Source organism: Trachurus japonicus, chromosome 24 (assembly GCF_045865225.1).
Source record: "Trachurus japonicus isolate A0001 chromosome 24, Traja_1.0".
NCBI lineage: Eukaryota > Metazoa > Chordata > Actinopteri > Carangiformes > Carangidae > Trachurus > Trachurus japonicus.
Window position 1 is genome coordinate 24459689 of NC_140930.1, and position 144179 is coordinate 24603867.

General features: G+C 43.2%; 6 protein-coding genes across 7 annotated transcripts in view; 3 read left to right on the forward strand and 3 right to left on the reverse strand.

The window, feature by feature from the left end:
• Positions 1–2763, forward strand: part of pigh (phosphatidylinositol glycan anchor biosynthesis, class H) — a 2772-nt gene extending 9 nt beyond the window's left edge. The window contains exons 1-4 of the mRNA XM_085771384.1: positions 1–472; positions 1116–1325; positions 1467–1550; positions 1706–2763. The exon at positions 1–472 is cut by the window's left edge and continues 9 nt beyond it. Of these exons, the coding sequence (XP_085627510.1) occupies positions 296–472; positions 1116–1325; positions 1467–1550; positions 1706–1777 (543 nt within the window). The 5' untranslated portion in view covers positions 1–295 and the 3' untranslated portion in view covers positions 1778–2763. The remainder of the gene's footprint in view (positions 473–1115; positions 1326–1466; positions 1551–1705) is intronic.
• Positions 2764–17336: 14573 nt separating this feature from the next.
• Positions 17337–21036, reverse strand: rhov (ras homolog family member V). Its single transcript, XM_085771786.1, has 3 exons — positions 20217–21036; positions 19698–19756; positions 17337–19273 (listed from the first exon to the last, which is right to left on the reverse strand). The coding sequence occupies exons 1-3, from the start codon at positions 20419–20421 to the stop codon at positions 18827–18829; spliced, it is 711 nt and encodes a 236-aa protein (XP_085627912.1). The 5' UTR covers positions 20422–21036; the 3' UTR covers positions 17337–18826.
• On the forward strand, positions 21036–27802 carry vps18 (VPS18 core subunit of CORVET and HOPS complexes). Its single transcript, XM_085771785.1, has 9 exons — positions 21036–21466; positions 21621–21762; positions 22342–22433; positions 22760–23010; positions 23489–23842; positions 24363–25625; positions 26304–26513; positions 26613–26849; positions 26952–27802. Exons 1-9 carry the CDS (start codon positions 21364–21366, stop codon positions 27246–27248), a joined length of 2949 nt encoding a protein of 982 aa, XP_085627911.1. The 5' UTR covers positions 21036–21363; the 3' UTR covers positions 27249–27802.
• Positions 27803–28743: 941 nt separating this feature from the next.
• On the forward strand, positions 28744–82290 carry ino80 (INO80 complex ATPase subunit). 2 transcript variants are annotated; one of them, XM_085771535.1, is made up of 37 exons: positions 28744–28891; positions 30448–30509; positions 30833–31024; positions 31798–31955; positions 32097–32164; positions 32362–32508; positions 32622–32742; positions 32876–33081; positions 33208–33261; positions 33385–33588; positions 33772–33976; positions 34457–34524; positions 34619–34840; positions 35187–35267; positions 35687–35782; positions 37304–37363; positions 37502–37644; positions 39362–39446; positions 39554–39671; positions 39905–39990; positions 45865–46032; positions 46350–46483; positions 46836–46903; positions 47146–47239; positions 48593–48809; positions 53006–53146; positions 53791–54016; positions 65435–65562; positions 71560–71654; positions 72116–72188; positions 73177–73335; positions 73461–73563; positions 74053–74141; positions 75344–75499; positions 75921–76092; positions 79648–79863; positions 80700–82290. In XM_085771535.1, exons 3-37 carry the CDS (start codon positions 30873–30875, stop codon positions 80906–80908), a joined length of 4722 nt encoding a protein of 1573 aa, XP_085627661.1. In that variant the 5' UTR covers positions 28744–28891; positions 30448–30509; positions 30833–30872; the 3' UTR covers positions 80909–82290. The 2 variants fall into 2 exon arrangements, with proteins under 2 accessions (XP_085627661.1, XP_085627662.1); XM_085771536.1 differs by having other exon boundaries at positions 80703–82290.
• A 3596-nt stretch (positions 82291–85886) lies between these two features.
• chac1 (ChaC, cation transport regulator homolog 1 (E. coli)) lies at positions 85887–87451 on the reverse strand. The gene is given in 4 exon segments (XM_085770903.1): positions 85887–86140; positions 86142–86519; positions 86628–86663; positions 86809–87451. Coding segments are annotated over 4 exon segments (615 nt in total). The 5' UTR covers positions 86980–87451; the 3' UTR covers positions 85887–86110.
• Positions 87452–92105: 4654 nt separating this feature from the next.
• On the reverse strand, positions 92106–102156 carry dll4 (delta-like 4 (Drosophila)). Its single transcript, XM_085770160.1, has 11 exons — positions 101656–102156; positions 101226–101486; positions 100808–100865; positions 99898–100161; positions 97480–97540; positions 96180–96310; positions 95803–95972; positions 95491–95710; positions 94246–94984; positions 93737–93845; positions 92106–93243 (listed from the first exon to the last, which is right to left on the reverse strand). The coding sequence occupies exons 1-11, from the start codon at positions 101707–101709 to the stop codon at positions 93238–93240; spliced, it is 2073 nt and encodes a 690-aa protein (XP_085626286.1). The 5' UTR covers positions 101710–102156; the 3' UTR covers positions 92106–93237.
• Positions 102157–144179: the final 42023 nt, after the last annotated feature.

Sequence of the window (144179 nt, forward strand, 5' to 3'; positions counted from 1 at the left end):
TTGATTTGTTTCTGGCAACAAATCTCTTCCAGTCGTACTTGTGTTGGGGACACTCTGTACGGTGTCTTTGCCGTGTCGTCTCTTGTTTTATATTTAACGGGGACACGTTAGCACACATATGCCCCTTGCCCCTGTCGCCTCCTGTCTCCACCTGCCGCCCACCTGCTCTGTTTACAGCGGCTAGCTGCCGTTAGCTCAGCGTTGACCTACTGTCACCGTTAGCTCAGGTTGGCTAACCCACTGCCGCCACAGGCTAAGTTAACCGTGTCAGTGAACAGTTTCTGTCGCGTTCATCATGGAGGAGGAGGTCTTCACTGACATTCACGGCAAAGCCATATCCCTGGACTGTCAGAGCCACTCCAGCTTCTGCAGGGAGTTCATCGTCAGCTCCTCCAAAGTGTCCATCGGTAAGGTGATGGTGTACACCTGCTCGGTCTGGCTCATCTCATACACCGTGTTCTTTTTCACGCAGGTAAGACCAGTTATTATAATTTATTACTGACGTTACAACACACCTGTCCTGTGTGAGTCACCGCATAGATAATGAAACGTTTCTATATCTATGAGTCACCGCACCACACTGTAATCATTTGTTGTACTAGTATGTCATGGAACTTCGTGAAGTAAATTATATGGTTGTCAGAATTTTCCAGTCTGGATTTCATTACCATTAAGTCTGTAATCTAATCTCTAATAATAATAATAATAATTATAAACTTTATTTATATAGCACCTTTCAAAACAAATGCTACAAAGTGCTGTACAACAAAGTTGCAACCAATAAAATGACAACTAATTTGACGATATGATAGTAAAATTTAAATTTAAAAAAAAAAGTAGAATAGCATACATGTTAAATTAGTGATTGTATGAGATCAGCAGGCTTTAATGTGTGGTGTATTCTGTTCTTCAGTTCGGATAGCTTTATTTAGTTAAATCGGACCAAGGTGTTACTGTATGTGGACAAAATTCATTTTTGGAGGTCTACAGGTGGTAAGAAGATAAGATTCTCTAATCTCTACCATTGAAGATTGTGGTAGTTTGGATTGATCGTGTCAACAAGTTACACTGGCCAAGATATGTATGTGACATGAGTGTGTTTCCGTCTCTTGCAGAACACTGCTGTCCTGTCCAGTGCCATCGTCATCACCCTGGTCGGCATGATGCTGCACATCCACCTAGTGAAGGTGGACCACGAGTCCCTGCTCGTCATTGGCTCCTTGGGCATCCAGCTGTCGTCCAGCTACGCGTCAGGCCGCGAGACCACCACTTTCATTGAGATGAGCAAGATTAAGGACATTGTCATCAATGAAGCCATTCACATGGTGATTATATTTCTGTTGTGTGCAAATTTACATTATTCACATCATACTTGCATAGTACTTATTCTACAATTACAGTTATTTCATTATATACTTTTGTGAGATAAGTGGATTCATGGTTTTTTTGTTTGTTTGTAATTTCAGCATCAAATCATCTACTACCTTTGTGTACTACTGAGGGATCCCTCAGAGCCTGATGCAGTATCAAGTGTTGTGCCGTTGTTTCAGGTTAGGATGAATGCACAGTTCACTCACGACGTATTAGACAGAAACCTGCTTTTGAACAGTTCCTCTCAGTGTTTTGTCTCTGGTTTTACCTCCTGTACAAAGGCCTTTATTTCACAGTAACCTGTTTCTAATGAACATTGTTCTTCATCTTTCAGAGCTCAAAGCCGAGACTGAACTGCCTAGTGAAGGTTTACAAAAGCTGCCAGGAGATTCTTTCAAAATGCTGATCACACTGAGGATACTTTTTATATTTCTTTTTAAAAGCCGTTTCCTTTTCTTTGAATGGAAGCAGAAAGCAGTATCCCTCCCTCCTTCGCCTTTCCGTTGAGGGTTGATTGACCTCATTTTGTAGCTGTGTAGTTACTTGAATTTCTTTTGAAAAATAGCACTGGTAATAGACTACCTGTTTAAACCTAATGAGCCAAAGTTTTTACCTATCATTGTATTAAAATAAATGATATTTAACAATGTTGTATTTTTACTTATTCATATATTTATACTTGAATGTACTAGTTGTGCCAATTTCTGTATTTTAGCTGTTCCCATTGTGTATGTTTTTGATAAAAACCCATTTGATTAAACATTAAACAAAGTAACATGTGATCAATGTTTTTGAGAAGTCGTACTTTTCTTCCCCAGTAGGGGGCAGCACCACACTTACCCAAACTCATATTCAACTACTCGGACTGAAGAAAACTCCTCAGGCTGATATTTATTTATCAATAATACATGGATGAGTTGGAACAAAAGCTGTTCACATGTACAGTCACTTTGTCTCTGTCCACTGTGTTAATTACATGAACAAACTGTTTCTGAGCAGAGCCTGTGTGTTTGCATAAAGTAGTTATTAAAAGAAATGTATGAAAGTGCAGGCCAGTGTGTAGAGTATATTTTTGAAAATAACATCCACACCCTCTTCCTTTTAAGTATGTTTTCACTTCCTCATAACTATATCTTCATCTGGTAAAGACAGTCAGTCACGTTTCACTGGGTCGTCTCTTACCTCTTGTGTGATATTACCAGACCTGTTTTCAGAAATGTGACTTGAGGTTGACCCAGATGACAATGGCAGTGTCAACTGCTGCTGCAGAGGAATGACTCCATCACACTTTGCTTGTGTTGACCTCAGCTCCTGATAGGAAATCACGAGGAATGTAAATGATGCCTTGACTCTACTTTTTGTCTTGTTAGGTTCATTGATTTGTAATTAGAAGAAGTACGATTCAGCATCTACATCTTTTTAGATCAGTATCCAAGTTAATTTTATTAACTCACCACATCAAATACTTTGGAATAAGAAGACTTTAACAGAATAGAACTGCGTCACATCCATATTTATACAGGATTTACTGTAAACCACTTTGTACTCTTGTGTAAATAAAATGCTGTATAAATGCAGTCAAGGAGAAAAATGTAAATAGACAGGCCGTGTTCAGTATTTTCCACCAGGATGAGAAAATATTTGCAAAAAAACATGTGGTTGTAACTAAATCAAAACAGTATGATTGAAGGCAGGTTTCCGCTGCCTTCAGTTTAAAGTTCAGAGCCTTGTCTTCACCAATCGGCCATGGTTCTCACCAGGCCTTGTTTTTTTCCATCCCACGCCAATTGTCTGTGACCATCTGCAGCGCAGTCAGACCTGTGTGTGAACTCCACAGGCCGACAAAACAAGCACAAAGGTGTGATTTTCATGGGGCGAAGCCTTACGCTGCTGTGAAGAGCGGCCCTCTGACGGGGTAATTGTCCCTCCTGGAGGTGTTAAACGTCCAGTGGCCGGGCAGAGAGAACCTGGGAGTGACCAGCGGTAACACCTCAGGGCCGCTGAACAGCCCTCATAAACCAGTAGCAACCCCCTGAGTGTAAATCATAGGCAGGGTGAAGGTTTGGCAACAACACAGTGAGGCTTTCTTCAGCCAGAGGTGTAGCCTGTTAATTACCTTTGTTTACAATACAGTTGTAATTAGACATTAACTTTCCCACAGTCTTTCTGTGTTCACTTTTAAACCGTTGCTGATAAAAACTGAATCATGAGTCATCTTTCTTCTTATCACATGGGTTTTGTGGGGGGTTTTTTAACCTAACTGATGTTCTTCGTTATCTTAATGGTGACTGTAAAAAATCAGTTTATGGAGTTGGTGTTGGTGTTGTTGGTGGAATCTCCTGGTTCAGTAGGAGGGGAGGGGTTGGAGTCCCACAGAGATGGGGAGTTTCCCCTTTACCACCTGCAGTGCACACACACACACACACACACACACACACACACATGCACATACACATTCACATAGATATGCACACCATAATCATGACACACTCCTACATTGCTCTAATGTCATTTCTTACAGACAGTTATATAGCCTACATTGTCACTCTTATATTTTCCTATTCAGTACCAAACTCCTACTGCTGTTTATCTTAGCTTAGCATAAAGACTGGAAACGGGGAAACAGCTAGCATAGCTCTTCCCATACAGTAGGTGCCAAAAAAACAGCACCTTTAAAGTCCACAACTTAACATGTTGGTAGGATGGATGGATGGCACAGAAACATCTGGAAAATTGCAAATTGTGTAGTATGAAAATGTAGTAGCCACATTAACTGTGTGTAACTCTGATATCAGAGGCCCACACGGAGAAGTGTTTTGATCTTCTATCTACATGTATGAATGTGTTCTTCATATAGCCTAATATATAATACTTTTATGTGTGTAAATTATTTTATAAAATGTAACATAGAATAATAATAGTTAAAATAAAGAAGTTTAAAGTACAATTTTCCAGTGCCCCCCCTATAGGTTTACAGCTTTTGGAGGGGGGTGGCAGCAGAGGAGGAAAAGGAGGAACACACACTCAAGGGAATCATGGTGTTCATGTGTTTCCTTTCAGTCAATTTTTACAGTATAATCAATAGATCAATACAATATAACATAATTTGAACACATTTGGATAAAGTGTTTAAAACCTAAACACATTTTCCTGAATAAACATGTAAAAGTGTTTAAAAAGTGTTACAGCGAATAAACATGTTCTCGTGTTTATTATCTAAACACCGTGACGCATTTGAAAAGTGTTACGGATAAGTGTTTATTAATGTGTTCAGATCCTAAACATTTGGTTTTACAGTGTATAAGGGTCCACATATGTTACAGAAATGTGCACTGACTTGCCATCTGGTGCAACAGAAACTGTTTGCTTATAATGCTTCAATTCAATGTAGTCTTGTGCCTTTGTGTTGTATTTCCCAGCTGACAGGCGCTGCAGAAACAAGTATTGTTTGAAACTTGTCCGTTTATCCGCTCCACCTACCGGTCCTTACAGGTACAGGTGTCACCTGATGTCAGTTTGAATTTGAATCCCTCCCTGTTCCCTGGCACAGGCAGAGAGACTTTTACCGGTCACTTCATTCTCTCTCTCACTCAACACAAATGAACTTGAATACAATGTTATGGTTCGTGTGGTTAAGTATCTCCCTGCAGGAGATACATTTGCATATTCCTCAGAGAGATTTTCTTCACTGAGGGGTTCACTCCACGTGCTACGAAACAATTGTTTCCTACAGTTAGTTGAGATAATCTTTATATTTTGGACAAGTACTAATGTGAGTTTCTGTATCAGTTTACCTATTTGTCACTAGAGCTGGCCGTGGGGACTCTAACTGCAGAACCTCATTGTTCCTCTTCCTAACGTTCAGGATGTACCATTACCTCTCTGTTCAAACAACCGTGTCTCTTTGTTTATGTACATCATGGACGAGCCAACAGGGCCTGATCACTGCAAGAAAAAGCAAACTACACTGAACTATCTAATAAGAGCTTTGAATACTGAGAAATATTTGAATAAGAAAAAAATTGGTGTAGTAAAAATCAGACTTGTTTATAGATTCTCACTAACTGATGCATTACTATGCTGAAGATTAACAAAGGTGCAACATTTACAGAAAACAGAGGCTATTCAACAGTTTCAACGGTGCTCAGCCTCCTCCACACTGGGCCAGGCTGTGGTCACATCAGCAACAACAGGAGAAGAGATAAGACTAAGCCGCAGGTTGGAGGATAAGCCTTTTTCTACTGGGTGGCACTGCACAACCGGTCCTGGTACAAAGAAAGGAGTATTTATCAAACTGTGGAAGCTTTAACATGGTAACATGATCCACTGACTAAAGGCTCTGTATGTTGTAACTGCTACTAAATCTCATTGTGAAAAACATCCAAGATGTGAAGTCATGTTATTCTATACTGACACTTGGAGATGTTACAGTCTTTGGTTGAGAAATATCAATTCAGTTATTTCCTGTTCTTCATCAGCCCCTTAGGTTTGATGGAAAAGGTTGTGACGTTATGCTGCTTCTCTGGAACAACTATGATAAATGATCTTTTTTGTCCATGGAAAGACATGCTCGTATTTGCTCAGAAACCAGTTTACTTCCTGGGGAGGGGAAGCCGGCGCTGCCTTCTCTCTTTTCTCTGACATAAGACAATAATGGACCAGTGAGGTCAGTGTTGTATTTACCCAGGCTTATATCATCTAATCCAGCCACGACAGCTACTGTTGCTGCTCCGGCGAAACTTTTAGAGATATTGTGGTTTTGAGTTGATCCTATTGAACCTTTAACATAAAGAAAGCCAAGCCCCCTCCTTTGAACTTTTTCTAATCCACCAATCAGTTTGAATTCAAATCGGGGTTTTGAAAAGTACAATGACACAAATGAGACCGATTGTGCTCAGGCCACGCCCTCGTGGCGTCACCTGGTAGATGTGAGGTAAGTGAGACGAACTTCTAGTCGGACCAGCTGGCAGCAGATAAGAGAGGTGAAGCCTGCTCTACAGGTCTGACAGCACGGAGCCACCTGCAAACACACCTCTGCTTTCTCTGTGTGTCTCCAGAGAAGAGAGCCAAGCCATTGTCAGGAGTGTGTGTGTGTGTGTGTTTATGTGTATGACAGCAGGCCTAAACTGCCATATTCAAATCTAGTCATGTTTAAAAGTTATTGCAAATCTGATTGGCCCTGATCGTGCCTCTGTATAGTCTGTGTTTGTGTGTGTGTGTGTGTGTGTTCTCATCACATTGCAATATTCCGATATCAGTCATAAACTATTGCTGTTCACTCTCTTCTCGACAGTGATGCCACAGAGTTTGTGACAAGCGATCGAGTCAGAATCAATTTGGAGGTAATAAATTAATATGACTTAAGAGACTTTCATTAATTCATTGAGCTTTTGTTTAGCTTTTAATATTAATCATGAAAACAAAGCAAATAATGAGACCATCATCTGTTTTGACTCTGATGACTCAATTTCATGTTTAAGTGGTGATTCTCATCACCTATGGTTGTGAACCAACTCCTCCTACAGACGGCTATGGATGGATGTCGTGACAGGTCTGCTTCCTTCATGTCTGATAATAGATAGGCATGTGCAGATATGAGCACCAGGGATAAGTGTGTCTGCTCTGTAATCTGCTATTGCGGAGATGCAACTTTTGAAGATGCTATGTCATTTGTTCAGGAGTTACCCTCATGGCTGCCACATACCAGCAGCATGAACTCCACTCGTTAAATGACATCAGAAGTATCACTAGACAAGATTAGAGAGGATTAGAAAAGAGTCAATATGAGGATGAAGGATGGAAAACTGTATGACGGTCTTCTTTGGAAAACATGGTTCTTCCCTGGTAAACGCTGTGAATGAGTCACCAAGAGGAAAACAACCCGTCTCTAAATTACCACATGAGCTCAGGTCAGACTTTTGAAACCCCACTTACAGTTTATTGAATGTATAATAACATGAAAATGACCTAACATCACATGATTATTAATCTGTAGCTACCCTTGGACTGACTGAGTGTCAGCAGTGAAGGAGTGAGGACCATGTATCACTCTGGCTCTCAGAGGCCCCACAGCAAGTTTCAGTGTTGTGTCATGAAACATGACGCACCAATGTGACAGCTGTGGAGAGTTGTTTCCAATCATGCTAAGCTAAAGATAAGCTAAGCTAAGCTAGCTAAACCTGCTGTAGTTTACCAAACACACACAAGAGTAGCCTAAATCTGGTCAAGGAAGTGAGTAAATAGGCTACCACCAATTAACTTTAGTTCAGTTTAGTTCAATGTTGAATTTTCAACTTGACAAATTTGTCCCGAGGGAGCTATTATATATATATACCTTAAAAAGCACACATTAAAGGGATAGTTCAGCTTTTTTTGAAGTGGGGTTGTATGAGCTACAAATGCCCATTTACTAGCCCAGCCTTTCTCAAAGTGGGTGCCGCGGCACACTGGGGTGCCGTCTGACTGCGTCAAGGGTGCCGTGAAAAAAATACCTCTTCTGACATTTCATAGAATACATTCTCTTTATATATGCAAAGGGGCCATGTCCACCGTCTACTTTCCATTCAGATCCTATGGAGCTCGGAAAAAAGCTGTTGGAGTTTACTTTTTTTGTCGCAGCGCTCAGAGCGCTCAGAGTTGATCTCATTTCAATTTAATATGAGCTAGCTAGCAACAGAGAGAAAAGTTTTATCTAAAAACTGTGTTTTTGTCAACACTGTCAGACGTCAACACTGTCAGATTCTCTGTCTGACTGTGGTGACACATATATGACAGTGTTGACAAATTAATGTTTACAATAAACAGTATTAATAGTAATTTGATGTGTAATAATTCTTTATCCTCTTTATTAACAATATACATAATTTTCTTCTACACTTAGATATTCACATTGGTCACATTTCATAATATAATTAAAATGTTTATTTTATTTAATTTAATTGAATGTACTTACAATTAAATATAGAATTGAATACACTTGGTGATTTACTGATGAAAATGTTGCATGCATTTAAATAGTATGTTTTCAACCTGTTATTCCAAAGCAGGTGATGTACTAAAGGAACCTTTTTCTTTAAATCCAAAAATGTGTTCATTTGTGTTCAAAACAGTCATTTCCTATATTTAATTCAAATAATAAGACTCACATGATGTCAGAGTTTTCAAAGTGCACACGTAAAACAGCATAAAAAGTGATTAAAAGAGAATATAAAACATTTAGCAACAATATTGTGTACTTAAGGTAAAGGCATATTCTATAAACTGTTCTAAATCTATATCAGACCAAATAAATAGCAATAATTCCCTTTTTCTTGTGTCTGACTGTGTTGACAAAAATTAAGTAATGGCCTGAAAAACACACATTTTATGAAAAAATTACAAAGTCAGGAGGTTGCACCGAATCATTAGTTGATTGCTGAGAATTTGTTCTATAAACATATAAGTATAGATTTCTTAATGTTTGATCTTTTTTATTTTCAAAAATAAAACCTGTTTTATCCAAATTCTCAAGAATCAGTGATATATATATATCAGTTGAGGAGTGGCTATCAGGACGACCAGGAGATCTCCCGGTCGGCCGCCCAGCCGATATGCTCCAGCATCGAGCAGGTTGACCTGCGCGGTTCTGCGGCCTTTATGACCAGCCTCAGTGAGTTAAGGCTAATGTAAGTCAATCATGTTCTCATGATAATCTTCAAGGTTTCCTTGAATTAATTGGTATCAACAGTCCAACCATTATTTATAGGCTACCACTTCTTGTCTTTTTACATCTCACTCATGGTTGCGATAGTGACGCAGACTCTCATCAATCCAGACTACTAGGCCTAAATGATTTTTGTTTAGCCTCCTGTCTTTATCTAATTCTTTTTGTTCAGATATAACTGAATTTTCATGACCAAACATAAAATAACCAACAATGTTTGTTCGTTCTTAAATTGTAGAATGGCGCAAAGCCTCATGGGAAATGGGAAACGCGCTAGAGAAAAGTCACTGAGAAAGTTATCATTAAACTAGCGGCTACGGCTAAAAATAGAACGACTCACGGAAGCTAAACAGCAAAGCTTATCAGTCCTGCCTGTGTGTCACGTTATTTATAAGTTATATTAATTTAACAAGACAACACAGTCCGTGCTAAGTGGGCCGGTACGTCGGTACCTGGTCGGTACGCGGTACCGTTACTTCTGGATTTTAACCACTTGAGAGTCGGAACCTATGGGCACCGAAGCATGTTGGTGAGTAGGACAAGACCCCAAACCGTGGCGTGTGCAGCGCGCTGTCAGTAAAATCCATTCACAGAGCAGAGTAGGGAGGGAGAAATATACCTGACTGGATGTAATGTTCTGGTCAGCAGCGTTAATGCTTGAGTGGCACTAATTGCAGCTCTTTCATCCCATTCAGCATTTCTGTTTCCGCTATGAAAAAATGCGTCGTACCAGGCTCACGTCTCACATTGATGGTGAGTCACAGCCTCCTCTCTCCTCTTCCACCGGTGGAAATTCTCTGATTGTTCGCAACGGAGTCAGAACGGAGCGGAGACGCCGGTGGATATTCATGTGAACGTGTGCCTGCGCGCTGCGCGCATGTAGACCTTTCTCTCTTCCTCTCACATTGCGGATTATTGTGTATGTGTGTGTGTGTGTGTGTGTGTGCATATGTAGTCTACAGAGGCACCTATGCATAAATACTGTAATACTGTCCCGTCTAAATAAACAGGACATTTACATTTATGCTATGCAGTGTCATTTTGAATATTTTACACAGGGGTGCCGTGAGATTTTATGCACTTTTGAAAGGTGCCCTGACTGAAAAAAGTTTGAGAAACGCTGTACTAGCCTACACTAAATGCAGTAGAAATGCCCCCCCCCCCCCCCCACAATGCATCATCTGGCCGGGAAAAAAAGTTTGTTTATCTGGAACTAACCAACTCACTCAGTATTCCTCGGTAGGCTACTCCTCCAAACAGACAGGCTCCACGACGCGCTGTAGATTAGATTAGATTAGAAAAATGATATTGTTAGTTTATCACAAAAAACATCTTTAGCATGGCTCAAAACATTAAAAGAAGACAGACACTCCTCAGCCATGATAAAAGAAATAAAACAAAATCAAGTGTTCATACAGTATGGGGGGGGGGTGACCTTTCTACTGTAGATTTAATACTTAATGGGCATTTGTAGCTCATACAATCCCACTTCAAAAAAACTGAACTATCCCTTTAAACATTTGTCCAAATGTCACATTACTGTGTGAAAATGATGTGGATCCTTCTTCCATCCACAGACAATTCGTTGTCAGTGGAGCAGCTCCTGGCTGTCTAAACTCACTGTGTCCATAGTCTTTTAACATTGAGGGATCCGGTGATTCATATGAAAGTGAAGTTATCTCACTCTTTCTGGGTAAATGTGCCCCAACCACACACACACACACACGCACACATGCACACTGCTTTGATGGTGGTGACACAAACAGACTGACTAAGCCGATTTACTGTGACTAACCGGACAACAACCAGTCATTCTCTGTTGAACAAGTCCTGACAGAACTTATCTCAGAAAGCTGAGTGAAACACACATTATCTATTGTCATTAACCCATTAAACGACATCATGTGTCGGCCAACAGTCATCCCCTGTCTGCCTGTCTGTGTGTACCCGTCACAATCCCACTCAGGCTGTACACCTTCGCCTTTTTGCTGGTGTTTGTTGAACGTACAGTATGTGTGCGTATCCATACGAGTGTAAAGCAGAGGTTTTGGAGCTGCGCTGACTTGCACAGTGTCCTCTCTTGCTTCACCGCTGCCATGTGTGATGCGTAGATGTCACAACATCCCCCACTTGCCTCTCTCCTCTCTTCACCCCCCTCCTCCACCTCCAACACCGCTGTGAGAACACCTCACCCCCTTGATTCCCAGACGTGGACACACCCAATATACAGAGTCACCGCCAATCAAACACAGCACTTCCCGTATGCAAATGGTGCAGAGTGTTCCCTCAATAACTGTCACTTGTCATATTAAACTCTCCCCTCTCTGGTCCAGTTAAGATCCAGCTTGATAAACAGCATGAAACCAAACTAAATATCTATACATGTCAATAAGTGTCATATAAGTGCAATATCAAAGCTTTATTCACTTTAATGTTAACTTTCACTTAACCTGGCACAGTAGGGAAGGATTTATTCCTTAATGGTGTCATATTGCACTGCAAAAACTCAAAATCTTACCGAGAATATTTGTCCTATTTCCAGTTAAAAATGTCATTTCTAGTCAAAACAAATCTAATTTTACCTAAAATGAGACTCATCACATTAAAAAGTAGCTTGTTTTTAGACACATTTGACTTATTTCAAGCATATTTTCACTTGAAATAAGTAGAAAAATCTGATAGTGGAGCAAGTTTTTCTTCCTTATTACAAGCACAAAAAACTTGCTTTCACTGGCAGATTTTTCAACTTATTTCAATTGAAAATTTGTTTGAAACAAGTGAAATGATCTAAAAACAAGTACATTTTTAAGTGATGAGTCTTATTTTAAGTGGAAAGAGATTAGTTTTGACAAGAAATTAGACAATTTTGATTTTTGCAGTGTGGATCTTTTCTTTTTGTCTTTATCCATCACAGTAATTCTGCAAATATATAGCCTATTTTTAATGAGCTTATTCTTGGTAGAAATCCCCCATTCTGTCCAGCCAGATCATTACACAAACGATCTGAACCAGCCAAAACCTCCCCTATTGTCTCACTACTCTTGTAAAAAGGTCAAACACTTCCAGCTTTCTTCAACCATGTGCTGCAAATGTATTCTGTCACAGTCACATAGAAATTGATGAGGAAAAGGACCTCATTACAAAGGCAGAGACACTTTTGTTTTTAATCCACAACCAATGTGTATCTCACACTTGGTAATGATGACCATGCAGTCGTGTCACTCGCACAACCCCCACTAAGCTTTTCAGGACAGATAGCGTTGACTCTTTTCATTCAAATCAGAGGGAAGGTGTTAAGATCTGATGCTGTTGAGCACCACTCTCTATTCTGGTCAGATAATACAGTTGTTTATGGGTGATCTTCAAGACAATACACAGGCAGATGTGTCCTGTAGAGAGGACAGTGTGTTGATAAGACTGTGACACGCTCAGTGAGTAAACCATCACTCACACTTCTTAGCTTTCACAAGATGATAGTTTCACAATATACAACATCAAAGATTTGACAACATCACATGATAGGTGTATCTACAATAACATTCAAGATAATACTATTTAAATCTTGTATTTAAGTAGCCTGTATATTTTTATAATCTCAGGACTTTTTACAATAACATTTCTATTTCCATACAATGGGCGGGTGTGAGTCTCAACAGACTGTGTATAATGATTATTGACGCTGTGTAGGCCTAACACGAGTTACAGCATGGTGCAGACGTACAGAGTACGATATCCAGAATTTCTAGTTCTGTGAGCTGCTTATTGCTGCATTAATTGTCCTGTGTGTATACATAAGCCGGTTCTCACATCTTGTATAAGTTGTGCATTGTGGTGCTGCTTATTAGTGCAGCTCTGTGTGTGCAGTCATATAATGATTTTGTCACAGGGCGGTCGTGAATTTAGGAAAAGCAAATATAAACAGACCTGCTTTCCACACTTTACACCATAAACACAACTGTTGATTACACAGCTTTCTCACAGTCCTGTGTGTCCCGAACTGAATCGTTTTCAGTGTGTCTGCAGGTCGTCAGTGAGATAATGAAGCCTGAGATGAGGCCTGATTGAAGTGCTAATGTCCTCGTCACTGGCTGAGTGCTGAATGCGCTCTTCAGCCGTCTCATCTCACCAAGCTGCATGTGCTTCACTATAGTACACGGCTTTGATCATGTGTGGTTACTGATGGTCACTATGAAGTCATTATGTCCCCTGATGACTGAAGATTAAAAACTGACAACGCACTGTGGAACGGTGTCTGCTAACGCAATGAACGGCCTACATGTATTTCACACCCTTGGATGTGACATTTTGTGGTCTTACAATGCAAAACCAGAACCACACATTGTAATGATCCACAGCTGCGGACTGTGCTGTTTGCACGTCAGCCTCCTCGTGTGTTACCCAACTACACGAATGACAAAGTCAGCAGATTAAAGCTGTAAACTGTGGGACAGGAATAATAGTTGTTGCCTCCAGGCATAGTCACAATCAGGAACTGGGACAATTCTCACTGGCTTTGCTTTAGACCGAAACTGACAGTTTATGTTTTGAAGAGGATAATGACAGGGTTTTTAATAAACAGTCACATGCACAGTTAATGTGAGTTATAGGTCAGCTTTTCTGATGCATTAACTCCACATGTGAATGATATGGGAAATAGTAAGCAATACACAAAAAGCACTTTAAAAACATACTTTTTTTTTAGATTGATAATGTACGCTATTCCTTGGACTATCTTTGGTGAAAGTGCCTTTAAAGCATTTGCACCCTCATCCTGGTATAAATTATGGAGTCATTTTAAATTGGATTACCTCCCAAGTATGGAAGATTTTAAAGCTAGGATCAAGGACTATTTGACTACTGAATGCACATGTCCTCTTACCGAACGCAGCTGGTGATTATAATGTAATGATGTGATTTGTCAAACTGTTTGTTTTGTTGTTGTTTTTCAAGTGTTTACTTTATGTGGACCTACTGTGTTGCTGCTCTATTGGCCAGGATCCCCTTACAAAAGAGATTCTGAATCTCACTGGGATTATTCCTGGTTAAATAAAGGTTAAATTAAAAAAATAAAATAAAATGTGTTGTCTGATTTGTCTGTTGTCTGTAAACACTATTTTTCATGGTTATGTTTTATCCTCATTTGCCTTTGATCATTATTCAAATAATGTCACACACACCTGTCACCTTTTCTCAGAAATACAGCCAGTCAGTTAAGGTGAAAATACAACAATAACAACAACATCAAATCACAACACAACGTTTTTTTCTCTCTCTCTCTCTGTGTGAAAGGGACTTTCGGAGCCGTGCCAAGTCCTCCCCAAAGCGTAACTGTTCAAACTGCCAATTGATCTGAGTGAGCGGCAGCAGCGCTCAGCCAATGGGCTTCGCCCTCATCTAGGCAGACCTGTCTGTGCACCTGCTGATTCCCAGGCCTCCTTGCCAAACTTCGACTACAGTGAAACCCAGCCTGAGTGAAACTGGCCCAGAGCCAGAGGAAGAGTTGGTTGACTACTCCTGACACAATCACTAGAAGCAGGGGATCCAGGGAGGAGGACCAGCCCTGTGTGGATGTGAGAACCATATGACTAACCATGAGAAGAGAAAGAGAGGAGGAGAAACACTTTACTGAACTCCTGGGAACCTAAAACCTGTCTGACATGGGCTTCACGATTGCTCAATGAGTTTACTATGACTGCACAGTGTCTGTGTTTGCATCTTGTGTGTGTGTGTGTGCACAGCCACATGCATGCAGTGCTGTTGAACATTTCCCCTATTTGATATTTCTAAGTAAAATAATCTTACAAGGCATCTGTGTTTTTCCTTCAACAAGGAACTGGAAAAGAGTCATAAATAAGATGTGACACTCAAGTGTGTTTATCAGAGAGTCTCACGACCTGTCATGACCCTGAACTGCAACCTTTCAACCATGACCACAGAGCTCCTGACTTTCATCTGCCATCGCACAAACTCCAACATCCCTCACCTTCACTGTCAGCAAAACACAGAGACGCATGGAGTGATCACATTTCAAAGTGTTACTCAGTGTTACTCCACATTTATACATTGCTGAATTGTCAGGGCAACAATCAGACAGGTTGTAAACAAGACATTGGTTTAGCCACAGGTTTAACTTAAACACTTATACATGGAAATAAAATGGAAAGTGATCAGCACAGATGTCATCTAAGCTGAACCAAAAAGTCTGTCTACTGGGAAGTGGATTTTTAGATAATAACTCAGCTGTTGATCTATTTTCCAGAATTTCTATTTTGTTTTTGTTTTTCTGGCTATACTTGTCACACACTTGCAAATCTAGTAGTCAGGGGGCAACATTAGAATTAATTCATGTAAATATGAACAGTCCTTTTAATTCTGTTTTGAACTCCTGGTGGAAAAGTCTGGACCTTCAGCTGCTAACCGTTCTGTTATGTTCACAAGATAGCTGCTAACTTTGTCTGCTATTTGCCACTGAGCCACTGTGTTTCCAGAGAAAACACACACACACACACACACACACACACACACACACACACACACACACACACACACACACACACACACACACAAAAACACATTTTGAGAATCAAAATACTGTACCAATGGTGCGGACCTTAAAACCAAAACATACAGCACTAAAGCAGTCAAGGCAACAAGGACAACTGCAGAGCCCTGTGACAACGCTGTGTGTGCATCATTATAAATGATCCCTTACATGTTTATTTCATTCATTTGATCAACGGAATATCCTTTGTCTTGTTGTGTTAGCTTTCTATACCATCTCTTGTGTTAGGGTCGGTTTGGACCCGAGTCTTAAATCAGCTATTACGTAAGGGTTAGGGTTACATTGTTAGACTTCCTTAAACATGACAATGTTGCTTTTAATATTTTTGGTGTGGGCTCCTGGACCTTTTGTGTCAGTATACCCTTTATCTTTAATTGCAACCTTCCTCTTGTCAGCTTTCTGCTACCATCTCTTGTGTTAGTTCTGACCCGAGTCTTAAATCAGCTGTATAACACAGTAAAAACAATTATTTATCATCCCATTTGTGGTCATTAAAAGAATCAATCAATAAAAGAATCAATTTGTTTCTCATCTCTTGGTTACGTTGTCAGGCTTCCTTGAAAAGGTTGGTTTTGTGCTTATGATTTCAATTTTAACTCTCATTATTGTTCTTATTGTTAAAAACAAATGTCATAATTTTAACCAGAGCATTTTAGAATTTTGTCAAAACTGAATTTTGTTTTATTTTGTTGAAATATAAGTTCCTAACAAAGTCAAAAAGCCTTTATGTGGTCCTTTTATGCATTAAAACCCTAAAAACAGGTCAGTGACCCTAACACAAGAACAAGGATATAAGAATATTGATTTGAGCGGCTCTTATTCCTTTTAATATGTCAGTGGAGCAGCACATGTGATAACTGCTCCCTGAAAGTCCAGAGAAAGTTCACGAGTCCACTTGTGTCAGATGACAAAACACCACAACACTTCCCCTGTGGCCTCTCCATGTGAGGTCAAAAGGCCGAGGAGGAGGACGTTGTGTCTTTGACCCACTGATAACAGCCGTTCAAACAGAACCCTGACACATGACTGTGTGACGGACAGCACACTGACTAATGGCAAACAGATTGCTGATGTATTGGGGTGAGTCCGTGTTTTTCATTTAGTCCTCATGCATATCTGTGACTCATCCACCCTGCTCAGAACAAATGCACTGTTGGGCCTACAAGTGTTTTGCAGCTCTCTGTGCTCCATCCCCATGTGTCCTGCTGTCACGTTCACCCAAGCCTAAAAACAAGCCGTGCTGTCTTTTGCAAAAGTCATACAGGCTGTTAAAATTCATAAACAATGCGCCAGCTCTATTGTAAAAACAAAACAACTGCTATTTAATTGTAACCAGTGAGTCACTCTCCTCTGAATGTCACTCTCCCATGTCTCTTTTGGAGCAAGACACAACCACACAAAGCAATCAGTCACAGCGTGGCACTGCCAGACTCCATCAGCAGTCATGTGGATTGCATTAGAATTGGTGGCACAGCGTGAGGCCAGAGGTTACTTATCATATCCTTGGGACAGGGAGACGGTTCAGGAAAGCTACCTGGCGTGGTGATGAGGATTATTCAGACTCCTGTGGAGAGCTGCGCCGCTGCTTTTCAATGCTTTTGGTGCCTCTTTGTAAAAACTCTTCCCTGAATGTAAAGTAGCTGCTTCTATCAGATGCGATCGCAAAACATCGCCATTCTAAAAATACACATAACACAGGAGGTATAATTTCCACTTCATTTATTTGCATCACATCCCTGTGACATGTGCTAAACAGTCACATGTTAGAGAGGATATGGATATGGATACAAAATAGAACAACAAAGAGTTTATGGAGTACATAGATGCATTTAAAATCCACATCTTATCTGATATTTCATAAACATATACACAACAAATGAACTGTTTTTAACAAACAGACTAGAATATACATTAAACTGACTTCTACAAGAAGCATATGAATCTTTGCTCTGTCACATATATCCACCAGATCATTACACTGCGTTTGAAAATATGATCTACTGCTGTGCAGATGTCACAGGCACAAAGCTCCTTTACCTACACTTCCATTCACACAGAGGCTGTTTAGCATCTATTCAAGAGAAAGGGAGTGTATTGAGCATGTAAACAAAGAGGGGTGTATAAAAAAAAGCCAGGCTGATGGTGGAGGTAGTGGGAGGATCAGCAGGATGGAAGTGAAGCCTCCTGCAGTGCTTAGTTTTACAGATGCAGATTGATGAGAGACAGGAACAAAAAGCCAAAGGTTAGAGTTCCCGTGCAAACCTTTCACATTAGACAAGAGGATTTTCAAATGAGTTCCTGCGCTGATCTGAAGATTCAAAAGAATGATCTGTTTCTGATTTGCCACAAACAAATGCTCCGCCTGTGCTTCTTCTTTTTTTAAATGTTAAAAGAGCCGACAGGACTCAATGACTGACAGGTCAAAATGAATGTTGGTGTTGATAAGTTTGTCAGCTGAATAATTTAAGGTCCGGTAAAATATCCACCCAAACCAGCCCGGGGAGCTTCCATACACACGCAGGTAAGAATGTGGCACATTCACACTGCAACCTGAACTTGCAGCTGCTGCATATCAATCAGCTGCAGTGGCAAAACATAAAACAAAGAAGTGGCTGACACCCATCTGCTCAGATACAGCCAGACACTTTCTGTTTCACTCTCCCCAACGTTAAAAGGCTGCAGTTGGTAACAAAGCACACCATGCAAATTCATTGAATTTACATGATGCCCATGGTTTGTCTCTGTGGCTGCACATTCAGCAGGTTAACTCGATATGTTCACATCTCTATGTGATCACATCCTCTCTAATGGTTCACCGGCGATTCATATTCATGAAAACAGTATTCATATCTCTTTTTTCATATGTAAACTTTGTATTTTCTGTTTGGAACAATGATTAATTTGAATATTATGTAAACAACATTGCCTCTAATGGGGTGTGTGATCAGACCCTGGCTGAGAATAACCCACAATCCTCTCCGATGTCTCCACCGATGTTCGTTTCCCAGTGTCCACTGCACCAATCTCTCGGTTCCCTTGCGCAGTTTGGCATCCCAGTGTGAAATAAAACCAAATACTTAACAGGGACAGATGCTTAACTACCACCAATGGGCCTGTGACATTAAGTGAAAGTAAAGAATTTAAATAAATTAAGATGTTTGTTCTCAACCCACAGGGTTAACAGTCTGAGTTCAGATGAAGCAAAAGAACTTCTTCCAGCTGCACCTGGAGAAAGCTTTGGTGCGTCTGTCAGAAAACCTCCTCTTCTTGGTTTTCCGTGTTTTGTTCTTAATGGCAGCAAAGATGGCTGCGTCGAACGCCTCCTTCAAGTTCTTCTGCGTGAGTGAGGAGCACTCGATATAGTCTGCAGCTCTGATCTTGTCCGCCATGCTCCGTGCCCGGGAGCTCAGAACCGGTTTGACATTTGACTTGTCCAGGTTGATGAGGACGTTCACGTCCAGTAAGAGGTCCGACTGGGTCCCCACGAGGATGATGGGAGAGGACGGGTTCTGAGCCCGGATCTCTGGAACCCACTTCTTGGTGATGTTGTGAAACGACGTGGGGTTGACCATGCTGAAGCACAGGAGGAAGACGTCGGTGTGGGCGTAGGACAGAGCCCTGAACTCATCAAACTCTTCCTGGAGGGAACATGACAACAAGAAACATGAGTTAGTGTCAGTCAAATGATGAACACTCACATGAGTGAGTCACTACAGCATTAGAAAAAGATCATCCATTTAAATGCATTGTGAAGCCTTGTTACTGAGTCACACATCGGATTAGGCAACAACTGCTTGTACCGTCATCTGTCATAACATAAAATTAATTAGTTTACTCAATTAATGTTTGGTGGTTTGATGCTATAGCCTATATTATGTGTAACAGATTTAATTATCAATAATTAGCCTACTTGTTACAATGAACTCAACATCTGAAAGCTGAAGACATTGGGACTACACAGTGAGAAATCACATAGCCAGTAAAATGGTCTTCTGGTGATCGTCTACATTATGTTATGTTATAAACAAACAGACAAACAAACAAACAAACAAACAGTCTTACCTGTCCAGCAGTGTCCACAAGCTGAACTTTAACAGGAGCTCCTTCTACTTGGACCTGACCTGTTGGAAACAGGAGACATTGATCAGTCAGTTTATTTCAGAAAACACACCAACATTACACACATAGATAGATAGGTTTAATGTCATTTCACAAGGTACAACAAAATTGAGGATTATTATTATTATTTTAGATAGACAGATAACCTGTAAAGTGTGACACACTGAAGAACAAACATATGTTTAAATTGTACAAGTCCTGCTTCAAATGACAGTCTTGAATTTAGAGTCTGTCAATGACAGGAAGTCCAACACTCCCAGAGAAAAAACCTTCACAGCAGCATTTGTTTAGTTTAAAATAGGCTATAGGTCTATTGAATATACATGTATGCAGTAACATTTCACTTTTATAATAGTTTAATGCACACTATTGAACCTAACATAGTAAACCCCTATAATATTATACTTTCTCATAATGACCTTGGAGGGTGTGTAAATGCAAGAGTGGGATGAAAACACTGACCAGAGAAGACATCGAAGCCGGTCTGTCTGTACTCCGCCGGGTATCCGTTGGAGGTGTAGCTGACGACCATGCTCGTCTTCCCGACGGCTCCGTCTCCGACCAGCATACAGCTGATCACCCCGGGCTCCAGCTCATCCTCCCGGGTCAACCCGCAAGCGGAGGGGACTCGGGACTCTTGGTAGAAGTAATCCATCTGAGGTGGCATGTCGAGCCGCGCATTCAACTTCTGACTGCAAACTCTGTCCTGTCTGATGTGTGAGGGGACTGGATACCTGGATACTGAGAGGCAGCTGAGTGATGAATCTCACATACCTGCAGGCTGACGGTCTCTGACTGATGGCGACATTTGGGGAGGTGGGGTAGTTTCTAGTGCGCTCAGACAGGTTGTGATTTGCATAGACACGCCCACCGAGAAAAGAAAAAGAAAGTCACAGATCTCTCAGATAGGTCTTCAAATTTCTGACTTTAATTTATTTCAAAATTTATTAATTTAAACTGAGGTCTAATAATTTTGTTTTTCATGTTTTTAAATCTATGCTAGTTCTGCAATAGTCATTGTTGAATATAAATTAATCTCATAGGCCTACAGGATAACTTTGGATAATAAGTAGAATGACTTGCAAGGACAATACACAAAGTATGGAGTAAAATAAGGTAAGAATCGCTTTATTAAAAAGGAAAACTCATTTGTCTGGCAGCTAATTATCAATAATTAATTCTTGTAATAAAAACATAACAACAAATCCTGTGGTGTAAATCTGGACAATCAGCGCCCCCTGGTGTCGCAGACTGACACTACACTGAATAACTGAATGAATCACATGACTCCGTGTCACCTGACTGTCCGAGTCCACCCTGTGTTGTCGTGCGGTTGGTAGCTAAGCTAACAGCTGTTGTGATAGTATGAATGGGATTGTATGTATACTTGATTTTTCCTGAGATAAAAATCTACACTTTTGCTCTCGGTTCAGACGCTCGTGCGGGGCGGAAGTGCGCCGCTGAGCAGGGGGAAGCTGGGAGAGCTAGCAGCTAGCCATTTAGCCTTTTAGCCATGTCGTCTTAGAATTGACTGTTCGCCTTCAGCCTTTTATCTGAAGAGGACTTGTTTACATGCGTTGTAATCAGCTGAAATAAGCTTTGTGTCACCATGGCTTCAATTCTTGACGAGTACGAGGACTCGCAAAACACGAGGCAGAGTGCGCAGCAGCACAGCCGCCTGTCAAGCACCAACATCGGGATAGCACATTCAGGTGGGTCGGTCTCCTCTCAAGTCATGGTCTGTCTGATATAATACATACATAGATACACTTTAGGGCCGTTAATGTGTTATAATCGCTATTGACCAGACTGTGATTATTATTGTTAGACTGTCTTTGTTAACACAAACATGTTCTTTCACGTCAGGTTTTGTAAATGTGAGACTTGAAGAAGAGAAACCGATATTCAACAAGCAAAGGATCGATTTCACTCCGCCGGAGAGGATCAACCACCTCGCAGTCTGCAACAATCAGCTGTGCATGAGTCTGGGGAAGGACACCCTGCTGAGGCAAATAACACCGTCATACACGCCGTGCTAACGGTCACTGTGGTTGTGTGGTTCAGATGGGCGTTGGAGCTGATGTCCGCTCTTCACTGTCATTAGGACTCATTTCCTGTTGTTTTCTTACCTTATTTCTTCTAATCGTTGTGATTCATTCCTGGCAGATCTTTAGCCAATTTACTGCACCAGACACCCACCACATGTTTGTCTGACAGATTGTGATAACTGAATGGATTGTTTTGCAGAGGATGCTCAATCTATGAAACACTGTTTATAAGCTGAAGAGTTTGACAGTTTCACTGAGAATCAACTGATAATTTTTCATCAGTGAGCCATGTACAATTGATTTTTGTGCAGATTTATGGAGAAATGTGCTTTACTGTCTTCCACACACGTCAGACCAATAGAATTTGCTATTAGGAATTCCGAGCTGTTGTTATTGATGAACTTATTGTGTATTACTAGTTAATGTTTGGAAAAATGTTCTTCTCTTTTGAGAACTGAGCCATAAGTGAATGAGTAAAAACTGATAGAAGAGTTGTTATTGCTGATGACATTAATGTTTTCATGTCCTGGTGTATGCAGGATTGACTTGGCCAAACCGGATCAGCCCAACCAGATTGAATTAGGAAGGAAAGATGACAGTAAAGTGCACAAGCTGTTTCTGGATCCCACAGGTGAGGAAAGCCACAACTCAAAGTATTCAGATTGTCTTCTACATACACTGCCTATAGGCCACATTTATATGACTTAGTCATATAGTCATTGTTGGTTATTGTGTTGTAACTCGCGTCGTAAAATATATGGGAATGTTGAAAGTCATGAAAGTTCTGCATGTTTGGATTCATGCATAAATATGTCTGTAAATCATGAGTACAAATGTATGCATCAGTGACCCAAGGTTGATGCTACTGCATAATTTATAACATGAATCTTGCAGTGTCGTGGTTATGACTTCTTACCAACAGCAGCTGTATCCTCCTCCATATTTGTTCCACCACAGGCTCCCATGTGCTGATCAGCCTGAGCACCAGTGAGTGTCTGTACCTCAACAGGAACACCCAGAAGGTGCGCAGTCTGTCCCGCTGGAGAGGCCACCTCATCGAGAGCGTGGGCTGGAACAAGCTGCTGGGCAATGAGACCAGCACCGGGCCCATCCTGGTTGGCACCAGTCAAGGCATCATCTTCGAGGCTGAGATCTCTGCCAATGAGGGCAGCCTGTTCAACACCAACCCAGACCAATACTTCAGACAGGTCAGGGGAAGCTCAGTTACCTGAGAACACAGTGTATTGCAATAAGCCAGTGGTTCTCAAAGTGGGGTCCTTGAGAGGGTTCAAGGGGTCCACAACTTTTTGTTGAAATTTCACCAAATTTTTCTAGAAATTCTATGACTTTTTTTTCCCAGAAATCTTACATTTTCTTCCAGAAATCATCCAAAGAATCACGGCATTGGCTGTAATTTGAACGTACATTGACTAAAAAAGTAACATTATTCAGTCTTAGAACAAATATTTACGTAATTTTGTCCAATGGGAAGTCCGTGGTCTAATTTGTGTCGGTTTAGGGGACCTTGCTGTGAAAAAGTTTCAGAACCACTGCAATAAGCAATAATATGCTATAACTGGTGATGATGCTAGGTTTGTTCCTGTTACAACAATCAAAACAGCAGAAAACGCGGACCTACATACTTTATTTCTTCCTAAACATTCCCATGTTTTTCTGCTGAGGCAGGTCCACTCCCTGGAGGAGGATGGGAGGCCAGCTCCTATCTGCTGTCTGGAGGTGGAGCGAGGTCTGGAGAACAAGTACTTCATCATCGCCACAACGCGCAAACGCCTGTTCCAGTTTGTCGGCAAGGTGGCCGAGGGCTCGGAGCAGCAAGGCTTCAGCTCCATCTTCAACCAGAACCAGGACCTGTTGCCGAGCTTCCAGGAGTTCCCGGCCAACATGGGCTACAGCGAGATCACCTTCTACACTTCAAAGCTGCGGACCTCTCCTAAGGCGTTTGCCTGGATGATGGGTAATGGAGTCCTGTATGGTCAGCTGGACTACGTCAGGCCTGATTCCCTGCTAAGTGATGTGCAGGTAAATGTCTGTGTAGGAGAATCTCCAGATATCTTATCAATGTTTAGTTCTATAGACCCGTTTACAGCCTACGTCATCGAAAAGCTGCGCGTGCAGTTTGGTAACAGAAGTGCTATTTTTCCCCAGCCATTCTGTCTACAGCATCAAAATGTCGGGTGATCGAGCACCGGAGCAACCACATGATTGGCGGTATCTGAAGTTCTGTAGCCTCCGTGACCGTAGATAATAGTGATTTGAATGCTCATACACGCTAGGTTTCTCCACCAAATACGTGTCACAAATAGTATACAGATCTGAAAGCCGGCTGCCATTTGATAAATTAGGTTTATTGTGGTAGCATTCTCGATCTTTGCTAGATAAAACCCTATAACGTAGCCTGACAAGCTGGTGTTCTCTGCCATACTTCCGTTATCCGAATGCGTGCGCAGCTCATGTTCGTCATCATTGTTTACAAACAGTAAATGGGTCTATAACCTCATTTCTCCTACTTCTCCATATTTCTTTCCTCCCAACTAAACAGGTATGGGAGTACACCGCAGATATCGACATTAATCTCAAGAAGCCCATCTCCATTGTGCTGACCCAGTTCCACTTCCTTTTGCTGCTCCACGATCGAGTGAAGGCCATCTGTACTCTGAATGGACAGGTGGTATTCGAGGATGTGTTCCCAGATAAATTTGGCCCTCTCAAGAGGATGATCAAGGACCCGGTGGGCGGGTTGGTGTGGATCTACACCGAGCGGGCAGTCTTCCGGTACCACATCCAGCGCGAGGCCAGGGACGTGTGGCAGATGTACATGAGTATGAATAAATTTGACCTGGCCAAGGAGTACTGCCGCGACCGGCCCGAGTGCATGGACATGGTGCTGGCCAAGGAGGCTGAGCACTGCTTCCAGAACAAGCGCTACCTGGAGAGCGCCAAGTGCTACGCGCTGACACAGAACTACTTTGAAGAGATAGCGCTCAAGTTCATCGAAGCCAAACAAGAGGAAGCCCTGAAGGAGTTCTTGTTGAAGAAACTAAATAATTTGAAGCAGAGCGAGAGAACGCAGATCACCCTGCTGGTCACGTGGCTGGCCGAGCTCTACCTGAACAGCCTGGGACAGCTGGAGAGCGACGGCAACAGCATCATCTTCCAGGAGACCCGCGATGAGTTCCGCCAATTCCTCAGCAGCCCGAAACACAAGGAGTGCCTCTACAACAACCGCAGCACCATCTACGACCTTCTGGCAAGCCACGGCAACGTGGACGACATGGTTTACTTCTCGGTCGTCATGCAGGACTACGAGAGGGTGATATCCCACTACTGCCAGCACGACGACTTCAGCGCAGCTCTGGATGTGCTCTCCAAGCACTGCGACGAAAAGCTTTTTTACAAGTTCTCCCCCGTCCTCATGCAGCACATTCCCAAAAAAGTGGTGGATGCGTGGATTCTGGTGGGCAAGAAGCTGGATCCGAAGAAGCTGATCCCGGCTCTGATGAACTACAGCCAGATGGGCAGCACCCAGCAGATCAACGAGACCATCCGCTACATGGAGTTCTGTGTGTATGAGCTCAATGTGACAGAGGAGGCAATCCACAACTACCTCCTGTCACTCTACGCTAAATATAAGCCGGACTCTCTGCTGTTGTATCTGGAGCAGGCGGGGACACACGCCTCAGAGATACACTACGACCTCAAGTATGCTCTCAGGCTGTGTGCTGAACACGGTTACCTCCGAGCCTGTGTCCTGGTGTACAGGATCATGGAACTGTATGAGGAGGCAGTGGATCTTGCATTAAAAGTAATTATTTAATTATTAAGGGGATATTTCAACATTTTGGCAAACTTGCCTATTGTCACAATCCCTATATTTTTAGGAGTAGGTTCATTGCCTTTAATTGTGGGTGCAAGCTGTTTTTAGATCGGCGGGACAGAGACGCGAGCTGCACAGTATTTCCACGTTTCCCTCATCAAACTAAATACACAATCCAACAACTCCAAAACGCTCTGGTGGACAAGTTGTTATCTGCACATTCACCACGCTATGAAATAATAACGTATAACAGTACGACACATGAAGCAAATACTCAGAACTACTTCTTTTTGAAATCACTCCGCCCAGCAGCTGTGTCTGGAATGTAGTTCTCGTTACGCATTTGCCTCGAAAACAACTCCATCACGTAATGTTACATTATTATTTCATAGCGTGGTAAATGTGCAGGTCCCAACTTGTCCACCAGACATGGAAATACGTGGAAATACTGTGCAGCTCGCGTCTCTGCCCCGCCAATCTAAAAACAGCTTGCACCCACAATTAAAGGTAATGAACCTATTCCTAAGACTATAGGGATTGTGGCAAGAGGAGAATTTGTCAAAATGTTGAAATATCCCTTTAAAATTCTTTACAGATTATTATCAAAATTTCCTGTTAGCAAAGTTTGACAATGCCGCTAAGTTATTATGTATTTATTACTTACAGGTAGATGTAGACTTGGCTAAATCATGCGCTGACCTGCCAGAGGATGACGAGGAACTGAGGAAAAAGCTTTGGCTGAAGATCGCCCGGCATGTGGTGCAAGAGGAGAAAGATGTGAAGAAAGCCATGAACTGTCTGTCCAGCTGCAACCTGCTCAAGATAGAAGACATCCTGCCCTTCTTCCCAGACTTCGTCACCATTGACCACTTTAAGGTTAGTCACCTAGTCTTTCCTTGCATGTTTATTTATTTTTTTTTAAGGAAATCTGTCATTGTCACTACATATTATTATCTATTTACCCTGGTTCCTCAGGAGGCCATCTGCAGCTCCCTGGAGGAGTACAACCAGCACATCGAGGAGCTGAAGCAGGAAATGGAGGAGGCCACAGAAAGCGCTAAACGCATCAGAGAAGATATCCAAGAAATGAGGAACAAATACGGCGTAGTTGATTCCCAAGAGAAGTGTGCTGCCTGTGACTTCCCATTACTCAACAGGCCCTTCTACCTATTTCTGTGTGGACACATGTTCCACTATGACTGCCTGTTGCAGGTAAGCATTTCATTGAAAATCAGTCAACTCAATAAAAAAACCCCCAGAATTTATTATAATAATGTTCTTTCTTTATCATATGTTCTTTTCTTTACCTTATAGGAGGTGAGCCCTCACCTGACGGCCTACAAGCAGGGCCGCTTGGAGGAGCTGCAGAAAAAGCTGGCTGCAACCACACAATCCTCCAAGTCACGCCACCGCTCAGTGCCCAAGGACGAAGGAGACACTGCCAGCCTGGGAAAGGGCACTGCAGGAACAAGCCGGGAGCAAATAAAATCAGATATTGATGACATCATTGCATCTGAGTGCGTGTACTGCGGTGAACTGATGATCAAATCCATCGACAAACCTTTCATTGATCCAGTGAAATTTGAGGAGGAGAAATCCAGCTGGCTGTGAATGAAACCTCCTCTTCTCCCAGGCTGGAAAACTGACACATTAACAGCCCACTATGTGTATGTTAGTGAAACTGCATCACCCACATGACAGTCAGTCAGTGCTACTACTGATTTCCTCTTGGCAGTGCCTATTGTGTCGGCTTCAGTTGCTCTCTACAGAATGCACCTTTTTTGTTGGCAGTATTTGAAGCTGATGTAAAGACCTTTGCACTTTGTATGGGAGCATTTTGTTAAAGGTGGATGATATGAATTGAAAAGTAATATAACACCAGGGCTGTTCAGCGTATACATGTGCCTGCACCTCTAATTATTACCGTACAATGGTAGAAAGGTATTCAGATATAACTGCACTATATCTCTGTTAATTGCATTAGCTAATGCTCTTGTTTTGGCCAATAAACATAACATGCACTTAGATGATTATCTGTGTCTCCTTTACCGAGATCAACCGCTCTAATCTACAGCCCTGTGTTAATGTGAGGCAGATTAACAAACTGTTATTTGTTATGTTTGCTGTAGATAAATTGATGCACATTAAAGCTTGACCCTACTGATGGACTGATTATTTTTATTTGTTAAAGCACAATTAATTTTTAAGAAATAAATTCAGCTGTGGCTGAGGAGGTAAAGCAGGTGGTCCGCCCATCAGAGGGTGGTCCGCCCATCAGAGGGTCCTGTGGGTTAGCTTCTCCAGCCCATATGTCAGAAGTGTCCACAATCAAGATACTGAACCTCAAATTGCCTCTGATATATCATTGGTGTGTAAAAAGTGGGAAAGCACTATGTGAATATGTGAACATGACTAATATAGTGCTTTGAGTGATTGTCAAGACTTGAAGCTTTATAGGAAAGATCAATATCCTTCATCACAGTTCCTCAGAAAGCCATCTACAGCTTAGTATAAATTAAAAGGGGCAGAGGCAGGATATAAACCATAGTAACACACAGGATAAGATAAAACGAGGTTTGACAGGAAGGTCTGAGCCTGAGTCACAGTAACAGTATCATCATGTCTCTACCATCTTTATGATTTTCCTGAAAATCTGGTCTATATCACAACAAAGTGCGTTTTTAAATGTCTTCATATGAATAACTTTGTCATGTATAACCATTCTTGGACTTAACTGTCGCTTAATTAGGTCAGAAAATAACTTTAGGATTGTCATTTTTTGTGGGGATCCAACTGCCTCACTTCACTTAAAACGGTGTTTCCTTCTGATGACGTAAGACGTAGCTCGGTAATCTTCGCAGTGGGCAGACACTATTAATCAACATCGGAAATTCATCGATGCGTTTGTAATAGTTGTGCATATATGATCCCAAACGGCTTATATGGCAAAGATGTATCTCACTCTTTTACCGAGAGATAACGGTGGGGTTTATTATCGCATTTTCGTCCTGGGAGAACTCGACTAGCGTACATCCCTCTCTCTGCGATTGATTAAAACGCCTGCTCCTTGCTGTACCCTCGCCATGGCGTCGTGTCTCTGCTCTCTCAGTAACAGAAAGTGGCCGCCTCTCTGCTGTTGCTGCCGACTCAAAGCTCACAGACTCGCTCGGCGCCTCAAACCGCCATTTTGGAGTCAGAGAACTGAGAGTCGGCAGCAGCGACGAGAGAGACGAAAAGGGGGACACGGGGCCGAGGTGAGATACTCCGTGGTGGTTGTTATGGCGAAGGAGCAATGGGGGAAGATGGCCGGGAGGGAGAAAGAATTAAAACATGGGGATCATTCGTTCACCAGGCAACCAAGTCCCCGCTCGCGTCCGCAGTCAGGGTACGGGAGGCGCGGGCGGCGGGCCTGGCTGCTGCAACTAGCCAGCTAAAGAATCGACATTAAACCAATATCATATCTTAATACATTGTTTAGGAAGGAGGTGGTGGCCTTAAAGAGACAGAGTCGATTTGAATACTTCATATTAATGGTGTGAGAGGACGTCTGAGTCAAAACGCCTTAGAATGTCATAAGCTAACCTTAATGCTGGAAAGCTACATTAGACAGGAGGTAGCAGGGACAGGAGGCAGTGTCCCTGTATCAAAGCGCGGAGGCTAGGCTAAACAAACACCAAGGCTAAACGGTGAATTAACCGTGGTTTACATATGCTAGTAAGCTGTCTGCAAGTGCATACCAGCACCTTGACCCTTTACAATCATTGATCGGAGGCTGCTTGTGCTTACATAGCGAGACAGCTAACGGTCGTTAGCTGGCCAGCTACAATCCAGTGCACCATCCAAGGTTAGCTAGCAAAGACTAGCGAATGCTGGATATGCTAGTTAGCTAATGATAACATATCGACATGATAGCAGTGGGAGATACATATTATTCAGCATAACACGGCAATCAGGATTTCTTCATCTTCAATATCAGACCAAACTCTTGTTTGTCCATAGACTCAAGATTCATTCAATCATTGCACTGGTGAAACAACACAACGAAATTTAGTTTGGGCAGCAGCAATTGTTCCTACACATTTATTATTCTATACATAATGTGATGTCTTTGTTGCAAAGTGTGTTAAAATAACCTTAAAATTAAGTCTATTAAAATAACCCTAAAATAGTCAGAATAACCCTTCCCCCATAATCATAAAAATAAAAGAATAGAATAGAGAGAATATTGCACTGCATATTCCTGGGTCCACTGTCAGAGGGAAAAAGTTCTCCATTTGGCTCCATGGGGGGCAATGAACTTGTTTCAGAAAGTCTGAGTGGTAATTACAAAGGGCAAGTTGTATAACTTAACCATAGCAGTGTTACTGTCGTAATAATCTCTGTCCACAATAGAATAATAAGTTGTACAATAGTAATTTAAAGTATTTACTCATACATTTCCCCCGTCCGATCTTTAATAATCTAAAACCAAAGTAAAATAGTGTGCTGTATAATTGCCTGACATATCTTCACTGGATGTATAAAGATATCTTATGAAGTAGATAAAGGAATATCTCAGTATTCCTCAGTATTAATGTGTATATTACTAAAGTGATCACTATAAATCCATAGTTGTGAATGATGAGCTGTATTTATTTGTTCATCTTTTACATTTTTTATATGAGTGGTCCCTTATTTGAAAGCCACACTCACATTTTCTGTAAGTCATAATAATAACTCCTTACAACTTGTGTAAGCACACCAGCTTGACGTACACTTCACACTTGTCATTTCAGTATCAGTGTATGATGGCATGTTTTGTGTTTTACAGGGTTATTTCACCTTTGATCATTAGTCTTGGAATCGAGAACAATGACATCCTTTACTGAGAAGGTAGGTCCTCTACATGTACTACTGTTTTGATTAACTAGATGGTGCAAAATTGTTGTTTCTTTACCTCGGCAACATCCAACATGAAGATGTGATGATTGCTTTAAACAAAGGCGAATATCTCCCTTATACAGTATTTGAGTAGTTTTGAAAATGTGGATTGGGAAAACTCAGGAACTGCCTCTGAACTTCACCTGAGCAATTTATAAATCTTTGAATGTGATATGATCCTCAAGTTAGGTAAATTACTATAAAACAGGAAAGTCTTACTCACTCAATAGCTAGCAGTGAACCATTTGCTCATCCCTCTCCCTTTGTCTCCTCAGTAAAAGTTCCTGCCCTGCTGGGCAGAGGTGTCTGTGCTGCATGGCGTCAGGGCAGGGTGGCCGTCTGGAGGTTGGGGCATCAGGGAGCTCCGGCCTGGCCAAACCTCTCTACCTGCAGCGTTTAGAAAGATCCCTGAGGTTGGACACTTTCCTGCGCCAGACCGACACCGTCTTCAACAGAGACATAACCAGGTACAGACAGGAGGGAGAGCTGGGAGTGGGCACAACATTTAGCTCTACTCAAGCTGCTGGTTCCTGCCAAGGCTCGGTCTAGGATCAGTTTCAGTGGGTGTGAGACTTTGAGACAGCTCCTGCTTGGATGTAGGGATTAGTGCTGTAAATGCAATTTTGTTGTTACTGGGTTGTAAGCTGAACCGATTGCAGCTAAATGGATTAAAAGCGCATTCTAGCAATATTTCATCCTGTTTGTAGACTAACCGTGAAATTCCAGCATTATTTACGCTCTTATCTATTTTAGATTACATCCAGTAGATCAGGTTAAAGCAGGAGTAAGCGGAATATTTGTGTTGATATAAGTCTTAAATAGTTATATCTTCCGACAGCAATCACTTACATAGAGTGTTTGGTCTGAAACACGGGCCTGTCAGTCACTCTGCTCTGCTGTAAGCCGAGGAGAAAACTTTCCTTGTATCCTACAACCTTTATCCAATGAGGAGAGAGAACGGCATAAAGGGGCGGTCCTCTCTGTGTGTGCAGCCAAGGGATGCGCGTGAATGTGGTGACGTAGGGACGAGGGCGGGGACTGCTAACTCCATCTGCTGACAAGAAGTTAGCCAAAACCACCGGATCGCTTACTTCTGCTTTAATCGTGGTTAATGTTCTATCAAAATATGTCCCTCTGTCTGGATTACAGTATTTATACTGTCAGATGCACATCCAAAGAACAGATACCAGATACAGGATGCAAATCGTAGGCTCATGGATGCATATTTCTGATGTTCTAGCGATGACAGTGATGACAGCGATGATGCACTGGGGACGGGACTATCCCTGGACGGCTCCACTCAACACGCAACTTTGACAGTGAAGAGTGAGCCATGTGAGCAGGTGGATGGGTTGGCAGAGGGCAAACCCCTCAACGGGGTTCTGCTGCAAGGGAAAGGTAAGATACATACAGAGACATTTATTAATGTTGTTAATTTATTACTACACAATCATTTCTTACTACTGCCTGTTGCCTTGCCATCATGGATGTGGTCAGGTCATATGTGTGATGCCTCTCTCTCTCTTTTAAACCCCACAGACCAAAAGGCAGATAAAACAAGTCTCTATAATTTCTCCAAGCTGAAGAAAAACAGGAAGTGGCTTAAGGTATTTAATAAACATGCTCCACATCGCAGTGAAGAGTTAAGCAATGAATGAGTACCGGTAGATGATGATTACTAGTTGCATCCCTTTGCTGACATTTTCCCCTGCAGTACCTCTTTGTTTATTCCTGTGTTTTCCTTCCCTTTCTTACCAACTACCCTCAGCTTCCTGTAACCACATTCCTCTCCTGTCTCCTGCAGAGCATCCTGTTGACTGATGACACCACAGACTCGGACACAGACTCGGATGACTCTGATTTCTGTTTATCCCGGGAGGAGCTGCATGACATGCTGAGGCTCCATCGCTACACCCGGCAGCATCAGAGCAAGTTCCACTCGGACCGGGAGGTAGACGCGCTCACAAACACACTGCCTAGAAACATTAAGGCTACATTTGATTTATGTTCTTGAAATGTCATTACTATATATTTTTTTCCTGTTTGTGTATATTTGCCGTGCAGCTTCACCAATATCAGTACTACAGCACTGGACTCCTTTCTACTCATGATCCCTTCTATGAGCAACAGCGCCACCTACTGGGCCCCAAGAAGAAAAAGATCAAAGATGAGAAGAAATTCAAGGGTAAAAAACAAGACAAATCTATAGTCATTATTATATCAACACAGCAGGGGAAAAAGAACTGGGCACTTACTGTGGAACCAATAACAAGATCTTTTATTTTTTCTTACATTTTTGTCCTTTTTTCCCCCTCTAGCAAAATTAAAAAAGGTAAAGAAGAAGAAGAAACGTGGAGAGGGAGAGTTTTTAGACGAGGGACGTTCTTATGTCACCAAGATCTTTGCCAAGTTTTCCCATGATGCACCGTTGCCCGTGGTAAAGAAGAAACATCTGACTATTGAGCAGCTGAACGCGCGGCGGCGGAAGGTGTGGCTCACCATTGCCAAGAAGGAGATCCCCAAGGTTAGAATGCATGACAACAAACAGTCAAAAATGAACGTGCATACATTTCACTATTTCTGTGAAATGTTCAATAACATTTTCTGAAGTTCATTTCTGCTAATCGTCCCATTTATTTTATTTTTGCAGACTTTCAAGCAGAAAACGTCTGCCAAGAATCTAGTGCTGACCAATGCTAAAAAGGTAAACCGTCCACTCTGATGTGTTGTATATTTTATTTGGAGAAATTGTATCACACTTTCCAGCTGAGAGTTGACACTGACTGTGAAGAGTAAATCGTGGCTTCCTCTGTTTTGCTTTTACCAGCTGGCTCATCAGTGCATGCGAGAAGTGCGGCGTGCAGCTATCCAGGCTCAGAAGAACTGCAAAGAAACGTTACCCCGAGCGCGGCGCCTCACCAAGGAGATGATGCTGTACTGGAAGAAATATGAGAAAGTGGAGAAGGAGCACAGAAAGAGGGCAGAGAAGGAAGCCCTGGAGCAACGTAAACTGGACGAGGAAATGAGAGAGGTAGATGGATTAGTGAAGTTGGTCATTTGTCTTTTGCTCTCTACAGCTGATTATTATTTTTTGCAGTACTTCCATAATTATAAGCTGTCAAATAAAGCTAACAAATGATTTAGTTCAGATTTTGACTACACTTATGTTAGAAAATCCTAGATGGTGACGAATGCCTTTCTCCGTCTCTCGCAGGCCAAGCGTCAGCAGCGCAAACTGAACTTCCTCATCACCCAGACGGAGCTTTACGCTCACTTTATGAGCGGTAAAGCCACAGCGGGGGGTCCAGGGGGGGAAACGGCTCAGGAGGAAATTCTCAGAAAGCTCGAAGACACTGGAGCTCAGAGACAGATAGACATCGGAGGAGGCGTGATGGTCAACATGGGACAGGAGGACTATGGTATGAACATCTCAGTCAGGTTTGCAGTGAATCAGTTGGTAATTGAAAGTCAGTTGACATTTATGCATCCTGAGTCTCTCTGTGGAAATGTTGACCAAGTTCTCTGGAGCTATATCGAGTGTCAAATTAAATGTCACTGGGCCCAGTTATCATTGTATTTATTGCCTCTTTCGGCAGTTTCCTTTCTGTAGATTATATTTCATGAGTTTTCCTTCCTGTAGTTTGAGCCAGGAGCTACTGAAAATATCAAGAAAGTCACTTAAGCGTTTGCCAGTGCACAGATTACATACCACTGCCAATAACAATCTGTTATTACTAATGATATTTTAAATTTGTTCTGTGATGAATTAGAAAATACACAGTAATATTTTCCCCTAGAATCCCAGTGATGTTTCTGTGTGTTTGGCAGGATGCTCTTATAGTGGGGAAGAAAAAAAAATATCTGATGGTTTTATGAACAAGTTAATGATGTGATTTCAGATAGTGAATACTACAAGTCTCAGGCCCTGAGGAACGCCAAAGAAGCCTACCAGATTCATCAAGAAAGAGTAAGATGATGCAAGCGCAGCCTCATGGGAGCATTTACCCACCCCACACACACACACACACAGTGCTAATAATCTGCTAACCTCTCCGCTGCAGACACGAATGTTTGATGAGGAGGCAAAAGACAGCCGCTGTGCGTCTCTGCACGCAGCTGTTGGCCCGTCCTCAGGTCTCGGCTCTGGGTTTGGAGAGAGCTACAGTCTATCCAACCCATCCATCCACGCCGGTGACGACATTCCTCAGCCCACCATCTTCAACGGCAAACTCAAGGGATACCAACTTAAGGGCATGAACTGGCTGGCAAACCTCTATGAACAGGTACATAGTATGTCTGATTCTGACCTGTGTCTTTTCTGTAACCTTTATTATCTTTCTGAAATATTTATGTGGACCTTATTTTAGAAATTTGGAAAAGTTTGAGGTTATGAATTGCTATTCAAGCGTTAGAAAGACTTGGAGTTGTTCACTCTTATGACGTGAAACCATTAGCTACAGTGTCATTTTTGCCAAGCAGCAGTCGCATCGATACTTAGTTTAGATTTATGAATAGAAATGTGTTTTTTTTTACAGTCAGTGCAGGATATTTTTTGGAAGTCAAAGGACTGTGCTTATTTTTACCCACTGAGTGATTTATTTTCTCCTTTGTTTTCTTATCTCTCTTCAGGGAATCAATGGAATCCTGGCAGATGAGATGGGACTGGGGAAGACAGTGCAGAGTATTGCACTTTTGGCTCACCTAGCAGAGGTGAGAGAGCGCTCCGGGCCAAAGGGCTTCGTTTGCCACACAGCTTCACAAAAACTGAGCGGAATATTTGATTGTCTCTGCTGTTAGTACGTCCTTGTGCACCTGCATCCTTTAAAGAATCCTGAGTTTCTGGCCCAGCTTTTTGCAGGTGTTGGAATATTTCACCCAGTGAGACAGATGAATTATATATCATTGTTGCGAGAAGCCCATTTGGTCCCCGAACTCCACAGGGAGAAAACGTGGAATTTTAAGGGGAAATGTGAGCATTTCAGCATTGAACTATCGCTGACAGGAAGATGTATGAGCGTGTTCCTCCGGGGCTTCCTGTTATTGGGTGCCCGGCGCTCAACACAGGCACACACAAAGACCACCTGTTTCGGCGGCTGACGGCGTTTTCTCTTTTTTCTGTTCCTGCGCAGAGAGACAACATCTGGGGTCCGTTCCTGATCATCTCTCCCGCGTCCACGCTCAACAACTGGCACCAGGAGTTCACCCGCTTTGTGCCCAAATTCAAGGTGAGAACCAGGCAAGAGCCCACCCAGCGGAAACACCTGCTAAAACCTGTCTGAAGGAATCCTGCCGTCCTCTGGTCTGCTGCTCTTTTGTACTCCTCTAATAAACCCAGTGCTGGTTTGCTCAAGCGAGAAATGCTGTTTAAAGGGATAGTTCAATATTTTGGAAAAATTCTCCTGTTGCCATAATCCCTATAGTCATAAGAGTAGGTTCAATACCTTTAATTATCGGTGCATGTTGTTTTGAGATCAGCGGGGCAGAGACGTGAGCTGCTCAGTCAACACAAAGGAGGTGAACGGTACTGGTCCCCTCTCCCTCATCAAACTCATCAAATACACAATCCAACAACTCCAAGATGCTCTGGTGGACAAGTTGTGAGCTGCACATTCACCACGCTATGACATAATTATGTATTATGTCACACAAGACACATGAAGCAAATATTCAGAACTACTTGCACTTTTGAAATCAATCTGCCCAGCAGCCGTGTCTGGAATGTAGTTCCGACTGCATTTGCCTCTAAAACAACTCTGTCTCTAATGTTACATGATTATCTCATAGTGTGGTGAATGTGCAGGTCACAACTTGAGCGTTGTTGGATTGTGTATTTGATGAGTTTGATGAGTGACAGGGGACCTACCATTCACCCCCATTGTGTTGACTGAGCAGCTCACGTCTCTGCCCCGCTGATCTCAAAACAACATGCACGGATAATTAAAGGTAATGAACCTACTGCTATGATGACAGGGATTATGGCAATAGGCGAATTTGCCAAAATGTTGAACTATCCCTTTAACAATCGAAATCAGGTACAAAGTTTGTATCTGATTTATGTTTGAAACATAATGTGGAACTATCCATTAGGGGGCAGTATTGTAGCACAGTTTACATTAACACACACTTCAAAGATGTTAGTAGCTCGATTGTTGGGTGGCTGTTGTGGAAAAAATCCTCTTGCATGCTTTTACAGGCTGTGTGCATTCTTTGAGAACATTTATCAAACACATCAATGTGTCAGCTGTGCTTGAGTGCACACACACACACACACACACACACACACACACACACACAATAACTCCTTGTGTTCAGCACTCAACTATGCCCATTTTCTTTGCTCGTTTGGAAATAAATCAATCTCAGTATGTTTTGCTAATGAGGTGTGAAAAGACCCTATTACACAATTTGAAGATAAGCTTCCTGAAAACTCAAAGCTGGACCGTCTGAAAACAATGGAATGCCAGCTTGCGTTGAGCGATGCAATGATGTGTAAATCTTTTCACATCGCTATTCTACACCAGCAACTCAACAACTGAGGCGGTGATTCATACGTGATGCTATGCCTAAATGTTTCCTCTGGGTACATCGGCGGAGCTCTGGTTTCGCTGCATTGCTCGCTGCCGTACTGTGGAACAGGCGTGGAATGTAGATTAGATGAAACAGATTCACACGCACCATCAGTGCAGTGCCTCTGAAATGTATCGACAGAGCTGAGCTGACCCACTTCTCATTGATGCGTCCTCCAGGTGTTGCCGTACTGGGGAAACCCTCATGATCGCAAGGTGATTCGGAAGTTCTGGAGCCAGGTGAGGACGAGATGAAAGCCGTTTCTCAAGATTGCCATCGCGCCGCCATGTGTGGCTCGGTCAGTAGAAGTTGCACTGTCTTCGTTTTTCTTCATCATTTTAACCTGTGTTTCCCTCTCTTTGTGTACGCTTATGCAGAAAACCCTTTACACACAAAATGCACCATTCCACGTGGTTATCACAAGCTACCAGCTGGTGGTCCAGGACGTCAAATACTTCCAGAGGGTCAAGTGGCAGTACATGGTTCTGGATGAGGCCCAGGCCTTGAAAAGCAGCACCAGGTAACGTGTTAAAATACAACAGATAATAGATGGATGGATGGATGGATGGATTTACCACCTGCAGTCTACACACACAAAAACACACTCAAACTATAGTCATAACACCCTCAGTCATTGCTCTAGTGTCCTTTTGTACAGAGAGTTATATACATCAGGGGTTCTCAACTAGTCTCACCCTGGGACCCACATTTTCCCATGGTCATTAAGTCACGACCCACTGAATAGAATTCAAACCAAGACTTTTTTTAAAAGCCCTTAAAAACTCATTTTGCTCTTTATTGAGCAAAGTGCATTTCAGAGCACATGAATGAAACTGAGGACCATGACAACTGCATGTACGGAAGAGAATAAAATAATATCAAACTGCACAAAATGGAGACCAACAAAACGATATATTTGACTTGTAATGCATCTCGAGCATATTCACAAACTGAAAAAATATCTAATTGCACAAAATAAAGACCCACAAAACAAAACAAGATTCACTGCATTCAGGCCACATTAATAAGAAACTGATATCTTTGCATTCAGAGCAAATAATAAGAAACTGAGGAGGACCATTACAACTGCATGTGTTCACGTGACGCTTGCCTTTCAATATAAGTTATTTTTCAAAATAAAATACATGTCCAACATCAGATGTGCATTAAATATTATTTACTTTTTTGACCAGCTGTCCGCGACCCACTTTTGGGTCCCAACCCACCAGTTGAGAACCACTGATATACATTATATCTTTTATATTTTACTATTTACCACCAAGCTACTGCTAGTATCTTAGCTTAGCATAAAGAGTGGAAACAGGGGGAAGCAGCTAGCATAGCTCCTCTCATAGGTGACAAAATCCACCTACCAGTACCTTTAAAGTCCACAAGCTAACGTGTTACATTTACGATGGATGGATGGATGGATGGATGGATGGATGGATGGATGGATGGATGGATGGATGGATGGATGGATGGATGGATGGATGGATGGATGGATGGATGGATGGATGGATGGATGGATGGATGGATGGATGGATGGATGGATGGATGGATGGATGGATGGATAGATAGATAGATAGATAGATAGATAGATAGATAGATAGATAGATAGATAGATAGATAGATAGATAGATAGATAGATAGATAGATAGATAGATAGATAGATAGATAGATAGATAGTCATTTAGACGACATAGAAACTTTTCTCAAAAGTTTCTCCAAACAGTTTGAAGAGTGTTTAGTTATACGAGTTATGAAGATGAGTTTCAGGTCTGTATGTTGCGAACATGAAGAGAGGTTCAGCAGCTGCTGGAAGAGAGGAGCCATGCATTCCTCTACACATACTTCCATGTGCTGTGGGAGTTGATGTCAGTAATGTAAAGGAGCTCACTTTGTTATAAATTGGCCACAAAAAGCACAACAACCATTTTTCTTTTTTTTATAGTTTGGAAATCAACAAAAAAATTTGGACAGATTGTGTAAAAAAAGTTCTTGTTAATGTGTTACAACTGCAAAGTATGCATGGCTTCATGGCGCCCACTGGACGCCAACCAAAACCTATAAATCTCTTCAGAAAATGTTTTGAAAAAGTGTGTGTGTGTGAGGAAATCGTCGTCCCACGCATACAAAGCAGTTTGAGTAATTGTTGGGATTACAGTTCAGTTAAGCGTTCAATAATGATGATAAACTTGTGCAGCAGATCACCACTCAATGCTTCTGTCTGGTTTCAGCGTTCGGTGGAAAATCCTCCTGCAGTTCCAGTGTCGGAACAGGCTGCTGCTCACCGGGACGCCCATCCAGAACACCATGGCTGAGGTGGGCGCTGTGTGTGTGTGTGTGTGTGTGTGTGTATGTGTGTGAGAGAGTGAGTTGGTATGTAGTGACACAGATGTTGACAAGTGTATGTTATTACTGTCTCTCAGCTGTGGGCCCTGCTGCACTTCATCATGCCTACGCTGTTTGATTCCCATGAAGAGTTTAATGAGTGGTTCTCCAAGGACATTGAGAGTCACGCTGAAAACAAGTCGGCCATCGATGAGAGTGAGTACAACTCTGAGCTGAGAAAAAGAAAACAACGCTGCTCTTGGCTGCGTGTTCGACTTCTCTCCCACTTCTCCAGCTGACAACACAAAAATGTGTTGTTGTATTTTTTTCATTCTATTTGTACAGACAATTCTATTATTTGTGTGCCAGCACTGATCTCTGTTTCCCGCTCACTGTTGCATGCAATATATTTTGGACCTAAACAAAGCTGTTTGATATTTATATTTCAGACCAACTCTCCAGATTGCACATGATCCTGAAGCCTTTCATGCTGCGCAGGATCAAGAAGGACGTGGAGAACGAGCTCTCAGACAAGGTAGAGGAGTGAACGCTCTTCTCTCTGCTCCACAATGACATGAACACAGTTGAGTCGGTGCAAAATTAGAAATCATTTCTCAATTTTCAAATGCAGTTCTACAAACAACCAGACAAAAGTTCAGTTTCTGTAGATAATTTGACGGACGAAGGTGTAAAATCTCACTTGTCAATCCGATCAAATTAAACAAACAAAAAAGAAAATACAATGCACTGGATGTTCACGCCTGTACACAGTCAATACGTTTACATGACAGTTGAAAAAACAGATTTATCCGACTATAACTGGACAACTGAAGTGTATGTAGTTAATCCGACTAATACCGGACTTCTCCGATTCTGACTAAAACACCCGGATAATGCGACAAACAAAGAAAAAGTTACAGAGTGCTCACAGGTGAGAAGTCCAAAGTAGAAAAAGCAAAAGTGAAACGCTTACTTCAGGCACTCCGACTGAGCCAAGGAATTCTTGATAGTGATATCACTTCTAATATCACTTCTAATGCCCTGACGAAGACCGTCTGGTCGAAACCGGTCGGCGTCTCATATGTTTCAATAGAGATATGCACTAATAAAAATAACAGCTTTTTAAATAATTCCTTGGCTCAGTCGGAGTGCCTGAAGTAAGCGTTTCGCTTTTGCTTTTTCTACCCGGATAATGCGAATGGAAACCAGTTTTCTTCTGCATGTATACGCCCAAATCTGACTGAAACTGGACAATGCATGTTCGCATGCTTCACAACAGCAGAGACGGCACAAAGTGAAGCATAGAAGCCGACCTGAAGGAAAGGAGGCCAGAAGTCCGACCTGACCGGAGTCATTTGTAGCCTACAGACCGGCACCTCCGGTCAGGAACTTTACTGGTTCGGCACGTTACTTTTAAAAAGTAATTGATTATAGTTACTTAAACTTAGTTAGTAACTGAATTACTACATTATAAAAGTAACTAATTGCCAGAAAAAGTAACTATTGTGTTACTTTTTATAAAATACTCAAGTATTGTATGTCAAATTACTTGGACTCGTCCCCCTGACCCTCTAACCCTAACCCTAACCTCCTGTTATCTGGAACTAACCAACTCACTCAGTATCACTCCGCACAGGAGCCTGCCTGTGCGGAGGGATACTGACTGAGTTGGTTAGTTCCAGATGAACAACTTTTTTCCGAAAGGTTGATGGACTGAAAAACAAGTGTATATAACGTACACTTTAACGGGTGTGTTATTTTGTGACGGGACTTCTTGAGTCAAGTGACGACGAGTAACGGCGCATTTTATTGTCAGTAACAGTAACGGCGTTACAACGGGGGAAATAGTAACTTACTTGATTACTCTTTACTGAGAAAAGTAGCGCCGTTAGTATCACGTTATTTTATAACACCGTTATTCCCATCATTGCAGAAAAGTCAACTGGACAGTGTCCCGTATCCTCTAGGGCTGGGCCGATATGCTTTTGTGCCAATTCGATTCTCTAAAAATTTTTGGGTCCCGATTCGATTTAAATTGCGATTCTGATTTAACAAGTATTGCGATTTTATATTTCAATTATTGTGATTTTCTTTCCTTAAACAAGAGCAGGTTGAACCAAACACTTAATACATCATAAGTCATACATCAGTTTGTCTGTTGTGTTCGTTTGTTCACATAGATCTCTGTGAATAAACGAACACAACAGGCCGGTTTGACTTTGTCGAGTGTAATGGCACAGAATACATGATTGTACAATAAAGATTGGTCGTCCCAAAAAAAAAATAAAAAAAATAATAATAATTTAAAAAAAGAAAAAGAAATCGATTCTCATATGAGAATCGATTTTTAAAAATCGCCAGAAAAAAATCACGATTAATATAAAAATTGATTTTTTGACCCAGCCCTAGTATCCTCCCTGTTGCATGTAAACTGGGACAAGGAAGAATTCCGATGAGACGCTCAAATCGAGCTATGAGCATAGCTCGACTTAGCTGTGCATGTGAACGTACTGAGTGTTTGACGTACTACATAATGAATGCAGCATTATATTTAGTCAATACCATAGGAAGCCTGACTTGTTCGCTCCACCAGTCGTCCATTTGTCTTCTCATACACCAGTGTGACACAGAAAGTGTTGTAATACGCCTGTGAGCGATGCCGCTGCTGGCAGATCCTCCCGACAGATGTTGGACTCTGGGTCTCTCGCTGTCACACATACTCACTCATGCGCTGTGGGAGTCTCCGTGCACAGAGTCAGAGGGATGGCAGAGTTCACCACACCCCCACATCTGTCTTCTTCACTTCCCCCTCGCACCCACACACAGTCCTGCCAGCCCACTTTTAGTTCCCTTCCCCTGTTCTGGTTGGTTCCTCTTGTTTGGTCGGCCTCCTGTAGTCAGTAGTGACTGGTCAAGTTCGCTCACGGTTCATGGCTGAATGTTTTTTTATGGTATGTTGCTGCTCAGCTTTCACTGCTTTCAGCAAAGCAGGACGCCTGATAAAACCAGAGATTTTGATGTGTGTGTAAAGAATGTGGGTTGAGCCGGGCATGAAGTCAGCAGCCGTAATTCGTTTTTGGTTGAACCCATGTGAAAATACTGTATGTGTCTCAAAGGAGGAGCAACATAATGGTAAATCATAAAGTGGATAATTTTCTCTTGCTTTAGACTTATTTTATGATTTTTTTATATGCATGAGTCTTCTGTCCTAACCAGAACCAAGTGAGAATGAGACTGTTCTCATATTACAGATTCTCTTTTTTAGTCTTTAGTCTCCTTAAACTTCTCCTGACTAATTCAAGAGAACCACAGAGACAATTTACAGACTCGCTCGTTAATCGGAAATAACTTTTGCATAAAACATTCAGGTTTGAAAAAGAGAGCTAATCTCCAGCCATAAATTCTCCAATAAAAGCTGAGTCTCAAACAAACACCGGTCTCTTATACTGGCCGGATCTGGCTACGGGTTTGAGCAAATAAAAGCCGGTGTCAATTGGAAGCCGGGTCTGTTTCTATTGTCAGCAAGTTCTTATGAATGTACAAAACCTCTCAAAGCCCTCAGTTGCCCAGTTTGAGCAGTTTCTAACTTCTTAATTCATGCTAGAGTTCTAAACGGGCATTAAAATTAAAGGTCCCATATGTTGAAAAACAGGTTTTTTTCTGGTCTCTACATACATAAACGAATCCTCCCTGAGCCTACCAACTCCTAGAATGAGGAAAGCAAACGGGTCCTGCATCGACTCTGCAGCCCACCGACTGGTTAAACGGTGCTCATACAGGCTGTTCAGACTCAGCTCCTGTGGTGATGTCACGACGGGAGTGAGACCGGCCCCTCAGTGCCATAAAACGCCTACCACGTCTATTTCTATGGCTGCAGTGCACAGCAAGAAACTCCTGAGCTAAACTGATGAAATACCGACCAATTTTAAGTCATAAAGTGGTAATAATCTTTGCCGTGCACAGTAACCATGTTACTTAAAGGTGCAGGCACAGAAACTGCTTGTTCTCAGTAGAGCTCATTTGAGCGACTTTTAGACAGCCGACATTCAGGACCACGGATCAGTTTGGGGCAATACATTTCGAATACAGTTTAGTTGGACGTCTGACAGCTGAGGGAAACTGAGTAAAAAGAGTATAATATGGGATCTTTAAGACCTGACCCGATCCGAGCCGCGGGTGTTGAAGCTTGGACCCGTTGCGGCTGAACTCATGAGCAGTAATTCTTGGCCCGGACGCAGCCAAAAACAAAGGAAGCCCGTGGTCCGACTCCGACCCGGCCCGAGTTATTAAATGTTTTCGACCCAAACCCATCTGGTCATGTTGTTGGGGCTGGTCCAGCCCAATGAAATCTCCGACTGGAGCCTATGCAGTCAGTGGTCTGTATTTACAGGGTTATTTTGTTATTTACAGGGCTCCATCCTGCCCCTAACATTTGGGACAGTGCAAGTAAATTTTTCATCTACTTGCAAACAGCAAAATTTGCTGGGGGCGACTCAAAGAATCTGGAATCTGTCATTACAGGCCAATGTGTGTGAGGATCTGCAAGTCGATTTACAGTGTGCGCCGCTAAGCCTTCTGCTTGCACTCCTACAATTTTAAATTAGGGGGCCACTGTGGTCCTAGTAAAAGAAAAAGTAAGTCTGGATCCCTGGAAGAAGTGTAATTGGTGCAGTTTAAAGGGACTACGAGGAGCTTTGGAAGCGAAGTGTTTTCACACTACATTTCCCATGAGCCTCCACGCACACGGTGAAATTCTTGGACCGGCACAAGACGGACGAAAGAAACATTTTCCAAGAATGTTTTCATTAATCAAGAATGAAAGTTGGAGGTTGGAAGACAATCAGATACCATTGTAGTTCCGACTGTAAACAGCAATCCGGCGGCGTTATTCCCATGACCCACCAGGCAGCGTCTGCGAAACCAAAAGTAGGAAATGCTGGGCGAGTCGACCACTAAATAATAATAACAAAATAACAATAAAGACAAAACGATATATTTTAACAAGTATGTAATGTAGATTCATCCACATTAATATGAGACTTTTTTATAACCAAATACAAACTCCTGCTAAACTTGTAAATGAATGCGTGCTCTTTACTTCTCACTTCTCACTCTTGTTTTTGAAAATAAAGAGAAGAGGGTTGCTGTCAGTAAACACCTTGAGTCACTGTCTCTAGAAACTAAAGACCAAGTCCGAAACCTTGGCGTGCTGATAGACTCAGATCTGACCTTCAACAGCCACATCAAATCAGTCACCAAATCAGCCTTTTATCAACTTTTATGTCCCAAACTGACCAGGAGAGGCTGATTCATGCTTTTATCTCCAGTAGACTAGACTACTGTAACGGTCTGACTGGACTCCCCCAAAAAAGTATCAAACAGCTGCAGCTCATTCAGAACGCTGCAGCTCCAGTTTTAACCAGAACAAAGAGATCAGATCACATCAGCCCAGTTCTTAAGACCTTACACTGGCTCCCAGTCAGCTACAGAAAAGATTTCAAAGTTCTACTACTGGTTTACAAATCACTGAATGGTTTAGGTCCAGAATACATTAGTGACATGTTAGTAGAGTATAAACCCAGTAGAGCTCTGAGATCTACTGACTCAGGTCAGATAGTGGAGCTCAGAGTTCAGACCAGACATGGTGAAGCAGCATTTAGCTGCTATGCTGCTCACAACTGGAACAAACTACCAGCAGAACTGAAATCAGCCCCAACTGTTAGCACTTTTAAATCCAGGTTAAAAACATTTCTCTTTTCACGTGCTTATAGCTGAGCTCTTTTAAGAACTTAAAACTTTATCTATTTTCTTTTATTTTACTTTTATTTGCTCTTGCTTTTAACTCTGTTTTTAGTGTTTTGTTTGTTTTCTATTCTGTTTTATGCTTCTTTTTTAATGTTTTGTCTTTATGTAAAGCACATTGAGTTGCCTTGGTATGAAATGCACTATATAAGTTTAAGTTTCTTTCGGACTTGTTAAAAGAAATAAAACATAATACAGAAATGGACAGACATAACATATAAAAACTTTGCAAAGACAACATATGAACAAAAAATATATATATAAAAAAATAATAATATATAATAATTATAAATAAAATAATATAAATAAAGATGCCTTGCCTTGCCTGGCCTTTAAAACAGTAGGAATGATTTGACAGTATTTTCCATCCTCGCTGAGCATGAGATTTGTTCAAAATGAAATAAAAGCCCGTTTCATATAGACGCCTGTCTCTAACATACGCAGGGTCAGTTCGGTGAAGTGAAGCAAATAGCAGCCCGGGCTTTATTTGAGAATTTACGGTCTATTATTACGTCAGTGTCAGTCTGCTGCTTTAGACACACACACACACACACACACACACATACACACACATACACACATCTCATCCCCTGTTCTTCTTCCACAGATTGAGATCCTGACCTACTGCCAGCTGACGTCGCGGCAGAGGCTGCTGTACCAGGCCCTCAGGAACAAGATCTCCATCGAGGACCTGCTGCAGTCGTCCATGGGCACGTCCCAGCAGTCCCACACCACCACCTCCTCCCTCATGAACCTGGTCATGCAGTTCAGGAAGGTACCCATTCTCCTCTATTAGACCGTCTCCTCGGTTACCGCTCCCAAAAACAGCATGATCTGATTATTTGTCTAACGCAGCAGTCACGATGATTGATGACAGCTGTTGATTTAACGATCTAATAAACATTTTCAGTGTCATGTTACTATTGTTCTGATGACTAAGCTTTTCAGGAATTTGAATGTTCCAATAGTCATAAAGTCACTACACCTCATCCCTTCAACAATGAGTTGTCAGCTGTAAAATAAACACCAGTGATGCCTGGTCCTTTGCGTGTTTCACCCACTGCCCTGTCTGTGTGTGTGTGTTCTGTGTAGGTGTGTAATCACCCCGACCTCTTCGAGCGCCAAGAGACTCGCTCTCCTTTCCACATGTCCATCAAGCCCTACAACATGTCGAAGTTCCTCTACCGTCATGGCCTGATCCACGCGCACAACCAGGCCAAGAACAAGTAAGTGGTACCACGCAGATACCAGCCCACAGGCACGCTCGAGTCGCGCCGTGGGTCTCGACAAAAACACCATCAACTCCAACGTAAACCATTAAAGAAAAATTTCCTCTCCTGCGTTGTTTTTGAAATTGCTGCAAATTTGCCGTCAGCACTGTTTGTTTTCTCAGTAAATCTTGACTCTTTTGAATATTTGCTGATCTGGGAGTCTCACAGGGCTATTATCCCAGTTTGAGCTTTCACACAGACATTTTGTGGGTTGGATTGAAATCACTTTGTCATCCCACATTGAGTCGCTTGCTCTTTTCTCACATTCAGCGGTGTAACCCTGTCTTCCTCTCTACATCCTCCTCAGATTACTTCAGCTGCTGTTGTCTCCCTTCTCTCCAAATCACATCCAGCAGTCTCTTTTTCACAGAGAAGGTGAGCACAGATCACGCTTTGATCCCAGACTACACAAGACTCGTGAAGTGTGTGTTTTCCTGTGAGACGTTCTCCTTCGTTTGTCCTTCAAAGCTCAGTCTCACCCCAGTTTCCCTCTTTGTCCTTTGATGTTTTTTTGTTATTCCTTCCTCCAACAAGTTATTTCCATCTTTTGGCTTTTCCTCTGTATGTGTTGCTCATTGTCAAACTCTTTATTCTGCATTTTATTTTTACTCCCCCAGGTAATGACAAAGGAAGTTGCTTCTCCTTCCTGCGCTTCATCGATGTATCACCAGCTGAAATGTCCAACCTTATGCTGCAAGGCACCTTAGTGAGGTGGGCGTCCAGTTTCCATCTTTCCATCTGTTACTTACTCTTACTCAAGGTCTCTTAGAAAGAATCTGCCAGTAAACCTGGAACTCTGTTAGCGTTCTTCTGTACTTCCGTTTCTTCCGCACTAAAAGGCAATACGTTTTTTGAATGGGATTTTAGTAAAATACCTCAAATTAGGGCTGTGGTTAACAAAAGCTTAAAGGGATAGTTCAACATTTGGCAAATTGGGCCATTGCCATACTCCCTATAGTTTTAGGAGTAGGTTCGCTACCTTTAAGTGTCGGTGCAAGCTATTTTTAGAACTGCGGAGCAGAGCTGTGAGCTGCTCAGAGCTATGCTACAGAGGCGCATGGGATTTCTTGGTTTCCCTTAGGGCTGACCCAAAATTCGAAGCTTCGAAGTTTTGTTCGTTGCCATGGTAATCGATCATGAAAGTCCGTGATCGATTCTTTTTCTCTCCTTTTTTCCTTTTTGACACCGGTTCTCATCTGCAATTGTTACATTAAAATGAGTAGGCTACTTGGCATCCTGGAAACCTGCCTGATTTTGGAGATATGCAGTGTTTGTTTGCCATTACTTTCATTATTTACGCTACGATCGCCCCCCTCCCCCCCCCCCCCCCCCCCCCCCCGGCCTCCCCAACCCATCACACGTTACGGTCGCGCACCCCCCCGGCCGCCGAAGCTTCGATTTTGATCGATTTTACGTCCGCGAAGCTTCGATTATCAAAATATGATAATCAGGTCAGCCCTAGTTTCCCTCATCAACCTCATCAAATACACAATCCAACGACTCCAAAACGCTCTGGTGGACAAGTTGTGACCTGCACATTCACCACTGAAACTCGCTGAAGCTTTTGTTAACCACAGACCTAATTTGAGGTATTTTACCAAAATCCCATTCAAAATATATTGACTTTTAGACAAGAGAACTGGGAGTGCTAAAAGCGCTAACAGAGTTCTGGGTTTACTGGCAGACTCTATGTCTATCAGAGAAATAAGTGAGGGAAATGGGATGGGGCGGGGGCAGAAGGAGAAAAGGACACGTCAAAGCTGTTGAGTTGTTTAGATGTGTTATGATTGCTTATTATAAAAATGGTTGGGATTGTTGGAGTCAACCATAATCAACAAAAAGCAACACTTTCATATCATTTTCTAAAATGAAGGTCATCACAGCCCCCTCATGTAGTTATTACTTATTACAGCCGTTTTGCCCTTGAACTACTAAAGAACATACTTACACCTTATAGAGATGGTATCATTATCCATGTTTCATATTATATTATATCTAATGATGGCAAATCTCACTCAGGTCTTTTCTTTGACAGTTCTCTTTGTAATTGCATTTTCTTCACAGATGGTTAGCCCTTTTTCTGTCCCTGAAAGCTGCGTACCGGCTCCACTATCAACGCCTGTTCGGCCTTGAAGAAGAGAAGCGGGAGGAAGCCGGAGACGGGGAGGGGGGCAGCGGGAGGTCGGAGCCCAGGACTAAGTGTCTGTCTCGCAGGGACCTGATTCTGTGGCTGAACAGACCCACCTCCTTCCCCAGCGCCAGCACCAGCCCTGTCTTCCAGGTGAGAGACACAGAAGACACACTAAAGCTACACACAAGCTGCCCCGTCGAGAAGCCATCTGCAGGACACGCTGCTGTGTGACAGATAGGTGAAACTCCAGTAGGGTTTTTTGCGCGTGTCGCTGACGCTGCTGAAATTTCCCCCCAGAGCATGGGGCCGTGTTGGGCCACACAGCGCGCCCTCTGCCCCAGGCTCCCTCTCCCTCCTCAGGGATCCGATGTGGAACCTAATCCCCACGTAGCCCTGTGACCCAGTAACACTGTCCTCCTTCTCTCTGTACTGTATGTTTCCAGGCTGAGTGCACACCAGAGCAAGGTTAACTTATTACCGTTAATGAAAAGGAACAAAATGATGAAAACTAGAATTGAAAAAACATTTTCGTTAACTGAAATAAATAAAAACTAGAAAAAAAACGATAACCAACTGAAACTTTATTGTGTGTTTACAAAACTAAGTAAAACATACTGAAATTATAGATAAAATTCCCTTTGTTTTCATCTTTGTCCATTTTGGATTGATATGAAATCCATTCATTTCGCTCAAGCAATTTTTCGTGAGCTGCCGGCACCATACGGCCCCTCACGATCCATCACTTCGACTCAGCTTCTCGTCACCACTCCACTTGGCAAAACGGCGACAAAAATTGTGAGAAAGCGTCAGAGTCTTATATGGGATTTACTTGAATACGACGGCGAGAAAGAAAAAAAAAGGAAGTGCAGTGTAGGTTAAGGTCATATTTTTTTCTCATGGCACAATTCAATCGGATCACGAAAACATTTTTTGACTACCGTTCACTTACATGGAGATTTTTTCCGAATTGAGGTTCCATGGCGACGTTACTTCCTGCTGCCGCTTAGGCACTCTATACCATATGCCATCCAGTTTTTTCTTCACTGTGATTGGTCAACTGATAAGCTGTTGACATTAGAGTGGATCCCATCAGGTTATATGTCAAACATGTTGTGACAGTTGTGGAAAAATGTTAACAAGTTGTCAACTGAACATGTGAAATAAGGGTTTCTTTGTTTGTTGTGTAGTGATAAAAACTAAACTAAAACTAAGCATTTAGAAAAAATGAAAACTAACAAAAACTAGCTAACCCGCTTTAAAAACGAATTAAAACTAACTGAATAAAAAAATAAAACTATTATAGAATAGAATAGAATAGAAAAAAACTTAATTGTCTGTTAATCACAGAAAATCATCTTTGGCGTGGTTCAAAAACACATTAAAAGAAGACAGACGCTCTTCAGACATAATAAAAGACATAAAACCAACTTATTTTTATATTTTAAATATTTTTATAACCTTTTTATAACCTTGCGCCAGAGTCGGTCTATGCTCTTACTGACAGACATGCAAGGAGAAGGCTCCAGGAATCATCAAACACATGTCAAGATTAAAAATTCTGATTTAAAGGAGATTAAAGGTCACGTCTACGGTGATGGCATCCTCTGAAACACTTGCACCTTGTTTGCCAGAATAGGTAATGGGTGTGTGCACTCACAGTAACTGTCCATCAACATGGCACCCCATCTGTTTCTGATTTACTCTTTTAAAATCAAGCTATTCTCCTGTGTTGTGATGTGATATGAAAACAATTTGGTTTACTGCTGCTCCCTCGGTACCTCAGAGACTGAAATGCTCAGGGAAACAATGGAGGAGAAAAATTGAAGCTGAAGTAGCAGTTGGTGTGGATTAGATAGATGTTTGTTTGTTCACAGCATCATTATCCAGCAGTAGCATCTGTATCTTTGGGATGTAGTACACTGCAGTTCTCTTTAGCTGCACTCACATGTTTTTATGTGTTGGATGCTGCGGCTGAGGATCACAGGCTTATGTTGAGATTTCCTCTATTTTTTTAATTTATTTTTTTTACGGGAATACGGGAATCTAATTGTTAGTGGGAACGAGACACTAAAGAGACAGAGGTGCCAGTTCAAATATACAGACAAGCTGGAAAAATGTGAACAGCTGCATGGACGCTGTGCAGATCCTCTGCTCTAAGACTGTTTTAGTCACTCAGCTTAGCTAAAAGAAATCAGTGAAAATACATCTCATCAGACCGTTCATCCAGCAAACAGCTTCCCATTTCCAGATATGTATCACATTACCGGCCTCCGCTAATTCTAACTTAACTTACTGGGTGGAAAATACTCCGGAGAAAATGCTGTTGGGCCGGGGTAATTCCATCCCACTCTTCCTCTCCTGGCCTCATCACGGGCAGCTGCCTCACATCTTAGGTCCAACCCCCCCACCACCCCCCCACAGCAGTTTAAGGACTAAAAGAAGAGAAAAATATAAGAAAGTTTTCAAATATAAGAGAGAAACAAAGAAACTTCCAGACACCTGGAGAGCTCCTACTCTCCTGTATGATCATGCTGACCCTGGATTCCCTCTTCAGCTTCTAGAAATGACTCCTTCCCACAGTTTCCACTAACTTCTCTCAGCCCCTGGTTCTTCTTTTTGAAGCTGCACGTAGCTGGCACACAGTGTCTCTCCTCTTCGTCTTGGCTCATCTCTGTCTGGCTGGGTACTTGACAGTGTGGTCAGCGCTGCTCTCGGCTCTCCCGCTGCTCCTGTCGAGGGTTTTGAGAGAACCGGGCGACTTGAAAAGCTCCTCGCTGTGCCCCGAGGTTTCAGCTCTTCACATGGTCTCTCTGTCTCTTTGTATCAAATCCATCCCAACATGACCCACATCTGCCACTCACATTACATTTGTAATACGTTTTTTTTCAGTCTTCTTCTTATTTCTTACTTCTCTTATCATCCATCTATGCCGCAGAAACGCTCCTCCTGCCTCTTCCGTTCCCTCGCGGCAGACCGCTGGAACGTTACGCTGCACTGATCCCACTGTTGCACTGTCAGCATTGTTTCTAAATTTCCCCGTCTGATACTGAACAACAGTCAGATCGGGAGCCGTTCAATGATTTTCCCCTGAAAACATGTATCAAAAGTTCCTGTTTTTCCATTTCGATTCAAACTCTCAAGGCTTCATTTTGAAAGAACCCAGTCTAATGTTCCAGGAAAATCCCAGCAGTGTTGGTCAGGCATTGGCTTCAGAGACCGGTATTGTTCATGTTGTTGTTTTGTGTTGTCCGTTTGTCTGTTTTCATCCATCACAGAAAACAACACAGAGAACTAAATACTTGTTGACCAGCAGTGTCTTTAAAGGTTTTCAGAAATGGCCGTTTGTCCTGTTTGTCGCGCGAGTTTACCCGAGTAAGGAAAACAAATTTGATTGGTCGTTATTGAGCAGGCGGGGTTTTCAATGTTTGGGGCGAGACCGAACTCAGTGTGTGTGTGTGTGTCTCAGACGTTTGATTGACGGATGACGGATCCAATAGCAGTGGCTGATGAATCATGAGCAACGTGACGCATAATTCATGTGTCTGCATTATCCAATGTGAAAAAAAACTACCACACTTCCATCCCGGATTTACTCGAAAACATAATTTTGCACAAAGTTTGGTCTACATCGTCTGATAGATGAGTTATTACACTAATGCTAGGACCCACAGTGGGCTCAAATTCAATTTTCTTTTCTGTGCACCTTTAAAAAAAAAAAAAGAAAAAAGAATTGACCATTAGGTGGCACTGTGTTTCCACCACTGCGGTGTGCTCACACTCTGCACATGCAGACAAACACTTAAATATTCATTAGGCACCTACAGCTATACATTCTACTCAAGTTCTTCATCCTCGTCTCCTCATCCTCAACGCTGATTCACACCCAAACGTAAGATCACCTGATCAGCCATCCGTCCAGTTCATCCTGTGACATATGCACCGAAAAATCATATAAGCTGCATAATCGTGCATTTTATATAACATTTAAAAGCATTCTGCTGAAAATTTACATAATATTTCAGGCGTGTTGCCAGTGAAACTAGAATAGAATCGGTGATGTCCTCAGTCACCTCTGTGTGCTTCACTTTCTTTCCCTCCTTTTCTCTTTTGCTGTTTCCTACCTATAATTTGAGGTTGATGTTTTCTTTCATCTTCCCACACAAATCCAATCAGGAGTCGGTTCAGCAGGAGGTAGAATATAATATCACTCGCAGTGTTTTCTGAAATGACTGTCATTTCAGAACATTTCCCCCCCACTCATGTAATTACTGGAGTGGGGCAGTTTTCAGCATGAGTGAACTGGCATCCTGAAGGTAATATGTATTTATTTATCTGGTGTGTTTCAGGATCTGGTGTTCACAGCCTTGAGACCTGGTGTGGTGGGACACGCCGATGTGAAAATCCACGGCAGACATCCTGCCACTTCCACGCTGCGGCCCTGCCAGCCCACGCTGCCACCAAAGTTCCTGCTCGCTGCCACACCCAGGGTATGTGCATGTGTGTGTGTGTGTGTGTGTGTGTGTGTGTGTGCACGCTGCTTGCACTCTTGCAAAGCGGTCCGTGTGTTTGTGTTGTCTGTGTGAGATGGACGAGCGTTTGGGTGGTCGTGGAGAAGGGAAGAGGGGAAGCGCTGTGTGCACTTTGCTTTTGTAGGCTTTCAACAATGAGCAGCTGTGTGTGTGTGTGTGTGTGTGTGTGTGTGTGTGTGTGTGTGTGTGTGTGAGGGTGACCACTGCAGGTTCCAGCTGCATTTAAAACAATCAAAGCCTCTAAAAAAGAGCTTCTTGCTCAGGTTGTTCCCCAGTTGTTTAAAGCTTCCTCTTGACCTCCTGCTACACACACACACACACACACACATTTACGCACAAAACCTGCTGATTCAGTGAAACCAACCTCATGGGGTGGTTTCCCTCTACATGGGAAAGTTTAGACTGTCTGTGTTCTGTTGCATTAATATTTTAAACACCACCTGCAAAATAAAAAGGAAGGATTTGAAATGATAAATAATGCAACATGATGTTATTATTTAAAAATCTTCCCATATCGAGAGTCCTGTAGCATGTCGGCTTGAAATCCTATCTCCTTCACTATCCTGTCTTTGAAACCATATCCTTCTCTTTTGGTTTCCTAGGTGACAGCAGTTCCCATGGAGCGGTATTGTGCCGACCGCAGCGCCGAGTACGAGTGGCGGGTGACTCGCGGCGGAGGGGGCGCCATCTTCAAACAGTGTTTCCTCTACGGCTCGCCGGAACTGGCCTCTGACTGGCGAGTGAGGTCCAACGCCTTTCACCCACAATGCCCTGGGGGCGTGATGGCCCTCTACCCGCGCCATGGATGGTCCTTCATCCAGATACCTGGTAAGAGTGTGTGAGTGAGTGTGTGTGTGTGTGTGTGTGTGTGTGTGTGTGTGTGTGTGTGTGTGTGTGATGGGTACCTGAAGTAGCGTCAAACTGGAGCCGAATAAATGATCAGGACTTAAGAGCAGAGACTTAAAAAGAACCCTGACTATGAGGACTTGTAGGCTGTATCAGATGAATGTTGGTGTCAGTCATGTTAGTGTGATACAGAACACATTCTTGATGTTTTTGTTTTTAAAAAATTATAATTTCACCTGCAATTGTGATTGATAGTGGCGTCAAATGGTTGCCCGGATGTTCCACCGGTCCCGTTCTTCTGACTTTACAGCAACAAACATGCCGTCTGTCCAACCTTTACAACACAAACCCAAACGTAATGTTTGCGAGAGTGACAACACACGAAATACAACTCAATCCGAGCCTCAAAATGAAGAAAATCAAAGACACAAGGAGGCGAGAGATGGGCAAAATCGATGGTGTCAGTGTAACAACTGCGTCGCCATGACAACCGAGAGGGAGAGGGAGAGATGTGTTGTAAGATTAACCATAGCCAAACATGAATGATTTTAGAGATCAGCGTTATTTTATTCAGACATGAAAATTATAGTCCCATTATTTACAGCCTACCGGTACTTTATGAGGAAATGAATGAATTTCCCTTTGGGGATTAATAAAGTCAGTCATATTCATATCTGTAGGACATAACAGTAAAACGCAGACAGGATGCTACGGGTTTGATCTTTTATGTAGCTATCCTGTGCATCACAGCACATCAAACCTTTGATGCGGTGTGCATTAACCGGGAGCTATTACAGTATGGGCTGCCCTCATCAGCCTCCATAACCGGGAGAGTGCTGGGCTACCAAATCAGAGCTGGGTCACCTACAGGTAGCCGAAATCAAAACATTAACCTGTGATCATATAATCCTGCGATCGTCTTTCGCCTTTTAATTGGAAATTACAACCAAACGCAGCTCAGTGTGGCGTTGTGGTGATACTACCGGTCCGGGAGGTAAACATACGCCGGTGCCAACAGCTCTCCTTCCTAGTGCAACCTTTGGTAACACTTTACAATAAGGCTCCCTTAATTAACATTCTTAAGCATTAATATATAAAAGTGTTACCTAACCTTTTTACCCCACTGCCCCCAGGGTGCATTGCGTTGCTAGAACAATGGCTGCCTCCGTAGGTAAAAATATATACTAAACAATGTGGATTTTTAAAGCAACAACAACAGTTTATCTGTTTCTAAAATCATATTTAACAAATCTGATAACAATCCTGGTCTATTCAGGCCTATAGGTCATCATAGTCGGGGTTCCTTTTAAAAACCGCAGCCTGTGAGCTCTCAGCAGCAGCCTGTGCTGCCGTGGGAAAAGACAGCGATGCTCACTACATCTCGTATTTCTGGTCCAGATTCTGACAATACAGATGATGCTGTCAACAAGTTTGCGCTGAATTCATTTGTTATAGTTTCATATAGCTCACAGCTCTTGTCAAAGGATGGATATACAGTTTTGGGGGATAAAAGGAGACGCTAGCGGCCCATGGGAGAGTCCGGGCGAGGTCGGTGCAGGGTCAGCGGGGCAGAGTGGGGGCACATCGCCCTCCTCCGTCTCTGTCAACAGCTCAAACCTTTAACACGGCTGAGATAAAGAGCTTGTGGAGAAATAAACAGCACGCACCGGCGGCGATTTCCACCGAGGTGTGAATACATTACTGTATCACTGCGAAACGTGTACGTGGGAGTACGTGTGTACTGAGAAGCGTTTTATCAGCGGAGCTTGGCTTGTTGAGTTTAAGGGTCAGCTGGAGCAGAGTGGGAGCTGATTCGCTGCCAGGATCCAGATGACTGATGGATGTCCAGGGTGAGAGAGGCCATTACAGTCTTACAGACAACACTTCCCTTCTCACTGACCCGCTCAGCCTCTCTACCTCTGATAAACTGTCTCTGTCATGGATTATGATGACGACTCCCTTTTTTTTGTTTTGTGCTTCAACACAGGTTCCCAGCACAGAAAACAGATGTGTGTCCCTTTTTTTATATTCGCCTGATGAGCCTGCGATACACACATTGTGTAGATCTTGACACTTTTAAGACGCGCTGTTGCTCATGTTATGTATTTTATTATCACATCTTTTATTCCTGAACGTGATATAAAATCCTACATGCACACTCACAGATTGCGATATTTTAATACTTGATTTTTTTTTTCTCCCCTCCTCCTGCCTGTTTGTGTGTACTTGTGGTTGTGAGAGTGTTTGTGTGCAAAAGTGAGAAACAAAACAAGTATTTGTGTGTCTGTGTGAGAACAGTCTGAGAGCTCTTGTGAAGTTATACGGAGGCAGACAAAGCGAGGAAGTTTAGCTACTGGTCATTGTTCAAGTGCTTAGTTAGGTAACACTAATAGATGGTCCTTCTGTGTGTGTGTGTGTGTGTGTGTGTGTGTGTGTGTGTGTGTGTGTGTGTGAGAGTGTGTACATGTGTGTGTCTGTGTACCGTTGAGTCCATTCAGGGAACTGCGCAGCGCTCACACGGGGCCCGAGGTGTCTCTCACCTCTCCCCTCGCACACTCTCCCACGCTCGGCAGCGCCGCCTCTCCTCGCCCCCCCCCCCCCCACAGACCCAGAACCAGCTTCGCCTCCATCCCTCCCGCTAACCGCCAGGGGACGCGGGGCTGATCTGAAATCAGCATTTTTAGCCCCTCGGCCCCCCTCGGCAACGTCTGGTCTCCCACTTCTTTCTCAGCCTCAGTAGGAAGGAAGTGACCCAACACTCCGGCACCCGTTCCTCCGCTGAACACATTGTTGCCACATCAAGGCTCAGATATGTACAGTAGCCCAGCTGAAGTTTCCCAGCCTCCCTCTCCTCCGCACTCCCAGCCCCACACCTTCAGAACAAATGGCAGAGCTGAATAACTGTTTGTTTTGAGCGCCATGGCGTGAGTACGGCTGCCCACTGATATCAATGGAGGAATCTAATCAGAGGACTTTATTAGGAATCAGGCCACAGAGGAGGAAAAAACAATTGAGGCAGCGACGTCTTTGGCCTTTTTTAAATTTTTGATCTTATTGTAACGGCAGAATTTCACTAAAAACGAAGCCATTGTTCATTTGAAAAAGGCTGAATTATCTTTGTTAGTTAAATTAACGTTGATGTTGTGATTCTCCCATGCGTGAGATGCACGCAGGTTGATGTCAGCTGATCGGTGCAGCCTGAGCCATCAACACACTTTAGGAGAAGAGGCTTTACTGTAATTACCAGGGTTTCTGCAGGGTCAAAAAAGTCTAAAAATTAAATGAAAATCAAAATTTTAGGCCCTAAAAAGTCTTAAATAATTTTTCATTTCAAACCTTTATTTATTCAGGGGAGCCAGTTGAGAGGCGGCTCTCTTTTTCAATGGCGCCCTGATTACAGAGATAAAAACAACACTATTATAGTATATATATTTTAGACAGGTCTTAATTTTCTTATACCCAATGTGAGGCGACCTCAAATCCCCAATAAAATGCTCCTGTAAATGTATTTACAGCTACAAAAAAGCCCAACACACAGTTTATATATTGCAGCCAGTTTACTTTGCAAGTAACTTTATGACTCTGCATTCCTTCTGTACGTTTGTATTAAATTTCGTCCATAATGGTCTTAAAAAGTCATAAATTTCAGTTGTTGAAAGCTGCAGAAACCCTGAATTACAGAAGAGGTTTCTGTCTTGTTTGTTTGCTAAATGTGTTGACTTCTGTGGTCACTGCTCCCAAACAACGCCTTCACCCTCAGTGATGTGATATTTCAGGTTAAAAATCAGTTTGGAAGGAAATAGTTTTGACATTCCAGTGTCACAGAAATAGCCCTCCTGGCTGTCTGTGTGGCCCCGGTTGCTGTTCGCAGTAATTAGAAGGGACCTTTTCCACAAAATGACGGCCTTCTTCTTGCTGAAGCTCAGACTCCTGCCTCTTTTTCCAGCTTCATTGTGAGCTGGGAGTCGACTGTCACCGCCGCGGAGAGAGTGTGAAGGAAATGGTATAGAACCGGTTATTTATGTGAGTCAGCCGCAACTTATCGGACTTGGGTGTCGCATGTTTGTGTGTTTGCGTATCGAATTGGCTGTAAGAGAGAGAGAGAGAGAGAGGGAGAGAGAGGCTGGGTGGTCAGGTCTGGCCCAGCAGCCGACATCAGGCTGTGGGAAATCCAGTTCTCTCTTCCTGTCCCTTCAAAGAAACTCTGCTCTCCAGCAAAATGGCAGGAAGCTTCCCCCGGCCCTCTGATAGACAGGCACAAAACAACACAGACAGCCAGCCTCACCACATCACCGTCTGACTCTGCCCTCCTCTATCTGCATTAAAGCTGGCACCGCTAACTGTCTGTGGAATGCAGCCCCCCCCCCCCAACTTTTTTTTTTCTTCTTCTTCTTTTTTTGCCAGCAAAGAAAAAAAAAAACATAACAAAACATCCAGCCAAGTGTGTAAAGGGACACAGATGTTTTGATTTCCTGGTCCAATTTATGGCTACGAGTGTGTCCACAAAAAGGGGAAAAGTACTAGCGCTCGCCTCGCCGACACCGAGGAGACTCATGTGTCAGAGCAGACTGAAGGGGGAGACATTAGCCGCAGCTCAGTCGGCCCCCGTCACATCCAGCTCACTGCGCCTGTTAGCCAGCTAGCTCTGCTCCGCTCCGTGGTGGTGGTGTGTGTTGTTGAGTCAGTACTGGCCGAGGGTAACTAGCAGTAATCTGTCTTAATGACAGAGCTGACAGTGGTGCGGTGAGTGTGCATCAGACTGTCTGTCTCTCCCCCTGCTTAACCGCTCCTGGAGGAAACCAGTGGGGGGGGGAGTGCTGCTCTTGCATGTTTGAGGGGAGACAGTGATGTACGTGCAAAAACACGCTCTGCATATACATATACATATATATAAACGCAGCCCGTCCTCTCTCTCTCTCCCTGGAATGCATGTTTGCATCCTGGCCAGGCTCCAGGACTCGGCCGGTGTGGTGGTGAGCGCTGCGTTTTCAGACTTTGGCGTTGAGCATCTGTGAGACTTCAACCGAACCCAAACAAGAAGCTCGTTGGTTGATCCACTTCTGTCTTCCCACCGCCGCCACCTCCCGCTGGCATCTGGCTCTTAGCTGATCCTGATGCTGCCACTTTGAGAAAATTAAGTTTCAGGCGGATCTTTGTCGATACAGGCGGAGGCAGCGAAGTAGTGTCGGGCTAATATTTCCATCATCAGCGCTGCTGAACAAGTGTTGCCCATTGACTTATTGATCGCACAGTGTAATGTATCATTATACAGTGAGGAGCCGATGCTGGGTTCGATCGTCGGGCCGACCTGTTCCCCTGGCCCTCCATCTGTCTCTCTTTCTCACATAACCATCCATCCATCTTCTTTCATCAGCTCTTCATGTTTTTTTTTTGGGGGGGGGGTGGCAGTTTTCTCACTGTGCAACCTCACTGCCGTACGTCTCATCTTTTTCAATCGCATCTGGCCTGCTTCAAGGAATCTTTATTGTCATTTCAACCCATGTTAATAGATGAGGTTCAACCAAATTAGTTACTTTGATCCTGGTGCAAACCCAATAACAGAATCAGTAAAAAAAAATACAAAATAGCAAGATAGAGATAGATAAAATGTGCAATAAATAAGCTAAGTTAGTAGTATAAATATAGAAAATCTAACAGTATGAAAATATTCCCTCCCTTTTTGGGGGGCGGTGGCTTCACTCTCGGCTTTGGCAGAAGGAGACGGGAAAGGGACAGGACAGGACAGGACAGGACAGGACAGGACAGGACAGGACAGGACAGGACAGGACAGGACAGAAGATTGTAGCGGCGTATTAATGAAATTAGCGGCGTAGTTGGTTTGGGAGTATCAGGCGCCAGGCACCAGGGCTGGGCCGGGGTTAATTAGCTGGCAGCAGGCCTCTAATTGGGTCAGGACCGTGTCAGGCCCCTGGCTCTGGCCCTACAGGGATTGGATTACACTGTCGGGGGACAGACAGCAGGGGGAGGGAGAGGGGTGCGTATGGGGAAGTGTGTGCGGGGGGACGGAGAGGGAGCTGGAGGGCGCAGTGGCTGATGATGATGTGGGTGGGAAGGGGGAGAGAGGAGGGACAGGGGAGTGAAGCCTAATCTGCCAGCAGGAGGTGAGGAGAGGAGGAGGGCAGGCTGGATGAATACCGCTGTTAGACTAGATTGGATTGAAGCGTTGGGGAGGGGGGGGGGGGGGGTGGCTGTGAAAGGGGGGCAGGGCAGGTGGTGAAGCTTGATATGTGTATCCATAGCAACGACAGAGTGGTGTGACACCACATGGGATTTGCTTGTGTTTTTTTGGGGTGTGGTCTCTCAGCGCACTCGCCCCTCCACCCCCTCCCCATGTGATTATAAAGTTGTTGTGTGTCATTTCAAATCCACGTTTTGATTTTTTTTTTTTTTTTTTCTGTTGGTGTATTCAGAGAGAAATCTGTCATCCACAAACGTCCTGCTGTCTGGTTTTTGTCTGAGAATGATTTGAGGCTCCTTTTGTCCCCCCCCCCCACCACCACCACCCTTCAGCTTCATAATAGTGCCGTTACTATGAGAACAAATGTTCGACAGGGCAGATCTGGATGGCTAATTCATCTGAAGCGCCACACACAAGCTCCATGTAAACACATATCCATTAGAATCCCTCTAAGCCGGCCGTCGTTGCTGCTACATGGATGATGATGTCTACATCCTAGTTTGCTCACATTCACATGACCAATGGCCCCGCATTTCACCGCGGCCACATGAAGCTTATAATGTAAGCCATAAGTGTTATGTTGGAATGAGACAGAGCACCAAAGCCCTCCCAAATCACTATTATTCATTCCCTTGGCTTGGCTTTATGGGCTATGGCAGCGATATTTAGAAATAGGGATTTTCTGTATGCAGCAGTAAATGTTTTGAACTCGGCCACCTCTCTCTGTCAGCCACATCGCCGGGCTTCAGGGAGTTGGGGTAGTTGCAGGGGTGGGATCTTTTTTTTTTTCAAACAATATCGCTGTTTCTGTTGGACATCTGTTTCCCTGCCTTCCTTTGATTATTTAGCATATTTTTTTTTACACTGATCATTTCCCTGAGGTTGAATGCCACTGAGATTCAAATAGTGTTCAGTGATCAGATGCCCACAGCCAGCACATACAGATCAAAACATGTTAAATGTCATCAGCGCTGGTTAACACCAGAGGGGGGCTTTGTTAAGGAGAGGAGCAGCTCTCCGTCATAATCTGACGTAAACAATGTGATTACCCTGACTGACGTTTCTCGTAGAAAAATAAAAGTATCCAACTGCTTAGTAGGGGATTTTCAGATTTGCAGTATATGCCCTTCAAGAATTAGTTTAAATACATACAATATTTAGTCCTGTTAGGCCACAGAAATCCTCAGCTAGGGGCTTTGACCCATCTTCAAACATGACATTGGAGTCTGGAGGCTTAAGTATAATCTGCTAAACAGAAACAGATTGGTGGCAGGGGTTGAGCAGCGTTGCCTTATATGAGCATTTGCGTCTCTGCCAAGCGGTGGTTTGCATCTGGGTGGTTGTCGGCGCGGCCCGCAGCGGTCGACTCGTCGGTGCCCTCGGCCCCCAGCAGCAGCAGCAGCAGCAGCAGCAGCAGCAGTGGACCCGGTTAGACTGGCACCCGCGGTGAGGAGGCCCCCGTCTGATCCCGACCACAACATCACCGCCGCCGCCACCGTGCTAATGCGGCCTGAGCGTAGCCGGAGCCACCACAGACCCCCTTCACTCTCCCCGTCTGGTCTGGACCGCTCTCTCTCTCTCTCTCCTCGGCGTGAATCGCTCTTTTCCTCCTTTTACTTCTCAATCCTTTCCACTTTCCCCCGACGACGCCAAAGACAATTACGGGCCTTTGATGGTGGGATACAGTTTTTCTATCTCGGGGCTTTCTGGTCGTTGTGGTGTGCACTCAGCTGAGCCACGGCAATGTTTTACAACTTTATACCTCCCAATAAATCTAACATTGTAGCTTTTTTTTTTTCTTGTCTCTTGCTATTAGTGTATCATAACTATATATTACTGTTCTCCTGCGTCGCTCTGCTTTCCCCTCATGTCTTGTACTTCTGCATGTCTCTCCAGCTCTCGTCCTTTATTGGTAGAACGTAACAAGGAACGAGAACGATCATCAAAAGCATATAAACTATGTCAGCACAAACCAAACAAATGAATTGAAAGACATAAATACAACTTCAGATTCAATCAGACCTCATCCTGTCATCACTTTCTCATGAGCCGGAGGTCTGTGTGTTTGACGGGCTGACACCACTTCACGCTGACCCGTAGGTGAGGTTTCCAATGCCTCCCCAGAGTCTTTCCCTTGTTCATCTGTTCTATTAGTTCCTCTTTAACACCTCTGCGGGGCCTGACCTTTTTTCGGGGGGCTACACCAAAGGGTCACGGGTCAGGGTTCAGTCCGAGTGCTCATTAGCATAGATGGCCACTGGTTTAAAAAGTCGAGAGAGATCCAGTTGGTTTTGGGAGTTGCTGCTGGATCGTGGAGCAGTTTCTTGATTGTCTTTGACAAATGGTTTGTTATCAGTGTTCCACAGATATCAAGGCAGGACGTCGTCGTGTTTTATTACAGCCTCAGATTGACCTTCGTCTTGTATCAGTTTTCTGCTACCATCTCTTGTGTTAGGGTCGGTTTTGACCCGAGTCTTAAATCAGCTGTAAAACACACTAAAAACATTTTCTTCATCCAATTTGTTTTTCCTCTTTTGGTTACATTGTCAGGCTTCCTTACCCATGAAAAGGTTGGTTTTGATATTTTTGGTGTGGGCTCCTGGGCCTTTTTTGTCAGTATACCCCTTGACTTTAATTTAACCTTCCTCTTGTCAGCTTTCTGCTACCTGATCTGAGTCTTAAATCAGCTGTAAAACACAGTAAAAACAATTATTTATCGTCCCATTTGTTTCTCATCTCTTGGTTACGTTGTTAGTCTTCATTATCCATGAAAAGGTTGGTTTTGCACTTATGATTTCAGTTTTAACTCTCATTATTGTTCTCATCGTTATAAACGGGTTGTAACCGACCCTGTCATAATTTTAACCAGAGCATTTTAGATTTTTGTTTTAAAATAAAGTTTTTGTTTGATTTTGTTTAAACAAAGGTTCCTGACAAGGTCAAAAAGCCTTGATGCAATAAACCGCACTATTATGCATTAAAAACCTAAGAGCGGGTCAGTGGCGACCCTAACACAAGAGGAAAGTTAAATGAGGCTGTAATAATGTTCGTGTGGATTGATGGAGAACGGTTTTAAAGCGGTTGGTTACATTACATCGACAAAACCAGGAAATAAGGTTTAAATATTTATACGTCCAGGTTTTCACTGTACAAAAAGAGGCTTTGGAACAAGTGTCCACCTCAAGAGGCGTCCAAGCCCGACTCTCCCAGAGGGACTCTCTTGTAACCCCGTCACCTGACCCTGGACCTGGCCTTAGGTTCTCCCCGCTCAGGGTCCTGACCCCTTGGTCAAACACCATAGTGTGGCTGTCAGTGGGTCGATGGCGCCCCGGCCCTTCTCTCATTGTGCCATTGTGCCAGATGACGTTAATCCCTCATCAGCTGGACACGGATGGAGCCACTTGAACAGCAGACCCAGGGTCAGATTGCTCCCCCATTTGCTCCCCGTGGTCGATCGCTTGAAGGCTGCCGTCCGAACGCCTGATGTGGCGGTGGAAGTTACGTGACCGAGAGCAACTGCCAGGCCGGTTTGTTCATCTTTTGTGTCGCTCTGTGAAAAGCCGTGTAAACTTTTTTTTCTCACAATTTCTCTGTCAGTCTTCCTCTCTCTCTCTCTCTCTCTCCATCTCACTGTTTCTCATTCATTCTCTCCGTGGTTCTCTCCGCTCTCCTCAGCGGTCTAGTCAATAAGAGCACATGCTCTATTTAAACAGGCACCAGATCAGGGACAGATTTAGGCCCATTGATCCCCAGGCTGAATACAAAGTCTTATCGAAGAGTTGTATTGATTAGGAAAGAGTTAATCACCTCTGCACTGAATGGTGCTGCTTTCCTGTTTTCAACTTGTGAGTTTGTGTGTGTGTGTGTGTGTGTGTGTGTGTGTGTCTTCACTGTGTTCCTAAGACATTTAGCAGAAGCTCTTGTAGTTTTTTTGTAGCTGTTTTATTTTATCTTTACAGATGTGTTCCTTCAAATCACAATAAGGTTTAATTGGTGTAATGGAGTAACCACTGTACTTAGGATTATAATGTTGAGATGAACATGTGTATTGTGTAGATGGTGTGATCCCATGGCTAGATGATCCTGTCTGATTGTGTTGCTGGACAGTCTGACTGTGTCAAATGAGTAGAACGACCACCACACACTGATAAGACTCTGTGCTGATACAATTTATTGTGAACAACGCGTTTCGCTTGTGCGTCATCTGGTTCGCCTCTGGCGTTGCTGGGTGTGTTCATATACCTTCTGGTCACATGACCCAAAACATACACAAATGTCAATAAAGTTTAAAACTCGTAAGTATAATGTATGTGCGTGACATGAACAATGTAGCAGCAACACTCTATAAAATAGAAGGAATACACCCACCACTTACAATTAGGGATGTCACAATTACTTGTTTTCACAATTAATCGTGGTATTAAATGCCACAATTATTTAATTGTAAAGATTCCTAAATACCGTTACTTTCACAAAAATTTGATGTTGGAACCTTATTGGCAGATGTGCGTAAAAATAAAGGTAAATGCTCAGATACTGGTCCATACTGGTTCAACGTAACATTGAATTGGTAGGAATTTAAATGTTAGCGTGTCATTTTTAATTTAAAAAAAAGCAAAACAAAACAAAAAACGATTAAAATAAACGCAAACATTTGGTATGGATGACAGTTCATGACCTGAATATTTCAAACATTTCCCCTGGGGATTAAGAATTCATCATATATTAATAGATACTTGAAATATTTTGTGTAAACAATGAGTAATGTAATTATATTTTGACTATATTAGATTTTACACATTCATAGTGTTGTGAAATTAATTAGTGAATAATAATCTTGATAATCGTAGTACCGTGATTATTTCTCTGACAATAAACGTACCAAGAAAATCTATAATCATGACATCCCTACTTACAATAGAATACAATACAATAAAATAGCCTAATTATGAGTGACGCACCACAATCACACTGCAAGAAAAATGTATAACAACAAAACAGTTATCACAACAACCACGTTTAGAGAAAACAACTCAGGTCCTGTGAGTCTTTCATACCAAAAGGCTCGATGGTGGAGAGTGTGTTGATGACTCCTGCTGCACCACCAGCACCTGAGGAGTTGTGGCTGTGCAGGGAGAGTCGTCTCACTTCTGTGTCAAATGAGTGTTAGGTTGTTCTGAATCTCTTTCTCTCTGTTCCAGATAAGGAGAGTCTGATCACAGAAAGTGGAAAGCTCCACACCTTGGATATCCTGTTGAGTCGGCTAAAGGCGCAGGATCACAGAGTCCTCATCTACTCCCAGATGACCCGCATGATAGACCTGCTGGAGGTGTGAATGCACACACACACACACACACACACACACACACACACACACACACTGCACAGTTTGTCAACATTGTGATTTTTGTTGTTTTACTATAATAAAGAACCCACAGCTTTAATGTCTTTTTGATCTGCAGATAGAAGTTGTTTAACTGGCAGAGTATTGAGCTCCTCTAATCAGCCTGCCTGTCCCTCGTTAGTGCACTCATTAGACGGCTAATTAACAGGTCAGAGCTAATGAGTGGGGTCTCATCTGCAGGGGAGGCAGCCAGATGGGAGGGGCGGCTGGAAGAAGTGTGGAGAGGGGGGAAAGGTGGAGGTAGAGAGAGAAAAAAAAGGGGGTGGGGGTGGGGGTAGGAGTGTCAAGGGCTTTGGGGTTAGAGGAGAAACAAATAATTCAGGGAACTGGAGAGACACAGGGGCAGGTGAGCCGGTGAGGGGATGAAAGGTGGAATTAAATCATGACAAATGAACACAAAATCTGTTTTTTTTGTTCTCACAGCCAGGAATGAGAACCTCCCATGGTGATTTTAGGGGCTTGTATAACCTTTATCTACACAATAGGTGCTGCAAGCTGCTTGGAGTTATTAACAAGAACATTTGGATTCATGTTGTACACCACTACACTACACACTCACACATTTTCTCTGTGTTTTAAAGGGACAGTTCACCCAAAATTCAAATTTCACTCATTATCTACTCACCCTCATGTCAACTAAGAGCTGTGAGAATTTTCATAGTCCTCCGTTCCTTCTCTGAGTTACGGGGGGGGGGTCCACGCAGCAGTATTTGTCCATATAATGGTTGTCAATGGATACCAACTTTCTTTGTCCAAAAAGACACACCAAAAAACATCCAAATACCTCCATAGTGCTCGTCTGTAATGTCCCTCTTGTATTGAAGCCCCGACATGAGAAATTGTTCCGAAAAAAATTAAATAAGTCTATATTTTAAAGGGATAGTTCAACATTTTGGAAAATTGGCCCATTGCCATAATCGCTATAGTCATAGCAGTAGGTTCGTTACCTTTAATTGTCGGTGTAAGCTATTTTTAGAACGGAGGAGCGGAGCGGCAGGCTGCTCAGGGCTATGCTATGGAGGCTAAAGGAATTTCTTGGTTTTCCTCATCAAACTCATCAAATACACAACTCAACAACTCCAAAAGGCTGTCGTGGACAAGTTGTGAGCTGCACAATCACCACGCTATGAGATAATAATGGAACGTTACGAGACGGAGCTGTTTTAGAGGTAAATTCATGCAAAACCGCTGATGCGCGTTGCGTTCAGGGACACTTTTTCAGCAAGCAGACTCTGTATTTACCCTGTATTTACCTCGAAAACGGCTCTGTTTCGTAACGTTCCATTATTATCTCATAGCGTGGTGATTGTGCAGGTCACAACTTGTCCACAAAAGCGTTTTGGAGTTGTTGGGTTGTGTATTTGATGAGTTTGATGAGGGAAACCAAGAAATTCCTTTAGCCTCTGTAGCGTAGCTCTGAGCAGCCTGCCGCTCCGCTCCTCCGTTCTAAAAATAGCTTACACCGACAAATAAAGGTAACGAACCTACTGTTATGATTATAGCGATTATGGCAATGGGCCAATTTGCCAAAATGTTGAACTATCCCTTTAAGCTTGTTTGTAGCGGAAGCTCCCAGTGTCTCAGTTCACTGCTCTTCCTGTGTCCGTGCAAATCTCGCGTGATTTGCACGGACCGGCGGAACAATTTCTCATGTCGGGGCTTCAATACAAGAGGGACATTACACACGAGCAGTATGGAGGTATTTGGATGTTTTTTTGGTGTGTCTTTTTGGACGAAGAAAGTTGGTATCCATTGACAACCATTATATGGACAAATACTGCTGCGCGGACCCCCCCATAACTCAGAGAAGGGATGGAGGACTCCATTTTCTCACAGCTCATGACAGTCAACATAAGGGTGAGTAGATAATGAGTGAAATTTGAATTTTGGGTGAACTATCCCTTTAAGCTTCTTGTTTAGCTCTTAATTTGATTTGAGGTCAGCGACCACCGGGGCTGAAATTTAAATGAAGGATGGAGGTGTAATATTTGCATCACTGCTCTGTCTGGCCATAGGGAAATAATATCCCTAAGCAATTTTGCAGGTGATCATGTGTCGACAGCCTCGGCGTGGTGCTCTATTGTTGCTTCCATATTTGTTGCAAACATCACTATGGAGCCAAAAGCCTCTGGCATGAAGTCATTGGGAATTCCTTCCCCATTCACACAGCGCGGTGCTGTGTTTCCACAGCCAAATCTTTTGATGGCAGATGGACCCAGCCCAGGTGGTTAAGGACCGTCTTCCTGTGTGTCTGGAAAACAGCGGGAATGCCTTGTGTTTTAAGGCCAAAGGAAAACAGCGATGGTGAGAATGCAGGAGATGGCTCAGATAAAGCAGGCCGGCCCCTCTGCGGTAATGTTCCACCTTCAGTCGTCCCTCCGAGCTGTGATTTCCTGCTCTAATGGGGCCGATGCTACAGTCCCTTGTTTCTCGGTGACCTCATGCAGTAAGTGGGGGCTGTGACAGCATCTCCTCTGCTCCACTAATCGGTTAAAGACACCCACAAATGAAATCATGTACAGTACTGCATTGGCCCAATCTGGCTTCAGTTTTCCTCGACTGTGTTATCTCGCTCGTTTTGGAGGATAAAAAAAAAAATCTGCAGATGGAGTTGATTTCCTGAACGTGAGACTGTGACTAAGAGAAAGAGGCCAAACAGAGCCCGATGCTAATCTCTTGTCATTAGAGTCATTGTTTTCGTCGCCGGTCGGCTGCCGGTTCTTCTGGTGACATCACGTCACCGCGGTGATGGATCATCGAGATCCTGGTGGTCTGGAGAGAAAAAAAACAGCCAGCGCCGGCTCTCCCTGGCAGCGGCCAATCGTGGAGCTCTAAGTCACTACCGGTCTGTTTGAGCTGTGAGTCTGTGGCTGCTCCGGCGGCGCTCGACTGCTCTGCCAGTCTGCGGCTTCCATTACAGCTCTGATTAAATTTGTCCGTCACTTCCTATTTCTCATTATTAACCAACATAAAGTGGGATAAAGTGGCATATTATGCAATACAGAACATGGATTTAATTTTGATTATTATAGGATCCCATCTGACTCTTTCATTATGTATTTATGGTCTGTTGTGAGTGTACACACAATAGAAAGAGGATCATGGGTCACTGAGTTTTATTTGTTGCAGGTGTCAACTGTGAGGATCTGATGGTTGGATGAACGGGTTAATGTAGCTTTTTCCTCATAGCAATAACCTGAGCTGTGACAATGTTGTGAAAGTCGGGGAGTTTGCAGGTCTAGAAAAACCTTCATAGCATTCAGTTCAGTTTATTAAAAAAGAAGTGTTAAAAAGTCTTCAATTCACCTCACAAATAATTTCTCTTAAATTATTCTGTTTTTTCCCCCTTTGTCTTGTTTTACCTATCCATCCATAAAAACCCAGCAAATATCCGCATTTATTTATTTAATTTCTTTGCTTGAAAAATGTCCAACTAATCAATTAATTGACCGATTGTAGCAGCTCTCAAAATAATGAATTATTTTTAATGGGTTAATCCATCCATTGTGGTGCTTATCTGGGTCCTGATCAAATTAATTAAATATCTCGTTAGGAATTATTGTAAGGCCCTAGACCACTGGGAAACACTAAAAAACTGATTATGATAATAAGTAGAACTAGGCCATGTTATTTCTGCTGCTTTTCCCTCCTACCTCTCACACTGAGAATTAGTGTGGAACTGGTTTTAAATTTCACTCCACCAGCTTTTAAAAGGTGTGATTCGGCCCAGAGGCCGATGTTCCTGTTCAATGATCTGAGATCACTTCACTACTCCAACACTTGCAGTGCTTTAATACAAAAGCACTGCAATCAGTGCAGCAGAATATGTCAAAAATATTATTATTGGTAGGTATTATTATTGTTCTAATAGAATGTTCCAAATCTGCTTGTCTACATTACCCACCATGCAACTCAGAGATTCGGCTAGAATAGAAGATTATGATATGATATGATATTATAAAGACTCAAAGTGCTGGCAGTCCACGCTGCTCACCAGCTGTAAATGTATTCATGGGGTCACTACATAATGATCTTTTCTTGGGTTGGCAACGGACCGTGACCACGCACAGTGTGTTAACGACCTACACACTGACCACACACTTCGTAGAGCTTTTTTCCCTTCTTTTTTCCTCAAAAGAAACCTGGCGGCTGCTTTGTGTTTGCACTGAGCGATGGTTGTTATGCTGATGGTAGTGCCAGCTCCAGAGACGTGAAGTAAAAATGCAATCTGAGCAGAGACAGGAACGTTTTACAGGAAACGAGACATTTCATCAGGCTTTTAAAGAAATCTCTGTTCTCACACGTCTTTCCTCTCCCATACATCATCGCAGCTGGCTTGTCGGCTATCACACCCGTAATGATTTGTTTTTACTAAATATGATCTGTAATAGGCTGCCGACAGTTAGTTCAATAAGATTAACATTTTGGCCAGTTAGAGGTTGACGTGAACCTACGTCTTGATTTAAAACATTTGCAATGGAACATATTACAAACTCTGTGACAAACTGCAGAAGTTTAGCAACGCCACTTATGATTAACAATGACTGCAACAAAATAAGGGGGGAAATAGCCAGCTGCTGAGGTACAGAGTTCAGTAAGTCAACAGCACACAGCTCTGCTCTACAGAGCTTTCTACCATCACAGTGAGAGGTCTGAAACTTTGATTCTGATGACTTAGATGAACATTAAGGAAAGCTGAGTAAGGCTTTTTATACGAGCAACAGTATCTGCAACATCCTGCTGGCAGGATATCAAAACCCAACTCAACAATGTGAGCAGCATCTTGGCGAGCACGGGGGATAATGTTCCCTAATGTAGTGTTCACTCAGAGCAGATGGGGCTGCTGGGAGCGGAGCCAGACACACGCACAGAGGAGGGCAGACCCTGTCGGGACCGGTCCCCCTCCCCACCCCCCCATCCCATCCCACCCCGCACCCCCGGGTATCAGGACACGGGCTCAGGGAGGTCACTGAAAACACAGTGTCAAATCATCGATATCATCGGGAACGATTGTGCGAGGTGCGAGGTGATGTGCGGCGGTAGCGCTGACGGGTCTGTCGGTTCAGGGGCACTGACGGGGGGCAGGCAGGAGGTCGGGGGTTCAGGGCAGAGCTTAAAGAGAGATCAACATGTCACCTCATCAACCACTGTTGCTCTGACCCCCGCGCTGAAGAACTCCTCCCATTAGACCTAACACCCACACACACACACACAGCAGCTAGTAGACTTTTGGGAGATAGAATAACAATTTCTGTGTTTCTCAATGTCTCTCTGGACTGAGTTTAGGTTTCAACTCCAGAAAAATCCGCATATAAAATGTGGGATTTTCACGTTTTGGACACAAAGTTGCTGTCGGACAGAAATTCTTACATTATAGATTCATATTTCTCGACCCGCGGAACTCAACAAGTACACCTGCAGGGGTTTATCTGCTCCTGAGAGGGGGACTCAAATAGAATTTTGTATTTGAGCACTTATTAAATTTGCTGTGTAGATTTTTCTGGTGCTTATTCCCTGAACAGAGGCTTAAAAACAGTTTCAGACTCTTATTTCCTCAAGTTTGGATGAAAAATCTCTCGGTTTGTTGGTTTCAAAATCAGTGCTCGAGGTGATCCAGGAGGGTTCAGGGCTGCAGCTTAATGTATTCAAAAGCTTTATTCATGAATTCTGTGCAGAGCTAGATCTTTTTTTTTTCTTTTTCAAAGTTTAGAAAACTTTAGTTCCTTTGATAATCATCAAATACAGACACTGATTGTATATGACAACTGTTGAATATTTACATTTTGGGGAGAAAATCCACTGATCTGAACTCTGCTGAGTCTTTTTCTGACAAACAGCAGATGAAGTGGAGGGCTGGGTCCTGCTCCACATACTGTAACTGCCTGGTTGGTTTCTCTAATTATTTTTCTCCTTTCATTCCAGGAGTACATGGTTTATCGTAAGCACACCTACATGCGCCTGGACGGGTCCTCAAAGATTTCTGAACGCAGAGACATGGTGGCTGACTTCCAGAGTCGGTGGGTAAAGATTAATGAAGTCTGCAGTGTGTGTGTGTGTGTGTGTGTGTGTGTGTGTGTGTGTGTGTGTGTGTGTGTTTAGATTCGGTCCACACGCTCTGTTTTACATTAGCATGCAGCTCTGAGGCGCTGCTGTTGCTCTGGCTCTTGTTGTAGGTGAGAGCGCTTGTGGTTTATTCAAACAGCTTTATTGTGCAGGACTCTACAGTCGGTGTGAAGTGCGTGTTTGATTTCCCTCCCCGCTCCTCTCTGACAGCTCTGAACGCGCCGTCACGCCCGCTCTCTCTGCTGGGTGTAACGTTGTCTTGACATTTGGGTTCTTAACTCGCACTGTAACTTCATTTCATGCCATGACGTATGGGTGTTATCATTGCAGCTGCATTTGTAAATGATACTATGATAAAGTGTGATTTTGTGTGTCTCTCCCAACCGCTTTGTTCCCCCTCCACTACCCCTCGCAGGACGGATATCTTTGTGTTTCTGCTGAGTACGAGGGCCGGAGGGCTTGGCATCAACCTGACTGCTGCTGACACTGTGAGTCATCTACACACTCTGGGAGAAACACTTGACCGATGCAAAAGCAAAAGTTTAAGCAGCACTAATGTTTCCCATATTACACGTATACATATTTATATGTAGCCAAATAGCCGATAGCCAAAAAGACTGAACGTTCTCCACTACGTGTTTTTCTTTTACTATCAGAGCCAGGAAAGAGGACTCAGGGATGATCGGTGTTAATAATAATATGTTGACTTAAAGCCCCAGTATGTAACTTATTTAGCTTTTTATTAGCAAAAAGCGCCTTTAAAACTGTCACCACTAGTGTGAGGAAGGACGGAGGCACTGATGTTGCATTCAGGTGCAGTCAGGCAGACGGCCGTTGGCAAACCAACCGGATGTCATTTTACTCGACGAGAGAAAGACGGTAAAACGTGGGTCAGGTAAACAATACGACATCACCATGACAACATATTGTCACGCCTGTATTGTTTTGCCTCGTGCTGGCGGACCACTTGTTTACATAGAGGCTTGTTTATCTTGTTACATGCAGCGTCTGTTGTCTGTCTGACGTCTGCCCCATTTCAGGTGAATGCAACATCAAGAATACGTTCAGATATGCAACCGCACCGCTAGATGGGGGGAATTCCTACACATTATACCTTTAACGATGATAAACTATAGATGTGCATTAACTGAAAGGGGGTGGGGGGGGGGTCCCTGTGCCTCCCAACATCACTCAGTGTAATCTCCCTTTGTGTCCCTATAAGGCCGTTCAAGTGGGATTAGCTTTCTGACAATGAGACTGAAGTGATTGTTACCACAGGACATCTGTCATGTTAAAGGGCAGTTCACATGGGACAACACATCACTGTAATTAGTCTGAGAAATCACAGGGAAGAGGCGGTCTACATCCCATCATAATCAGATTGAACCATGTGGTAAACAACAACAACAGCAGGGGTGGAAAAGGGAATTCTGAAAATGTGACTTTGATGTATTTGTGCTGTTTTTTTTGCCCCAGGTGATCTTCTACGACAGCGACTGGAACCCGACGGTGGACCAGCAGGCCATGGACCGAGCTCACAGGCTGGGTCAGACCAAGCAGGTCACCGTCTATCGCCTCATCTGCCAGGGAACCATCGAGGAGAGGATCCTGCAGCGGGCCAAGGAGAAGAGCGAGGTCTGAAACACAATATACGGCGCAGAGTTTGGGTTTTTTAAAAAGACTCTCTTTTTTTTGGTCAGTCAATAAATAAACAGCATCATGGTGTAGATTTTAATTCGGTTCTGTTCTTGTGTAATAAGATCCAAAGGGTGGTGATCTCTGGAGGCAACTTCAAACCAGACACACTCAAACCCAAAGAGGTGGTCAGCCTGCTACTGGACGATGACGAGCTGGAGAAGAAGCGTGAGTCCAACACACAGTTTAATCTTTGTCTTAACGTTTTCTTTTTCCTTTTTGTACACATAAGCCAACTCTTACCACACAAGCACTTCACTTTATAACCCTGACATGATCTAGCCCCAAACTACATCAGGGCCCCTTCAGCTCCTCATAAGCCTGGCTCAGTTGTGGTCTTCTGCTCAGGGCCATTGGGAATTTATAGTCCAAGCCCCCGATCTCTGGAACCGTTTACCTTCGGAGATTAGGTCTGCTGATTCTGTTACTGTTTTTAAATCTCATCTCAAAACGTTCTGTTTTTATGGAAGCTTTTATTTCTGCTTGAATTCAATTTTTTTGTCTTTGTTAGGAGTGTTTTTATTGTTTCAATGCTGATTTGTTGTTGTTGTCTTTTTAAAAATTCAGTTTGTGAAGCACTTTGCAGCTTTCTGAAGAAAATTACTTTATAATTAAAGATTATTACTATGAAGTAACACACTGTGTCCTTCCCTTCAGTGCGGCAGAGGCAGGAGGAGAAGAGGCAGCAGGAGGAGTGCAGCAAGGTGAAGGAGCGCAAGAGGAAGAGGGAGAAGTACGCTGAGAAGGTGCGTTACTGTGCAACCTGAAACCCCTGCAGTCTTCTCTGTTTGCAGCTGGACGCCACAGGAAGGACGGGCAGAGTGAAATAAGAAAAGACAAAACACATTTAGGGTGGAGGGCAGGAAGTAACAAGGTGAGAAGGGAAGGAATGATGTAATGTAGGAAGGAAAGGACACGTTGGAAAGAGAACAGAGAGGGCTGCAGCTTACTGAGGTAACCTCATTTAAAACTTAATTGCAGTGTGACTCTTAGATCTTCATTTTTGTGTTCTGGTGTTAAAGGGACATTGTGTAACTTCTCCTGTTATCTATTCACGAAAATCGATTATTTCGTTCAAAATTAACCAGTAATCCCCCCCATCAACAAACTGAAGTGTTTATATCTCCATGGAGCGGGTAAGCTCGGTGCTGGCTGCCATGTGGTGTCGCCATGTTTTTACGTTCAGTGGCAGCGTGACGGTAGGAAACCACGGAAACTCAGCGGAGACACCGGAGCTGTCGGCTCAGGTCGAGGTGGGGTCTGTGAAAAGTCACCGCGGTAACGCAGTGAGGAGGAATGGAGTGTTACACTGATGCTGCATTCACCTGCAGTCGGGCAGACGGCCGTCGGTAACAAACCAGATGTCATTTTAGTCACAGAAGTGGAGAGAAAGCCGGTAAAACGTGGGTCAGGTAAACAATACCACATCGCCATGACAACATATTGTCACGTGTGTTGTTTTGCCTCGTGCAGATGGACCACTTGTTTACATAGAGGTTTATGCCGTTACGTGCAGTGGCTGTCTGCCCAATTTCACATGAATGCAGCATGAAAAATGACGCAACGCTAAATGGGAGTAATTCCTACACAATGTACCTTTAAGGTGTCACCCCAGACATTAAAAGTTCAATATCCAAAGGAAGGAATATCCAAAAGAAATCCAAATATTCATTGGAGATACCTTGTCATGTGGCAGAGTAGTTTAGATGTGATGTGAGGTCGGGAGGGGTCAGAGAAATCGTTAGAAATCATCCTCTAGGGACTATATCCATACCAGGTTACATGGCAATCTGGCCCCTGGTCATTAAGTTCTGGACAGACGGACAGGCCAAGCACACACTGACTCCATGTAGCCGGTCTTAGGGCTTCAATTAAAACAAGAGCACCAAACTGAACGTGTCCCCCTCCCTCTGTCCTGCTGCTGCTCCGTGTGTCCAACCTGCAGAAGAAGAACAACGAGGAGTCGGAGAGCAAGAGGAAAAAGGAGGTGAACCTGGTCATCTCCCACGCGCCCTCGGCCGACAACTCCAACCTCTCTGCCGACGGAGATGACTCCTTCATCAGCGTGGAGATGGACTCGGCCATGCCCAGTCCCTTCAGCGAGGTGAGGGACTGAGTGGAGGAAGAGGAGGAGGAGGGAGCGATAGAACGTGACAGTGATTTATTTTGTAGTGGATTGTTAGTGGCTGCTTTGGCATGTATCCATAAACTCACTCTCTTGTTGTGCATCTTTTGCTTTTAAACTCTCCAACCCAACTTCCTCTTCACATCCTCTGTCTCTTCCCATCATCTATTATTGATTCATCTCCTTCTATGCTTCTCTCTTTTATTTTTCTCCTCTATTACTCTTTCTTTATCTTTCTCTGTCTTTTTTTGTATTCCATCTTTTCCCTCCACCTCCTCTCTGTTCCTAGAACCTCTCCTCCACTCTTTCCCTTCACTGTACTGGCCCGATCTCTCCTGTTCCCCGTGGCGCTGACCCCCAGCCTGTGTGTGTGTCTGTGTGTGCTCCTGTGCGTGGTCAGATCTCCCTGAGCAGCGAGCTGCAGCCCGGCTCGCTGCCGCCGGACGCCGACGCCGACGAGAGCAGCAGCGACATGCTGGTCATCGTGGACGACCCGGTGTCCTCTGCGCCGCAGTCCCGTGCCACCAACTCTCCAGCCTCCGTGTCTGGATCAGTCTCTGACAACATGAATGGTGAGAGAACAATGAGTCTGGCTGACCTTTGACCTGTGAATTCAGAGGGAGTGGACTTGTACACTGGGTATCTGCAACATGTAACCAAAGATCCTCTATATACTAAAAAGATGGCCCAAGAGAAGCTGGTTACACTTACTGTTGTGAACGTGTGTGTGGATTTATAAAAGTTGTAGGTAGATGAAAGTGAGATATTTATATTTTTTTATGATAACATTAAATATTTACACAGCTAACAGTCATGGTTAGCATGACGAAAATTATTAAAATAATTAGAGCGGGCGTTCGCGAACATTTGTTTGACGTTGCCTAGGAGATCTGTGCCAAATCTCAGGAGAGTGTGTTGTTGAGACAGGTCTGGAACAAAGTTCATTTTCTCCTGATGTGTCCGTCTGAAAATTGCATTTTTGTGTCAAAATGTTCAGAAGAGATGTGGCTTGTGAAAAATGAGTCCAGTATTTACTTCAGTTACTAGTGGGCGAAATAATCAACCATAATCCGTGTTCACGTTCTATTCTCGCATTGGAGTCAATAGACTCAAGACTGCTGCTAGTCTCCAAAAGGGACGGGGCCGTGGAGAAGCCCATGGGACATGTATACAGGAAGCTGACTTGTCATGTGTCATCTTGGTTTCTAAACCGTCTTTGATGTAACCAAGGAATGTACAATTCTGAGTAAATTTTGTATTTGTATTTTAATATTTTCTTTTTATGCAGCTGTATACTTCTACACTCTGTGGCAACTAATATTACAACATTTTCTATTTAGAATATACATGTATGATCAGCATTGTAGTGCCGCATTATGTAATAATGTCATACATTTTCATCTCATGATGTAATAACCCCGCATTTTGTCAAATCTGCCAAATTTTGCTATAAAATTCTTGAAAGCAATATGTAATAAACTTTGCCGCATTTTGTAATGAGTTGTTACGTAATGCACTGAATTATTACATTTTTTTCATAAAAAAAGTACAACACCTGTATTTTGTAATAATTCGGTGCATTATGAAACAACTTATTGCAAAATGCAGCAAAGTTTATTACATATTGTGTTCAAGAATTTTATCACAGATTATTACAAAATACAAAAATGTAATGCTTTAACATAGGTTGTAGTTCGCAGCAGTTTATGAAATAGTTAAAATTAGCTCCACCTTGGCCACCTTTTATTAATATACTATACTGTACACTTGGACTGGAGCCATGGGCCATTTAGTGTAAATAATACTTTTATTTTGGTATGTTGGAGTACCTTTAGCTGGTAATGCTCTAAAATGTTAAAGTTTTGCCAGATTATTACTTACCACCAAGAGAATATCATTAAATTTAAATATATCAATCTACAGAAACAGCAAAGGTAGTCTCTAAAAGTCGAAGGACCCAGATCTATATGGATCCCCAGAAGCTTTAGTTCAACCCCAAAATGCAGGATATTGAAGCTCTTATTGGTTCATAAATGACAGATTTTGGTTCATATTTCTTTTTTCGCCAGTAGTATGACTCCCACTGTCAGTGTTCATGTTTGATGGCTTCCTAAATAACAGTAATCTTGGTGCACGTAACCTCTTCAGATGGCCTTCAGTCTAAAAAGCTGCAGACGTGCCAAGTGAAACATAACCTGTGTGTTATCTGAGAGATAGAGTTATTGTGTTAGAACGACGCTCGGTGCGACTTACAAGGAGGTCGTTCCTCCACACAGAAGTCCGTATGTTCTCTCCACTATCAGGACTGTGTGTTTGAACAGGCTGGTGTCCATTCAGACAAGTGGTGTGTTAGCTCACATGTATTATGCAGCTGATTATTTAGATTTATGAGGGTGTTATTTTGTCGTGGTTGCAGTGTTTCAGTATGTTCTGTGCTACAGGATCCAGACAGATATTGAATGTGTTTTGCTTTTTTTTGCCTCCATATCTGAACCTTGGATGTGTTGCTGTACAGTAATCCCTCTTAAATACATGCTGCCTCATTGAAACCCATTAATGATTTTCACTGCCATGCTAAGAGGCTCCTGCCAGTAAGATTATTGATGGCTCCTGCTCGCCTGGGATTCAGATGACGTTATAATAAAAGGTTTGGGAAACAGCATGGAGGTTATAGCATCAGGGAGCAGTCGGAGAACTTGGACAAATAAGTGAAATGGGAGGAAGAGTGAGATTAAGGGCTCTGAAGGGAGGGGAAGAGCGAAGGATTTGTGAAGCGTTGTTTGATCTGTGTCTGTGTGTTAGTGATAGGAAAGGCTCCCCTCCTCCCCTGTAGACAGGTTTCATACCACATGCTTTGAAGGTAAACATGCAGAGAAAATGCAGAGGAGTGGAGACTAGACATGAGGATCGGAGGATCCTGCGTGTTGGTGATAGGACAGGCTCCTCTCCTCCCCTGTAGACGGCTTTTATATGACATGAAACATGCAAAGAAAATGCAGACGGGCGGAGAGACACGAGGAGTCAGGGAGAGGGGAGAGGATACTGGAGGATTAGGATCAAAACCAGAGAGCCAGACACTGGCTCTGATCCCGCATACAGTGGAAAATGAGAGCATGGATCTTATTTTTGCTCAAGTCTGTACTTATGGTAATGATGAGTAATGATTAACGTGTAATAATTTGTCTGTATTACAGTAGAATTACCACAGAGTCCCTGAAAGCCTGGGCTAAAGTCAAGCCAGACACAACATGTGTCCTCCAGTAGAGTATTTCTGCCCACCATGTAATAAACAAATACATAAATAAGTAGTTTAAAGGGATACTTCACCCAAAATCGATAATTCACCAATTTTTTATTCAGTCATGCCAACGAAGGGTTGGGAGAACTTTTGGAGTTATCAAAACACTTTTGGAATTCCGGGGGGGTCCAGCTGGCAACGGATTTTCATATAATGGCGGCGGATAGAGCTCAGTTTTGAATCGTCCAAAACACACACTATGAAACATCCAGATACCTCTATACTGCTCATCTGTACTGACCCAAGTGTCCTGAAGCCGCCACATGAAAAAGTTGTTTGGAAAAAATTCCATGTTTACATCCATGGTTTACAACGATAGGCATTCTAACAATGACGAATGAACAATCTCGCAGCAAATCTCGTGCATGTGCACAAACATCAACAGAGCCACTGGGAGCTACTGCTACAACAAGGCTAAAAACAGATTTCACATTAATTTTTTCCAAACAACTTTTTCATGTGGCGGCTTCAGGACACTTGGGTCAGTATGGACGAGCAGTATGGAGGTATTTGGATGTTTCATAGTTTGTGTTTTGGACGATTCAAAACTGAGCTCTATCCACCGCCATTATATGAAAATCTGTTGCCAGCCAGACCCCCCCTGGAACTCCAAGAGCGTTTTGATAACTCTGAAAGTTCTCCAAACCCTTTGTTGGCATGACGGTGAGTAGATGGTTGGTGAATGATCAATTTTAGGTGAAGTATCCCTTTAAGGCAAAATTTACTGTCATTCCACCAGGAGGATTATTAAAAACAAAAGAAACAGAAAAAGAACAGAAAAACATGGCAAATTAAAATTTTCCTCTCATGCGTTTGCTTCTGTCTTCAGGTGTTTCAGCCTCAGACGCCATCAGTCCCGGCAGAGGCCGGTCGGGGCGGAGCCGGGGGCGGCCTAAAGGGTCAGGAGGCGGGGCCAAGTCTGGAGGAAAAGGACGTGGGCGTAAATCCACGGCGGGCAGCGCGGCAGCCATGGCGGGGGCGATGGCTGGAGCAGCCGCTGCATCAGCTGCAGCTTATGCTGCTTATGGCTACAGTGTTTCTAAAGGTCAGTGGATTGTTGCATCTACTGTCAGTCTTTGTACACACACACTGACACACTGTGTTGTTGCATGTCCTTTATTCATACGTCTGTTTGTGATGGTTGTGGACATGGACTCTGTGTGGTCACAGGCTTCACTCTCCACAGTTTGACATGTTGAGGAACACTTGGTTTTCAGAGAACCAGTAACTGTAGCCAAAGGCTGGCGAAGCTAACCTTGTTTTTCCAAAAACCAAGTTACAATTGAAAGGAGAAGTCTTGTTAACTGACATGTGGGAACATTGTTTCTGTCAAGTACTCAGCCCTGTGTGTGTTTGTGTTTGTGTGGCGTTTTTCTGCCCAGCACCATTCTCAGAACTTCTTGTTGAGCAATTTTGTTGTTGTGGTTAAGAGCTACATTGAGATGTTTTTAAACTAAGATTACAATTTCTGTCAAATAAAAATGTGACAGGCTGCTGTTACTTCAGCCCAGCTGTAGCTGTGTACTCCCATTTTAGAACAACATGATAACTCTAAACAGACTTTGAGTATGTACTAGCAGTATTGGATCAGTTTACTTAAAAACTATTTTTTGCTGAGTGTAATGTTGATTGGCATTTTTTTCCCATGATGCTTTGGCCAAAGCTTAGCCAGCTAGTTGTGGATGAGGCCGCCAAAACAGTTTGCTGGGACATGAAAGAACAAATAAATCTGGCAAAAAAAACCATATCGAGGGGGTGGAAGAAGTAGTCTGCTGTGTTCTGGACATTACAAGTGAACTTATTAAAGTAGAAAATGTGAAAATTGTGGTTCAGTTCTTTTGAAATTCTGTTGAGTTTCTGCTCTGTCCCTATCTTTCCCAGCAGGCCTCGCTGCATCCAGTCCCCTGCAGCCTTCCCTGGGCCGGTCTGGTACCAGCCCTGCCTTCCACCCCAACAGAAGCTCGTCCCCCCAGGCCAAAGGAGGCGCTTCCACCCCGAGCCCACACAAACAGTTGGTCCACAGCCACCACCACAGCAGCCACGCCGCAGTCAGGAAGGGCAAGGGCCCTGGTGGTCCTGGGGCTCGATGATGCACTCACAACGCACTGTACATGCATTAATATGCACACACACACACCCACACACACATAAACTGACCTTCTCTCACTGTGATCCCCACAGACACTGTACGCTTCAACTAATCAATAGGGAGTGCAGTATTTATAGTACCTGGAGGACCATGCTATGTGTGCAGCAACTGAAAGGACCCCTCGACACACACACACACACACACACACAAACACGATCATTTAAAGACACACTTCCTACCAGCCTACACACATCTTGTGTCAGTTTTATTTTCATGTGTCCAGGTCAGTGGACAAGATCTGCCTTGAGTATTTTTGCTTGCATTGTGACAAGAGCATTTCCAAGTTCCTTGTTCCTTTTTGAGAAGACAAACATACTTTTCTACTGTTGACAGGAAGCTCTCTTGATTTGCTACCAGGCGGCAATGTTGCAACAAAGACGTGACCGAACATGTAGCGTAAAGGGCTTTGAAATCCTTGTGTTTGCAGCACAGTGAGGTAAAGGAATTTCTGTCAAATGCACTGAGCCACGTCTTCCGTTTTTTTTTTTTTTGTTGTCGTTGTTGTTGCTGTTATTGATTCTCATACATGCACACTAGGTTATTTAATTGTTCTGTAGATTTGCTCAATACAAACTGGTGGATGATTCTGCATTTCACTGAGCTTAATGTGAACCCACACTTTACCAAACAATGTCTACAGCTTTTCTACTAAAGCTCTTATTTTTGTAATAAAAGATGCAAGTACCCAAACCAACATGGCAGGACTTACTGTTTTGACAAAGAAAATTGTCCATAAAATGTATCCCAGTACAGAAAATAAAATTGATGATATATTTTTTGCCCAATGTGAAAATGAATGAATGAATGATGTACAAATGATACTCCAAAATGAGGGTACTGGTTGATACACCAACGCTGCTAACAGTAAATTTATGAATTCACTCAGATTATTTGGTTGTCTAATATTTAAGTTATTTGAGTTAAGTTAATTGGAATGGGAATTCATGATCATTACGAACGGGATATTCACCTGTAAAACTGTAAAATTTACTGAAGCCATTTTCTATTTTTCAGAAATAGTTTTTGTGATGAGGAGTCTGTGGTTCGCTTTGATGTCATTGATGTTTTAGGAACAGAAAAAAAGGTTTGCATCAGTGTCCTACGTTGAGCACTACATCTGTTATAGGTTTGTTTGTTTTTGTGTTAATAGTGTGATTAAAATATGATGTTCTATATTGATGTACATAATGATGAGAGTGGCTTTTCCTCTGTCTTCTCCCTCATTTGCCTGTCTATTTTTATAGGTTGTGTACATATGGAAAAAAATGCATCTGCCATTTAACTAACAGGAGAAGCCAACTGAAAATAAAAAGAGTGCTAAAATGTTGTATTTGTTGTGTTGCATTGCTCGCGCATTGTTGCTCAACACGAAAGTCTTCGGGCTCAAGAGGAAACTAATCTGTTCATGGAGGACAAAATAATGTGTTCCTCTCCAGACATGTTTTTAACTACACCGCTGTGATGAATTTCCCTTTGGGGATTAATTAGGTAATTCTTGTTCTTATTAATATTCTTCATTAATATTTTATATAACAAAAAAAAAACAATGGACTGATGAAGCAGGAAGCATAACTTCCAGAGAAACAACCTGTTAGTGGATAAGCAAATAGAAACACAAAGGGTTGGGTTTAAAGCAGAAGTAAGCGGAATGTTTGTGTTAATATAAGTCTTAAATAGTTATATCTTCCAACGGCAATCTCTTATATATGGCGTTTGGTCTGAAACACGGGTCTGTCAGTCACTCTGCTCTGCTGTAAGCCGAGGAGAAAACTTTCCTTGTATCCTACAACCTTTATCCAATGAGGAGAGAGAACGGCATAAAGGGGCGGTCCTCTCTGTGTGTGCAGCCAAGGGATGCATGTTAATGTGGTGACGTAGGGACGAGGGCGGGGACTGCTAACTCCATCTGCTGACAGGAAGTTAGCCAAAACGACCAGATCGCTTATTTCTGCTTTAATATGCCCCCGTGCTTGCAGGTTGACTGGTTTGGTTCCTTTATGATCCATGAATCCCTGGCTGCCTGAGTCTACTTTCATGAGATTTTTTTCATGATTTGTTAACAGCCTTTCTTAACTGGTTGAAGGTGTTAGCCTACTAGTAGAGGGAACAGATAAAAAACAAAACAATGGTTTGATGGAGATGTAGGAGGCCGTGTTGAAGCAACACCGTGGACCTAGTCCCCCTTTTGACGTTTCTTGTGGCACACCTGCCTCGTCTTAACCTCTCGCGAGAAGACGTATCGGATTTTGGCGCCACACCGACATCAACACCTTTGGCGTAGAAGAAGCTAACGTTAGCTAGCTCATTATTTTCAATGTGTTCCCTGTGTCTGAGGAAGAGGAGACCGAAGAGGACAGAGGAAGAGAAGAAGAGAGAGAGGCCAAGCCATGGAGCAGACGAGGGTCAAAGTTTGGACTGGCTTTTAGCAGGAGTTCAGAGAAAAGCCCTTGGGTGCAAGAAGGACCAATGCTGAACCGGCCATCTTGTTGCTAGACTAAGTAAGTAATGTCTTGGTGGCTTATGTAGGCTTTACTGTCAGTGCTAGAGTATCTTTGGTTATGTAGGCTTAAGTTTGTCAACAAATACACATGAATCACTTCGGTTGCATGTTGGGTTGAAGATTTTGGCTAAAAGTAGCCAGAAATCCATAATTAGGCATGTACACACATGACTTGAGGAAGTCATATCATCATAATATTTTTCAACACTATTGTTAGTTTATTTCCTAAACAGTTGTTAACTATCATTTGTTTATCTAGTGGAGTTGAAAGGTTGAGCTTCAATGTCAATCTCACAATAAAAACAATGAAATATCTGTAAGAAAAGACACTTTCAGTAGACTTGAGTGATGTCACTTCCTCAATGGCGAGACGGAACCATTATTTTTTATTATTTGGGGAATTGGTATGTCATGGGTTGATCAAAACTGGGGGACATGATGAAATCTTGCTATTTCATGAATAATTGATATATTTGTGTCCGATTTTTGTATTGTTTTGGATAACGTAGTCAAGAAAAAAAGGGTTTATTGCATTTTTTTATGTTTTAAATTAAATGAAAAAGTGATTCTGGTCATCGCGGACATACAAATTTGGCTGTCATCTACTTCTTAGCAAGATTTATGTTGTTTTTTGTGTTTTATAATCCAAAAACACACAGATCCATCAATTTATGGCTTGCACCAAATTTAGAGAATCAGGACCCCGAGAGCAAAAACACAGTAGGCCTTAAAAAGAGCTAATTTCGGTCTTGATATTTAAGTTGCTGAGTTAATCATGAACCTTTTCTGCGAACTGTAACAGGCTGACAAACAGTCTCACAGGTCATCCAGCCCTCTGTTCCTCCTGGACCTCCTCCAGCAGCTGCTGTAGACATTAGCTTTGTATGAACCTAAAATAGTTCTTGCAGAGATTATCACAGAGGATCACTGAATCAACTGCGGCTTTTTGGAATTGTACATTTGTAGTCTTTGGCAGATCCCTCTTATGCTGCGTACTGCAACATACACAAATAAAATCCCATTTGTAAAACCTATTGTCATACCCAAGGGTCAAATTCAGCCCTAATTTCATTTGCGGTGCTCTCAATATTGAATAAAAAACACATTTGAAAAATTCAGCTGTTTATTCTGTTTCCAGCAATAATGTCCCTGTTCCTGTGGAAACTCTGCAGACCTCACTGTGGACAATTTTCATTGGACCGACCCACTAAGCTGAAAGCTCAGTGGGTTAGACCTCAGTGACTGTGGTGTTGTTTTTGGAGACACACATATGTTGAGTTTTCAAAATGAAGATATTACGTGCTATGAACAGCAAAAAAAAAAACTAATTGGATTTATTGCCATTGTGCTGGGAGGGAATAGGAAACCGAAGCTGAGATTCTTCGTGTGTTGGTGTGTATGAGTCAGGTGAAGTGACCCTTGAACAGATACACTAGTGCACCTGGATTCCTGGCAGTATGTTTGACATCTGGATGAGCGGCATAGCAGCAGCAATAGCAGCTTGTTCTTCCTGGTGCTCTCTAACAGAGACTGTAAACACAGGACTTCCGGGTCTGGGCTCGTTCCCAGTCTGCAGTTATATAAGGTCCTGCATTGAGATTGACTCTTTTGACTTGAATCACATCCAAGGTACAAGCTGCTCCTGCCAATGTTTGGGAGTGTCTGATGTATGTGTTGTATATGTGTATTCTAGGGCAGGAGTATACTCCAAAAAACAGTTACCTGACTAACGCTGATTGACATCCTGTGTTTTGTTGTATCATGTGCAATGACAATACAGCTTAATTGAAATGCTTTGGCTGGAGTTTCCCCCAGCTGTTCCGGTTGCTGCCGTAGTGTCCTTGGGCAAGACACCTTACCCACCTTGCTCCTGATGGGTTGTGGTTAGCGCCTTGCATGGCAGCTCCCACCATCAGTGTGTGAATGTGTGAATGTGATGTACTGTAAAGCGCTTTGGGTATCGTTTCAGGTATAGTAAAAGCGCTATATAAATACAGACCATTTACCATTTAATATGCATTTCAGGGATTTAGGCTTTTGTAATAATTTTTATATTCAATTAATGCCTCCAATTCACTATGGGCTTGTTAGTGGGTCTGGACCTCCTGCTAGTGTTTTTTTAAAGGAGGTATTATAACAGGATTTTCTGTTGACGTCAATAAAAAAATAAGTCTATGAGCTCATGTTCCCACTAGTGTTACCATCAGACTCAAACAAAGACAAAAAGAGCAAAAAGAGTACCTTGAACTTCTTTTAATTGGCATTTGCGTTCACACTGCACAGTACATGTGTACACCTTTTAAAAAACACATCACAGCAGCCATTTTGGTTGAACAGATTGTTAACGACTACACAATAATATCGCTGGACGGAATCTGAACTGTGCAAACGAAAAACAAAAAAAACAAAACAACCGTTTATGTTTACAGTCGTATCACAATGATGCACCAGGTTCGACACATGTAAACATGAAATCGTGCTTAAACAAAAACACCACCACACTTAATATCATGCTTTTGTTATCACTTCAGTAGCATTCAATGGAGTACACTGGATTGAAGTGTGAAGCTCAATTGCACAACTTAAAAACATGGTTTGACTGACAGATGAATAGCCTCAGTGTGTGTTAGTGTGTGTAGTGTACTAGTGAGACACAGGGTACGAGCTACTGGTTAACCGTTAACAGACAGTACACCGTGCTCAGCGCTGCTTCCTCGATGGAGAACAGGTGATGGTCCTTGACGTGTGGGCAGCTGGTCCTCATGAACTGGGCCAGCCGGAGCAGGTACTCCAGGTTGTGGCCCGTCTTCCCCCTGCACACGGCGATCTGGGCCCCGATCACCTCGGGGCTGGCAGAGCCCAGGAACAGGGGGTTGTCGGAGGTGGCGATGTACACCAGGGCCTGGACCGGCGGCTGGTTCTCCCCCTCGGGGTAGAAGTCCACCATCTTGGTGGCGTAGCCCCCGCAGACCGTCTCGCGCACGTTCAGGTATTTGAGGGACTCCTCCACCTGGGAGCCTGTGACCTCAAACGCCACACCCCATGTACTCTCCTGTTGAGGAAAAAAGACAATTAATCATCAAGTCAAATCAGCCTGGAAACTCCCTGCAGTTTCCACAGCCACTTGTTAACCAATAGGAAGTAGAGCTTTTCCACTTACGTCATCATCTTCAATCAGCGTCACCACTCTTCCGGGCTGCGGAGAGGAAGAGAAATGGGTCATGTCAGAGCCAACGCCTGATCGACAGTCTGAGCCAAGAAGCTCAAAATAAACTGAAATTAAACCTAAAACCATGTGTCAGAGTGAGTTGTAATGTAATGTAAACACAACAGCCTCTCACCATGTCGTCATCCCCGCGGTGGAAGTTGTCTCCGTGCCAGAAGCGCCTCTTGTAGCCTCGGATGTACCCGACCTGGCTCCTCCTGAACCTGAAGTCGGGCTTCCACACCAGAGACCCGTACCCGAAGATCCACAGGCTGCCCTTCCCGGACACGATGTCTTGAGGCTTCATGTTGATCTGTAGTGTTGATGACGTTCAGATGAATTAATGGATCGCTCGGACGCCGCTAGGGCTAAGGCGACTAGCTTGCTGCTAGCGTTAGCTTCCTCCGGTCCAGGAGCAGAGGTACCGGCTGGCTCGCAGGGATACCGCGGACGGTACTGGAGCCCAACTGCCAGGCAGTTGTGAAGGTGGAGTGACGCAGGTTGTTTTGCCTTGCATGATGCATTGCCTTTGCATTAGTGGAGCCGCATTATGCCTTAAAAATCCATGGCAGCCGCTTCGGCCTGAGGTCAGTGGAGGAAAAAAAGACAAAAACGGTTCGGCCAGCTGCTCCGCCGGCCGGGACTGGGTTACAGACGAGGTAGCGGATTAAACGGTTCAGGTTCGGGTTCGGTTCGGTGGTTAAAGTGTTTCTAACGGCTGGCCGTCGGTCTTCTTGTTCCCTACTGACGAACCCGGTGATGTGAAGTGTTTCCTCAATAATACACCGCGTCCCCGCTCACCTATTTATACGTTGCAGGGCAGGTGGGCGGGTCCATCCGAGCTTCTTCGGCCAATGATATTTAAGGAGACTCGTCCTTCCATCACGTTTCACCCAATCATATCTCGGTGCGCCCCATGAGGCGGGAGTTCTACTAAAACTCGTTATGCCATTGGCCCAAATGTGATTTGAACGGAGCACGCGTCATTCAACGTGATTGGTCAATGAAACGTCAGTCCAGCTGGTTTTATTCATGATTGGTCAACTGCGCTGTCACTCTCTGAATGGATTTCCATATCGTACGGCTGATGCAACTTCCAACAGCATTTCAGGGCCTTCACAACGAGCCAGCAACACACCAAGACATTGCATCAGATTGAAATCAGGAAGACAGACCTAAACAGGAGAGGATCCTGTCCATCTGAGATATATCACCAAGAGAATAAATAAACTGTGATCACACATGTGTATTCTAAGTGGATATTTTAAAAATAAGTAGCCTATTTCTCTCAGGTTGTGATGTGACCTGACACATGACTGATGGAAGTCACTTATGATTTATACTACATGGATGTTTCCATGGATGTAAGAGGACATATCTAGTCCCACAGCTCAAAGATCTGGACTTTAGTAATCCCCAGAGGGAAATTCTTTAATTTCATTGCTCTATATAAAATATACAAATATGATACATAAAAAACAATAACACAACCCCTCACATTTAAATTATAAATCATACCATGTTAATAGTAACATTATATTGTGCACAAAAGGGTAGAAAAGGACATAGACAAAGGACACATTAGTCTTTATTAGTCCTATCTCCCGATGGTGTTTATGTACAAAAGTTATTTGTTAATACTTTGACCCAGTCAGAAGTCTCACTGACACAGGGCAGGTTATTCACACTGGGCCAGACTGTTATCATTTATTGTCAGACTGTTCAGAAAACACACACATGCACGCACGCACACACACACACACACACACACACACACACACACACATTCCTGTTAATACATTATAGCAAAGCAATAGGCAGAAGCGAAAGCAGCAGGGTAAAAGCAAAAGTGAAAAGTATTTTTATTCTTTTTTTCATTTCTCAATACAGTTCAATACTTTCAGCTTTTTTCTTCTCATTAGTGATATTCCAATGCTAATTTTGTCCATCTTTTGCAGATTTATTATTTTTATGCCACTCTTATGACTCTATAGCCTATTGCATTGTCATAGAGGGAATGGCTTATTAAAGCAGAAATAAGCGATCCGGTGGTTTTGGCTAACTTCTTGTCAGCCCATGGAGTTAGCAGTCCCCGTCCTCGTCATGGATCTATTGGTCCTCGTCCCTACGTCACCACATTCATGCGCATCCCTTGGCTGCTCACACAGAGAGGACCGCCCCTTTATGCCGTTCTCTCTCCTCATTGGATAAAGGTTGTAGGATACAAAGAAAGTTTTCTCCTCGGCTTACAGCAGAGCAGAGTGACTGACAGACCCGTGTTTCAGACCAAACACTCTATGTAAGTGATTGCTGTTGGAAGATAGAACTATTTAAGACTTATATTAACGCAAACATTCCGCTTACTTCTGCTTTAAGTTTAAACCTGAGTTCATCCCAGGTGTATGGGCAGGACATGTTAAACTGGTAAAAAAAAACCCCAAAAAAACAAGGGGAAATAAATGTCAGAAATAAGAAAAATACTGTCATGTACCAAAACTGGAACAACACTGAGCACAGTGGAGACATGTCACAGAAATAGAAACAGAATGATAAGGACTATATCAGACCTGATCAAATGTCCAGAGATGCCCACCACTCCTAGTGGATCTGATATAATAGTAGAGGCTTATCTGGTCTCATTAGATAGATTATCTATAAATAGCTGGCATTACCTGCCTTGATAAGAGGCCAGGCAATAAAGCACCACACATGCCTGGCCTATAATGACCCTGAGTCCACCCAAAGATGCCATGGCATTTCATGTCCATCAGAGCAGATGCTGCAGCACCACAACATGCTTTTACAACTCTGACGTTTAGACCAGTTGTTGTCAAATACCCATTTGTTTGTTTTTGCTGTCAAACCAATATATTTAAAGTAGATAATTTAACACCTAAACTAGTGGTTTGGACGTTTACGTTTTTGTTGTTCAGCTCAAAAGATATTCAAATTGGAATCTGGTTATAGACATGATACAACACAGAGTTTTCCTTCTGCAGCACTGATGGAGGTTGTTTTCCATCTACTGTAAACACTCCAGGGTCAAGAATTTGAAGGCAGGTTACTGGAGCAGGTCAGTGGCATCTAAAAGTAGAAGAAAAAAAGACACAACAACATGGTTCCTGCAGTTGGTTTGTCTGAATGACAGGATGTATGCACCATGGATTTATGCTTTAATGGCTAAATTCATTGGCTGTGTTTAGATGAGGTGCTGCTGTTTTAGACTTGAACTTGAATGTTCCTGGGGTTTTATTTTGACATGCCATACTGACCACTTGTTTCCTGTGTGTGGGTTTCTTACTGACACCTAGTGTTAATTAATGAGACGACTGCAAGGGCAGAGCGGGGCAAGGTTATGGAGCGCTGGAATGTACTGTCATATTCTGTATCAGTATAATCTGCATACAAGTGTACAGTATATTCAAAAACATCCATGAGGCAAAATGAGTCAAATCAGGCTCTGAATAAAGCCAGGACCACAGGAATACAACAACATTCTTGAGTGTGATTGATTCGACACAATCTTTGGGAAAAAAAGAGTGTTTTGTAGAGGGACTTCCACATTTGTCATAAAGAGATAGACTGATTGGAATTTCAAATCTGCTTCCCGATTCTCTGCTCATGACATCAATTCATGTATTTTCCCCGTTTCCTTTTTCAGAGTAAATAGTGCTGATTAGTTTGTGTGCCTGCGCTCTCGCTTGTTTTGAGGTTGTTTCCTGAAAACCCAGAGTCATCTGTGCGAGCAAGTGCCGACCGAAGAAAGCAATGCGTGAGAAAAACAGTTGGCCTGTGCCGGCATGTTCGGCATTTTTTAATCACGGAGGAAACAGGAACTGATGTCACTGGGTCACAAACAGGATGCTGTGATTATAACACAATGAAAATGCCTGGCCATGCTATGGAGACCCAGAGGCCAAAGAGCAGGGCCTTAGCATGTGTTTGCACTGCAATGGAGTGTGAATGAGGCGGTGTGGCTGCTGTAGGTGTGAGTATGATGGTGGTGGGAAGAAACTCTGAGTAGTACCATCGGTCTGGGTCAGGTAATGGATGATTAATCATAGTGATAACATGTATGTTTTTCTTGACCCGGGCTGGAAGCTCCCTTTTCCAGACTTTTTGTTTTGTTTTGTTTTAAACACACTCTCATAAGGCTCTAGATGAGGATGCCCAGGTCAACAGGTCAACAGGATGTATGTGAGGGAACAGCCATTGAGGTCCTCTGCCTCTGAGTGTTGATTGCTCCTGATTAGCGGCTGTTGACTGTCGCAGGATTTCTGTTAATTGGAGGCAGGAGGGGTTTTAATCATGATGTGTTGCCTAGACACACAAAAAAAATGAATTTTCAGACACACCGGAGCCAAATTTTAAGACGAGTGTGCCATTCACTGAGAATGGTGATATATCTGGAACAAACTGTACGGAACGGCAGTATTTTCCCATAAGGCAAGAAGGTGAAAGGGCAGAAAGGTCGACCAGACGACTCAACTTTTCTAAGAAAGATTGTTTTATTTATGTGGATTCATGGCAGATCCACTGGCTCCCATCTGCTCCCCCCCACCACACCCCTCCACTAACAGACCCAGTGCCAGGTCTTCTCCCCAGCTTTGTCTGCAGGAGTGGGTGGTACAGAACCGGGCATTGAAATATTGCTCTTAACCCTGAAGGGGAGGCAGGCAGGCAGTTGGGGAGCATGTAAGTGCTGGGGTGTGTGTGCATGCATGTGTGTGTGTGTGTGTGCTTTTTTTAATGGGAGGTCTGTGCACTGTGTGTGTGTGTCATGCACACGGGGCAAGAGGCCTGGCATATGCTGCTGTTTTTATGGCACTACAGATTCACTCCGTGCTCCCCCACGGCATCTGTTTGATTGGCTGTGTCCGTGTGTGTGTGTGCGTGCGTGTGTGTGCGCAGACGCGTGTGCAAGCATTATGAGGGGTGTGGTGAGGAGGGGGGGGGGTGTGTGTTCCCCTTTGCCCTGTGCCTGGCTTTGTTTCGCCATTTCCAGCTTGAGGGGGTGGTATCCGTGGAAACGGATTTGAATTTCAAGCCAATTTAGGACCAGAGAGAGAGAGAGAGAGAGAGAGAGAGAGAGAGGATGAGGGGCGGGCGAGTAGAGAGGGAGCCAAAGGCGTTTCCAGGAATTACTGGAGGTAGAGATGCTGCAGTCAGGAGCTTTATGTTCATGCATAAAGTCCAACACATCACACATGATGTTGTGTGGATGTGGGAAAGCAGCTGGATTTCATCTTCATAAACCTGCTCACAACTTCAGTGAAAAAAAAGACAGGATGTAGCCTAATTTTCAGTTCCCTTTAGATGAAATCTAGATAAAAAGAAATACAAGACACATTTAATCTTCATTTGTACTCAATTTCATTATTTAAAAACACGTCAAAAATAATTTCCTTTTCCATGTACTGACATCAAATTAAAAACAGTTTCCAAGGAAGTTTTATTCTTCAGAAGTTTGGTCCTTATAAATATGCATTATATACAAAATAATATTATAAAACATATAAAGAGCAGTGTGTCATATTTAAATTAAACTCTGGAAATAATCATTTTAAAAAATTACATTATTGGTTCTGTATTTCTGAACTTTATTATAGGCAGGCAGTGGCGTGACAGTCTTTTCTCTTTGTTTTCCTGTTGGGTTGCATACAAACACTTTTCGATGCACTCTTCCTTTCTCTTGGATCTTGCTGGCACAGCACTGACGTTTGCGCTCCTGTGGTCTACTCTTCAAATCGCTGTGATTAAAAAGTATTTTCCCCCCACTGTTTTTTTTTTTTCTTTTTTCCTCTTTTTCTATTTTGTAGTGCAAATGATCCAAGAACAGACAAGGGCACAAATTTAGCATTCAAACCCCCTCTTTTAAGGCTTCTAGTGAATTTGGGCTGCATACAATCTTCACCATTGCGTGGAAAAGTCCAACCAGTCATTTTCACGTGATTGACAGTTGAAGATTAGTTTCAGACATTCTCAGTGTTTGTGAGGTTGGATTGCGACGGTGGGTGAGTTCACTCGTCTCGACCCTGAGTCTTGCATAGCAGGCGAAGCTGGCAGGAGTGAGTGTGGGAGGGAGGGGGGCGGGGGCGGGGGGTGTCGGGTCACATCTTAGGCACCTTTTTTAACTGATTGGTTGGCTGTCAGAGTCATGATTATCACACAAGGCCGGGTCAGATACGAGGGGCAACGATCCACCTGCGCCTCCTTTTACTGTCCAGGATGGCTGAGATTATAAATTAATATTTTTACTGAAGCTCTGTCAGTCTTCACACCTTGTGTGGTCAGTCCATTTAACCATTGTCACAACTAAGAGAGGTCCTTCACTGTACATGTTTTGCATACAAACACTCGGTCGACGTAAAGTTTCTCAGTTCTGTTCTTTTTGTTTTGCAGAGCAGAGGTTTCTGCCCTCTCCAGTTCTCAAGTGTTGCAGAGCAGCAGTGGATCTAGAACAATCTCCAGTCTCTTCTCAGCATTTGTAAACAATCCAGAATATTAGATTCTGCCTCGATTGTGTCTTCTTCCTCGTCCCCTTTGCTTTCAGACCCCTCACGGTTTATACCTGTAGGGAAATAAAGGGAGGACAAACTTGTGTTAAAATACAAATGCTACAATGATCCCACTGCTAAGAGCTCATGAGGTTTTTTATTGCCCCTTTTGAACTGTTACTGCTCACATGCTCCTCTATCGCCATTATGTTTTGCTTGGAAATCACATCTTAAAAATTCCTCTAATTGCCACAGCTGTAAAACATAGCACCTTGGAGACCGAGCGGAGCCAAACATGTGTGAGGAATCAGTCTACGTTCTGACTGCAGGTCATCACAGCCAAGATAAAGAACGGCCGGTGTAATTCACAGAAACCACTAATGCAGTTGATTGGGCTATCCCAAGCTCAGGTCCAAATATCACACCACAGTCTTTCTAGAAATAGCATCATCCCTCCATCATAAATGTTGGTGCACTAGTGAGGGATAGAGCACATGGGACGACATGATGCATTTGAAATGGGCGATCTGCGGAAATGCTGATGAAGAAGTGATTGTTTTGGCTTACCTCGGTCGCTATGACGCATTCCCTCCTTTCCTCTGCTATAACAAATACCGACTGGTACATGGAGTCTCTTGAGGAACATATTGTTGATATCCTACACTCTGGCTTTTCACTGCAAACACAAATCACACTTTGCGTTAACTCAAATGAGAAGCACATGGCGGCGCTATGCCTCAGACATACATACACATGCACAGTGAGGTCAGGGCCTGTTTGCAGCACAGCAACTGTCAATTACACGTAAACTCTACATGAATGAGGAACAATAGGCCGTTTCCAAGTTTGACAAACACAACCGAGGCTCATTGTTGGGTTCATACAAGTAAATCATGGCATAGCGTGAGTGAAGACTATCATTAACAGCAGGCTCTATGTATACACTGCTCTATTAAAGCAATAATAGATGAGGCCTATGGAAAGTTTCTAGTGCTTTGCCATGGAAGCCATTAGAGTGTAGGCTATCAGGGACAGGAGGGGGTTAAATGTGAGGTGAGATGAGTGGTTCCTCTTACCTGTACATTCTACTCAAGGGCATTTTATCTTCTAAACACTTTTCATAAATAAGACTTTTATCCTCTTGTGACTTTTCATCTTTGAACTCCTTTGATTTTGAGTTGTAAGAGTCCAAGTGATAGTTTTTATGGATAAAGTTTGATTTTTCCGAGTCGCAGTCCACCTCCAGGCCGATTTTCTGGTTGGTGTTCTTCAGCTGCGACGCCGGGATCAGGTTATCCCTCTGAAAATTCGACAGGTTGTTCATAGTCTCCGTGTCGCCGCTCTCCCTCTGGGCCTGCCTGTGGATGTGTCGCAGCGCCAGGCCCACCATGCACAGCAGCACCAGCAGCGCCACCAGCCCCACCGCCAGAGACACCGCCGCCCACTGGAAGCCGTCCGTAATCTCCGGGGTGGTCACGGGGGCGGTGACGGAGGCGAAGAACTCGCAGCGGCGCCCGGTGAAGCCGGAGGGGCAGATGCAGGCGGCGGGGGGTTTGCCGGGCCCGCCGCCCCCGGTGCACGTACCCCCGTTGAGGCAAGGCTGGAGGGAACACTCGTCCAGGATCTTGTCGCAGTTGCGGCCGCCGTAACCCGAGGGACAGGTGCAGGTGTAGTCGTTGATGCGGTCCTGGCAGGTGCCTCCGTTGAGGCAGGGGTTCCCCGCGCATTCGTTGATGTTGATTTCACAACGCTGGCCGCTAAATCCTGCACGGCAGCTGCACACGCTGGTCCCGTCGTGGATCAGACAGAGGCCACCTGCAGCAGAGGAGGTGGACAGTCACTATCAACAAGTTGTTTTTATCTATGCGAGCAGGAAAAGCTTTGTAAATGACATTGCAACATCGAGACGTTTCTAAATCAGAAGGAACGCAACCTCCATAAATCTTCCCATGAGGCCCTTGCAGTTCACACATCTCCATCAAATCCAGTGTGACCGCAGCACTTTATACATCTATTGTGTACTTGTACATGTATTGTTCTCCTGACACAGAACAATCCCAGAGCCCCTCCATGTTTACAACAAGACAGAAATCGAGCTACGCTGGAAATTTGTCCCCTTTCATCAACAACCACAGTGAGCTGTGGTGACATTAACAAGCTGCTGCTCTAAGCTGCCGAGTGTTTATATGGAGGACAATAGACACCAAGTTCCCACCAATTCCTGTTGTTCTGCACTGCTTCCAGTTGCAGGAATTCGAAGGGGGGAGAAAGAGCGAGGGGAAGTTCAGAATAGGGGGGCAAAGAGGGGAGGAAGACCGTACCATTAGCGCAGGGAAGCGACGTGCACTTGTCCACTCTCTTCTCACAGTTGAGTCCAGTGTAGCCTCGGGGACACTCGCACATGTAGCTGCGGCCATTGTCCTTCTCCCAGCATTTTCCAAGGTGGAAGCAGGGTGAGTCAGCACAGGTCAGCAGGCTGTGTTCACAGTGGGAGCCCGAGAAACCCTTCGGGCATTCGCACTCGTAGCCGCTCTCCAAATTCTGGGTGAAACAGAAGAGGTGGAGTCAGTGAAACGGTCGGCAATTTAAAAAACCCACCACAAATACAGTTTGTTGTTTCATTTCCAACTTACTGAGCATTTCCCTCCGTTCCTGCAGGGGTTGCTGTCACACTCCTGCATCTCCATCTCACAGTTGATCCCTGTGAAACCGGGCAGGCACGTGCATGTGTAGCTTCCCTGGCCTGTGTTCATGCAGGTGGCGCCATTCTCACAAGGATGGTTATGGGTGCAGAAGTTTAGGTCTGCGGAGAGAGAGAGAAAGAAGGGAGTTTGTTTACAGGGAACTATCCACGCCGGATGTGTACAGACAGAGCTATGAATGAAGCACTTCAGAGGAAAACCTCATTCACTAATGCTTTCAAGTTAATTCAAATGAAAACAGTGCGCAAGTAACATGAGATGATCTACTAAAAGGGAACAACAGCAGTGGTCCAAGTGGTCTGGTTTACCTTGGTCACATAATAGGCCTCCCCAGCCCTCCTGACAGTTACACTGCCACGGCAGCTGGCAGGTGCCGTGCATACAGGCCGGGTACTTCTTACACTCGTCGCAGAACATGCCTTGCCAACCGTCTCTGCATCTGCAAAATGACAAAGCACGCTCCTTGATTAATCACTCACTCGTGTTTTCGGTCTGAAATTGGCTCTTAAAACTGGTCAATGTAATTTTTTATTAAACATGCACTTTGTTAATTTGGATGAAATGAGAGCAGACAACTCGGCTTTGTAGGTCCGTCATGGATTAGCTGCCTATTTCATTAAGAGATCGGTCATTTATCATGTAAAGTGACATTAATAGCTTCACCACAGTTGGATACAATCATTAAATTCTCATATAAATCCATCATAGCAATGACAAAAAACCCTAAGTGTGCTACTCGTGGGGCCAAAAAAGACATCTTGAAGTAGAACAGTGTTTTCAGAGGGGATACAACAAGTGGGTATGAAATCAGGCCACTTTGTTATTCCACAGCCTTCTTACATCATAAATTACAGGCAACATTGTTCTGTGAATAATGATATCAGCACTGTCAACATCACACAGTGTGAATGCAGAAACAACAGAACAAACACATGCCAGTGCTGGAGGTCAAACAATCAAAGAAGTTTACACGGCATGAGGATAAATACTAGGATAATACGAATGTGAAATATTACTGCAAAGACTTTTGGCATCAAGCCAGCAGTCGACAGTTCTACCCTCATGTTTCCCATGAATATCTATTTCTCAGTCCAGTGTGCAGCCATCTTGTCAAACTGAGAGATTGTGGGACTTAAGATGTACTTTTAACGTTCCAATGTTTTCTGCTGAGTGAGCAGAGACATGGGAGCAGCCTGACGGTGTTGGTATCTGGAGGGTTCAACCTCAGTGCGGTGGGAATGGAGGGTTTGTGTCTTAAAAAAGAGGGCCGTGCAAGGAGGAAGGTTCTCACAGAGGCCGGGTGTGTGTGAATTATCTCTGCTGCTGAGTGAGGGAACGAGAGAGTCCAGCGACCGGGAGGGGGACATGGAGGCAGACATGCGAGTGAGTGACGCAGGGAGACGAGAGCGGGCACCGACCGAGCTTCTGTTGGTTTAGTGAACTTCAGCCTCTGTGAGTGAATGATGTGGGTGTAAGAACAGCTGATGTGAATCTAACTTAAACAAGAGAACTGGAAAATGAAAACAGAACTGAGAGACCCACAACCGCATGCATGGATCCACACCTATTTCAATGCTCCATAATAATAATAATTTTTTGAATACTTACACACACTCTCCAGGTCTGGAGCAGTTTCCAGTCCTCTCGCTGCAGCCCTCCAGACAGATCGCTGAGGAAGGAAGAAACACAAACACACATCAGGTCTGAGAGCCCACCCAGCTGCAGCAGCACAACCTGCATAACTGTGATACTGAATAAGTAACATTTCCACAACAAGGGGGGAAAAAAGCCTGTAGCTGCTAAAAATCCTTTAGAATAACAGTGTGGGAGCAGCTCATTACAGCAGCCGAGGCCACAGAGCCCTGCTCTCCTGAAATAGCAAACTGTTGAAGAACATGAGGCCTCAATATGTCTCAACTTTCCTCAGGAGCCATTTGATCATTTGATCTAAACCTGCCTCCACCCGCTATTGAGTGTGTGTGTGCGTGCGTGCGTGCGTGCGTGCGTGTGTGTGTGTGTGTGTGTGTGTGTGTGTGTGTGTGTGTGTGTGGGGGGGGGGGTCCTTTTTGCAGGACGCAGGTCTTTGCATGACACTGATTCGCAGGACAACATGAGGCGGGTGACGGTGAGCGGCCGGTTTAGTGCAGCAGCAGATGCTCGCTCTCAATAGCAGACAGCTGTCTCTCTGTCGCCATTGTTGTTTGTGCTCTAACAACCATATTTGCAGCTGCTACTCCACCGCGCGCCCAACAATGGAGGGGACTAAACATCGGTGGCGCGTGGCGGATAATAATGCCGCGATTAACCTTGGCGCGTGCAGCCGCCCGGGCTCCTCCTATCAGTGCCCGCGCACACCCTCCCCCGCGTGCGGATTAGGTTACCGGGCACGCGCGGTACAGTAGCTACTTTCAGTCATTTCAATATTAATGTAATTTTTTTCTCCCCTTTAGAAACACAAACATGTTCTCTCCTCTGAACTGGTTCTGACTTCTTTTTAACACGTTCACTTAATTGCCAGGTAAACGCACACCTGTGGGTCATTAAGGCTCTACAGCTGTGCTAATTAGCCATTGTTTCAAGTAGCCTATAATTAGCATTAAATGTGAAATTCTGTAGTGGGTGTTAAACTTTGGAATTCGTTAACAGTGGAAGAAAAAAGTTGCTCAAATGTTTTCAGTTTCAGAGGCTATACAATGAAAAGGTGGGGAATTTGCATAGAAACATGTTTTGATGGAGAGTATTAGTTGTGGATTTTATTTTTTATTTTTCTTTGTACATTGTTGGCTGTAAATTGGCCTTTGATCTGATGTTGGTGTTCTTTTGTTTTAAAAAAGGAGCAGGTGCTATACGTTTTCTTCATCCTGCTCCATCCCAATCATAGGATTGGAACAAATAATCAATGAATGAATGAAAAATAATTCATTGTAGCCACCGTTAGCCTGCTGTGTGTGTTTAAGCCGCATTGTTGCTCTATAGCTCACTAGGCCCAAATGACAAGGCTTGTTTAAGCTGATGTATGGCAGTGTGAGAGAGAAGAGAGATTATAGTGTGTGAGAGATGCCCCATCTATCTTTCTCATGTATATTTTCTGTAGTCACTGACGATTGATGTGTCTGTAATTGCAACACGTGAGCCCATCTGGTTAGAATTTGGCGCCACAGTCAAAATAGCACATGCCAATTTCTCTTTCACCACCAAGTGACATGGATGACAGATCCGCTGTCACCCATGTGGTCACACATCCAGCACATGGTAACTATTACTCTCACGGTGCCTCCTTCCTTCCAATCCACTCTCTGATTAATTTGTTTTGGTGAAAAGGGCCCTTGGTTATTGTGGAGCCAAATGGCACTGGGCCTCCTCACAGGGCCTGTTCAGAGCCGTCCAGAAACATGGGAGTGTTGGCCTATGATTTCGCCAAGTGGGTTTGCACGAGTATAATGTGCCTGTTGTCATGCTAAGCTGCCTGTCCCTCAATCCATATTAAATGAGTGTTCACAAACCCACAAGCAATTATACATCCGACTTATATGATCACTAATTATATGTGGCAAATATCTCAAAAAAAAAGAAAAAAAGCACTCTGCACCAAAATTGCCCGTCACACTTGCCAGTTGTCATCACATCATGGCTTGTAATAGTGCTCAACATCCTGTGGTCTTAATGATAATGACATGTGTTATACAACTTACATTTAAACTGCTGATTTGTGTGACTCACACACACACACTCACAGATTTTTTCTCATTTCAGGCACAAGCCGTGACACCAGGACCTGGCTGAGTTACAACTTTTTTAAGGTAAGGACTATAGTCATTGCATCTTACACGGGATTCACAAGCTCCCAAACTAAAACAGATCCATAATGACAAACCTCTGTGTTAAAGAATAGACAGGCTCTCTGAGCAACACTCGACTATACACAGCTCCAGTATCAACAGACAGAAATGTGAATTAGAGAGCTGGGCCAGAGTGCTGATTAACAGCCAGTTGTGAGTAGTGGGAGATGTTTTGTTGATAGCTTACGTTCTTCGCAGTATTTCCCCTTCCAGCCAGGCAGACAGGATAACTGTCCGTCTCGGGTGCAGGTGTAGTGGCCAAATCGGTCGTCCCTTGGCGAGCATTTCTTGGAGCAACTTTCTCCGTAGTAACTTTCGTTGCAGATGAAGCGGTAGGAATACCTGAGCTCCGTCTGCTTTTCCATCTGCGTATGCTGAGACCAGTCGGTCCCTACACCCATCTGTCTCCGGATGGCAAAAAAGCTAATCAAAAAGTCTGGGTTGTTGGTGTCTGAAAGAAGAAAAAGACAAGACAAAAGAGGGGGGAGTCAGAATTAATGCAGGATCTAAACTTCTAACCTGCCTATTCTGGGATTTATGTCATGTACTGCATCATAAATGGCCATGGGTTCAAAAGTCGTCCACTTTCGCTTTAATAATCTGCCCAGTACCAAGCTGCATCCCTTATCAAATCCCATACAGCTTAGATGAAAGATAAACTCAGGTTGAAATTTCCTCTTTCTTTCCGTCAGCAAAAACATTCCCAGGCCCAGTCCCCTCTTCCAAAGGGCGGAACAGAGTAAGGTGTAAAATACAGGAAGATGTAGTCAGGGGTTTTTGGCAGGCACTGAGTATTCTCACCAAAGCCCACAGCTCTTTCCCACGCCAAAAATAAACCAGAGGAAGTTCAATTGTATTGGGTATAAGAATGAAAAAGGTGTTCTGAAGTTCATAACAAAAGAGTGAATAGGCGTGAAAATGTGTGAAATTATGAACAATTAACAAGAGGTGGAGGGGGACATTTGAATGACTAAGCTGCATTTAATGACCCAATCTTTGATTCTTTTGTGCAAAATAAAAGGTAAACTGCTGTGAGAGGCTCATGTGTTAAATGTACAGGCAGAGCTCCCTCCTGTGGTAAAAGATGTTGCACTTACCTACAGGTAGATTTCCATAAGGTGAATGCCAGGCTTCAATTATTAATGAAAATGAGCCCTAAGGAGAAAACACATGCATATAATTAATATCCAAATTATGTTCATCATTTAAGAAGAGAATCTGACATCTTCTCTATTCGCATGCATTAGTCTGATTGTCTCAAACAGCTGTTTTAGTGCCACTGAGGGCTGCATGTGCTACATTGATCACTGCATGGCCCTTGTGGATTCTGAACATGAACGACGTGGTAGCAGTCCAATCTGTTCGTCCACAGAGTGTTACCTAATGATATGGATTAGATGAGCTGACCAGTAACCGGTGAGCTCCCAAAATGCACAGCAGCTCCCTGAAAACAACACAACAGCGGTGGCTGCAATAAAACAAAACAAAGTGGATGCACTGCTCCACCTCTCTTACCGGCCATCCGAAGTTGAAGGGTATCTGAATGCGTCTAGGTAAAGTGCCACTGTCCTTGGCGCTGAGAGAGTTCGTCCCCAGCACCGGTGTCATTGTACTTCCAAAGATGCAGTCACCTGGCGAGACCACAGCCTGATAGTTCTTCAAGCAAATAGTGAAATAAGTCCTGCAGTTGGGTTTGCACGCGTTCCCGTTTGCCAGCAAACCTTTGTGATTTTTAAATTCGTGAAGATCAAGCTCAAAAACACCGGATCCAAAAACCTAAAAAGAGAAGGAGATATCATTTAAGAAAACGTCGGCACTGTTACATTTAAATCATTCTTTAAAAAAAAGAAAAAGAAAGAAAAAAAAACCCTAAAACAACTGGCTCTCCATGTGTTTGGCGGAGGTCTCTGGGACCACCGGGGAGATGTATTATCCTCCTTCATACCTGTGTTATCAACGTGGTGCTGAATGCGATGGTAAAGGTGAACCAGGCTGCCATCCTTCTGCTTCTCCAGGGCAGCCGCGTCACCAGCCAAGAAAGCAGCAAAACCTCCAATTCCAAAGTATTTACACCGAGGTAAAGAAATGTACAAGAAAAAAGAAAAATCTCTACAGCAAATAGAAATCCTTATTCACTCCCAGGGAGTTCTCCAGTAGCTCCTGGTTGCTGTGCGTCAGAAGCGTCCAGAGAAAGCGCCTCCAAGCTCCAAGTTATCCAAAGGTGAGAAAGACTAATATCCACAGCCGAGCCTCTGTCTGTGTGTGTGTCTGTCAGCGGGCGTCCTCTCCGTGCACGGTGTTGTACTCCACAATGGTCAGTCCGCGGTGTGTGCGCGGCTCACAGCTTGTTTTGGTGCTGAACTTGGTGCGTCAGTGCGCCACGGATGTTCATCACTCGTCTTATTACTAGTGAATGAACCGTGGCGTGTCTCCTCCCAGATATATAGACTTGCACTGCTGCTGCTCATTACATAAACCGTCAGTCACCGCGCGGACACGCCCACTTTACATACTATTACAACCCCCTTCCCTTCCAACCCAACAACAATTATCCCGATTTAATACTCACTGGCACTGCACCGACTGACCACCGTGGACACTGGGCGATTATTAACAAGCCCCAAACATCTGTTGACTTATTTTTAGCGCACAATACGCCGGACACACATTCACACATGATGGACAGTGAGGAAGGACAATGAAGAGGAGGCGAAACTCCGAGAATAGAAAGCTAAGAATCCAACTCCATCACCACCGCATTGCTCCTTTGCGCCCGTTTGCTCCTGGTTCCACTCAATTGCATCTAATTAGCCCCGACTGCAGCTTTTGGAGCCAGGCGCACTATTTTCTCTCAGACCCTCCTCTTTCACTGAGGTCAGAGGTGTATCACAAATAATGAAACAAAAGCAAAAAAAAAAATCTATTAGGGAAAAAATATTAAGTGGCTTTTTGGTTGAATTGCAGTGGAAATTCACTTTCTTTATTGTTTTCTATGTTTTAGAATCATAATATATCCCATTCATATGCAGAGCGAATGTGTTGATGATAAAACATCCTAAATTAAACCACTTTTTTTTTTTTAATTCTCCTCAAGTTCTTCTCAACACCTTTGAAAATACATCAGCTGTCCGTTACTTTTGCGCGCGGATACACATCATATCCACTCTCACATTCATTTGTACCAAGATGTTATTTGGGGGGTGGTGTTTCATCTCAGCGGTGGCGTGTGCCCCTTCATGCCCACCCATGCGTTTCACGGTTTAGTGGCAGCGTGCCTCCTATTGTTGCGGCGCGTGTCCCTCTCTCGCCCTCATGCGGGTGTAATGTGCGGGACGGGAGACAACTATTCAGCTGTATGCAAATGAGCTCTCTCTCTCTCTCTCTCTCTCTCTCTCTCTCTCTCTCTCTCTCTCTCTCTCTCTCTCTCTCTCTCTCTCTCTCTAACACACACTCGCGCGCGCACGCACGTCACCTGCATCCGTTAAATTGGTTTATTCTTCCTCGTGGCCTTAAGAGCTATTAGGAACGACACTGAGATCAAAGATTTAATTTGATGACCTGAAACTGACAGTGATGATGCACGCCACAAATACAACAACAAACTTATTTTCTTTTTAATAATCAAGGATGATATTAAACACATCTAATTAGTAAATTCCCCCCTCCCCCTCCTTTATTACCTCTTAAATGAGCAAATTGTATTTTACTCACAAATGAATACCAGCAGCACAGTCCACAGGGAAGTCCCCTAAGAAATGAAGTATCAAATCATTTCCATATAAACACATGAAATGACCGAGAAGCCCTGGTTTAGAAAATGAATTGTTTGGATATTTGGCGAATAAACACTTTTCCTCTGCGGTTCTCCCCTTAAACCGGGGCTGTTTTTGACAATCTGATTGGTTGTATTTGTTATTCGATAGCTCGTGTCTCTCTCATTTACCATCTGGTGGGAGACTGGCAGCCCCGGCGCACCGTTTTCTCTCGTCTGTTCAGAGAGGGGACAAGCCAATTCTCTCCAACCTGTTCATCTAAATTCCGTTTGGCATCAGTTGTGCATTTGTGAAAAAGCAACTACAGTAATCCTGTAATAACATTCAGAGGGATGTGTTGTTTCCCATGTTGCAGACGCTGGAATGATCACACAAGTTAATGCAACGCAGCAGTAGAATTATGCCACATTAAGGATACAGACGGCTTCTGTAATATATGATAATAAGGTCATTAATAAGACATGAACAAGTACCAAAACATCAAATATCACTGTCATATCAATTTTTTATTAGTGTTGAGCATGTGAACTGCAGTTGTGCATCTATGTTCAATGTTGATATTCCAAAATAACATGCAGTGATAGGAAAACCTTTGTTCTACCTGTTCTCTAAGTGGTGACATTAAAGCAGAAGTAAGTGATCCGGTGGTTTTGGCTAACCTTCTGTCAGCCGATGGAGTTAGCAGTCCCCGCCCTCGTCCCTACGTCACCACATTCACGCGCATCCCTTGGCTGCACACACAGAGAGGACTGCCCCTTTATGCCGTTCTCTCTCCTCATTGGATAAAGGTTGTAGGATACAAGGAAAGTTTTCTCCTCGGCTTACAGCAGAGCAGAGTGACTGACAGACCCGTGTTTCAGACCAAACACTCTATAAGTGATTGCTGTCGGAAGATATAACTATTTAAGACTTATATTAACACAAATATTCCGCTTACTTCTGCTTTAATACTATCAGAGGGACAGAAGCAAGACTCATCTATCTCACTGTGCTGCTGTGCCACCGACTCAATTTTAATTTGAATGCTGACGACCTACTTTGTGAATTTGTTAAGATCAAGCAAGTTTGGGAAGCTAACACAGCCTTCCTACTTCTAAGAAAAGATAAAGCTCTAACAGACAGGCAGACACTTCATGTGGATTATTTGGGAAGAAATGTAAAGTCAAATGCATGGTCTCTTCAAAGAAAATAACTGTCACGATTTCTCCTTGAACTCTGCGTGATCTCTGAATGTTTGCTTTCATCTGTTGACGGCGTACAGTAACTGTGGGCTGCCGAGAGTGAAAATGGAGAGCATCTATATTTATTCAGTGTTTATACGGGGCAGACATAGTGGATTGGTTGAATGCTTGTCATATTGACACACCTGTTGTGTCTCCAATGGGTCCACAGAGACACAATGGCATTGGCTCGAGCCAGGCTGCGCGCCACGCAGCGCCTCTCTGTGTCCACATGCCCTCGCCTGCTAATTCTGTGACTTGTTGACTTTGCAGTGTGGACGACTCTTTGTGATTTGATAAATTGATATGTCAGATTTCAGGTCCTAATGCTCACCATAGATTGAAAATGGTCTTTGGCACAGTCAGTCTCTTAATGTGTTTACTTTTTGCCCTGGTGGGTGAATTTCAGCTGTGATTCCAGGTTTGTCCTCATTATTGCATCGCCTCTGCTGCCAGTAATGGTTTCTAATAGTGAATATAACCCAGGCTTATCTCCTTTTATGGCCGTATGTCTCCAGTCCAGCTATCATGAAACTGCCATAAAAAGAGTGGCAATTGCAGTTTATAGTAGGTTTAGCAGGTGAGGGCAGCTGATAACACGAAACTCTGTTCACTGTGAGGATTAGTGAACGACATGTGAGCCGTATGTTCTTTTCCACACAGCTGAAACAAACCACACACACACACACACACACACACACACACACTGGCTGTACCTTATCATAATGCTGTCAATGTTAGATGGCTTCTGCTTTTATTATACTGTGTGCACTGGACACACACATCTCACATTGATTTACCTGTAAACGACCTAAATATAATGACACTATTATGTTTGGTTTATGTAAAAGGAGTTGAGGACAATTTTTAAATCATAGGCAGAAACAAATCAAAGGCAGGAAAGGTTTGAAGAAGGATTTAAAATGTGCACAGATGTTGCTCGATTTCTAGAGTCACAAACATTTCCAAAAGAGGAGATGAGGCAGAGCCGAAGCTGCTGTCAACGAATGCTTTCTGTGGTTTTATTTATAACATGCCTCCCTGAAAAAGCATTGTATTATCACACTCTTATGCAATGCCAGGCCAGTAACTGGAGCCTACTACAAACCAAGTGCTCTTGTGCAGCTCATACCAAGGCTATTTGGACCCATTCACCAAACCACAAGCTGGGACCCGGCATATATTAGGATGCGGCATCAAAGCTCTTTGCTTTCCAGCAACACAGCAGGGTCTGACTGACCAGACTTTAGTTCATGCTCGAGACTTCGTCCAAAAGCTTTGATGTTTGCATATGCGTGTGTGAGTACAAGCTTGTACGTGGGTGTCGTGGAAGACAAAGAAAGCATCTTGTCTCACGTCTCATCTGCTTCTCCCTCGTCTCTCTGTTGTTCAGAGAGACAACCCACGGGTCTGCAGGTTCAGCTTCAGATTGTTCTGGCTGCTTGACGGATGCCTCTCTGGTTGTTTGTGGATCTGAGGGCCGCAGTTCCTGTTCTCACCATTCTGGCCTGTTCTCATGAATAAACTGTGATCTTCTGACAAGGAAGTGTAAACAGTTGCGGTTGATTGGTCAGCGAGCGGACACGAGAATATCTATTGTTGTCGAGGGAATGTGAAGAATGCTGCTGTATTAAATATGAGGCAAGAATGCCGCCATGACATCAGCCTCCTGTTTTATCACCTGCTCTTTGTGGGTCATCTGAAAATCAAGTGTGAGAGAGAGCTACTGTTCGCACAACTTGAAATTAATAACTTAATGTCTAAAAGCAAAATTTTGGAAGACCTTGTCATTCAAAAAGGAATAGTGAACTTAAAGCACAGGTGTGTCATGGTACGTTTTATTATAACTCTATATCATTCACTTCTGCATGTTCTGCAGACAGCGAGGAGAAGAAAGGAGCACATCTGTGAGGGAACACATGGATTCACTTTAAGCCTTGACAGTTTTTACATGTCTTAGCTGAGACATGACTTGGACACAAAAGTTCACACAAAAGTAATAGAAGCACATCAGGTGAAATGGATTCAGACCTCACATTATATGACAGCTGAGCGAGCTGGCTCTTTATACTACACGTCTGTGTGGTCAGTCATATTTATCTGGTCCTGTTAAGCTGGCCAATGTGCCACCTGTTATATTGATCAGGAGGCCCTGGCCATATTTGCTCTCCTCCGCACAGCTTATGTTTGAAGTCCAGCTGGGCTTCATCGTAAAAGTATTATAAATCTTGATTTAAGCGAAGGGAGGCCAATATGTTGCAGCAGATTGACAGTGACGTCGGCAGTAAGACCGGAGGAGGGCATACAGGAGATTTATGAGCTGCTCTTTAGTGGCACAGGGCACAGGTTCAGTTCCCGGCTGTAGGCCTGGTCCCTCAGAGCTCCCTGAGGGAAGTCATGGTGACCTACTTAAAAGAAAGTCACAAAAAATCTGTAGATTTGAGTTTCTCATTAGGAAACGACCTACAGAGGTCAAGCAGTTAAAATGTCCTGGTCCCTGACCGTGATGGACGATAAATGAATGTGGAGGTTGATGCATCAAGCCTCCTACAACCTGAAAGCTTTTATTTGGAAAGAGAAACACATGCTTCCAGCTTTCCGTTAAAAGGAAGAAATCTCAAGGTCATTTGTTTCTAATTGACATTTAGGAACACAATGCCCCTGAAATCTCATCCGTCTGCCTTGATAATGCACTCTGTTTTGGAACTTTCCTTCCCTTTCTCTGACTTTTTGCTGTTTACTACAAACAGCAGTGTACCAGCACTGACCTGGCCTTTTACAAGTACACTGGCAACATGAACCAACAGGGCTGTTTGGCTGTGCTGGGAAGCTCAGGGAAGGTGCTGTCCTCATGCCTTTTTCACCTTTTTCTGAGAACATCATGACCTGGAGGCGGTTGAGGTCAACTTCCCTGAATTTGTGTGCGCTGTGAATACATTTGGCAAATGTTATGTTTTTTGATAATGAAAAGTTGATTTAAGTGAGGGAAGAATCAAAATAGTTTCAGTTATGGCTTTTGAATGTTAATTCTATCATGTATAGGTTAAAGGGATACTTTACCCAAAATTGATAATTCACCAATTTCCAACTCACCGTCAGGGTTTGAAGAACTTACAGAACTTACAGAGTTATCAAAACGCATTTGGGGGGGGGGGGTCCGGCTGGCAATGGATTTTTATATAATGGCAGCAGATAGAGTTCACTTTTGAATCGTCCAAAACACACATTATGAAACATCCAAATACCTCCATACTGCTCGTCTGTACTGACCCAGGTGACCCGAAGCCGCCACATGAAAAAGTTGTTTGGAAAAAATTAACATGATCTCTGTTTTTAGCCTTGTTGTAGTAGTAGCTCCCAGTGGCTGCACGAGATGTGCATAGTGTGTTTTGGACGATTCAAAAGTGAACTCTATCCGCCCCATTATATGAAAATCTGTTGCCAGCCGGACCCCCGCTGGAACTCCAAAAGTGTTTTGATGACTCTGAAAGTTCTCCAAACCCTTTGTTGGCATGACAGTGAGTAGAAAATTTGTGAATTATTGATTTTGGGTGAAGTATCCCTTTAAGTGCAGTTAAAAAAAAAGTTGCTTTTTGTGAAAATCAAACCATGCTTGAAGCAGCACTCATGATTGTAGTGAATGTCAAATACACTGTCCAGTTTTTTTAGGAATTTAAATGGCTTCATGTTTAATGGAGGCCTTTTTTTTTTTTTTTTTGCAAATGATGGTCAAAGTGGACTGAGAGGATTTTGGAAAGCCCCTTTAAATTGACTGCAGTATGTGGGTGAGCTAATGAAATTTCGGAGGGTGTGTGTTAGGAGACCCAGGTGGAAATGATCCAAATGTCCGACACACATACTGTGATTACTGACATGATGTCAGAGGGTATAGATTGTATGAATCTGCTGCCTTCACTACACTTTAACTCTTGTATCCATGGAAACACAGACTATATGGGCTAAATATAGTGGCAGCCGCTCCTGAAGTTCATAAAAACATGAAATACCGTTCACCATGAACAGAGAGCCGTTATTATGCATTCAGATAAGTGGAAGGACCCACACAGCTCTCTGATAGTTAATGCTGAAAATGAATTTATGAAGCATGTAGTGCAGGATAAAGGTCAGTCTGAATAGATTTAACATGCAGTGAATGAAAACTAACTCTGGTATAACCAAACTTAACTAGTGTCACTGCTGGATTTGGTTGTTTTAATATGAGTGTGCAGCAACTGTATTTACAGTTTGTGTATCTGTCATTTACAAATCAGATCAAGCCACCCATAAGAAGAGCAGTGCGTGAGAGCCCACTGCCCAAATCCGTCCTCGGGCATGAACGCCCCGGTGGATTGGTGTCACAACTGCGAGTGTTTGGGAGTGAGAGTGAAGTGGGTGTACACAGTCTCTCCAAAGCTTTAACCACAATGAGATTAGTGTCAGTCGGCAACATTAATCCCAGTAGTCTCCCAGCAGCAGCACCAAGCTGGCCCACCGTTGTTAGCCGAGGAAAACACGGCGGGGAGACTGAAGGGAGTGGGCTGTAGAGACTTAACCAAATAATGGATTAATCAGATACAGCTAGAGCAGGACACGTCTCTCTGCTTAACATGTAAAGCAAAACAAATGCCAGTGTCAGATGGAGGAGGCTCAGTGACATCATGGAAGCAGGTTTGGTTTTGGTTTTGGTTTTTAATTAGGGTCCAGTTTTGGAGGATCAGACCTAACAAATCCCATCAACACAAATACTTTGACCGCCCAGAAATTATGGTTTTCAAGTTGTGAGTGAATGTGCTGCGTCATGGAAATCTGCAGCGATTAGCTCATTAATCAATTAGTTCACTATTTCCAGATTGATCCATCCATCCATTGTCTATACACCAACCCCCAGTTCACCAAGGGCAGGGCTGCCAGTCTACCACAGCACAACACATGATGAACAACCTCACACATAGAGTCTGCACTTAAACCACTGTGGACTGTGGGAAGGAGTTGGAGAGCCTGGAGAGAACCCACACAGGCACAGTGAGAACATGAACACTCCACCCAGAAAGGCCCCAGACCAGGAAATCGAACCCAGAACCTTCTTGCTGTGAGTCAACAGTGTTAAATGCCGCCCCACCATCCTGCTACTTTTTCAGATGCCAGACATTCACTGGTTCCAGCTTCTCACATGTCAACATCTGCTACGATTCCTTGTCATAATTAGAAAATTGAAGATGTCTGAGTTGGAGTGCCACTTGATAAAAAACGACAACAACAAACCATCTGAAAACATCTCTGTGTAATTCTCACAGCCATTGGCCATCATTTTCTTACATTTTATTATGAGAAAGTGATGAATTGGTTGATGATCAGCAGTAGAATGAAAGACTCTTGGCTCTGTGTCTCACTTTGATTGGTACCATCTAGCACTAATATATCTGCTGAGTTGTGGTTGAAAGCTGAGAAAGACTAGTAACCTTTAAGCTTTTTGTTTTACATAATGCTCCCAAACATCATGATGTCTGTTATTATTAGATCAGCCAAAGATGAAATGCTGATGGAAGGTGTTTTAGTCAGTGTTGGTGACCCACGTTTTAAAAACACACCTATCACATCTGTTTTTGCAGAGATTAAACCTGCTGCTCTGCTCTTTTGGCAAAGCCATAACTCCTTTGCCTCTCTGTGCTGCAAAAACTCTGTCCTACCCACTGATTCCCCACCAGAGACATCCCCCGGCTCCTGTCCCCTCCCTTCCCCTCCGACGTTGGTACGATCCAAAAGCCCGGCGGTTTGTTTGCTTGGGAAAGGAGAATATCCTCTGAGGTCAAGTCAAACAGGATGTGCTAGAGTGTGGTCCTTCTCTCCTATTGGCTCTTTGTAATAACGCTCTCAGTGGGGCGAACACACACACACTCACAAACACGTATGACCGTGTGCATGCGCGTGTGTGTGTGCACATACGCGTCTGAAATGCCATAGCTAACAACCACAAACTTGGTTTTGTGAAATGCCTATCTGACAGGCTATCCAGTTGTATTTACCTTAAAAGAGGAGTTTGTGATTAAAGCAGCGTGCTGGGAGCAAGGCTTGTTTGAATAAGACGCTGCGTTGGGAAAATGTCAAACACTAACACTAATAAACAGAAACTGCTGCAGATGAAGACACCACTTAGTGAAAGCAAGAGCATCGCAATCAGACGAATCGCTGCATCAGCAACTGGTCATGGCTTACTTGAAGTCACAGATTTCTTTTCACTTCTAACCCCCAAACAGAGTTCACCAACAATCCTGCAAATGTTTGTTAAGTCAGTGTATCTAAGCAAACATAATGTTTTTGTTATTTTCAAACTGTAGATGCCACAAAACCTCGAAAAAACCCTTTGCCCACTTCGGCCTTCAAACCAACAGAGCAGGAGGGAGATAGAACAAGCAAATTGAAATAGTTTATTTGCTGTGGTCTGCAGCCTTTGTCAAACAAATGCACAATAGATAAGGTCTGCTGATGTGGCTTATTTTCATAGAGGATTATCTGCATGAGTGGACTTTCATTAGTTTGCCATATTATATAGAGATGTTTCAATAAGGCTGATCGCAGACCTGATAGAGAGCATCAAATGTAAAGTTTATACTACTCAGGAATGTAATGATGAAATCAATCACTCACCCACACTTGAGAATTATGATCCTTGTGGTTTGACTCACAATGACATGCTTTGCCTTGGGCAATGTTAAGCAATACTCATCTGGGGCGGTGATACGTTGTTTCTCTATTAGAAGTTTTGTCAAATTTGATTAGTGTTTGCACAAATGCACAAATTCGCTGAATAAATAAACAGACATCCGAACAAACAGAAGGAGACCAATCTGGAGTCCTCATAACTCGTTTAATTACCGTGATGTCATATAGTGTTTACATGCACACAGAAACGGGTCTGACTTGGGTTGTTTATGGACGTGAACACCCATCTGACATGTTTCCTTTGTGTTTCAGTAGGTTTCATCATGGAAAATGACCTACATCCAAACATCCAAATGAGGGACAGGTCATGAAGATGTAGGTTTTTAACCATCAGGATGTCAGAGTAATAGACAGTGTTGAACAATCATCACACATGCATATGACTGAAGCAACAGTTAGTTCTGTTATCTACCCGCTGCCTGTTTTGTGTGACAGGCAGTCTGGAGCCTTTTACAGGCAACGCCTGCAGGCAAAATAGTGGTCACATGGTGCCGGCCACTGGCCTATCTGCAAGTTATGACACAGGCTTTTGGTGGGTAAATGATCCAATGTGAGTTAAAACAGCACTGCAGCTTCTAAAACTACAGTTAATTAGAGTCTGAATAAACAAAGGGGGGGTATGCATGTGTGATGACTGTTCAACACTGTTTATTACTCTGACATCCTGATGGTTAAAAACTTAATGTACATCTTTCTCATTTCTGATTTGGATTTGAAAGAATTAAGTAGATAAGATGAAATGTCAGATTTACACAGCTGCAGCACAGAAGACAAAATATTAGAATATTAGATTCCTAAACACGGCCTCCACCACATGATGTTGATCTATTGCCATAGATGTGGTTTATTTTTTCTTTCTGCTGTTAATTCCACTACAGAGATAAAGACTATTAGCTGTATAATGTAGGGGTGGGAATAACCAGAGGCTTGATATTATCACAGTACATTGTCTCAATATGATATTACTGCAGTATTGAAAATATTGTAATATATTGTGATTTATTTTTCAACTGGAAATGATGCCTTCAAATGAAAACTTTACTCACATCTGTTTTTTCTAATAAGATAAACTTCTTAGTCGATACTTGGCGTCTGTATATCGATACAATATTTCCATGCAAACTCTCTCAATACTATACTGTATCGATTTTTCCCCCATCCTTATATATATTATTATTATATATTATATATATTTTTTGAGACTGTTCCAGGAGTTTTTGAATTCATCTTTCCTGCATGTTGTCATTTAGCTGAGGCAAAGTGGAGATGACTCAACCACCATATATTCTCATTTTCCTTGTTTCCACGTGTAGTCCCACATCTCTTGTGTTCTGCTTGAGTTGAGTGGATGACGCCACCATGTCACTGAAAGGTTAAGTCTGTCATTTAAAGGTTATAGTTGCCAACAAACTCACAGGGAGGATTATGTGCGTTTAGCTGACATCACCTGTGGATTGGATGACAATGCTTGGAAACACAAAAAAAGTTCTCCCAAGTGGACAGCATGAATTTCTCCTTTTTTGGAGACAAAGGGAAGAGATATTGAATTGGAGATTAGACCCATGAGGTATGGATCTATTATAACATGCTAATTGGAGACCAATGGCTAGGAAATTTAATCAATTAGGAAGAAGAGGTCAGAGGAAATGACCTCAGGGTCAGTGAACCCTGCCCTCAGCCACAGGAAGGACTCTGTCATGATGCTGTTCACTGGGGCTGAAGGAGCTGAATGTAATGAAAACAAAAGGTTGCATTAAATAGATGTGTTATTGATGGTTCACTCTTTCTAATCAAGATGTACACCCCAATCATCTTCTTACATCATTTTCATGCTCAGCTCTCAAACTTGTGACGCCTGTCTCTGTTGTTATGATGCAATGCAAAAACCTTGTTGCATCACTTCATATGAACCTGTTACAGTAAAGGAGCAGATAATCAGACAGGAGTCATGCCTTAGCCAAAAGGAGAAGCAGTGGCTGCGTGTCAGGGTGTCTGCTCTGCTGGTTTGGGGCTCGGCTGCTCTACTTAGTGCTGATTAGTCTAGCAGCTAATGAGCTCCGTCGTTAGACCCTGTGCTTTCCTGACCTGAAGGCCCTGCAGCTTGACTAAGTTTCCTCGATGCTGAGTAGTCGGTGCAGAGGATGAGATGGAGGAAGTATGTTAGGAAAACTGTCCTGAGCCGGAGGATGAGAGTAATGATATTTCTGTTTATCTGCGGAGATGGTCCTGCGGTATTTTTGGATGGCCGCTGTTTTTTCCTCCGTAAATTCCAGGTTCCGGCTGTTTTTCCTTCTCCTTGTTCCCAGCCTGTGAATGCAGGGCCGCTTCCTCTCCCTCCTTCCTATTCTGAGCCTCTGATTGCATAGAGGGGGGGTTGGTTAACAGGATAGAGTGTATATATGTGTGTATTTGTGTGTGTGTGTGTTAGCAGGAGGGAGTTATGCGTGTTTTTAATCTGGGGGAAAGAATGTTGCAATATGTATTTTTTCTGTCAGTGGTTTTAAACTAATGAAGGCGTGTGTGTCTGAGTGTCTCGGGTGCTGGGTGTGGAGGATGTAACCATTAAAGAGATCAGCGTGTCAACTGTTCCCCAAGTGGTGCTTTCTCTGATCCAGCTGGCGATGGGAGGTGTGTGTATGCCTGTATGTGTGTGTGTGTGTGTGTGCACTCTATGCCCTACACGCTCCTCTCAGCACGGAACAGACAGATGGATCTTTGCTTTGGCCAGTGTTGTCTGAGTCTGGCTTCTGATCTAACTGTACAGTCATGCTGCAGGCCAAATTACTCTGCATCTTTCCCGGTAAATTAACCAGCTTTTATCTAAATGTGTGACAAGCTGCAGAAGCCAGAAAAGATACATGCATCTAAATACACGACGGCTTGCATCTTTATTGCATAGATAGGATCAAAGTCAATTTTCTGCAACTGCATTTGAGCATTGTGACATGCTCTGCACTTATTTTCATGTGGTTGCATGTCAGGCAATAAACATCCCATAAACAACATGTAGCATTTGCTCTGTTGCCTTTGGTTGCCATGCAATCGCACTTGTTGATACATCGTTAATCTTGGTAAAGCAGTTTATTTGACATCTTGGAACAGGATTATTGGGCTGGCACGTCTTATCTGCTGATGTCTTCATTTTGTATCATTTTGTTGTGTTCAAAAACAAAGAATCTTGTTCTGTTATTCTGTGATTTTCTTCCAAATGGAAACATTTACATATTTGAATATGATATTGCACCCACCATCTGATTGATTGCCAAAGGTTATTGTAAACACAAGAAAAAAACGGAGTCTAGCACAGAAACACATTTCTAATCCAAAACAGCGAGCTTGCTGGGAGGCTCTGCAGTGTCAGCTCAGCCTCTAAGTTTCTGTCCTTTGCCTGCACTTAAATAAAGAAGGGTATATTTCTCCTGTTGCACAGCCCAAACATAGTAACACATGACTCACACTGTACATAACGTAGGCCAAAGTACAGTTGAATTTGTATTTGAGTTTCAGTGAAATAAACCTGAAGTGCAACTGAAAAAAAGAGAAGTACATATCGTCTCATTCATAGCACGGCCAAACTCTCAGTCAGAAACAGATCTTTTATATTATAGGCTATATACTTTAATTCAATTCTGAAAGTAAAACATTACTGTTAGTTTGCTTTTTAAATGCCAATTATTTAAATGGAATGCACTTGTAAATATGAGTAAAAAAAGTAATATAATAACTTTAAAGGGTAAGTTTGGCATTCTTAAAAGTGAGCTGATCTTTATGAAGCTAGTGCTAGCCGGTGAGGAACTTAGCTTAGGGGTAACGGCTACTGGCTCTGTCCATATTTTTTTTTAAAAAGAAAAAAAAATTTCTGCCCGCCCGACCCTGTAAAGCTCCCTAATTAACACATTGTATCTTGTTTGTTTTATCAGTTGCCTTTGTGCAGACTGGGCCTGCTGTTCTCCTGTTCCCCGTATGCTAAGCTAAGTCAAACTGCTGCTGGTGGTAGCTTATATTGAGCAGGCAGATATGAGAAGAGGTATCTGTCTCTTTATAAGAAAGGAAATATGCTTACTTTCCAGAATGTCAAACTATTATTGACATTATAGTTATATTATTGTCCCTGCCAACGTAAACCACAGTTAGAGCAGGTGTCACAAAGCAGTAGGTTAAAGGTGAAAGACAAAAAGACATACGTGTGTCCTCTGGTCGTCTGGATGAACAGCTCAGTGTTGACATGAAAACAAAGGCACACTGCAGCCTGATCCTCTGTTTATTGCACAACAAGCCAGCCACCGCCATATTGAATTTTTCCTCTTGTCTGCAGTTTTTAGCTTCATGACGGAGCTCCGTTGTTTAATGTGGAGTGTAAACACGATGACTTGCGCTCGAAAACACACACACGCAACAAACACACAAGGTGTGTAAAGCAGCATGTCGGGCCTGCTGTCTCACTGTGGGGGAGGTCACCCATTTATCTTCTCATGTCTCCAGACTGCACTCGAGTCTCTTACGCTGCCTGAGATATCAGATTTACAGTGTGATGAATCTCTCCAGCTCTTCCAAAGTAGACGATTTCCCTTTAGACTGGTGTGGTAAACAGCAAAGTGGTGTTTCCCCATTTCTGCTTTTACCATCTGTTGTCTTTCATGCTCAGGAGAGCGCATGGTGAATTTGTACAACTATTGTTTGTATCTCTCCCATCAATCTCACACAGTAAATCTTGCATCTTGCTCTGTCTGCTTCCTCTCAGGGACTTTCAGGGGTATTTCAACCGACAGCCGAGATGCTCTTTGTCATTCTAGTTGTATCTAGACGGCAGATAGAGGCTGTAGCATTTGCTGGAGATTATGAAAAATGTTTCTTCTCAAGACAGCCTCTTCGCTTTAAACGATATTCTCTTATCCTCCTACCCTATCAGACGCTTGTCTGGAATTTGCAGCTGAAAGTGAGGCGATAGCGGCGGTGCTATCTGTGTTTAGACTGTAAATGTTTATGAGGGATACATTTTGGAGTGTAGCAAAAAACAGAGCTTTTGTGTGCATGTTTTACTGTGTGTGAGCATGCGTGAAGGCCAGAGTTACAGGTTAGAAATGGAGAAATAGGCAACTCACCACAGCAGAGTTTGTTTTACAGGGAATAGAAGGAATTTGTCTTTTCCTGGACTCGTACATCAATATGGCAGATGTTTCCTAAAGGATGGATCGTGAGGCCTTTCAAAAGGATTCATAAACTACCTTAATTGCTGTTTGTTTTGTTCAACCCCCCTCCCCCCCTCCCCATTCTCGGTCTTGCGTCAAACATCTGAGGAGCATTTTGAAGAACAAAAAGGAACTCATATTGCTGCTGTGTATTTGGCTCTCAGACACACACACACACACACACACACACACACACACACACACACACACACACACACACACACACACACACACACACACACACACACACACACACACACACAGAGGGAACTGGGTATTGTTTCCAAGCTTTTATCCATCCACCATTTGATCTTGGTTCCCATCCACAGGCTGAAATGCATTCAGCTTGCACAAGCGCTCTCATTTTAAGTGAATAGTGAATCCCATTCATGGTGTTTTTCCATGCCTGAGATGGGTATTGGGTGCTGATAGGATATCAAGCACACCTAAGTGCTTCCCTTTCCTCCCTCTCTTTATTTTCTTTCCTTTTCTCATCGGCCTCTGCCTCTCTATCAGGCCCCCCACACATGCTCTGTGTCACGTCCTGTCGCGAACAACAGCCCTACCTTCCCTGGAAGGCTTCCATAGATCAATCCTCTGCATGTGTGCGGCACCGATGGAAAACTTGGAGAGAGATTTACTGTGGACATTTTTTGGGAGACAGCAAGATTAGTCATGTTTTAACTCTCCAACCCTCATGTTTTCTCTCATTCTCCACCCTTTTCCTTCTGATTCAGGCATACAGAGACTCATTTATAGATGCCTTCATCTTTTTTCTTTCTTGCTTTTCCTCCGATCATTCCCACACTGAAATTAACGCAGAGATCCTGAGAATTTTAGGCTCACTCTCATTTTGCCCTCTCACTTCTGCGTGTTTATTGATCTGTAGCCATCGTTCAGCCCCCATTATCATCAGGTAGGGCTGTGTTTGTTGATGTTGTCTTGGTAACAACATCGGTTGCCAAGAGTCGTCTGACCGATGCTGAAAGGGAGCAAGACCTTGAACCCTCGTTTCACAATGCCAAGACAATTAGTGTCATTCTCTGAGGTTCTTAATGAAAATTAATGAAGACTCTTTCAAATTGCATGTCTTGAGATCCTAGAGACAAATAAAAATCTGTCATCATCGCTCCCAGACTGTCTGTCTTCAAAATCTTGCACGATATATTTACTGAGAAACAGGCTTACAGGACAAGCTGTATCCTGACTGGCATCTTGGGTTCACGTCCAACTGGGAAAAAGAGGAATGACCTCATATTCAAGTGACTCAACATTTGTCTTAAGTAATTCTCTAGCTGCACAGGAAGATCAGTAAATGCAGCACAATAATGAAATGCAGTCCAGATCGGGGCAGTGATGCACTTGACTGACTGGCGTCGCTTTACATGGAACTAAGGGGAAGGAATTAGCTCATTGCAGGGTGAAAAAGTATACTGAGTAATTGGGCTATATGTGAGTTAGGAGTGTAGTTTATAGCTGCTGCCAGCCCCTCGCCCTCTCTGTGGCAGCGGTGATTCATGTGATTGAGAAGAGTGTGGGAGGGGAAGTGGGGTGGAAGGGGAGGAAGAGAGGCAGGAAGTAGGGGGGAAAAGCTGGTCTATCAACGAGGCCTGATAATGGAGACCCACAGGAAACCGCTGAGGAGGATTTTCCACGATGTCGCACAGGAGCCCTGGCACTAGAACCTACTCACACACACACATATATATGTACATACAGCATATATGTATTTATCTGTATGTTTTTAGCCTTTCTGAATCCCCCACCCCCAGGTCTAATCCCTCACAAACAGGACCACACACCCCCACATGGGTGTGCTGTCATAGAGCAGCGTCTCCTCACATCAACCATTTCAATCAGTGGTTTTTAAGTTGACCGGCAGATCTGTCAGCATGCTCCCCCTTATCTCCTATTCTAGCTGCACCTGCTCCATCAGAGCACCGTGCCAGCTCCCATCCCGGGCCTTGTCATTGGCTGTGGGGGTGGGGGGTTGGGGTGGTGGGGGCTCTCAGGACCACAGCCCAAATCGTCCAATAAACAAGATGAAAAGTGAGTGTGCACAGAGATAAAAGTGACCATCATCTCCGTCCTAATCCTGAACTTAAAGCTGCAGGTTGCGGTGAGCAGAGCCGCACAGCGCCGTCTGATCTCACATGAAAACATGTTCTTCAAATATGAGACGTAGCCAACAAAGCAGACTAAGAGAAAGGTGTCCAAGAGGACCTTGGCTCCTCTCCAGACCGGTCTGAAAGGAGAGCGAGGAGGCGTGTGTGTGTTAAAGTGTGTGTGTGTGTCCAACATGTTTGTCCCATACTCGGACAGGGAGGGGTCCTTGTTTTCCTTCTGCTCTTCCCTTTGGTTACACTGTTGTTTCCCAGCCCCCCCCCCCCCCCCTGTATACAACACATCCCATTAGGAAGGCTGCTGCTGAGAGACCTCCTTGTTACACACACACAAACACACACACACACACACTCTCACACAGCCCAGGAGGAAAATCAATGCTGAGAAGACCTTGCTTCTCTTCCTATGGTGCAGTCGTTAGGGAAATGGAGAGGCAGTTCCATCTGCTCCGCCTGCTGCTAACCACATCTTTAGCTTAGCTGCTGCTGCTGCTGCCATCCCAACCACTGGCCACGGTTACAGCATCATCAGCCATGGTATAGCCCCCCCCCCCCCCAATTAACATAAACAGCTGCTTTTTGAATATGTGCCAGATGGAGATGTAACTGTTACAATCCCCTCTCCATCAGCTTATTGATATTTAATGTCTGTTTTGATGGATGGGATATTTCTGCCTGCAGTCTCTCATCAGCTGTCATGCTGTTCAGTTTGTGCCTTCAGGGCTGTTATGATCATTTGTATTGAGGGTGAGCTCTGTCAGTTGTGTGTGTGTGTGTGTGTGTGCCTTGACGTGGTGTGTGGCTCGTCCCCAGTTTCAGAAGCTTACCATTCTCAGGATGTCCTGTAGAGTAACCCCCCCAACACACACACACACACAAACAGACACAAACAGACATGAACATGCACACACATACTTCATCTGAGCGACCCCCCCCCACCACGACCACCACCTCCTTCTCTCTCACAGCTCTAGCTCCTTATCTTCATCGTCCAGGCAGCTGCGTGTTTGTCTGTGTGTGTGTGTGTGTGTGTGTGTGTGTGTGTGAAAGAGGGGAGACAGACAAAGTGTATGTATGTATATGTGTGTGTGTATGTTTGTGTGCATCCATGTGTGTAATCGCTTTAGTGTGTGAAGGCAGAGAACTAGGTGTGAAGTACAGTCACTGAGGTTGCCTTTCAAGTCCTCCTTCCCCCTGTGACTGTGGTCAGGAGTGGGAGCTGGGAGGGAACGGGATTAACAGCTGCTCCGGCTCGGACGCTGACTGGCCACAGACAGACGTCTCCTCCACTCAACTGTATTAGAACCAGAGTTCATCCTAGGACTTTGTCTGACTGCAGAAGAGTCCACAGTGATGTCACTGTAAAAATCCAGACCATAATCAATCAACATGGGACTTTTCAGACTTGAACATCATTATACTCACACTATTATTTTTCTGAAATGGTCATTTTTATCCCTACTTAAATGACTGAATGTGACTCGTATGATTTCCCATTGAGATTTACACATGGCCTAGTCATTGTTTCAGTACCTTTACCTCACCATACTATGAAATAATAATGGAGTTGTTTTCGAGGTAGATGCAAAGCCGCCGATGCGTGTTCCTGTCGGGGGCAGTCGTTTTTCAGCACAACGCCAGCTTTGCATTTCCCTCGAAAACAACTCGACGTTCCAATATTATCTCATAGCGTGGTGAATGTGCAGGTCACAACTTGTTCATGAGAGCGTTTTGGAGTTGTTGGATTGTGTATTTGATGAGTTTTGAGGGAAAGCAAGAAAATACCATCAGCCTCCGTAGCGTTAGCTGAGCAGCTTGTATCTCTGCCCCGCCGGTCTCAAAACAGCTTGCACCGACAATTAAAGGTAACAAACCTACCCCTAAGACTAGGGATTATGGCAATGGGTGAATTTGCCAAAATTTTGAAAATTCCTTTCTGATAGAGTCATGGACCTATGGGGTGTTCACAGTCTATAGACTTTTAAACAGCTCTTTAAATCTTATTGGTACAGTAATGTGAACATACTCAGACAAACAGTACAGGTGCAATGTTTATTAGGTTCACCATCATGGTTTACAATATTTGCATGCTGACATTGTAAACTTTGTGCACAAAACACAAAGTAGCTGATGAGTGGGCGATGTGGTGCTTGGGCATAAGCTAAGTTATTGGACAAAATGACATTTTTGAAATGAGAACGGGGCCAAATGAAAAGTCAAGAAATCACCAAAGTCATTCAAATTCATCCTGAGGGGAACACAAATCTCTGTATGAAATTTCATGGCAATCCATCCTCAGTTGTTGAGACGTCCTATTCCAGATGTCGTGCTCAATGAGGTTTATTGCATACTAGTGATGCCTGGCTGTCTTTGAGCTGCACCTCCAGTATTTTATACTGTAGCTGGTAGTTATCGAACACAGATGAAAAGGGGTTAAGTGCTGACAGGTGGTTTATCTTGTTGCTGTCGGTGGATAAGTCAGGGAATCCCTACAGTACGCTCCTACGTCTGAATGTTTATAGCGCATTAAAACATTGGCTCCAGCTGTTTACAGGCAGAGTGAGAGGTTCAGACTGGATTTATGTGGCCTTGACACAGATCAGGTGGCTAGGAAAGGGAGTCATACCATTGAAATGAAGCACGCAGGCTGTAGTGTGATGCTCCTGTGCAATCTGTTGGGCTTTCCATGAAGGTAAAATGTCTCGTTTTCAAGTCCTACATGTGAAAGACATGATGTGTCCAAGTGGGCTCTGCTCTGTTTGTCACACTATCCTCTGTTTACACCTTTGTGTATCCTTCTCTGCACACATCTTTAGTCGTCTCTACGTGTCTGAATCTCTGTTTACTGGATTGTTTGGGTTCACAAGTCTTTGATTTTGTGAATTGGTGCATTTGATGTTCTCTTCTGTTGCCGTGCCGCTGTCTTTGTGACAGCGGGTTGTTTGTATTCCTCTGGCGTGTTGTTCTTGGGTTTGTTGTAAGTTTGTGCAAGGATTCGGGGTCGCTTGTCCGTGTTATCTGTCACTTTGTGTCTTGCTGTGATTTCAGATTGTTTGTCTGTGTTTTTGTCTTGATTATTATGGGATGCAGCTTGCTGCTGAGCCACTTCCTGTTTATTGCCCTCATCCTGGCCTCGGGATCATCACTGACATCACAAGGTTGTTTACGGTGTGGGAACCAAGGTAAGCTATATTTACCAGGAGTGTGAAACCATCTCTTAACCTCTGACCTTATAAACTGGATCAACTGTTGTATTTTTTTCATATTAAAGCGCGGCTGTAGAGAGAGGAAATGCATGAGTGAATATGTGTTGCAGTATGTTTTTACAAGTGCACCCCGCAGTGGATCTAAACATTTGCAGAAAACCTTGACTAAAACAAATCACTCGCACCTCATATGAACCTGTAGCCTAATGTCAGCATGTCAATTTTTTTGGAACATACTGCAATTTATGAGAATGTCCCAGAGCAACATATTTTACATGTCTGAATCTTGTTCAGACACCGTCTCTGTCACAGTCAGACATCTCATAAACCTCCCCACAGTATATAAACAATTAGCCTGTCTACTTCACCACAGTTTACACATGTTTCACCACATCCTCTTTTATTGACACATGATGAAGTATCACTTTAATTTCTTACATTTAGGTCATAAAGCTAACACTTGGCATGAGAAGCCCACTTCTCCAGACCTGTAAATACTCTTTTGACAGGGGTCAGTCACTGCAGAGTTTGGAATGTGTATTTGTCAAACAGGTGTCAGGGTACACAAGAATACATATGTCTGCAGCCCATTATTAAAATATAATTTATCATGGCTGAAAGGAATTTTAAGTTCAAATGTGAAGTTTTGAGGAATACGCTTATTCACTACATTTCTGAGAGGAGAGGAGATCCATCCAACTGTAGTCTATTGCTCTCCTGACCTATGTCTAGTTCTTTTTGTTTTTAACCATTTTTTTTAATGCACTCAGTATTTTTACCACGTAAACTGTAAAATTACTTAAATGACAGCAAAATTCCTGTACATTTACTGCTTTTAATCCTTCCCATCCTTTTCCTTTCCTTCCCTGAATTTAAAGGGACAACAAGGAGTTTCTATTTGGTTATAAAAAAGTTTCACGTTAATGTGGATGAATCTACGCTACCCACACTTGTTAATGGCCCATTTTCGATAAATATATTGTTTTGTCTCTATCGTTATTTTGTTATTATTAGTGGTGGCGGAAATGCTGGTCGAGCCGACCAGCGTTTCTTTACTTTCGGTTTCGTGGCGAGTCATGAGAATAACGCTGCCGAATCGCCGTTTATGGTCGGAACTACGACAGTATCTGATCATCTTTGAACCTCTGACTTTAATTCTTGATGAATGAAAACATGAGTCTGTCTTGCGCCGGTCAAAGAATTTCACGGCGCGCGCGGAGGCTCATAAATGTAGTGTGAAAACGCTTAGCTTTTCCAAAACTCCTCATTGTCCCTTTAATGTATTTTTTAAACATCTTCTTAACCCTTTTACATATGGTGAATATGGAGCTCCTGCCAGCAACAAGTCAGCTCATGCCAGCACAGAGCCTGGAGACAAGGAACAGTTCAGCCAAGGCTAACCCCTTCTGTAACAATTAAAGATGTGGTGTATTAATTAGTTAACTTCTGAGGTGTTGGAAGACATACTTTGTTACCTCGTGACAGAGGAAGGCTAGCTGTTTCCAAACGTTGTAGTAAAGTTAAGCTAACAGGTCGATTGGATTTGAGAGTGGCATCAATCTCACTGATTTGTTCAAAAGACAACGGAGCCTAGATCGTAGCAATAGGAGAAAAAGCCTTGTGAGCGGTGCAGCTGTGATGTAGGATGGTGTGGTGCTGCAGACAGAGGTAATGAGAGAAAGTTTGGCAGCGCAGCGTCCATTCTCCGTCACAGTGCAGGGTGGAGGCCGCCTGTTGCCTCAGTGCCAACCAGGCCGGGCGCTGCGCTGCCAACTTCTGTTCAAACAAAACAGAGGAGTGGGGCGCCCCTCCCCCCCTCATTTTCCTCCCCCATCCCCCCTCTCCCCTCCTCTCGTTCCTCACCCATTTCCTCAAGATTGCGGCCAGCTTCCTCTGTCATCTCTCGCCTCGTCTTGATCTCATCCACCTCTGCTGGTCACACCGACGTCTGTGTTTAAAAGCATCAGGAGGGAAAAATGAAATCCCCACTTTTCTGGTTCACTGACCTTCTAGGGCAGATAAGAAGAGACTTATCAGTTTTTTATATTCAATATTCCACCACATCACCAAATTTGCCCTTTCAGTATCAGATATACTTGAATTTAAAGGTTAAATGTTCAACAAATGAAATACTAAGTCACCTTCGCACATTTGCTGCCCATATTACCCTTATTATTGTGACCGTCAGCATGTTTCGCTGTCTGCCACTGGAGGAAATCTTTTAAATGATGCCTGCCAAACGTGCACTGCTTGAAGGAGAAATACACTGCTTTTTATGTACTATACTGCAATTTATACTTATTTATGTAACACACAAAGAGCAGTTTTACTCACCTTATTTCTCTATTACTTTTCTCATTCTGCACAGCGCTGGATGGGAAACAACACCTCATTCTACATAAGTCACTCCAAATTTCTTGAGATCATATTTTTTGTTATTTGTCTATAACGCATGTTAGAATGCCAAATCCTCCCTTTGAGAGCCATGAACGCACAGTGCCACGTTTTCTCTGCATTCTTTATGATCTTTCTACAACATCAGCACAGATTTTTACTGGGGTTTTATGCAAACACTCCAGGTTCACAAGGATATATAAAATAGTTATTGTGTGGAGCAAGCGGCATTTGCTGCACCAGGGATATAATGTTACTGGCAAAGCTATTAAAGCAGCACAACAGCATAGTTTTGTAGCTGCTGTAAATGAATTATTACCCAGTGCTTTTCATAGTCCTTCACAGCAGCATGACTCAGCTTCTATAGTATTCACCAAATATAGACTTTATTTTCAATTTAACATAAAGTAGTTGAGGGATCGTGTCACAAAACAAGGCCCTCGACTGCTAGAGCTGGGAATCAGAGCTTTGTCGTGTCTGTACAGTATAATCGTGAAATTCATACATAAGTGAGACTTGATAGACCTTTTTTTTTTTTTTTCATACCCAAGAACTTATTTTGGGATATGGCTTATGTCCTTGGTGTACTCTTAAATGATGATTCTGTTTTATTTCAACTTCTCATATTCATAATTCAACATTTCTATTGGGTATGATAAAATTACAGACCAATTTCACCAATGTTGCTGAGATTGCTGCAACAACAGGGTTCAGATGATCAGCTATAAGCCAAAAGCCAAAAGTTTAGCCAGGACATAAAAATGACTGTGATGGATTTTTTCTTCCAAATAAATTTAAAAGAGAAGACACTGGGCCCAAACCACTTTTTTTATTTTTTTTATTTTAACTATTCACAACCATTATATCCAAACCTTCATTTTATTAATGTTGTATCTCATAGTCTGCAGATTGTCAGGAGGCCACCCAGGCCCGACCCAGCTGGGGTCTGCCGATCAGGACCAACCGCAACCTCGTTAGCGGCTTCCAGAGCCCGACATCCATATCCATAGAAGGACAGCAAATACTTTACTTTATTTCAGCTTTTACTTCCCTAAAGTTGTCTGCAAGAGCCACGTTGGGGAAGTAAAGGTTTGCGTGCCAATGTCACATCATCTATTACAACAGCTGATTAGTCTGATTAGTTTTTATACAAAGAGTGGGAAGGGGCAACAATGTAATAATGAGAAGGGGGTTGAAGTGACTTTACTACAGTTCACTTGGCACTGAGTGCCCTGTCTGCACTCCCAGCTGGATGGTGTGACTGGCTGTTTGGACGCGTGATTTAAGGCCACGCCTCCTCTTCCTCCATCTAACTAATCAGCTTCAGGAGTCGTAGCTGAAGTCGCCATGGCTACAAATGCTCCTGGTAGCAAAGGTTTCCTCTCCCCTCTTACCTTCCCTCTCCCTCTCTCTTTCTCTCTCTCCCTCCACGCTCTCGGCCTTATACCTCCAAGCCTGGGAGCGGAATTCTGGGAACATTTTTCCATGTGAAACAGCGAGGGTCAGTGCAGGGGTGTGACGCCACAGCATTGTTCCCGCTGCGCGGAGAGGAACCGTGCGCCGTGAGGCCAATTCCTGTCCGCTCCAAAAAAACAGCCACTTTCTCACACCGCTTTCCTTCCTCCGCCAGACAGCTCAAAACAATCCCAGAGTGTTTGTGGGTACGAGGTACAGTGGAGCAGGCCAGAGAACAAGCGAACAGAAGGAGCAGGGGAGGGAGATGCAAAAAAAAAAATGAAAAGAGGAGGAGAGAAAGGTCTTTTTTTTTTGCTGGTTTATCCAGACTGTTTATGGGCCATTGAAAACAAACAAAGGGGGAAAAAAAGATCCCACTGTGCTCAACTGACACTCTCTCAAACAACTGGCGGGCTGACATTATATTAGTCTAAGTGGGCCTAAGCGGCCGGCTGTTAGCCCGCCCGCCTGGGTCTCAGCATAATCTGTTTTGTTGTAAAAACAATGAAACGTTCTTGTCGTAAAAAAAAAAAAAAAAAACCCTCATGGCTGCTCCCTTTGCCGCAAGTTTTTCATTTTTTTTCCTGTCACCCACATTCTCATAAAAATTCATTAGATTGTATTCAAGTGGTTCCTCTGGGCAAACTGGTTAAATATGACTGGTATTGCGGTGTTCGTGCGTGCATGGGAGTGTGTAAGAAAATATTTAAATGATGCTTTCCAGAACATCTTTAGCTTTTGTTGTTGGCCTCTTTGACTTGTGGCCAAATCCATTTTGATCCATTTCACCATAAATAGTCCCTGGAGAACCAAACTAGTGGCTGTAATCATATCTTACAGACATTACCATAACTCCAAACTAAAAGACTGAGCCCTATTTCTGTCAAGGCAAAGCTACCATTAAAGTTGTGGTGGTGACACTAACAAAAGGATGCGCTCCTGTTATCACATGTAATTAGTTATTTCCTATGCTTTGCTAAATTGCAGCATTGGTTTTTCTGTCAGGCCTCCACAGAGTCTTGTGTGAGGCGAGGGAGACGTCCAGCACAGTTCAGGTCAGAGTGAAGCGGTCGCTCGTCTTCGGTTGCAGCCCTCCTCAGGTCAGCAGTTTAATAAGTTCCAAATGTGTGTGCATATGTGCGCTGTGTATTTAATAGGGGACGCATACGTGCACCTCTCGGCACCGATTCAAAGGATCCCCCCCTCCCCATCGCTATTCTCGTCCTTAACCCCAGCCGTCTCCTCTCACGACCCCCTCGAGAGCCGTGATGTTCCCATTGTTTTAGTCTGCTGTGCAATCTGCACGTATAGACACCTCACACCCCTGCCTGCTTTATCACACTCAGCTCATGCTATAGAGTTGATAGAGGGCGGCCTGGCTCTGTATTGGACGTATGCTTTCCTGCACACTGCCAGGAGGAAACATGATAGGAAGGATGAGCCCTCCAAATCCCTCTCATACGCAAAACTGGAGACATTCCTATTTCGGTGCTCAGTTTCCTTTTAATACCTTATTCAAGGTTTATTTGACTTTTTCACCAGGCTCCTGTGTACTCTCTGGAGTCTTTTTTTTGTTTTGTTTCATGACTGTGTTTTTTTCCTACCTGTTTTGTCCAGAATGGAAACCGAGAGCATGAAGGAGGAGAGAAAATAGCTGCGGCTGCTCTCTAGAGTTTCCTGCCTGTTGTCAGGCTTGTCTGCGTGCGTGCCCTGTCCTCCGTCCTCCTTGGCCTGCTTGTCCTCTCCACCCCGCCTCTCTTGTCTGAGGATGCATGCATGTGTGTGTGTGCGTGGGCTGGATGTCTGGGAAAGCCTCTGACACAGCTAAGGGAGGAGATGAGCAACAGGCCTAATATAGTTTCCAAGTGTGTGTGTGTGTGTGTGTGTGTGTGTGTGTATTTGTTTATGTGTGTATGTGCGAGTGTGATGTGTATCATTAAGGAAGCACCTGTCCCGTGTGACCGTCAGTTCTGTTGCGTTTATCTGACCCCTCTCACATCAGGTGGCTTCCTGGTTTGCGTCAGATGCTTCTCCCCAAGGCCTGCTGTGATTGGTCGACGTAAGCTCCTCCTGTTCCTTTGCTGGTGTTCATTGATCTTTAGAGGGTTGTTACCTCCCTCACACTTCTTCCAAGGCCCCACACAGATCAGAGGATTTGTTTTTCATTCATCCTTCACACAACTGCAACTGTTATATGAATGGAAATGCAATTTATCACGTTTTCAAATTTGTCTGAAAACCTGAGACCGTTCAAATTCATAATAAAAGGTTGATTTCTATATTCAGATATTTTAATATTCAAGGTCTTGATTTGATTTGAAAATCTTTAATGTCCCAGAAGGGCAATTTGGTTTGCAGCAGAAGTTCAGACAGTAAAATCATACATAGCAGATACAACTATGTAAATACATACAAATAAATACATAGAGTCATCACAATTACACCAGTGCATCGTTCCCATCAGGCTCGCCCACAGATTATTTAAAAATCCAATGGCAGATGGATCGAAGGATTTTAGATATCTATTTGATTTGGCCTTAACAAGCTTAACACTTGCATTTGCATCAGAGTGAATTATCAACACTAACTACGGTAACCAAACAGGCTTGGTGTATAGAGGTTTCTCTTCTGTGTAGCAGCTGCTCTTGGGCGCTGTTGCTGTTTAATTTATTGACTTTGGAGACATTTGTACTTAAGCAATCCCAAACTAATGTTACTGATGTTTTGCCTGTCAAACACATTGGTTAGACTTCACTCTGATATTGGCTTGTGCTTGTTCTGAAACATTGAACTACAGTGTTTAGCTAAATAGCTAATGTTTCAACAAAACTGACAGTACTTGCACTGACTAACTCATACTTTATATGAAACACGCTGCTGTTTATTTACTGGTTTTTGACATTGATGACTTCAGCATGCAATGGTGCATGCATGCAGCCATCCAGCCGTTGCTAGCTTTATCCGCTAACCAGTCTGCCAACAGCAGCTGATGATCTCAACCTGGTGGTCGTTTCAACAGACACAGCAGAGATTTCCTCAACCCCTGTGATCCCTGAATCTTTACAACCTCCATCAAAGACAGCCATCAGCTGGTAAACAGGACACTCGTGTCCTATTCTCATCCTTCTGTTGATTACTCTGTCGTCTTCCCTGCTGGCTCTTTCCTACATTATATGTTTTTGATCCCATGGAGCACATGTTCCTTGAGCAATGGGCCGTAATGTCGACTGCATGTCAGTCTTCTGGATTCACACAGATATTTGAGGATTTTATTGTTTTTGTACGGATTGGATTTTTTTTTTTTTAATAATTGCTGTGCATGAAAGCGGAAAGCCCACTGCTCTGTCCTCTTCACACTCTTTCTTGTTATTCTATTGTTTTATTCATCATGTGGACTCTTTCTCAGTCACCTGCCCCTCCCCGTTCTCTCCCTCTGTTTGTGTTTCATGGATGTATCGGTCGTATACAAAGCCACCACAGTTCTTTAAATTAGCCCTGCATACAGAAAATGTCTTTTAACCTCCTGCCAGCGAGGTTTTGAACTCTGTTTGTTTAGCAGCAGGAGTCTTTCCCTTGATCCGTTCAAAGACAGCCTACTGTATTCTCTGATCCAAGCCCAGGACCAGACCAGCTGGGTTGCTGCTCATATCATTTGGGGAATTAAATGATGGTGGGAGAACAGAAACAGCAAACAGACTCAGCAGCAGCGCCCACCCTCCCAGTCTCCCCTTCCCTCCTTCATCCACCCTATCAGACACAATCAGGTACTTGTGTGTTGGTTTTTCCTGCAGAAACAGACAGACTGTTTAATAATGTGATACATTATTGATCCCTATAATGAAATTATCTTGCCTGTCTCGCTCAAGGACACTTGTGTACTGTAGTGCAACTGACTAACTAAATCCATATCTCCAAGGAGCAATCAGTCGATTTATAAAGCCATGTAGGATGTTGTAGAAGTTTCTTACCATTGTCAGTCTCGGCCTCTGTGTTCTGTCTCTTCAGTGCAAAGAGCTTCAAGGTTTCCAAGCGGGCTCTGTGGCTTGAGGCTGTCTGCATGTTACCGTCAAGGTCAGACTAGGAGAGAGGAGCAGATGTGAGGAAGTGGTCTTAATATTAAAGCAGACAAAATAATAAATTTGGCTGAAAAATGACTTTTCTTTGCCGTCCTTGCCTCGACAAGGACAAACCCTCCCCCTCATCTGCTAGAAATATATAAAAATCCACTGTGACACTGTATATTGACAATAACAGTTCACTGACAACCCCATATTGCTAAATTATACCTGTTATTCCTTAAGAGCATCCCGACTGCTGCTCCGACTTGACAAATGGACCCTTAGAACAGCTAACCTAAGTGCATTTATGAGTGTCAGTAATCGAATATGGCTTAAAGGAAGTGATTCAATTACTTTTGTGTGTGACACGGCGTGCCCTCTTCCTTTACTCTGTCAGTCTAATGGTATGGTGCCTGTAAAGAATGCAGTCAGAATGACTCCCTGTCATTGCACTTAAGGAGGGCAGTGGGATCTATATTTGGGAACCACCGAGTGCCTTTCAATATCCTAAAGTGCCTTCAACCTTATCTCTCCTTTTAAAGACGAGTAAATGCTAATTTCGTGTGTATATTGATCATGTCACATTGGCACATTCTGCAGGTTTATAATACCCTCATTGTCCGAACTTGTGTGACTCATGGTGTTCTCAAGGATATCACTCACTGATGTGGCCAACCCACCAGATGATGCAACAGAAATGTAATGTGTTACTTTGAAACTATTTTTTGAGGGGTGAGACAAAGCACAGCAAAGATTAAGGTCACAGCTGTGCCTCTGTGTATATATACTGTGTATATATATACAATACAGAAAAGGAAAAGGGCCTGCGGCAAAGGTTTGGCCAACCTGCATAGTTAGTACCTAATATCTTGTCTGATACCTTGGTCAAAATTATCTGAGAGCTCAAGTCTCCTGGGTTTCCCATTCTTTTGCAGGCTGCTGCTTTGTTTCCCTTTTTCACCCTGAAACTGTAGAAAACTAAAATAATACAGTGATATTGCTTAAAATATTGCAAAAGAGTGTTTCATGTTTAACTTTATGCTTTTTGGAGATCATTTTATCTTCCACTGTAACTGCTCACATTAACAGAAAGTTTGACCAGGGGTGCACACACCTTTGCAAATATATATATAGGCTACTATACAGTATACATAGGTACATAGCAATTAATGATATCTAATGTCACTAAGATTTAATTTTCAAGTATGTATTGGGGAAATTAGCTTATTTGCCTTCTTGAATTAGATTTGAAGATCGATGCCGCCATCAAATCTGTTTGTCTTTTTGCTAGCAGTTTGTAAGCAGCTTATACAGCCCGATGTTACAAAGAACTGAATACCAGAACTTTTAACCTCTCACTTATTAACACTTTATACATCATTAGTTCAATCCATACAGAAAACATAACATGTGTAAAACTGACAAGGTTGGTTTTACGAGGGGTTATAAGCTGGACAAGTCTTTTAGTGGGAGCAGAGCCAAGCTGGCTGTTACCCTGTTTCCTGTCTGTATCAGGGCTAAGCTAGCTCCTAAGCTGCTGGCTGTAGCGTCATGTTTAGCCAACTAAATACAACTACGTTTTGGCAACAATTTCAAGATCAAAGAGTTTTTATGTGACTATATGCAGTGAGGGACACCACATCCAAGCAGTGGGTTAACACTAACCCCAGACAGCCTGGTGTAGTAGGCTAGATAACAGCAGAGAGCCTTATCTCATCTAGATAGATCCTGATGTTGTCGTTACAGTCTGGTTTGTAACAAAGTTCACAAAATCTCCCTCCACAATCACAGCATCTCTGAACTTTGTCACAGTGTTGCTCTCTGTTTCTAATCAACAACACTGAGTCAACGCACAACAACAAACAGGTTGCTTCCTTCTTGTACACACGTCTATTTCCCGCCACTGTCCGCAGCATTCAGGCACGTCGTCCTTGTTGTCATAGCAGGTGTTTAATCCCCACACAAAAGTCCTCCGTTTTTTGCCCTCCTGTAACACACTCACTGAAACAAGTAACTGTTAAAAGGAGCTGGTACCCTTATGGTGCACCATCCCCCCAACGCGGGAGGAAAAATAATGAGCCTAATTGACTTGGGGGTAATTTTCAAGCAATTTCCTTTTTAATGGGCAACGGTTTGATGCCATTTGTTTGGTAAATGGCATGTGCCCTTAATGGTCTCCCCCTTTATCTCGAGTCCCAAATGATCTTCAGATCCTGAAAGCGCTTAAGTTAAAGAAAAAAGTCCAATTTAAAGCTGGGCAGCCTGGGCTGTATACCCATGTGGGACAACAACAAATGTTACAGCAACTGCTAATTGCGTCCGAGGAGTTGGATGTGGATCAGGTTTCAGTGAAAGCCATCTCAGAGTCAGTGCAGCTACCGCAGCCTCAGATGCTCGTCCTAATTGCAATTAATCGATTCCCTATAGCTGAATTCTGCATCATAAAACAGAGACTTCTGTTTTTGTGTGGATATTTTTGTGTTATTATTTTGCGTGACATTTAGTACAAGGATGTGTATACACATTGGTTGTGGAGGTTTTTCTCGTCAGGGTCTCGGTTCCCAGGGATATTTACTCCCTGAGGCGCAGGAGTGACATTGGCCAGAGTGTGATTTGGTGGGAGAAACACAGCCCCTACATCATACAGTGGAACACATGGCCTTTCACACACACACACACACACACACACACACACACACACACACACACACACACACACACACACACACACACACACACACACACACACACACACACACACACCCCACACACAGCCATCTGGGCAAGGCAAATGTCAATTATATCCAATTCACCTCATGTCACTCAGGAATTGAAGTCATGGTGTAGTATCATTAAAACAATGATGTGTACTGTAATGACAAATGAGCAATAAATTTCTTTTCAGCTTACCAGTGGAAGTTGAAAGACGTCTCCACTAACACTAACAGAAAAACATAAAACGTGATGACGGCCGGATCACTTAGATGAATGGCACGTCGGCTTTCGCTCTCGCCTCTGGACTTCAGTGGAGGAACTCGTGTTTTCTGATGTATTGGCTCAATTATCTCAAAAATGATGCAGCTGTGAGAAACAAATATTTTACCAGTTTTGTGATGTCAGAATTATGTATGTGGGGGTGAATGTGTGTTTCCGCGAGGGTTCTGGGAAATGTTCGCCTTAGATGAGCCAAAAGTTTTGGAGTGGTGGAGACCCCCCCCCACCCCTACACCTCTTATTCATGGGTAATTTGGTGAGGCAATTGTGTGAGTGGAGCTCACACAAGCCTTTGAGAGGTGGGGTCCTTGTGTGATGAATGTCGCTGAGGAGCAGTTTCCTTGTAAATGGCCCGTGCAGTTTTGTACAGGAAAGTGATGTCACTTGTTCTCCACAGAAATAAATCTCTAATGCTACAGTATAAGCTCATTTTTTATATGAATATTAATCATTGAAAAGTAATGAAATTCCTTATGAGTGTTTACATGTTTCTTTTCTCTATAGACCAAAATCATGATAAAGCTATAGGGCTCCATGCATCTTAATCATGTGCTATTTAGCGTTTGATATAGAAATATTAAACGCAGGAGATGTAGAGATATTTATAGATGTGATATCTGTGCATTGTTGCACTGTGTCTTTTTCTATGGTATTTTGGGGGCATTGTTTTCCTTTAATAGACAGACAACAGGAAATGAGTGGAAAGAGGGATGGAGAACGTCCTGCAGCAAAGGTCCCAGGACGGATGCAAACTGGGGATGTTGTGGTTCCTGTTGGGCGTCTCAACCCTTAGGCCACCAGGGCACTGTGACTGCAATGTGTGTCAACAATTACTATTTAAGTGTAGGGATTTATTCATGACCTCGTGCATGACCTTAGAGATGCGTATTTGTGGTAAATATTGTAAACACGAGGTTCACTTACCTCCAGGAGCGTTTGACTGTGTCCCAAGCTGTGGGATCCAGTTTAGATTGTGGTTTGAGTATTTACAACATACAGCTCATACTGTGAGCTGTGTGGCTCCAGTGCCCAGTGTTAACCACTGGCTTTGTGATTTTTCATTGTTGTCCTGGGCTAAAGAAGTGAATCTGAGTGACTTGCAACCTTTTTTTCTTTTTTTCAACTGTTGTTTAAAACAGCAACCATGACTATATTTTTAATGCTCAGAGAAAACATTGGTCATATGGAAAAACGTGCCATACTACAAATCAATTATGTATTTGAATACAGATGAATTTGAGCGTACAAACTTAAAAACACAATGTTGTCTACATGTGACCACCATCACCAAGTGTGACCAGTTAAAAACGCAACTTCATATTGTCCAACCAGAAATGATCTAGCAAGTCAAAAAGAAGGAAAACAATTATTTAAAATGTTTTCTTCTGCTTATCAATTTTGTCAGATTTAACACCTTGACACCCGGCTCACAGCGCATGTGTAAAATCCCACTTCTTGTTGAATATCAAGTTATCAATAGTTTTGTTGTCACTAGTTTCACATGCTCACATTATGTATATACACTTGTTGCTCTTAGTTACAGTTTTGAGAGAGGACACACACAGACACATAGGCCCAGCTCAGATGTAACAAGGCCTAGATCTAGCCGTTATCACACCAGAGTATTTATCCCTTTTTTTCCTCTTCGCAGCAGTTTCAACATCACTACTGATCCTGCACCAACATGCAACCCGTCTCCTACGAGAATCACATCAACCTCGTTTCTATCCGAGCGCTCACAGATCAGAGTCGGGGCACTTTCCTTATCGCCAGCTCTGTTACAGTCCTACACATGGACACTCTCCTTATCTCCTTGTCCAGCATGTGCGATCTTGTTTTGGGAGCATTCTTATCTGTGCCTCCCAAAACCACGCACACACACTGCACAGATGTACAATCTGCACACAGCCTAAGGGAATTTGTAGAGTTTCGGGCTTTTTTCTCCAAGGAGAAATTCAATTAAGTGCATGGACAGGACTGTGTAGTTTGACTTTACTCGAGCAATGCGTGGCCTCTTGAGAGCCTGCATGACAGGAAGATTGATAGTTTGTTTATTTTAATCAGTTTTGCTGCAGTGACGCATGTCAATAGTACAATAGGCCTCATACAAGCAAAGTACACATACACATTGCCCATACATAAAAGCATTTGAATGATATTCCCTTGTATTGAATATCTGCCAATGAAGAGATTCAAGCAGAGAAAATCTGGTTTGGTGGACAAGCAGTGTATCGCTGCAAAGGGCTGAATAATACAGAGTAAATCAATTGTGTGTGGCAGCAGACCCTCATCTGCTGTCCCACAGTGCTGCCTCTGGCCTGAATCAGCCAAAGTCAAAGCGATAAGTCCCCTTCCTGTCTCGCGGTGTGTTTTTTTGCAGTCGTATTTCACACAGCTATGTGGATGACATCGTCTTCTAATCAATCCAACCGAACTGAAGTGTGTTTGACAGGCATGCCATTCTCTAAGGCTCTCCCCTGGATCTCTCTTTTTTTTAACATGTGAAATCAGCAGGAGGTTTTCAGACATTCCAGGCGCTGGAAGAATGACAGCTCGCCTGGTGATTGTCTGGATCTGGGTTTTGAGTGGAGTAGAGAGAAAAACACAGCAGGCCAAAGAGCAACAAGGGAGGAACCCTCAAAATGTAGATTTCCCATTAGATGAAGAGATGTTTTTGGAAATTCACAGCCCATGTTGTATAAATCACACTCGGGATGCATTTAATGTACAGAAAGGTTAAGAGAGCTCGCTGAGATAGAGTAATAAAATGACTCAGTGGAAAATGTGCAGTTGTTTGCGAACATACTCTCTCTTGCGTGACAATAAGTGATGTTATAAACAAGCAATACCCAACGTGTCAGTCTGTGTAGAAGGCGTTGGAACAATAAAACCATCCATTTAAAACACTTTCACTGTCAATCTGTTATTGCTGGCTAAAATATATCACATGCTCGTAGAAATATAAAAGGAATTTCCTCAGGCGAACACAGCTGTCCAGATCCCTCCAGGGGGACATTTTCTTGGACAGCAAATGGAAATAATGAGTTGGTGATCATAGTACATGGCATTTAACAGGCTTTATTGCAAACAATGTAACACCACTCTGTGTATGATTATGAGTCCTGGCAGTATGGTGCCTTGCTCCGGCCAATGAATACTCACTGATTTCCTGTGGCTGATAAAAAAGAAAGAGAGAATATAACTTCATTAAAGATGCAGTTTGCCGCTTTGTGAGCCGAGCGCGGGCCTCCATCGGTTGTCACGGCGCTGTATGGATGCATGTTTATCACCAACAGTCCAAATAGTTTACACTGACCCTTATCGAAATATCACATGCACATTTTCGAAACAGTCTCATAAACTGTTCTCTGCCACTTGTGTTCCCTCACGCATTGTTGTTCTTATCTTCCTGACACCGTGCCCCTGGAACAAACACAACATGGCACAATGAGAATTTGGAAAAAAGAAGTAGTGGAAACAAATGTGATCTCTGTGTGCCCTTGAAAACCATTTTGTGTGTATATGCATCCTAGGCAACAGTACTGCTATTTTAGAGCTTACAGTATATTACAGTGTATACAGTACACCAGCCTCTCCCGCAGATGACAACATGACAGTTTACGTTTCCATTATTTTATCGTAAATACAGCTTGGGGCTGAGGAGAAAGCTTGTGCTTTGAAAGTGAAAACACAGGCCAACACCTGGAAACCAAAAAAGGAGGGAGGGAGGAGAGGGGTGGAGAAGGAGGAGGTGGAGGAGGTGGAGGAGGTGGAGGAGGCCGAAGCCTGAAAATGTTCCGCTCTGTCAACCAGCTTCATTCAGCTCCTCAGTCCATTGAGTGTTCAGCGTTGTTGGCAATCAGCAAGCTACAGCAGCGCTGATTAGGTTTCATCTTATTGTGCGTTCTCAGCAGCTCTGTGAGGTGGATACAGACCTTAACAGTATGCACGCTTCATAAAAGCTTCCCCCCTAAACACCTTTTTACTGCGCTTCCCGACTCTTCACAGGACGGATGAATTCTTCAGTAAAGCCCAACTCATATATTCTCAGCTTCAAACTCTTTTTTTTAAATTTTCTTCCTGGGACTACAGTATGATAGCACGTCTGAAACGTCTCCTGCGCTTCAGGTGGCTCTCCTTCTGTTTAAACCATTAGTCTAGAAATGTGGTAGAGCACAATAAGCTCACGGGACACAATGGTGCCACCATATGCAGACAATAATGGAGTGAATTTATATAGCCCTTTCCCAGCCCCTCTAAGCTCTTAACATTGTAAAAGAGGGGGAACTCACACATGGAACGCTTACCACGGAGCAGCTCAGGTGGCTTAAGGAGCTAGACATGCACCATTGTTTGATCCTACAAAGACCAACGTCGACGTCTGGAAATCATAAGCCTTTTAAAGCTGTTTTAATGTTACAGTACAGGTCAATATTCTCCACTGGCGGGGGCCGCTTCCTTTAAGATCAGTGACTTATTTGGGGGGGAAGTAGGAAATTGTAGTTTTGCTAAGTTCACAGGTCAAAAAGCGAAGTCTCCTGACTGCGAGAGCTGCAGTTTCTGAGGCGTTGTTACCGATGCCTGACCTGACTGACCTGCCCATAGCTGTAATGTGATGCGCCAGCATGCGCTTCAACACTCATCGCTTGTTAAGCAACCTGTCCAGATAGAAGATGCAACAACTCAGGCATCAAAAGCTGTCTTAAATAACAAGCCGAGCGAAGGAAAAAGAAAGGTTCGCATCCAGAGAGTCCCAAGAGGTCAATCAGTCATAGCAGAAACATTTGGAGACGGGCCGTGTGTTTATTTTCAGTTGACGTGTTTGAGTGTGTAAAGTGTTTTAAGAAGTCATCTCCAATGTAAAGAGAGAAAACACCTGATGCTTCTTCTGCTGCATCCTCAATTGGATTTTTAATTTCTTTATCCATGTATCTCTTCTATTTCACAACCAACATACACACAATGACAATTTAATGCTGTGACTGATGATCTAACATGATGGATTGCCACAAACCTTATTAAAGACATCCATGGTCCACAGAGGACGAAGCCCACACTGTTCTGACTTTTCCTCCAGCTCCACTACAACAACATTTGTGGTTTTGAGTGAAACATCTCAATAACTGTCTGGATGGATGGACCTGAGATGTGGTTCAGACACTTCCTGACACTTTGGTTTACCACACTTTGGTGATCCTGAGACTTTCCTTCTACAACTAGATGTCTTGTGTTTTTTTTGTGTTTTTTTTTAGCACATGTTACCATGTTAACAAGCAAAACTAAAATGCTGGACATGGTAAACATCATAACTGCTTATAATTAGCATTTTAGCATCACCATTGTGAACATAATAACAGACTGAAGCCAACGTCAAGCTCTGGAAACAGAGCAGAGCTGCTAGCGTGGTTGTAGCAGCTTATCTGTCATCTAAACAGTTAAAAGAATATCCCTCAGGTAAAGACGGAGATGTTAATTTCTTTCTCGTGATCACAATCAACAGATTCTCCTAAAAAAAAAAAGCAAACAAACTACCAAACAGAGCTAAAGGAAAGTTTGAAGAGGCTGCTGGTTTGTAGTTTCATGATAGATGCATGGGAAAAAGTAAAAACATGCTCTCAGGGGTTTTTTTCTCCTCCCCCTCCGTTATAACTCAGGCGGGCTAGCAATACAAGAAGCATTTTTCCAAAATGAGTGTGATGAGCATACACCCCTGCTCTCTTACCACTGCTCACCCAGTATGATCTTCTTTCTCAGGTACTTTCCTTACACGTAATCGGCCATTTTTAGGGGCAGATAAATAGAAAACAGATGCCGGCTCACACAAAAGAGGCGCTTTAAAAGTTTACGTCTAACTGTTTGTGACATGCTGTGACGATGCGGCGGGCCAGCTCGGGGCAGCTGTGTGCTTTTTTTTTTCAGGGGAATGATAAGAGGCATAGTCGGTGACATTGGCTACATCTTCACCTGTGTCCAATATAAGGATGAAGTTTTTGATTAGAGCGTCCTGCTGCAAACAAGCCGTGACCAAATCCAGGCCGCTGAACAAAAGGAGTCGAGCTTACAATGATTGGTTTAGCTGGAAGCAGGGATCTGTGGGTATAGTTAAAGTTATTAAAATTTGCACACAAAGATTTAAAGTTTATTAAAGTCGCTCTGCGGAGGCTGTTGTAATGTGTGTGAATGTTGGCGTACTTGGGGAGAAGACTGGGATGTCTTGGTCTTTGTTGTTCTGTTTGTGCGTGCAGATGTTTGTCACTGCAAATGTGTGTGTTTTTGAGCTTTTATGTTCTTTTTTTGAGGGGGTTAGGAGGTCAGATTACAGTTTGGGTGTTCTCCTCTGGCCACAGAAAGCTGGGCTATCATCAAACAGAGATACACATTGTTCTCATTTAGCTTTGCATGAGAGAGTGGAGGCTTGGCAGAAAGCAGCAGAGGCCCCCGTCTGTTGATACAAAAAGGTCATTTAATATAATTTAAGTGACGTCCAACTGGAAACATTTGACAAAGCACTTATTAGAAGATGTAAGTGATGAGTTGAACAATAAGTATGCCACCTATTGGTTTTGTTTCGTCAAATTTGCGCATATGAAAGAGACTGTATATTAAATGGCGATGTACAGTCTTTTCTGCAATTTGCTTCTCTTCAGTCTTGATCTGATCCCAGATCCAATTACTTTACAATATTTGTTGACCAGTGCTTGAGTCAAGCATGTGTATTCCAGTTCCTGCATCTGATAATCAATGTCAGCTGCCTTTGTTGATTTTTACCAGATGTAATTCCAAATTCTCTCTCAGAAGATATGTTTAAAGAAGGGCCACATTAATGAATTGATAGTTGTCCAAAAATCATAGTAAAACAAGAAGTTGCCTATAATTTATCTTCCTCCATCAGCTACATAGAATTTAAGCCACTGTCTGAAATGGATAGTTATAACTAAAAGTTGGCACCGTGGTGGCTTGAGGCCTCAGATATGTAACACAAATCCAGACATTGTCTCTTCCCACATTTGATATGTTAGTGTAAAAGCTGCTCCAGATGCCCCCAATAAAAAGGCCAAAAGCTGCAAGAGCAAAATGTGTTCATAATGCACATACTACATAGAAACAATACAACTGACATACAACACTGCCTGCATGGCACCAACACAACTTGGACGTCAGTGTACTGTAACATTATTTGAGAATTAAATGGAAATGTTTCAAGGAGCACTCTAGAAACTCAGTTCTGTGAAGTCAGGGAAGTTCCCGTTGATGGATTAAAAAAAAAAAAATAGAAGAAAGAAAAAAAAGATTGGTCAACACTGAGTTTTAGTTACATGTATGAGTCAACACCCAAAGATGTGGGATCCTATTCTCTGTAACCATATCAACTTTACAACCCCCTCTGCCTTGTAAATTCTCACATCTTTTAAACTTATAGACGCTACACAAAACCTGAATCCCATTCAAAGATAACCTCGGTGACATGGTCAAGGTCATTCTCTCCTTTTGTTCTCCTCTCAGGAACACAACAGGAAATTATATAAAAAAAGAGGCAACTGTAGTGTACATTTAGTCTAAGATCACTAGCCAACCGTGCTATGGAGAAATATTTTCCACAAGTGGAACCACATTTAGTTTGTATCATGCTATTGCACATGCTATTCAACAGTGGGTATCATGTCAAATCCACTTTGGTTAGAAATCTCAACATTGCGCCTTTAACTTGTTTAGATTTTTTTCTTTCACTTTCCTCTTTTGTATGACACGTTGCATTATAAGTCCAAGGCTGTATTAACCTTTTGTCCTCATCTCTTCTTAAAGTACCATACAGCAGCCTCTGACTTGAATAATCTGCTCATTCACATATGCAGACACATTTGGAGGCTGAGATTACGGTGGGGAGGTGTAATCCTCCTGTGATCACAGTTGTGTGGGTGTAAATGAGAGAGAGAGAGAGAGTGGTAGGAGTCTTGAGTAGCAGTGACAGTCTCGGTGTGGTCTGAAGACAGCTGGCACACGCTCACAACTCAGTTTGCCCTCTTGCTGATACTCCAAGCGCTTACTGTATGCCACCACTTTTGATTGCTTTAGCCCCCAGTGGGTATGGAATGTGGTACGTGGTACGTCTGTCTTGCAGCTTTATGTTAAAATCGATTTTTTTTGCTAATTAATTTAAAAAGAAAAACTGAAATATCACCTTAACATATGTATTCCGACCTTTTGCTGTGACACTCATGCAGGTCATTCAGGTGTCATCGATTTCCTTTTTTCATCTTTGAGATGGTTCTTCACCCTCATTTGAGACCAGCTGTGTTGAATTAAATAGTTTGGACATTATTTGGAAGGCACACACCTGTCTAAATAAGACCTTACAGCTCTTTTGCATATTAGAACAAAATGAGATCCATGAGCCAAGAGCTCAGAGACTGAATTGTAGCAAAACACAGATCTGGACAAGGCTGGAAAACAATTCTGCTGCACTTATTGTCTCTAAGAGCACAGTGGCCTCCATCATTCTGACATGGAGGAAGTTTGGGTCAACCAGGACTCGAGCTGGCCGTCTGGATCAAACTGAACAGTTGGGGGAGAAGAACCTTAGTCAGAGAGGTAACCAAGAACCCACAGATCACTCTGGCTGAGCTCCAGAGATCCTGTATGGAGATGGGAGAAAGTTCCAGAGGGTCAGCCATCACTGCAGCCTCCACCAATCTGGGAAGTATGGCAGAGTGGACCAATTAAAGCCTTTCTCAGAGCTTCTAGGTGGTTGTTTGCAAACTCTGTGCAGCTGTCTTCCATGACAGAATGATGGAGGCCACTGTGCAGAAACAGTAATTGCCTTTTGTAGCCTTGTCCAGATCTGTGCTTTGCTACAATTCTGTCTCTGAGCTCTTGGGGCAGTTCCTGGGACCTTATGGATCTCATTTTGCTCTAATATGCCAATGAGCTGGAGGTCTTATTTAGACAGGTGTGTGTCTTCCAAATCATGTCCAAACTATTTAATCCAACACAGCTGGACTCAAATGAAGGTGAAGAACCATCTCAAAGATAAATAAAATAAATTGTCAGCACTTGAATGACCTACCTGAGTGTCACAGTAAGGGGCCGTGTCCACCAGACGTGCTTTTAGCGCTCTGAGTGCCCGCATCCAACGGCCGTGTCCACCAAACGCGCTCTCTATCTCTCTCAGAATGCTGCCGTAACCAGGTTACAAAACAAGCCGTCTCACTTCCGAGCCGCTTGACGAGAGGCGCACTGTTCCAAAAGTTGAACAGATTTAAACTCTGAGCGCTCTGAGTGCCGCGACAAAAAAAGGAAGCGCCCAGAGCATTTTTTTACGGCGAGGGCACTGAGCGCTGTGAGCGCCAAACTCCATAAGATCTGAATGGAAAGTAGATGCCCAGAGCACTGAAATCGTGTCTGGTGGACACGGCCCATAAAGGCTCTGAATATTTATGTTCAGGTGATATTTCAGTTTTTCGTTTTTCATTCATTTGCAAAAAATGTCTAAAATTCTGGGTTTTGCTGTCATTTTGGGATGGTGAGTAATAGACTGATGGTATTAACATAACAAATGGTGAAAAACTGAAGGGGGCCTGAATACTTTCCAGACCAGCTGTAGCTGGATGGAGTTCTTTGTGTCTACAAATTGCAGCAGCTCAGTTTTTCTATGTAGAAGACAAGGGGTTGTTCTGTTCATACCTTGACATGTTTCGACAGATTCTTCCATCTCCCTCAGAAGCATCACTAGGTGTTGGTGTGATGTGTCTTATCAGCTGATGTGTAGACATGATTGCCCCACTAAATTTGACAGGATGACCATGCCTACTGCTGTCAGGTGGCTCCTTCAGGACGCTGCTCCAGGTGTGTGATAGCATGGTGGCCTCCATGATTCAGCCCTGGTGCCGGTTGCTTTCTGTGCAGATGGTTTTGGCCTTTTCTCAGTCCATGATGTGGTTTTCTCTTCTGCAGTGGTCTGTGATGGCTGATTTTTGTTGCTTCTTTTCCCTTTTTCCCCCGTTGCATGTTTTTTCACATGGAATTTTATAGTTTTGTTCGATTTTGTCTTTAGGGTGTATATTTTACTACACTAAATTTATTTTCACTACTGTCATGGTTCCTGACTGAATGTTATGTTACACTTAGCTGTGGTAACGGCTGAAAAACGTCCACAACAAAAAAAGATGAGAGTCAAGTTGAGTGTTTGCCAACATGCAGACTAGTGGGCCATTAAATTGCTTGCTGACAGTGGCAGCCACTACAGGGCCACTGAGTGTAATTGAGTGGAAAAGCTGTTTGATGCTGTAGTGTGTTTGTGGTGTGCTGACAGGTGAGAACAGTAGGAGTTTGGCTCTCACTTGGGGCTTGACTCTGTTAACGGGCTTTAGTGCCCCTCCGCTACACCTGCTCCGGCAGTGGAAAACAACTACAAACAAGTGTTTGCAAAATACTGACTCACACACTGTTGTGTTTGTGGTGCAGCTGAACCTCTTTAAGAAACATCACAGCTGACTATAGGGTGTGTTCTTTCCTCCTTTTTTTCCCTTTTCTTTTTTGTGTTGTTGGACATACTCTTGCCCAGAGATTTATACCATTCTCATCTATAATATATATGAAACAACATCCAGGAGAGCGTTATCTTAGCCTAGTGAAAGTTGATTAATGGGAAACAGGCGGCCTCTATCCTAAATTTACCAAATCCACATAATCCCTGGTAACACCACAAAATGCTATTTACATCTTAGTGCTTATGAAAACAATAACATATTCATTGTTGAATTTCTGAGGTGTTGCAAGACAGATATTTACCTTTGGATTGAGCCAGGTTGTTTAGCTCTTTTGACAGGCAGCCTGTATGCCAAACCAAATGTCAGCTGGAGCTTCTGTTTGTTGCAGATGTTTCCGCTCTACTGATATCCTCATCTAACCCTCAGTAAGAGCACCAAAAGGAGTGGTTCCCAAACTGTCAAACTAACATTTATTATTCACACAGATTACTGAAAAGTCACTCATTAAAACGTCTTACCACTGTAGTGAAATGTGTCTTTGTACCAGCTGCCCAGAAACACACCTCTCCCTGAATGCTGAGTCTTCCCCTGAGGGCCCACTTGTGAGGTGCTTACAGGAGCAGACTTTACACATCTTGAACAAATAGATGTCAACTAAATGGTTGTCCAGCTCTCTCTTTCTTATTAGACCTGTATGTCAAAATTGAAGGAATATATCATTTTTAAATCCCCTTTTTATTATGATTTTTCATGGTTCGCATGTTCATAAACAAAAAAATTAACAATTCTCATCCATTCATTAAAATCACACAGCAGTATAACTGAAGGAATATTTAAACATTTGAGAAAG

Coding starts and splice junctions, on each gene's coding strand:
- ino80 (XM_085771535.1), top strand. CDS start 30,873: ATGGCGTCAGGGCAGGGTGGCCGTCTGGAGGTTGGGGCATCAGGGAGC. Junction 33,977..34,456: donor CATGGGACAGGAGGACTATG/GTATGAACATCT, acceptor ATGTGATTTCAG/ATAGTGAATACTACAAGTCT. Junction 79,864..80,699: donor TGGCTACAGTGTTTCTAAAG/GTCAGTGGATTG, acceptor TATCTTTCCCAG/CAGGCCTCGCTGCATCCAGT.
- dll4 (XM_085770160.1), bottom strand. CDS start 101,709: ATGGCAGCCTGGTTCACCTTTACCATCGCATTCAGCACCACGTTGATA. Junction 95,973..96,179: donor AGGCCTATTATGTGACCAAG/GTAAACCAGACC, acceptor CTCTCTCCGCAG/ACCTAAACTTCTGCACCCAT. Junction 94,985..95,490: donor GTCGCTTCCCTGCGCTAATG/GTACGGTCTTCC, acceptor CCTCTGCTGCAG/GTGGCCTCTGTCTGATCCAC.
- vps18 (XM_085771785.1), top strand. CDS start 21,364: ATGGCTTCAATTCTTGACGAGTACGAGGACTCGCAAAACACGAGGCAG. Junction 21,467..21,620: donor CATCGGGATAGCACATTCAG/GTGGGTCGGTCT, acceptor CTTTCACGTCAG/GTTTTGTAAATGTGAGACTT. Junction 26,850..26,951: donor ACTATGACTGCCTGTTGCAG/GTAAGCATTTCA, acceptor TTTACCTTATAG/GAGGTGAGCCCTCACCTGAC.
- rhov (XM_085771786.1), bottom strand. CDS start 20,421: ATGCCACCTCAGATGGATTACTTCTACCAAGAGTCCCGAGTCCCCTCC. Junction 19,757..20,216: donor CGGCTTCGATGTCTTCTCTG/GTCAGTGTTTTC, acceptor TGTTTCCAACAG/GTCAGGTCCAAGTAGAAGGA. Junction 19,274..19,697: donor TTGTGGACACTGCTGGACAG/GTAAGACTGTTT, acceptor TGTTCCCTCCAG/GAAGAGTTTGATGAGTTCAG.